Raw genomic sequence first — 144,179 nt, 5'->3', positions numbered from 1 at the left:
AAGTTTGTCGCTCCCCTGTCGCGATTGTTGGTTTTGATTTTATTGTACTAGAAGCGATTACGGTGGCATTATTTTCTTTTTTTTTTTTGCAATTTAATATACTCTTGGGACGAATGAAAAGGCCGAAATTTTCATCGTCATCTTCACTAACGTATAACCAATACCACCCTTCATTTAGACTTACACATTTTGCTTTTGATAAATATATAATAAAAATAGCTAAAACCAAGCTCAAAAAATTAGAGTGAGGAAATCTCAAAATATAGGTATTACTTCTTTATTGTGAACATTTTTGTATTAACTGATATGCTTGCGTAATACTAGATTTATATGGATATGATTACTCGCACCGGAAATGTATTGTTATAATTTTAATTTATTTAAAATTGTTTGTATTGGTTGCAATTTAAAAATATAGCTGTGGAATTAGAAATCCTAAATTTCTTTCCGATGTTAATATAACTGCGCCAATGAGATTTAAATTTCGTTCTGTTAAAAAATGCCCGAAAGTGATTATTTACAACATTCCCTTAATTATTTATTTATTAAAAGTAGAATTTCTTATAAGTGGATTGAGCAGACAAGTGGATACTCCTTACATTATATATATGTACATACACTACCGGTCAAAAGTTTGGGTTCACTTGAAAAATTGTAAAAAATTTTCAAATAATCATGATTTTCTTCGTCAAATATTTTTTAATATTGTTATTTTACAGAAAGTAATTGTGTTTAATACAAAAAATGTTAACTTTTAAAGAAACCCGCAGGTATTTGTTCATATTTTCGATTCCTCGAAATATCCGCCTTTTGCTCGTATTACAGCACCGCATATTCTGGGCATCCTATCAATTAATTTACGCAAACATTCTGCTGTTATTTGATATCAGCAATTTTGCAGAAATGTCCAAAGTTGTTTTGTATTAGTAGGTTGCAATTTTCTTACTTCTCTGTCCAACTAGTCCCACAGCAACTCGATCGGGTTACAATCCGGCGACTGAGGAGACCATTCCATATATTTGAGTTGTTTTTGATTTTCTTTGGCTGCAATGTAATCCTGGCAACATTTTGAAGTGTGCTTAGGATCGTTATCCTGATGGAAAACGAATCCGCTGCCCACAAGTCTTTTCCCACACGGAAAAGCGTGCCGTTGAAGTATGTTGTGGTAGACTTTTTTGTCCATGATGCCCTCAATTTGCACAATGTCTTCAACTTTGTCTCCAACAAAGCATCACCAGACTAACACTGACCCTCCACCATGCTTAACTGTGGGAACAACACATTGGTTCATCATGCGTTCACCGACAAAAGACGAACATATTGGCGGCGTCGTTTGTTGAAAATTTCAAATTTGGACTCTTCCGTGAACAAGACTTTAGACCATTGTTCAGTTGTCCACTCTTTATGTTTTTTAGTCCAATTAAGTCTCTTTACTTTATTTTGCTTTCGAAGTAAAGGTTTTTTGGCGGCGACGCACCCTTTTAGGCCGTAGTTTCTTAGTCGTCGCTGTACCGTCGAAACAGATACTGGAGCCTCGCGCGAGGAATTGAGGTGTGCGCGAATTTCAGGGGCTGTTAGAAAACGATTTTTTTTGCTTACAACACATATGAACTTATCCTCTCCTTTTGCGCCCAGCATCGCTCTTTCTTTGTAACGTTCTCATGACAGCATTTTGAGAGACATTACATTTCGAAGCAATTTTTCGCGTTGAATAGCCTTCTCCATGTAGTACTAAAATGACTGCTCATGTTTCTACACTAAGCTCTACTTTCCGACCCATTTTTCTACAAATAAAACAAGAAATATGTAGTTTTATTTAAATTTTAATAATATAATTAGAAGATAATTTTTGTATAACGTCGACTTGTATCTTACATAAACAAACAGTTATTTTTTTGAATACAAAATATATATATATACGTCTGATAACTCGCTACAGTCGATATTACCATCGCCGACGTTTTATACAACAAATGTTGAGGAATAAGTTCTCCTACCGCACAGGGATTGCAGCCCAAGTAATTTGCGCCAGTAAACGTAAGTAATAAGAGCTTTGACCACCTTATCTTACAAAAAACAAAGACATTTTCGTAAAAACTTGTTGGACTTTTCCAATTTTCTTTGAGTAAGCATCATAGTAAGAATTTCATACTAGTGAGTAGTATGAGGCGGTGGGATGTTATAAAGCCATAGGATATTAAGCCATAATGGCTTTCAGTCTCAATTCAAACGGACATAAAGCCATAATTTCAAAATGGCCTTCAGTCTCATATCAATTTTAGTCGAATGGGTTTTGCTGATGATATTTTGCGTTACAAATGCTTTATTTAACTTAATATGCCTTGTTATCTATGTTAGGCTCCAGGAATGAAAGCTGCGAACATTTTGTGAAAGGAAAAATTAATGGTTTTTCACTATAATTTTCCCTTTTACAGAATGTGTATTTCTGTAAAATAAAATATGCATAAGCTTTAAGATTATATAATTTTTTTCATTATTGTTTTTGGAACTTAAGCATAAATCTTATAAATGAAACAACAAAAAATAAAATAAAATTGTTCCTTTAACAGATTGTTAACTAGTAATGTATTTAATTAAATGTATGAATAAATATATAATTTTTAAGAAAAAATTAACAGAACATCCTTTATTATTGTCCAACAAAGTGGGCATAACGTTTTATTTCCTTTTGATTTACTTGCTGATAGTAAGGCTGGCAAACCTTAAAATGCTTACAGGGATTAAACACTAATTACCTTTCCTTATCGCAACAAAATACGCATAATAGAGTTTCTTTATGGTTATTTTAGTTTTTCGTACAATTTTCTTCTAGATTTTCTTCATTTTCATTTTCAAACTCATCATCGGATGTATGGATGCCATTAATGTTGTTCTCTGCAATCATGCAGTTTTCAATTTGTGTGTGAGAGTTTCCATCAAAGACAATTTATTTTGCTTTAGTAAGCGAATACGTTAGTGAATAAAATTGTCGCGTTGTTCATAACTACATTTTCTCGGTTTACATAACACAGCATTACCAGACATTGCTTTTAAATAATCCATAGATTTATTTGAATCGATATCTAGTAAAACGTCCAAAACCTTAAAAAAATGTCCACGCTTAGGAAGCTGCATACAAAATTTACTGTGAAAGCCTTCAGCAGAATTACTTGGACGTACGGGTTGTTTATAACCTGTAAAGTTGACAGGTTGCTCCTAGAATAGTTAAATGGTAAAATATACAAGTTTATTTTATGAGTTTCAATAAAAATATATAAACATGCACTTACTTTTTTCATCCACTCATGGTCAAAATACTTTACAAAGGGTTTAAAGGGTTTCTAGCGATTGTCCACTAATAAATTTTCCATTGATGGCTTCTTTTCTTAAAAGATCGGATTCATATCTATCATTTCATGCTCGTGAGTAGTATAGAGTATCTCAAATTTTCTAATAAAAAATAAAATAAATCACGCACCAACCCATTAGGCTACGGCGGCCGCGTTAAAATGAGTGTAACTTGTTATGAAACTGGTCAATCTTTAAGAACAACATATCGCAAAAATCGAATTTTTTTTTTGTGGAAGCAATCATCAGAATAAGTCGACATATCAAAGGTTGGTGAAAATATTTCAAGAAATTGGTTCTGTCAAGGGTAGAAAAAGGACTAGCAGACCAAAAACTGAACCTTCCGTTGAGAATATTGCTGCTGTACGGCAAAACGATGCTAACCAACAACCTTCAACGTCGACGTTCTAAACAACTAGTCATTCATAAATTGACTTGTTGGCGAATTTTGCCAGTACACATGCTCCTGATGGAGATTGAAATAATGTAGTTGTTCACATAAAACTATTAAGAGCCGCATTTCGAATAAAAATAATGAAACCTGCAAGAATCAATTTTTTACAAGATTCATTTGAAAAAATATCTAAGCGCGCCTTTTGGAGGACCCTTTATAATACGCGCGTGCATTTTTAGCCCGTTCATTCAACTGTCAAAAGGGATTGAGTTCGGTGAGGGGCTAGTGGTGAGATTGTGACTACATGATATTGCTCAATGCTTCAACTTAGAGATAAGATTAAATTACACCGAGTAAAAGAGCAAAATTTGCAGCAAAAAGTGATATGTGATTGCTAAATATCTATATTATTATGTATTATGTAAAGTTTACGTTTCATATTATTGATAAATGTTGATAAAACAAAAGCTCATTGAGAATAGTTTTGAAAATCAGGTGTCAAATAACCAAGTTATAATAGAAAAACAATGTTGGTGGTTTTAGAAGGATAAACAAATTGTTTTGCTCTAACGGAATCCTCTGAACATAAACTTGAAACACAGCGTTAAATTTATGCAACTTTTTTGCAACCCAGTCTACTGTGCAGTGTGTTGTCTGCAAATATCAGATAATTAGCAAACTTAGAATTAGTCGGTAAATCAGTAATAAAAAGATTGAATAACAATGGATCTCAGTGAGTTTCATGAGGTAGGCCAGACCAGGCCTTAATTAGTGCGCTTATTTTCATAAAAAATGTTCAGCCTTCCAGGAAACAAGCAACAAGAGTTTTCTACTTATTCCTTAATAATTCCACTTATGCAAAGCTATGGAATAATATTTACCAAAACCAAAAGTGGTCAGGCGGTGTATAATGAACATTATTAGGCCATTTAAAAAAGTAAATTCATAGCTTTTTGAAAGACGAACTCAGGGATTTTGCACTGTAGGGAACACAGGCCGACAGCATCTCAGACCCAAAAACCGGACTATATATTTTCGAAGGATTTTGATGCGATGAATCGAAATCTGGCCTCAAAATTGCTTTATCAGCTCTGGTTTTCGAGATATCCTAACCTAAAAGTGCAAAAAACACCGTTTTTGCCCATATTTGAGGTTATGTAGCCTTGCAGATGTTTTCTTTGACCAAAAAAATAGGCTGGCATCTTTAAGTACAAGTCTTCTTCTTTCAAATGGCGTTGAGTTTCCTTAAATATCATTTTTTTTTTCGCAGATATATCGCATTTTGAAATTTTCATATTTCTAAATTTTCCTACACCTGAAAATCGATTGAGATAACATAGACATGATATAGTCGATTACTAATTTTCTTGAATTGAGTCTTATTTTCTTAAAATTTAGAGCAATTCTGAGGCCAGATTTGGATTCAGCGCATCATAAGCCTTCGGAAATATACAGTCTGGTTTCTGGGTCTGAATGTTGGTTAAATTTTGTCGGCCTGTGTAATCGACCCTAGCACGAGATTATCATTGTAAACGAATTACTGGCCAAGAACTTATAATATATTATCGAACAACTCACGTACTAATCTGGTATGGCTCCGGCTGACTTTTTTCCCATTTCCAAAGAACAAATTACCACTTTGAAGCACCCATTTTCATCACATAAGTAGTGGACAAAAAGAGAATTCACGGCAAGAGTTTCTATCGATTCCTGAAAATGTGTTTGAAAAATATTTTGATGACGTGTATTATTTTCGCAAAGAACCTCTTTGGAAGCCAATGCAATGCATTTGAATGAATAATAAATATTTTATATTATCAAAACAATGCTGGTCACTTTTTTTACAGCAGTTAAATGTCATACAAATGTTTGCGTACACAAATTTTAAATGCCAGAAATATGTAATGCACGTACATATGAAAACGCAGATAATATCCATATAAGAGTATTGCACATACAGTAAAATAGTGAAGAGCTAGGCCAGCAATGACATAAACTGATTTCATGAAATATCATTGGCAGTGGAGCCAGTGGAGACATATACATTAGGTGCAGAACATTTAGAAACCTCAATTTCGGTGCACCACTGCGTATACGTAATAACAACAACAGGTACAAAAGCAAAAGTAGTAGCAGTAACCACAGCAGTGCAAAAACATGTTACCAAAGAAAAAACCGTTACCTTTTACGTACTGAAACACATGATGCAGCAATTTGGGAAATGTTCTCTCTATTTGCTTGTATGCTTTTATGTACATTTTAGCATATAATACTCGTACTCTTAGAGCTTGGCAGTGCGGGCTACGTAATGGTCGGCCGCGTTGGACGATTTCGAATGCTCAAGAGCCAATGCAGTATTGCGTTAGTATTGTGTGTGTAAATTGAATATTTCTCAGACATTACTGAATAGTAGTTCACCATATGTACGATTCCCTTCCTGTACGGCTACCCAACTTCATTCTGCACTCTTGCATAACTGTCAAAAATCAAAAGATACATACCATACAAAGATAGAATATAAAAAGGAAAACGTACAAAAGTCATGTGAAAAACTTGTTTGCTATATAAGTTTGCTTATGTATGCTTATATGTGTGTGCGTGCGAAAAAATGTTGAAAGTACGAAAATGTGACGTCATTGAAGGAGATGAGATGCGCCAACGAAAGAGGTAATTTAATTTATGTTGCAGTAAAATTGAAAAGCCTCTTGGGAATGTATCCTGCCACTAGCACATGAACACGCACTCGTGAAGACTTACGTACTTACACGCATACATTCATTCCGAGATACACGAGGCGGAAAGTGCAACAATGCAGTGACAGTGCAGACGTAACGTCAACGAAAGAGCCCTAAAAGGCACAAACACAAATACAAATGTGGTAAGCAAAAAAAAAACTATTGGCAAGCCAAAAACCGAAAAAGAAAGACTCGAAGGTTGGGAGTTGGGTGGAATGCGTCGTGGTCGGAGTTTTTGTGGTATTGGGTTTGGCCTGGGGCTATTGTGACATCGGGCCATGTTTGGTTCATGTAATAGTATCAATGGCTAGCAACAACAGCTCTCTTATGGGGTTTGTAGAATATTAAATTTCAACCTTTCACCTGCTATGCGGCACCTAAGAAACGAATACCCAGAAGGTGCGTCGTAAAATGATCCTACTTATGTGTGTGGAGTGCGAAGTGCAGGGCAATTGGCAACCATTATTGGGCGTATTTTCAATCATTGAAAAACAAATAAAACAATGCAATGAAGCTCACATCACTGTTGATAGCAGTGCAACACGTCTGGAGATCACCGACCCAAGTTGTTGGATCATAGTACCGCACAACAACATTACTGCAGCGGCACATTGAATGACTTTTGGCAAATGGCGATGGCTCTTGAATATTTGTATCGGTGTCGATAGAGCCCAGCTGCGTGTTGGCTTATCTTTGCCAAACAAATCATAGATATTAAGAGATACAACTGCGTACAATATGTGTCACGGCCGCCCAAAGCATGCTGCACCATTCAGATTAGGAAGAAGCGCAAGTTAACGTGTTGCATGCTTCCCACTAACGGTATAATGCAGACATACGTGCATATACATCGCTTTGAGAGCAATAGTTACACTGATTTAGACGCATTTTACTGTAGTTATCAAAATGTACAATCTTTTCGAAGTGATCAGCAAAAACACAGATTCAAGTAATCATTCAAACTCAATAGGAATTTTTCCACTCTCTTTCCATCTATGGAGGAATGCAATAAGGGATACTCACTAAACAACTTCGACACTATCTATACAGATGGTAGTAAAATGGGTTGTGGTGTTGGAGCTGGTATATATTCTCATAGACTTAAAATTGAAAAATCTGTGCATCTCCCTAATGCCTGCAGCGTTTCAGGCGGAAGTACTGGCAATTGGGAAAGCTTATTGGTCACTATTCGAATATTTCTCTTTAAAGGCAACATCGCTATTCTTTCGAATAACCAAGCTGCAATCCAGACACTGGAGTCGGCGACAACAACTTCTAAACTGGTGGAACAAAGCAGGAATAGTCTCACCCCCTTCAGTGAAAACCATAAAATAACCTTAATCTGGGTCCCGGGACATCGGAGCAGTGCAGGTAATGGAAAAGCAAATGATCTGGCAAAAGGCCATGAATAACGATCTGGCAAAATCGGTATTCACACCATTAGGTGTAGTCAGGAATACAATTTCCCTAAAATACCTCCGAATCGCGATTGTAGATGGAGAGACCAGACTACATGCAAAATTAGCAGAATGTTATAGCCCACTTACAACCTTGAGCAATCGTCAACATTGTTAAACGTGAAACGACGGGACGCCTTGAGACTAACCGCAGTCATAATTGGCTTGTGGTCTGCGGGGAACAAGCAGCCAAAATTTTCATCCCTCACAACACACTTTACAGTTGTAAACAACCGGAGAAAAAGGAAACAATCTTCATTTCCTCTGTGAATGCCCTGCCCTATGTGGAAGAACAGAATGTTAACCCTGGGCAAACCGCTGTTTGAGAATCTCGAACAACTTTCTGGCTTAGATGTCAACAAGCTAATAAAGTTCTTGAACCACACAAACTGGATATAGTCATGCTGTAAATACCCTTAAATAAGTTAGTAACGAGGATGTGGCAACAAAATGGTGCAGAAGCGCTAGTTAGATTCTGGATGGATCACCACTTGAACCAACCAACCAAGCCGTCGTTCAAACTAAGCAAATGTTTTGAATCTAAATTCATTATCTGTACACCGACTTGTATAATACGAGTAGGTAGTTCGCAATTTAAGGGGTTAGGGGTAGTCAGAATTTTCAAAAAATCGATTTTGTTTTTTTTGCATTTTCTTATAGTATAATGTTTTAAAAATATTGTGTAAAAATTTGAAGTGAATCCGACAAATACTTTTCAAGTTATTCAACAATTAACAAAGGGCGCTCGGCCGCTCCGGAGCCGATAGCAAAACTTTAAATGCGTTTTTCTCAAAACTATGTTTTTCAAACTGGTGAACACTGTAACTTAAAAACCGCTACGTAGATTTCAATAAAATTTATACAGCTTTTGAAAAACATAAAAAACTTGTGCCTGATCGAAGGATTTTTTTTTTTTCAAAAATTTCGATTTTTTTTTAACAATTAACTGTTGGTTTTTTCCCGAAAATCTGAAAAATATTTCCTGAGGCCGCCATTTTGTTCATTTTGAAAAAAAAAAAAAGCTTCGATCCGGCTCGAGATTATCTATCAATAAAAATAATTTTTCTCATCCGATTGGTTTTAGATGAATCTGCAAGGACTTGTGATGTTCACCGCAAGGGACTTCTGGAGAAACGGGCTTCACACAAACAGCGATAACTTTTGCAATTATTAATTTTTTTTTTTGAAATTTTGGTGAAGTCAAGTTAAAACATGATGTTTTTATGTTATGTTTTTATTTTTGTTAAATAAATTAATTAAGTAGCAAAAAAAAATTCGTGAAAATCATCATTTTTTCGGGCCTCTGACTACCCCTAACCCCTTAAGACTGAGACGGTCACACACAAAATAGCACAAAGACGTTAAATCGTAACCTTGTTTTTCCTTCGTTTGCAATAAACTGTTTGTTTCGTTTGCTTTATGGCACATCGCACGCTCTTGTTGAAATCACGGATCGTAATATCCATACCATCAAAAATAAGCCAGTAAGCCCTTGTTAAATTTCTTGAAATCGTCGCATTTCCAGCGTTTCCTTCCCTTTACCCAGCTATTTGTTTAATTAAAGGACCGGAACGAAAGTGTCCTGTTGTTATTATGTCTTGTACCGACAAGCTGATTTAACTAATTTCTTAAATCAAGTCTCTTTTCATGTCATATCCATTTGAAATTGTGTTGGAATATGTGACACACATTTAAGCTTCAAAATAAAATATGTACAATAGGTCGGTTCGATTTGTGGGGAGGCAAAAAAATCGCCCATTGCTCTGTGAAAATCATATTCTAGGGATCAAAATAAGAAACTTTGCCGAAGGAACCATACCTCTAAAACGAATTCTGATGTCCCCCAATTTGGGTCGAACTTTTAGTGTCTTTTGTGGGGAGGCAAAAAAATTGCCCACTTCTCTATGAAAATCATATTCTAGGGATCAAAATAAGAAACTTTGCCGAAGGAACCACACCTCTAAAACGAATTCTGATGTCCCCCAATTTGGGTCGAACTTTTTAGTTTCTTTTCTCATGTAAAGGCCAAAAATGGTGATATTTTGAAATGATTGTATGGGGAACCCCCCAGGGGAGTTCCAGGGGGTGTGCCACTGGCATGGGTGGATCGGCCGTCCAAAGTTAGTGGGGATCGGTCATACATTTGGACTCGATTGAAGCACTCTAAATGGGTCAAAGTGGGATTTTTCGTTCGACCCAAATTGGGGGACATCAGAATTCGTTTTAGAGGTACGGTTTCTTCGGCAAAGTTTCTTATTTTGATCCCTAGAATACGATTTTCACAGGGCAATGAGCGATTTTTAAATCGATTCTCTTCCTCCTCTACCTTTGTCAGTAGCTTCACAATATATTTTTAATTATGGCTTAATTTAATTATTTTTCTTTATTTTCTCGAAACGGTAATTTTTAACTGTGGCTTGTGAATCAAGAGTAAGCTCACTGCTTGATTTATTCTAATTCACTACAAAACACATCCAATCTTTGTCTACAAAAGTTTAGGTGCATACGCGGTTATAACATCGCATAGTATAACATGGTCATTGGGTTGAGGAATAAGTTCATAGCGTTTTTATATTTTCTTTTATTTTACAACGTCATAAGCGAGTCTACAGCACGGAAATGGTTTGCAAAGTTCAAAAACGGCGATTTTGACGTCGATTACACGTCCCGCAGTAAAAGGCCTTTAGAATTCGTCTCAACTTTTGAAGCAGAACGGTCGCCAAACCAGTTAGTGAATTGGCGGAGAAAGTGAACTGCGATCATGAATCGATTCTCAATTATCTTTATTCAATGGGACTTACTACAAAATTGAGAACCTGGGTGTCTCACGAGCTCAACGAAAAAAACTAGGAAAGTCGCCTTCAAATTGCTTCTTAGCATCTCTCCCGCCATCATCACGCGGTCATAAACAGCGTGAGGGAGGGCATGGTGCACTGGAAATGCTCAAAAAAAATGCCACGGTCAACAAGGACGACTGAAAAGACCTCATCGACATTTTCAAACCATACTCCTCCACGTCAACACGACAACGGACCCCAGACCCCATGTTGTACAAGTCGTCAAAGCCGCACTCCAAGAGCTCCAAGGGCACCCGTCCTTCAGCATCCGCCGTATTCTCCGGACCTTGCACCAACAAATTGGTCGAAAGGTGGAAGGAGGTTGTAAACAGAACGGCGAAGATATAATTGATTAACTTATTGATATAATTATTGTTTTCTGTTTGAATAAATGTTTTCGGTAGAAACGCTACGAACTTATTCTCCAACCTAATAGTTAACGAGCGCCGATTTCGTTTAAGGGGTTATACGCAGTTATGAAGCAAATAAAAGACGGGTTGTCAAGGATTTATCCTGAAGAAACTTCAGAATATTTTAATTTGAAAATTTTTGGCGGTTATAAAAGCCTCCTTCAAGAACGTAACAAAATTTTTTATTTATGAAAATGTTAATTATAGAGCGCGCTGCAGGCGATTTCTGGAACCTCCTTTAAAAAAAGACGATTTACGGTGTACATCGTAACTCAGGATTGGATTATCTGAAATCAAAAAACCAAACAAATTTTGTTAATATATTAGATTATCTAGTAACTAATCGTTCGGCTAATCAAAATAGTGAATTTTCACAAAATGGCAGCTTTTAAAAGAAATGATTTCGATTTTTACGTTAAAATTTGGCTGTAAATTGATTATAAAACGGAAAATAAGTATCAGATTTACAAAAGGAACGATTAATTTCTAGAAAATGTATCTTTAAAGATTGAGTTAAAACGGTTGACCGATCAAACAAGCCGTTTTCGAGATATCGTGTACACCGACTTGAAAAATGCCGTTTTGAAAAAAACACGTTTAAAGTTTCAATACCTACCTTAAAACGTGCCGAGGCATCTCTACATATTTAGGTATAACTCCGAAAGTATTGCTTAGATCTACTTCAAATTTCGTGCGTATACTTTTGAATATATGTACTACATTACAAAAATGCAATAAAAAAAATCGATTTTTTTCAAAGTCATAACTGCGTATAACCCCTTAAAAGAGATAAAACACATTCTTCTTATGGGTGGGAATATTAATGTTATCCGATTCTAATGAAATCCCAAAAGGCGTATTTGGGTTGTTCTAGGTAAATATAATTCTGAAAGATGGAATAGATTGACCCACTCTCACGCCAGCCGACACTTCGTACTGATGGTGCCACTACAAAAATTAAAAACATCGGTATCAAGAGGAAGGGGGCAAGTTGACGCAAAAAACCATTTTGGTTTGCACTGTCCAACATAGAAGAAGACGGATAATGCACCCTTTAGGAAACGCTTCAAAGCTTTCCGAAAACTTACAAACTATCGTTTGCCTTGATAAAACATAGAAATCCAACTGCTTGTGATCAATTAAAAATATTGACTTTTTTTCAGAAGATATCATTCATTGTAAATCAGTCAATTTTTCAAATCTTTTTCTATTAAATTCAAGCATCTCTTTTAACTGCCTCGCAACACTGTGCGACATTTTCCTGCATTTGCCTTATATATTTATATAGAATCATTATTTACTTGAGCTCACTAATTTCCAACAACTTTTTCAGCAGCGGGGAGAGTAAGATATGTTGCCACATTGCTGATCTAGATTAAGAATTGCTCGCGGGGAGAAGCAACTGCAAGATATTTTACTACATATAAACTCTGAAGTCTGCTTTAATTCAGGCAGAGCGTGATTTGATTTCTCGTTTTCAGCCAAATTGCAAATGCTTCAGACTGATCTGTTGTGTTAGCCGGCGGAGTTAGTCAGCGAAATATAATTATATTCAGAAGGTAAGCCACTCCGAAGCACTGAACCCGTTAAAAACAATTATTTTTGTGTTTTTCAAATCTTCAATTCTTTTAAATGTTCTTTTTGTCCTTTACCTTATATTCTTTAGAATTCTCAATAAATTTATAAGACAAAGAATTTAAACTCATATTTTGGTTTGGAAATACTCTATTTGGCACAAAAAATTGTGGCTCTGAGTGAAACTAATAATAATAAAATACGAGGGGGGTTCAATAAGTACCATTGTTAGAAAGGAAGACACCATTTTTTCACACATTTTTTTTTTTATTCTTCAACATAGTCGATCAGGGAGCCAGATCGGGTGAATACGGGGTTGCGGCAGCAATTCAAGCAGTTTGGCGGCGACAACTCCAGATGAATGTGCTGGTGCGTTATCGTTGTGAAACAGCACCTCCTTTCTCGCCAAATGCGGCCGTGTCTCCTTCAATATTTTGTGAAAGCGGTCCAATAGCTCACTGTAGTATTGTCCAGTGAACGTTCTTCCTTTTTCTACAGCATTTATGAGGATGGCCCCGTTCGCAACCCAAAAAATGATCGCCATGAGTGAAATCTATTGTTTTGGTTGTAATTAAAAGTCCAGGTTTTATGAACGGTAACAGGTTAGGTTAGGGTAGCCTGGTTGGCATTAAGCCACGCATAGACCTTTTGGTCCCTAGCGATACCAGATACAGATCGACCTCTATGAATACTGAAAGTAGTCATCATGTATCATAGGCGAATCTAAGCAGAGCTGGGAGATCCGCTTTTGTGACGTCCTCCAGACCCTCAAACAGTGGGGCTCCCAGGCATTTTCAACGCATTTTTAAGGTAGTAGTCTAGCCAAAGAGTAATTTTTTAGAGATAATTTTTAGGAATTATTTTTCTAATATAAGAAAATAAAATGCGGTCGTTTTGATTTTATAGTATGTTATTATTGACATCAAATAGTATACAAACACATTTTCTTTTTTTGACATATTTTTTTGTGTGTGGCACCAAAGTAAGCGTCTTAAAAAAATATAGGTGGCTTGTCAACAGGATTTTGGCTCTTAAGGTGATTATTTTTCTGTAGGCTTGTCATTCTGGCAGCTGCTACAATGGGAATATTTTTTTGAAAAATAACAAAATGGTGGACTTTTGAAAAAAAGGTATGTTTTTCGGGTGGAAATGAGACTGTAGTATGTAAAGTTAGGGCTAAAGAGAAACGGAAATAGCACCTGCCAGAATGACAAGCCTACAGAATAATAATCAGTTTAACATTTTCGTTTCAGATGTCCTGAAGAGCCACTTCGGTCACTTACTTTGTTGCCAGTAGACTTTGTTTGTAGTAGACAAATATGTCAAAAAAAGTCGTTTTTGTATACTATTTGATGTCAATAATAACATACTATAAAATCAAAACGATATCATTTTATTTTCTTAAAAGACCAAAATCCTAAAAATATCTATAAAAAATGAGTATTTGACCAGACTACCGTAATAATGTCAGACAAAAGCACAGCAGGTGTTCTAAACTTTCCTCAACATCCTCTCCGCATTTCCTGCATTTTTCCGTGTTAGTTTTTCGTGTAGTCGTCCATTTCGTTGTATACTGTATTTAGCGGTTTCAATATGTCGTTCTCTTATTCAAATGGTAGTCTAACATTACTGTTTGCTATCTCATCTACTATTTCGTTTCCCATAATGCCTTTGTGTCCAGATATGTCCAGAATTGCAGTTTCAGTAGATCTGCCTTTAGTGATTTAGATTCCATCCAGTCCTGGCGATTTAAATGGGTCGAAACTTTGTACTCGTATATCCCATTCTATCTTGTTAGTCGTAATTATATTCGCTGTGATGTCGTGCACAATATCTCTTCTAGGTTCGAGATCTGTAGTGACCGCACACCCTGGAAAATGTGTGCTGACTAGGATAATCCTCACAATTGTTGGCCCGCTTCCCGTTAATTTTTCGTATGGTTCTTGGCATAGACGGATTCTTGGATAGTAGTTTCCTAAGCCTAGCTACTTTATTAGTATCCTCCATATTACTACAGATCCCCATACTCCTTCGAACAGAACTCATTGTCAGCAACTTTGGCTAACTTATTGAATTCATGTACACTACGCCTTTGTGCTCCTAATTCCTTGTTCCACCAAGGAGGCGTCACCTTGTATCTATTACGTCTTGGGGGCAGGGCCTTTTATAGACTTTAATTTTAACCCTTTCTCAAGAGCAACTAGTGACTTGTATTTCCGGGGTATCATTGGGTTTTTTGATGGTATATCCCTATATAGGTCCGAGTTCATATTCTTTGGATTTCTAAAGGATATATTTTAATTTTTTGAGCGGAATATAACCTGTGATCAGAGAATGAAGGTATACCCAACACTTCCATTTCCTTCACTATAACATGCTTGCTTGTGTAGAGTGTTAAATCAAGTACATTCTTCAAGGATGGTCCAACATATGTTGGTTCCTCGCCTCTATTAGCTATTTCTAGGCTGCCCTGAAGAATATAGTTAAATAGTGACTCACCTCGGTCGTTTATGTCCGCACCACTCCAGACCGTGTGATCTGCGTTTACGTTAGTTTCTACCATCAGAGCGTGCTTCTTTCTGGCAGCTGTTTCTACCAGCTTCCGAAGCTCTATCTGGGGTGCTTCTTCACCGTGTGGCATATAGCAAGGTCCAAAGAGTAAAGTCTCATCTTAGCAGACCTCCAGCGCCACCACTGTCAGATCATCGGATGAGAGATTATGATCAATATAAGAATATATACTTTTTTTAACCAGTATCGCTGTTCTTACCTTATTCTTTGAAATCGGGATGTAGGTGTTGTACTTATGTGACCTTAGACCGGAGACTATGTTGCCCAATGCTGTGCATGGTTCCTGGACTAGAGCCACATCGTAGCCGACTCCCTCTATGTTGAACAGGAGCTCGGCTGAGGCGTTCTTACTCTTGTAGGTTTATCTGAAGGATCTTCAGTTGCACTTTTTGTGTGCACGCTACCAACTCCCCACACATCCTCCCGAATCGTGCGTAAAGCAAGTACTCTGCCGGCTTGTTGATCTGGAGAATGCAGACCTGGCCTCCATCAGCAGTTGCTGGTTTTGCTAGGCTCAACACATTCCAGTCATCTGTCGGAGTGTGTGTGTTTTGTCTTTGTAATAGTCGCAGTGCATTTTCCGGTTTTACCACTCGCGAAATGAAAACCGTTGCCTTCGGTATTGAGGGAGCTGCGGTCAACGATTTCAAGTCATGCCCACTCCCACAGACCTTGCAGTGTTTTTACTGCTGCCTTTAACCATGTGAGCGTAGGGTCATCCTTGCATCTTATAATTTTGACGCCGCTGAACTATCCTGCTTCGTCAAATGATGGCATGGGTGCGTTCGACTCTGCGTTCATTTTCGTAAATAGTAGTTTAATTTTCACTGTTCTTGCGACACTCGCCTCAGCTTGTCATTACAGTCAGTGAGTGGTTTTATGAGATGTTTCTTAGCAACTTCACTTACCGCTGCCGCTGCTTTCGATGTCGTAGGTCTTACCTCGTCTCTGTTTTTCGGTTTAGCAATCTCATGTTTGTGCTCCTGCTTTTTCGATGGCACTGAAGCCTCGCTATCCGCAGAAGCTGTCTCTTGATGGCTAGTTCTTCTTCAATTTTGTTCGCATACTTCGAATTGCAGGTTACGAACTGTGGTTTTGCTGTGTAGAAGGACCCGCCGTTTTTTATTTCCTCTCTGGTCCAAGCCAATCTTTCCTCCTCTTGCTTCGTCAGGTTGGACTTGCTGCCAAATCGGTCACAAACTTTGACCACGGTCTTGTACTGAGCTTTGGCCTTCAGCTTCTCCTTATCGGGCTTGATCCTTGGCCTGTTCTTGCTATCCGAATCAGCACCATTGGACTCAGCCGGAGAACGCAGAAGAGCCTCTTCCTCGGCTGTATTTGTGCTCCCGACGCCTTCATGGTCGGAGTCTTCGCGGACAACAGCACCTCCGCGATGAAAAGCGTTATGTGTATGTTTGGCAGCAGCATTGCGACCACTGTAACCTGCTCCTGTTACAGTGGAAGTTTTGTTGCTTATGTGATTATTGTGAGTATTCATATTTTCCTTACGCACACCTGCTCGTCGAGGCGAGCACAGTGGTCTATGGATATAGGTCCACCACGGCAGCGCCCCATGCCGTGGCAAGGCCACAGTTATTCCCTAAGTCGGCCCGGTGTTAGGAAGGCGCCGCTGAAATACAGCCGGTTTGGTAAACCCCCTGGCTGCAAACCATCCAATGGGCACGGTGTCGTATAACACCCTGTACTTGGAGTTGGGCAAGGAGAGGAAATAATGGGTTAAAAGGGGTTAGGAGTAACAGGTGATCTTCGTCGTTGCGGTGATATTCGCATGGTGATTGGATGGCCACCAATTTCGCCATAAAGCAGATGGTTGGCTAGCAAATTCCCATGTGGAGCTTCCCTCTTAGTACGTGTTGAGTTGGTCCCCATGATATGGGGGTCAACCCACCACTTAAACTTCGGCCCCGGGGCAAGGAGACCAACATGATAAGAACGGTGACAACTCGACACAAAATTTAATTCGGATCTCTCTTAAATTGCTCCAAACGCTGCTTCGAAGTTAACAACCGCATCCGCTTGTTGTTGCTTGTGAGCAATCGCGACACCCATCGGGCCGACAATTTCTTCATCGCCAATTTATGATGTAAAATATTAAGAGCCGTTCCCGTCGCACCTAGACATAGTCTCTGTTGCTTCGCGCAATTTCGTTCGTTGACCGGCGAGAATCATGTCGTGAACTTTTTGAATGATGTCCTCGGTAACCGCGTCTGCCAGATGTCCTGGTCACTCATCATCAAAAGGGGAAGTTCGCCCACGTTTAAATTCGTTGAAACACGTCAAATCCGAACTAACCTGTCAATCAGTCTGAAATTTATTTTACCGACAATGATGATACCAACTTCTCTTAGGAACGCCCTTTGTCATCGAGCACAGGTACTTATTGAGCCACGCCCTCTCTTCCTTTTCGTGAAACAACAAATAAACTATGCCAGCGGCATGGAAATTTATTGAGACTAATAGAATATATACCGAATACCATTAAAAATGAGTGATCATATTCATTAATTTCTCTAAGAAAAAAGCCAAAAATTCAAAACGAACAATGTGTAATAATTCCAAAATCTATTATCAATCGAATAATTGTATTAGCGACCATTGTGGCCGACTTGACTTCAAATTTCTTATAATTTGGTGCTATTCAGCTTGGTTAACGGAACTTCAAATTCAACTTTGCATTATGAGCGAGCATTTAGAAGGAATATTTGAGCAGAATTTATATTGTCTCAAAGGTACTTCAATTGAAATCAGTGGTTTTCGGATCAGTGCATTTTCATAAACTGCTGCAATATTTTCAAGTAGTCCGTTTTAATCAACATACGAAAGAAAAGCTAAAATGTTCACGATCTGCATATGTCTGCTTCCAAAGCCAGCCACAAAATAAAAAATATAGTATATATGGTATATATGTATAATATTTTTTTATTATCAGCACCGCATTAAATTCCATTGATAGACACTTTCAAAAAAATGTTTTTGTTTTTTTCAGTAAAAGAAAGAAGATTGTCAGCAGCCGTGAACATTTGATGAGCAAAATACTTTTCCAGTTTTCAATCAAGTGTTTGCTATCAATGAAATCAGCCCACTATAAATTTCGGATTATTTAGCATTACATTCTGTACTTCTTCCTTCTGTCCAATTTTAGTAACGGCATTGAAGATCATTTTAACTCTGTCCGTAAGAGTCGCTTCGGGCGAAGGCAGTAATTTCTTCTTTAGATCAAATGGATCATAAAGTCGTGGGCTGAAATGCATCATATATTATCAGTTTCTCAAATTGTACCCAAAAAATAAGCTAATAACCATACACAAAATTATCCGATTTGCACAGGGTTTTTTGTATTATAATCGCTCTTGGAAGGTTTAATAAAACAAAAGTTGTTAAAAAAGCATAAAAATAAATTTTCAACTTGCAATATCTCGAAAATGCCCCAACCGATTGTAGCACAGTTTTTCCCTACAAGACTTTGAAGTCTTTACTATCACTCTGCATTAATAAAATTTATCAATTATTTCCTATTACTATTAAATTTTTTAAAATAATTGTATTTAAAAACATTGTTGTTTGTGTATGTTCGCTGAGTGCCAAACTCTACTAAGTGGAAAAAAGCAGGGAAATCAATGAGGAATTGCTAATTTGTCTTAAAGCTAGAGCAGCGCATGCCAGGTGTTTTTAGTGTATACCAATATACACTTCGAGTGCCGGACCCTATATATATATAGGTACATATTCGATATATATTATACATAAGAAGATATAGGAAACTTTGATCATTTTCTTTTTTTCTTACTGTCCCTGTATGTGAAACCCATGAGGAATTGTAAAATAGTCGAAATCCCAATCGTTTCTTGGAACTTTTAGAGGCTTGGTGACAATCCCGGAGAATATCACCTTGAGAAAAAGAAGGTTCATAGCTTCGTTATATACAAACAGTTCACTATATATATGAAGCCTGAATTCCCATACTTCCTGCATGGGTCCATTTTAGTCATACTCGTATGAGGCAGTACCAATACAACTGGGCATCTATTCGTTTAAGCAACGAAATGAAATAGTTTTATTCAGATTTTAATTAAAACCAAGTCTCGATCATTTAGACAAATACTGTAAAGCACGCCTACTATTCGTCGGACCTTGCAAATGAAAGGTTATAGTGAAGAAGTATATGGTTTGACACGTCTGTTATCCCAAAGTGTATTTTTGTGGAAAGTAGCAGGATAGAGTACTCATGAGCATATGTGGTATCTTTGCCATTTAACATGATCCGAGGCACGTCAATCTAAGGATGCGTTAAATATCTAAGTTCTGTTGCCTTGTCTGTACTCTTATGGTTGTTTTTGTTGTTTGTCACAGGTGCGCAGCAGTGCGAATTGTCATGCAAAGTGGACGATAAGTACCTTGGACCGCTTGACCTTATTGTTCGTAATACATTTTTTAAACACTTGCCACAAGCGACGTGACATACGTTACATGGTGCATGCATCAGCGCGTCTCTTCAACAGCTCGTTTGGAATTTTTACGTAACAATAACTCAACGCGTTGTAACGCCAAACTCGCTGATGCGTTCTATACTACGCGGCTTGTGAGCCTTTGTGGCCACAAAATTCAAAAGGACACTGGCTTGGGGCAAAGTGGTGCCATACGTATTGCTCAGTCATAAGGCCGTTCCTATACACAAGCGAAACCGCAAAGGAAAATGGAAAATCGCTCCACGCATTGTGGTAGGCCACATCGACAACGATGACACGTTACCTCGGTGCATCGTTGGAAGCCATTGCTGCAGATAAATCTCATAAAATAATCACACGTATAACTATAAGCGCTGTAAAATTACACTGAATACCGTATGCCACACGCTACACATAATGCTTTATGCCATACACCACCTGCAGAGTTGAGCGTTCAGTCTGAGCTGCTGGTGTTGGTGCTAAAAGGCCAGTGGGAATTTTACTTAAGGCGGCCACAAATTCCATCGAGCGCTGCAGCAGCTTGCAACGTTATCGTTATTGTTTTTTGCTGTTTTTTTTATTTCAACTTCAGAGACTTTTATCCAAATCGTAAGCCGCAATCGAGTGAATGAGCCGAGTTACCTTCGTTGCCTTTAGCTTTAGTGGTCCACCACACGCGCCTTGTTTACCTTCCTCCTCTTGTTGTTGTCTTCAGTGTCCGGCGTTGCATGCCGCCACTGTAAATGAAAGCAATGCGGCAGTGCCTCTGTTACCACTTCGGTTGCGGCTGTTCTGTTTCAATCTTTCGCCACTGGGGAATCAGAATTTGTTTTACACTGCAGTGTTTGGGTTGGGCACCACAATAGAAGCCTATAAAGCAAAAAAGAAGTGCAACACTGTTATATGTGTGTATACCTGAAAATTCCAAGCATGTACCATAAATATGTCCAAATGTTGGATATACTATACCTAAAGAGAAGGACTATTGTGTAAGATTTATACTCTCTGATCACTTGCATAAAATAAATGTTGTTTAATTTTAAACAATTATCCTTTAGTCATGGAGATTGGGAGCATTAGAGTCGAGAAAAACTCTTCAAATGTCCACTAATGGTGTGAAATGAGAAGTGAGAACTCCTAAGAGACTTAGCAACAGAGCGGTATAAATGGCAAATCGTCCAATGACTACAAAGCCATTTTGAAGAAGCAAGCCACCTAAGAGGATGTTGAAAATGGGATCCTTTCCTCTTTTATGAGAAATGAAGTCAGAACTAGTAGAATTGTGTTTCGTTATAAGCTTTTTCGACGAACTTTAAATGCGAATTAAAAGGAATATATTTGCACACCAGGCTTCAAAACGAATCATATTTAAATTTTTTTGTTTGTTTTTGATGTTCGTGCACAAAAGCATAGTTCATTGTCTATGAATCGCAGTTTCAAAGATTTTGATATGCAGTTTTATAGCTTATTTTAATATACGTCTAAATGTCTTCGGCAATTTCAAAATTTCGCTATATCTTAAAATGCTCTTTTAACTGAACTCACCCTGAACTGGTCCTTTCCAGATACCCCTAGCTCAATTTTTTCTTAAGAGACCTGGCCTCGCGCGTGGTCAAAATTTTGATATCTTCTATCACGAGCCGAAGATCACTAGATCGAATAACGATCTTCATGTAACCACACAACAACTCGGTAAAACGATAAGGTACCTAATACAACACAAATGACAAGTCAAATGTGTTCATAATTGACTTAAAGGTTTGACATTTACGAAATGGGACGCTATACGCTTGAACAAAATTGGGAAATATTGAAAACTTATTTCCAAAGTGGTGAGTCTTCTTCTTCTTTTCTGATTTTCTCATCGGTGACTACGTCAATAAGCAAAATTGTCGGATTTGAGGCTCAGAAAATCCACACGTTACTGTAGCGAAGCAAATGCATCCACAACGAGTCACTGTTTGGTGCGGGCGAGGAGCCGCGGTTACAGTAAATGGCGAGCGTTACCGTGACATGCTCAACGAGTTGTTTCCAAAAATTGAAGAGGATGACATGGACGACATTTGGTTTCAACAGGACGGTGTAACTTGTCACACTGCCAAAGTTACACTCGAACTTTTGGCTACCGTTTTTGAATTCCGATATCAATTGGCCGCCTCGGAGCTGTGATTTAAGCCCGTTGGACTATTTTTTGTGGGGAGCCGTTAGGGACAAATGCTATGCGAACCATCCAGAGACGAGTGATGCTTTAAAACACGGAATCGAAGTTGCCATTCATGAAATTGGAGCCCAAACAATCGAAAATGTGCTTAAAAATTGGGTTGATCGAATGGCCTACTGTAAAGCCAGTCGTGGCAGTCATTTGAACGATATTATTTTCCATTCATAAATGGCAATGTTCAATCTTCAAAATAAAGAAAAAAGTTTGAAAAAATATTGATTAGTTTTTTTTTATAGTCGATTCAAAAAGCAAATTTTACATGGCCCACCCTATACTTTACGAAGAAAAATAAAAATTCTTTACACTGTACGCACTTCGAGAAAATATTTAGGAAATTTCACATTAACTATTTACAGAGTCCGGCACTCGAAGTTAAACCAATTACGAAGAATATAGATTTAGTTTGGAAAATTACTTTTATTCAATTCAAAGTAAAAAATATGCGAAAATAATACAAAAATAAGAATCAATTAACTTTTGATCGATATGACCACCTTTTGCCTTGACAATGGCCTTGAGACGGTCCAGAAACGAATCACAACCTGCCCGAATGTGACTTACAGGTATTTTGGCCCACTCGCGGACAATGGCTTTTTCAGCGCCTCGAGACTCGTAAATCTTTTAATTCGGGCCTTACTCGCTCTCCAAAATATCTCAAAATAGAATAATCCATCGGATTCGCTTCTGGTGAATTTGAGAGCCATTGTGTGGACGTTATGAAGTCGGGAACGTTGTTTTTTAGCCGTTCTTGGTTGACACGATCTTTGTGAGACGGTGCCGAGTCCTGTTGCAATGTCCATGGTCTACAACCGAAATGTTTGTCTGCCCACGAATTCAAAGCAACCTTCAGAATACTTCTCTGATTATATTTCGCATTTACGTTGACGTCAGGCACTTCGTCGGGGATTTCTCTCAAGTTGCTTCTTCACTTTTTGAACCATTTCACGTGACGTTTCACCTCCATGACGTTTCACGACGCTACCAGTATCTTTGTAACGAGTAATGGTGCGATAAAGAAAAACTTTATTTACTTTAAGGTGCTCGAGCTCACGACCAATCGCTGGTTGTAATTTTGCAGTCAAATATAAGGCAATCACACTATTACGTTTGAAATCCATTACTGATTTTCTTTTTTCGCGTTTACTCTCGGCAAAATGCATCCGCGCGCTTGTAATCAATAGTCTGGACTGTCAACTAAGAGACAGCTGATGCCCGTGCATCAGCTGCGCGAGCGGTCTGAAGTTGATTACACTTCGAGTGCCGGACTATGTATTTTATATTCTTAAATAGCTAAATAGATTCATCAAATATCCCCCAAAATTACTTATTCTGTTTTACTTTTTTGGTAAGTATAACCAATAAACTCATATAAATTGTACCAAAGATGGTATCAGGACCTTTTTTGGAACTAAAATGAAATTTTAATCGTTTTCCACACTTCTTCTGTCACTTGGTACAAACAATAGGTGAATTAAAAATAAAACCGTGGAAACGCACGTATTTATTTATGTAGAGTAGAATGGGGTAAGATAGGTATGGGGGCACAATAGGTAGGTGGGGTTTTCGTCGCACTGTTTTTGCAGAGGTCACTCGTCTTATGTGAATTGAATACGTGGTGGGGAACAACGTTTGCGACTGTCATTTCGGCCGTCACCATTCATTAGTTATCCTAGTTCTGGCGTCGTTTAGTTTTTTGTGAGCTTTTCTCCGACATAGCATTTTTTTTATTCTACGGTGCAGTGCATTTAATGTATGTAAATATTTGTCAGGTGAGTTTTATTTTACGTAGAAAATAATGCTGAACACGAATAATGTGTTAGTTTTTTGATATTATTGTTTTAAAAAAAAATATCGGCACTAACATAAAACATGTGCTTGGGGGCACTATAGGTCAGCCGTCTGGGGGCATTATAGGTCACTACTTTTAATTGAATAAAATAAATTTTAATTGTTTTTGCAGCAAAATGGTGCGTAATTATGTGCGAAAAACGCCGAAACGAAATGAAGAGGATGTAAAAAACGCAATCGCGGCAGTCCGAGATGGCGCTAGTGTTCGATCAGCCTCTAAACAATTTAAAATTCCGTTCGAAACATTACGTGCTCGCGTGATGAATTAAAGAAAAATTCCTAACTTTTATAACATGTGCAGTGTTCATACTCTATAAATAAAAGTTAAAACGTTAATTTCCAAGCCATGTACATTGTTCTTTTCCTCTCACACATAGGGACCTATCGTGCCCCCCGATTTTGAAAATATCGAAAAAAAGTACCTTTGTCTTATTGAATGCAGCTTCCAAAAAATATTTAGCCAAACATAAGTCAGTATAACCAAAATGTTAGCAGATAAATAACCTTTCAAAATCTTGCTTATTTTTCAAAATCAATACAAAAACACCGTAGCAAGAGCTCTCCAAAAAAAAATGACCTATCTTACCCCATTCTACTCTACCAGTATTTATAATTATTAGATAAAAATAATTAGTGCTTCTTCTGCTGCACATAATTACGGATTTAAATGTCTGCAGCTGTATAATGGTATTACTTTTTCCATATATTTGGGTGAATAAAACAACTTATTCAAGACCATAGTACGTAAAAGAATTGCATATGAACCATATGTCACTGTTTTCTACTACAAGGCACACACATCCATACCTATTTATGAGCAGTGAAGAGTTGCCTCGTTGGCGTGACACCTTATGTTGTATATGTTTATGTGTGGTATATTCAGCATACACAACAATGGAGCCAAAAATATGAATATTAGCTAGCTAATAGTTTGGAAAAGATATACTACCCAATATCAATGGGGAGTTGTCGCAGTACTTAAAACTTCTTTGTGCCTCTATGTGTATGTATAAAAAACCAATAAATTAATTTCATCTTCTCAAAGGAAGGCACTCGAACGCTTAATGTATAATATAAGCATACATATTTATAGAGGTCCCAGCAAGCTGATTTGAATGCGTCCTTCTTTTTACAGCCGGAAAGTCAATGAATGAGCTGTCATTTTGCTGCGTTTGCCCATTCATTCTTGATCGCGCTTTCCAAGAGCTAAGGTGAACGACCGTTCAAAGCGTTCAAACCAGCAATTATGTGACACAAATTAAAATGTTGTTGACCTTCAAGACTGCTGCGTCCCCGAACAATGTGCCATCTCTACAAAATAATTTATTGACGTCCCAGGATGTCAAACACTGTTTGCTCGAACTACGAATTCTACAAGAGGTAAAAATTAATTCTTGAATTTATTTAATACGAAATTTATTATTATTACTAGATCAATAACATATAGTGAACATAAGTTTTAAAATCTTTTTTTTTTTTTTAATTGAACCCTTTGGAACTATAAAGTCCTTTAAAAATTTAATTGATAAGAAAATTAAAACTGAGAATGCAGCATTACTATATTTACCTCACGGCCATATAACAATTTTCCCCAATAACTTTTGCTGGCGTACAGTATAATTTTCACAAAATTTTTATACTGGCTGGGATATTAGCAACTTTCCTCCCTTTATTGTCAGAAGTTGTAGTAGGAGGCCGCCGTGGCCGAATGGGTTGGTGTGTGATTACCATTCGCAATTCACAGAGAGAACGTCGGTTCGAATCTTTGTGAAACACCAAAATTAAGAAAAACATTTTTCTAATAGCGGTCGCTCCTCGGCAGGCAATGGCAAACCTCCGAGTGTATGGGTATATTCAGAAACGCATTATAAATGCGCAGTAATTGCAGCGCTGGCAACACTGCCAATGTGACAAGTGATGCAATTGATAGATTTGTTGACGATTTGCAAAAAGATTTGTTGCATTTATGAACGCGTTTTACACTAAAATGGAAGTATTATTGAGTTTAGTTGTTGACGATATATTTGAAGTAAAAAGTGATAGTTTTTTGCTAAATTTAAGAAAAAAAGACGTGTAAAGCTAAAAAGAAAATCACATATAGCAAGATGTTCATTAAAACGAAAAATTCCCAAAAATAAATCTTTTTTTCCTAGTCGCTAATGCTTTTTAATTTATTGTGATTGTAATTCATTACTTTTCCACTTTTCAAAAAAAAAAAAAAAAAAAACATCTTTTTTTGAAACAATTAGAAAATTTTCGCTGCGCGATTTGCCCGTCTATTTTCAAATCTTTATTCACTTTTTTTATTTCTTCCGCCACCTTATTCCACAAAACACTCTTTTTCCTCCTCCCTGAAGCAAATTCACTTTCCATGCTCAGTCGGACTCTGAGAAGCAACTTTACTACCGATGTACTTAGATAATCGCTAAAATCAAGAAAAATGTAATAAAATATTGTTTTAATAACGTATATTTAATATATCTTTGCATTAAAAGCTAAAAAAATTAGTTTATTACTCACTTTTCATCAGACATCATATTAGCGTAATCAGCGGCAGTATTAAAATTTTTCCTGCAAATAATGCGTGACGTTTGATACAAAAATGGCGTTTTGGATCGCGATGCATTTGCAGTACTGCCATATTTGCATTTCTGAACGCATTGCCAACACTGCAAAAGTACGTTGCGCATTATAATGCGTTTCTGAATATACCCTATTTCTGCCATGAAAAAGCTCCTCATAAAAATTTCTGCCGTTCGAAGTCGGCTTAAAACTGTAGGTCCCTCCATTAGTGGAACAACATCAAGGCGCATACCACAAATAGGAGGAGGAGCTCGGCCAAACACCCAAAACGGATGTACGCGCCAATTATATATACAGTGAGCCAAAAAAGTTTAAGTACACCTGAAGTTTTAGAGAATTATCAATAAAAACTCCATCATACAATCTAAAAATAAAATGTATTCTTCGAAATAGATATATTTAAAGGTTAAAGAACACAAAATAAGCCTTTTCATGGGTTACGAACTTAAAACATAGAAATAGCTATGCAAAAATGAAAAAAAGTCCTGAGCGCACGTCAAATAAGTTTTCGTACACTTAACCGAAAATATTAAAAATGTTTGAAAATTCTTATTGGTTAAGTGTTATTAGTATTTCGTTGGCCCTCCCCCGGCATCGATAACTGCTTGTAAGCGCCTCCGCATGCTCTTCACTAAGTTTCCGGTATCATTTTGGGTTATTTTCATCCACTCAGCCGATAAAGCCTTCTTTAGGGATTCCTTCGAAGTAATTGTGTGTTTACGTATTCGTTTTTCGAGCAGATCCCAGATGTGGTCGATAGGATTTAGATCCGGGGACTGCGGTGGTGTATGTAGTTGCTTGCAGTTATATAGAAGCCACTCTCTGACCAAATATGACGTGTGTTTCGGGTCATTGTCTTGTTGAAACAAGAACCCATTTTTTTCAAACCCCAATTGTGTCGCACTCGTCTCAAGATTTTCTCTCAGGATTTTTAGGGAGAGGTGATTATCCCTTACATTGTCAACAAACACAAGCTTTCCAACACCAACTTCTGCCATACAGCCCCAAACCATAATGTTACCACCACCGTGTTTCACTGTGGGTACCAAATTTTTCACTTTCATCTGTTTATTTGGTTTTCTCCAAACTTTTACGGCTCCATCTGGACCAAACAAATTATATTTAGACTCATCACTAAAAATTACGTTGCTCCAAAATGATTCGGGCTTGTTTAAATAGTCTTTAGCGAAGGTAATCCTATTTTTTTTTATTTACTTTAGATATAAAAGGCTTTTTACGCGGTGTTCGACCATTGTACCCAGCCTTATGGAGTACATTTCGAACAGTTTGTGGGTGGACGCTTATTCCAACGCTTTGCTGCACCTCTTCCTGTATTTCCACATCAGATTTTCTGGGATTAGACCTTATTGAATCTAATATTCGGCGCTCGTCTCTCTGTGAGAGTTTTTTTGGCCGGCCGGATCGCGGCTTTGGCCGAATATTTCCAGAGTTTATATAAGAATTAATTACTCCTTGCACGCTGGAATGTGATTTACCGATAATTTTGCCAATTTCACGCAAAGATTTTTTTTCTAAATATAATTTTATAGTCACTTTACGCAAATCGACTGATATTTCACACCCGCGACCCATCATATACGTTAACTGTCACCATAAACACAAAACCATTAATAGTTATACATACCATTTGCATCAAAATACTATCAACTATGATCATTTGAGCGATAATAAGAAATAACGGAGAAAAACCGTAAGTTTTGGAAAAAGAAACAACGAAAAAATAACAACGTACGTAAACTTTTTTGGCTGTTTTAGCTCTCTCTCTCTCTCTTTAACGACAATTATTTTCAACTCACAACAGTGAGAGAGGTGAAAGGAGTGAAACTAAGTTAACAATTTTCTCTTTTTACACTACATGCCAAAAGTTTATGTTTATATTTAAAAATAAAAATTATTTTAGTAAATTTTTGAACAAAACTTAAGTGTACTTAAACTTTTTTGACTCACTCTATATATTGTCAGAAGTAAAACAAAATCTTTTATGCTAAATAAAATTGTAATTTGTAACAATGATAATATTTACTTCTTTTATCAAAGTGAAACTATATAAATTGTATAGTTCAGTGATTTCACCATTTACGAAAATATTACTTGGTTTACAAAACCATAGCTTGGTTAAAAGGAGAGGCAGCAAAAATAAAAAATGTGGTATTGTTATTTCTTTAATATAATACCACTCAACTTCAATACTCTTATATCAATGATCCGCCGATAATCTCTGTAATCAAACTCCGTAAGATCTGCAAAATATTGCTGCACAACTTTTCGCTGAATGCAGGGCTCACTTTTCCAACAGCGTTTCCATACGAATTTCTTCATATAAATTACTAAATACTTGTTCATCTGAAATGCCTATAGTATCAGCAATTTCATATTTAGTCAAACTTAGATTTTCACTTGATGCTGCACTTTTTGAGCGTTTCCTACCTGGTTCATCTTCAACGATCGTACGACAGCCCTAAACACTTACCCTAGCTTTACAAAAAAGGTGTCTTATTTACGATATACTATAAAGCAACGAAAACATAGATTTACAAAAAAAAGTGTCTTATTTACGATATAAAGCCCTCCGCGAGGGTAGGCACCTTGCCGTGGTGCGGGGGCTTAGTCGAATTATTAATCAGGCCTTATCATTGGATGGCATTGGGTTCGTTTACGTACATTCCAGTAATAAACGAGTTCACTCCATTCCTATGGTTCGGACTGTTTTTGAACGATGACCAAGTTCTGCCAACCGGAGGAGCAAACCTCTTGAAAAAAAATCTGGGTTGGAACAAGGTGTAATACGACCCGTGCCGAGGTTCAGCCTGGCTGAGGACCCAGATCAAAAATAGCCCAGTAGTGAACGGAGTGCTCCGGATACCTGGAGACCTCCGATTCTATCCAGCCTTACCTGTGCACAGGGACCTCTGTGCAGGCGGACCTCCCTTATCCGACACTTGTGGGACCAAAAATGGAGAAGAATTTAAATAAACATATTTCTAAAAAGGAGGACGGTCCTCCCAAAAAACCGACGAAGGTGGACCCGACTGCTGCCACAGCTGCGAGCAAGGTAGTGGTCAGACCGCCGTTAATAGGAGGCAGAGGGGGCGAGCGATAGGGCTGGTCCTAGCACGAGTACTGCAGGAGGCAGCGGGGGACGAGGAGACTTGGGAAACCCGGTCTCCAAGCGACCAACACCAGGAGTTACGGGATCAACTCCGCTTAGGGCGAGCAATCCCCATTTCACCTCAACCTCCTTCAGGGGACGAGGGTCGGCACCTGCTTCCAGGTTTAACCGGCTGGTTGCCATAGAAGGGCCTAGTATCTCTGGCGAAGTTCTATGGTAGGGCAGGGGGGACAGGCTAAACATGTCCGCCCCTTTAAGCAAAGCTACTACGGGAAAAAGGCGGCCAGTAGGGTCTTATTTAAACTAGGAGAAGTAGCAACAGAACAGCTAACAGAATAACAGGCTAAATCGCTGGAATGGGCAAAGGGAGTAATATCCGACTAGGGAAAACCGGCGGGTGCTACTCCTAAAAGGCAACGTTCTGCAGAGAAAGCGGAAGAAAAGGTCGCCAAAAAGCTAAAAATAGGTGGCCATAAATACCCAACGTTCAGTGAGGGCGTAAAAGGCGACGGTGAGATACTGGCCGTCATTGACAAGGGAGAGGAGGAAGGAAACATTCGTAAGGAAAAATGGAGGTGGATTGAGGAGGCTATCGCCGAAGTTTATCTCCAGATCCTAGAGGAACACCCCGGGCCCCCTCCTCTTTGCCATGACGCAGGCTGGTATCAAGGTAGAGCAAAGCTCATCGCCTGCGAAGACGTTAGGTCAGCCACGCTCTACAGGTTTCCCCGTAGCCAGGATAGGAGAGGTTTGGCCGGAAGCCAAACTCGAAGCAGTCAGTAAGGAAGAAACCCCAAGCAGACTTCGAGCTCGGGTTTGGATTCCGGCCAAGCCGGTAAAGCCGAACAAAATCGAGCAAATGTTAAAACATGTAACAGTGACCTGCTAACTCACAACTGGAAGGTAGGGAAAGTAGAAGAGCCAATAGAGGGAAGAAGACAGGTGATGCTCATCCTCAATGAAGAATCGCTTGCCCCACTGGCGCAAAAAAATTATGTTGGAAGTTTCGGGTTTGTTGACGCAACTATTCGGATCTATCGCAGCGTCGAACCGGTTTTGAACTCAGATGAGGAGGGTGACAAAGCCGGCTTGCGTAGAGATACGGAAGAAGGGTTGGTCTGCAGTCAGAGCTCAACGAAAAAGATCTCCTCGCTGACACTGAGGGTGGGGAGGTGTCGGAGGAGGACGTTGATGTCACGATAGTAGAGACGAAACGGAGAGATTCACATGAAGCTGATCCAAATAAATCTCCACTAAACTTGCGTCCGCGCACCTTTCCGTCCGCTTGGCTGCCGGTGGACTTGATATAGTCCTCATTCAAGAGCCATGGATATGCGGCAACAAAATCTGTGGACTCGGAGTGAAGGGCTTCAAGCTAATTGTCGTACAAAACACAGGTAAGATCCGCAGCTATATATATAAATATATATTTCTTGCTTCCACAGCTTAGTAGCGGCGACTTGGTGGCGGGTAGGATCGAGCTTGGGAAAACCGGCTTTTGGCTAGCCTCCGCCTATATGGTCCAGGAAAAATACGCCCCACCGAAAGAGGCTCGGGTGCTCGTGAAAGAGGCAGCTCTGAAGAAGAAACAGCTGGTTGTCTCCTGCGACGCAAATGCACATAACACCCTGTGGGGAAGTAGCGACACTAAAGCTAGAGGTGAGTCTTTACTTGACTTTATTTTAGAAAGCAAAATTAGTGTGTTGAATTTAGGCTCAGAGCCGACCTTTGCCACAATAGAGAGGAAGTTCTGTATATCACCCTGGCTTCCGACATGTTTTCCAACTACGTTAAGAGATGGCGCGTTTCAAACGAAAATTCGTTCTCAGACCATCGATACATCGAATTTGAAATCGACATTAGATCCCCTCAAGTCGGTAAGTTTAGAAATATACGAAAAACCGACTGGGGAGTTTACAATAATAAATTAAAAACTGAACTGCCAAAGATAGCCTCCAAAGACCCCACTACATGTGGGGAGCTGGATAAATTGGTTAATCAGGTAACTAAAGCAATGAATATCTCTTAGCAGCTAGCTGCCCGGCTGTCAGGCCCAGAGGAAAGTCTAAACTACCATGGTGGACCAAGCAACTAACCTCGCTAGAAAAATACCATAGAACGTTATTCAATCTCGCCAAGGCGACGAGAAGGTCAGATGACTGACAAGCCTATAAGGCCGAACTGAAAAAGTACAAGAAAGCAGTCAGAACTGCGCAACGTGAAACCTGGCAAAATTATTGCAAAGGAATTGAAGAAACTTCAGAAGCGGCCAGATTAAGAAAAATTCTTTCAAAGACGCCTTGTAACCTAGGCTATCTACAAGGTCAAGGTAACGAAAAGTTTGGTAGTCTCCAGAAATCCAATTAGATGTAAACTTGAAATAGAGAGGGCCATAATAGAGCAAGTTATGAAATTTAAATAACTGGAAGTAGAGATATCGAGCAACCGCGATATTATTAAAGAGGTTCGAGAAAAATTTTTGTGGGATGCTTCAGATATGTGATATGGAAGATTAAATATATAAGAACTTAAAGCAAATCGCGTATATATAAGACTACAATCAGGCTTATAATGATTTATGGAGCTGAGGCATGACTGATGAGTACAACTGAAATGCAAGTACTCCGATCAATAGTTGGAAAAGCACGATTAGATTGCATTAGAAACGATGCAATCCGAACCGAAACGGGAATAAACGACATCACTAAGTTTACCAGAACACGACGTAGAGCTTGGAACGAGCATGTGACGAGGACTGGAAGCGACAGAATTATTAGAGTAGCGAGTGATTTAATACCAACTAGCAGGCGCAGCCCGGGCCGTCCACCAAAGCGATGGCGCGAAAACTTTTAATGTTCACAATGTTATATGCACACATGTATTTACGTAGATTGTTAACTTATATTTGTCGCTCATTTTTATCTGTAAATTGTGTGAAGAAAAGCTGGTGCAAACCTATAATAAAAAACTAAGAAGAGGAAGAAGAAGAAACAATTCTGCATAAAAAACTTAGATACATTTTGGGCAGCAGCGAGCGACTGTACATAGGAATAGGATGTGACATTCGGTTTTGTAAACTAGTGTAATCTTTCGACTAAATTAGTGAGTCTGGCTTGTTGTTGTTGTTGTTGTTGTTGTTGTTGTTGTAGCAGCATAAACATTCCCCATGCATATACGGGGAATGCTACTGAAATGACAGATTTGTCCGGAATCGACAATATACGTTGAACCGACTGTCATGGAAACGAGCTATTCTTCTTCTTTTGTTTCTCTTCTTCTTCTTTTTGATTGGCGCAATAACCGCTTAAGCGATTTTGGCCGAGTTTAATAAAGCGCGCCTGTTTCTTTCCCGTGCAAACAGGCGCTAGTTGGAAACACTTCCCAAGCCAAGTCCCTCTCCAACGCAGAGGAGGCCATCATCTTCTTCTGCTAGCATCAGAATGTTCCGCATCGAAGAAGAAATAGTGAGCGCATACGTTATTTATGAAAAGTAAACTTGAACTTGGCGCCCGCCGTAGCCGAAAGGGTTGGTGCGTGATTACCATTCGGAATTCACAGAGAGTAGGTTGGTTCGAATCTCGGTGAAACACCAAAATTAAGAAAAACATTTTTTTAATAGCGGTCGACCCGCGGCAGGCAAGGACAAACCTCCGAATGTATTTCTGCCATGAAAAAGCTCCTCATGTTCGGAGTCGGCTTGAAACTGTAGGTCCCTCCATTTGTGGAACAACATCAAGACGCACACCACAAATAGGAGGAGGAGCTCGCCCAAACACCCAAAAAGGGTGTACGCGCCAATTATATATATAAACTTGAACTTCTAACTACTAAATTTGAAGCCACTGGTCCAAGAAGTGAATGTTATGCACCAATAATTTTTTGACACTTCTATCACCCAAATTTTATCCGGAAGCCAAGAAACTATTGAAATTTACCAATATGTGTATTTAAAATATGGTATTTGGTGGACTGAAATTGCCAAACAAATTTAGGATAGGTTCAACGAACTAAGAAAACCATTGTCGTATCGTAAAGATCTAAAAAAGTCCACTTCTTTGTTAGTCATTAATTAAAATATTCTAAGTTACCGCAGTATTATCAATTATTTAAACTTTATCAATATGTTTGCTATTTTTTGGCGGCCGTAAACAATGTTTATTCTCATTCGCAGAGTTTCCAACATTTTTATCATTGACGCACTTCATCTTCTCCCAACAAAGAACTAAATATTACATTCCATTCTCTTATGCCTTGGCTTATGTGAAGGTTGTGGCCAATTTACCCGGCAATGCGTCAGCAATGCCATTTGATTTATGTGATGACTTCATTGCGGCGATTTTTGCCAAATAATCGTTGAGAAGGACAATAACAAAAAAGAACAACAATTAAAAAAAAATGTCTGCAACGATTGCCAGCTACATTTAATAAAATATAAGTACTCTTACCACAAAATAATTAATATTCAACCATATATTCTACATACTAAATATTATGACGAGCAGGTGGTGCAATGCACAAGTTTAAACTTTTGTACAATATATACCAACTGGTGTCGATATGCTTACACTCGATACTAATGGTTGCTCTGAAAATGAGGTTTGCCAAATTCTTATTGTACATTACTTTCTATAATATATATTTGGTAATCTCTCTAGAAAATTATATTTTTGATATAACACTTAATGACATCATGGGCCTGTATTAACTATATCCTTCACTCGAGGTGACTGTGTCATTGCTGAAGTCAAATAGTCGGGACAATTATCTCCATTAAGGCCCCATATTAATCTTGTTTCAGTCCTCGGAAAATTATTAGTATGCAACATTTATTTTATTGCGACTGAACGTTCACATGTAATAATACTCGCAAATGTCACATTTCGCCTCAACCCTGACAACTCTCTCACACTGAAAATCTTGGCACAAAGTCAATATCACATCAGCATTTTTCTTTGAACGCAATTTCAATCAATGGAGAACTCTAAAGAGACATGATAAACGATTTCTGTGGCCACAATCGGTCTTTTGCGCGCAAAGTTTAGTAATCTCCGTCTCGGTGATGTCAATTGGTCACCTCGGAGCTGCCATTTGACGCCATTATACCCATTTTTGAGGGCTGCCATGAAGGGCCGATGTTATACGAACAATCCATTGGCGATCCAGGGCCTTAAGGCGAATATCGAACACACGCCATTCATGAAATAGAGACAGAAACCTTCACCAAAATCTTGGAAAACTGGCCTAGCAGGATGCGTTACTGCAAAGTCAGCCGAGATACCCACATTAATGAAATCGTCTTCCATAAATATGGGAAGATTTGCTCTTTCAAATGTACCAAAAATAATCGCAAAAAAATGATGTTTGTTAATTTTTTTTTTTTTCAATTTTAAAAATGATTCACTACTACTTATGCCTATATAAAAGTTTATGCCGCGCGTATTTGTGGCCGATAAACCGAAAAAGCAGCCAGTGAGTTCAAATTCACAAGATAAGTTTATCTCCAAGCTAGTTTCAATCGAAGAGTTTTCCGAGATATTTTTAAAAATCGAATTTGTCGTCCGATTAGACTCATATTTGAAACATACATATATATACGAGTATTAGCTACACAAAGAGACTAGGCAGGCACTGGAGGCGCTGGAATTGACATAATTCAAAAAATCGTACTTACGCCCTATAGTGCAATTCACAAACTTTAAACGATTCGACAATTGTTATTTCTGTCTACAATATTTGCCGTTTGCACTAACGATTAGGTAATCACAATCTGCTTCTATTTATTCAAATTGGTAGAGAGTGGCATCTCTGTCGAATTAAATATCAAAATGAGCGAATAATGCAAAGAAGAATAACAAAAAACGATACTACCCAAGCAGTTAAACTTCAATTTTGAATGTTTTTTTTTAATATATAATGTGTCCACAAAGTAAGTAACATAAAATAACTATTTATTTAAAATTAATGTTTACTTAATACTTTTAGCATATTGTTTTAAAAGAAGCCACACCACAGATAAGCAGCTCGACTTAGGTCGTAGAAAAACTCACCTTAGCGCAAAAGTTGGAATGGTTGATTGCATCTGTTACACTATGTACCCCTCGGCTAACGGATGACTGGCTCATGGACAATCCTTTTTGCTCACCTACGGGTGGTTGAAATCATCCAGTTAGGAAAAAAGCAATGCAGCTAGACCTAGTGATATAAAATCATAAGAATACCTACAAGATTTACCTGTTTTTCAACTTAATTCGCTGCTCTAAGTTGACTGCCAAGCTGAGAAATTAGGCCCTTAGCTAAGTTTTGGAATTCCCCTGTAGCGAAATTGAGAGGATTGTCTACATCCCGGAGCAAACATCAATCCACAGTTTGAAAACTCATAACCTCTTCCCCACGCGATAAATCATAGCTTCATAACTTTTTGATAATATAATTTATAGTTTAATTAAAGTTTTAATTAAACGGACTAATTCTTATTTTCTCATTTGAGCTAACAGCACCAAAATTGTTGTCGGCTAGTTTGCGTTAATCGACTTGTTTACCAAAACAGCTGATGTGCTCTTATCGACTTTCGTTATGAAATGGGTTACCGAATAGCTGAATCGTTAAAATTGTAGTTAAGGAAAGATAACAGTGCGACTATCGTTAAAATATGTTAGTAAATTCCGCAACTGATTTGGTTTACATCATCAATGTACTTGCACATTGTTGAAGTGAAAATAAATACTTTGGTTTAACTTTTATTTGTTAAAAATACGAATTAATTGCCAGCATCATGGCTAAGAAAAGCATTTAAACTAGGTTGCTCTTAGGTATATCCATTGCAATCTTTAGGTATAAACATATCTTCTGCAAGTATATCAAGTTTCTGGAGCAACCACAATACCCAAATGCTGTTCTATTCACAATTCTCCATCTGCTTGCAAATCGAAGACAAAAGATCCATTAATTACGCATCAGATTAAGCCGCAACGAACCGTGTCCGGGTTTATGGGGCATGTGAGTATATGTAACCACTCCTCTAAATCTTTTTATATTGATGTCTATAGTGTTTTTGAATACGCATTGTCTCCAAATTCATGCGTTTAAATAAATTACGGAATAGAGAGAGAGAGTAGATAATTTTAAAATTAGCAAAAGAACCTTTAATTCAGCATCAATATAAAATTGTTAAGCGTTTTATTTAAAAAACGACATTTATTTCCTTATGTTTGTTTGGTACACGTAACCGTAAAGAATAATATATGGCACGGCAAGGTGCGATGAAAAAACTGGATGAGATGGCGTGTCTGCAAATTACAAACACATCCTACTCGGAAATGGGCACAACAAAAAGAGCGCATGTTGCACTATTTAGCGTCCATTGAAATAAAAACTCGGCTGAAAATAACTGCCTGTCTGGCAGCCTGACTGACGGAATGACGGACTACCTGTCATACTGCCTAACTGAGTGGGGTACAAAAACGAATAGGATAAGCGGAACCATTTCCCAAAACCATAAAAAGTACAAAAACAAAAGTGCAAAATGGGCTCAAAACGGGCGTAAAAATCACATTCCAAGCGCAAACCTTAAAACAACAAATTAAACAATAAATACATATATGTTTGTATGCACGTATTTACATACGAGGGTGGATTGATAAGTCTTTAGAATTGCGACATCTATCGGTCATTAATTTACTTGATTATTGTGATCGTTAAAAGCGAACTGTCAAAAGCGAGCTGTCAAAATTTCATAACATATGGTCAAACGGCACGTTTTTGAGAATTATTTTTGCAAAACACTATTGTACCTATTTTTATTAAAAATGGAAAAAAGTGAACTTCGTGCTGTTATAAAGTACTTTCATTTGAAAGGTTTAAACCAGAAACAAAATTATTGAGGAGTTGCAGACAGTATTAGGGGAACATGCACCCTCAAATGCAACAGTTCACAATTGGGTAAACGAGTTTAAACGTGGTCGGATAAGCACCAAAGATGAGCCACGCTCTGGGAGGCCAAAAGAGGTAACGACTCCAGAAACGGTGGAAAAAGTGTACAAAATTGTCACACAAGATCGAAGAATTAAATTGAGAGAGATTGCTGACATTGTGAACATTAGTTATGAACGTGTGCATAACATAATACATGATGGATTGGGTATGAAAAAGCTTTCAGCAAGATGGGTGCCGCGCTAACTAACTAAAAATGAACCGAATGTCAACTTCAAAAGTTGGTTTAGACATGTTTAACAGAAATCCATCGGAATTTTTGCGTAGTTTCATAACGATGGATGAACGTGGATCCACCACTATACACCAGAGTCTAAAGAACAGTCCAAACAATGGGTAGAACGTGGCTCAAGTGCTCCAAAGAAGGCAAAGGTCGTTGCATCAGCTGGTAAGGTTATGGCATCTATTTTTTGGGATGCACAAGGTATAATCTTCATAGATTATCTTGAAAAGGGTAAAACCATCACAGCTGAATATTATTCATCTTTGTTGGATACATTGGACCAAAATATTAAGCAAAAACGGCCACATTTGAAGAAGAAGAAAATCCTCTTTCATCATGATAACGCTCCTTCGCATTCATCTTGGAAAACGCAAGAAAAAATAAATGAGTTAGGCTATGAATTGCTCCCTCATCCACCATATTCGCCAGATTTAGCTCCCAGTGACTTTTTCCTTTTTCCAAATATGAAAAAATGGCTCGGCGGAAAAAGATTTGTGTCAAATAGTGAAGTTATAGCTGAAACAAATGCTTTTTTGAAGGTTTTGAGAAAACTTATTTTAGAGAAGGAATAAATATGTTAGAAAACGTTGGAAAAAATGTATTGACTTAAAAGGAGATTATGTTGAAAAATAAATCAATTTTTTGTTAAAAAACCAATGTCTAGTTTTTCATTCTAAAGACTTATCAATCCACCCTCGTATATAGTCACACTGTGACTGTCGACCCATTTCTAAGCCAATTTCTAATGCAGCCACATAAATAGCAGCTTTGTTCATTCGCAACGTAAATAAAATAAATAAAAAGTGTTCCGTATGTGAAAGATGGGGAACTCTTTGCTATTTCAGTGCTTATGTTCTTTTTAGACAGAGAATACTGCCAGGGAAAATTTCCGAAACTCTATTTTCTGAAACATTTTAAACCTCTAACGAACTTAATAATACATTTTTCAAACTTCTCCACAATGGGGCAAAATAACCCTTCGAATATTTTGAGAGTCAAAACATTCTACACAACTATACCTCGGGAAATCCTACCCCACCATAGCATATCCAAACTAGATACCTCGCTGAGATAAGTATTTTAACAGTATGGTTAACAGCTTTTACGAAAAGCGCTAAATTAAATATTTATTTATATTAAATTATAAAAAAATGACCTGGAAATGCAAAAAACTGGTTCTGTTCCTAGTACTCCCATCCTAAATTGGTTTCATTCCGCCCTTTAAACTATGACAGTAAAATTTGTATACAGTGGTATTTGCGTAAGCTAAGGTGCTCATTTCTTGTATTCCCATCTTAATTATTTGATTCGAATCTTGGCGATGTCAGCAACGAATACACGAATGGTTTTATCAACAAATGAAATTCATGGAGCACCGCAACCAAAACGTTTGTAATGAAAATACGCTATGAGATGGCGTGTGTATATGTATAGTATTTATAAATGCTGGATTTAATTAAAGTAAAGGCAAAAACGCGCTCGCGTCCGCCGGGTTGGTGCGAAAAAAACTGAATCAGGTACGATTTGACATCATCATTATTGAAATTTTTACCTTTCAAGGAGTTTTGTAAAGATCGAAACAAAAAGGAATCAGATGGTGCAAGGTCAGGACTATATGGCGGATGTGGCAAAACATCCCAATCAAGCTCCAATAACTTTTGCCAACTGGCAAGACAATGATGGAAGACAATACTTTTTCGATTAGTCAATTCCGACCGCTTTTTTCAACTGCATTATTTAATTGCTTTAGTTGTTCAATGTAGACATCAGAATTGATCGCTCGGTTGGGTGGTAAGAGTTCAAAGTAGACAATTTCTAATCCCACCAAACTGATAACAAAATCTTCTTTTGATGAATATCAGCTTTTGATGTGGTTTGAGTTGGTTCAGCTGGCCTGCTCCATGATCTTTTCCGCTTGATATTGTTGTAAACAACCCATTTTCATCGACAGTTATCAGTCGTCTTTAAAAATGGACCATTTTCATTACGTTTCTTTAGCAAGTCGCAGCTGTTGATGCGTTGTGTTAAATGCGTTTCTTTCAGTTCGTGAGGAGCCCATGTATCGAGTTTTTGAACATAATCCCACGTGTTGTATTGTGGCGATCCGAATCGATTATTGCTTTGATTAGGGCATCATCAACTTCAACTGGACAATCAGAGCGTTTTTCATCTTTGAGTGAAACATCACCAGAGCGAAATTCGGTAAACCAATTTTGGCACTGCCGTTCTTTTAAGGCTTCGTCACCATAAACAGCACATAACTTTTTACGAGCTTGCGATGCGCTTTCGCTTTGCGGAAATAAAAAAGCAAAATATGACGAAAATGTTCCTTTTGATTTTCCATTTTTCAACGAACGCCAAACGAAAACTACGCAACCGATCAAAAAACTTTTTTTACTGATTGACAGCTGAATTGCCGACTATCAAATAACAAAATGTGTTTTACATTTGTACTACGTCTGCAAACCTAAAAATTCCACTGAAAGCATCTATGCCAGCCCAATAAAATAATGAAAGCTTTGGGCATAAACAAATATGATGTCAAATGTATACAAAACTTATAATGGAATCAGACTGCAGAAATTAGATTCGGAGACCGTACCACAAAAGAGACAAAAATCTACAGAGGAGTGAGATAAGGTTGCGTATTATTGCCACTATTATTTAACGTGTCCGCAGAAAAAATATTTGAAGAGGCAATAAATGACGCAGAAATAGGTATTAAGGGGGAAGTCTACTGTGAATTTTTCAAAAAATCGATTTTTTTTTTTATTAGCTTAAAGAATACTTTGAACCCTCTTAAATAAGGTACAATATGTGTTACAGCTGGCTAAATTTTTCTTCGTTGAAATTTCGACCTTTTCTCTACACTCTACAAGGGAAAATTGAAGGACAAAGAGGAATTGGTGGGAAGAAAATGACGTGGTTCGAAACACCAAGGAGTGGACAGGTCTCAAAACAATCACTGAACTAACAGTAGCAGCGAAAAACAGACACAAATTTAATGAAATCGTTAATAATATGATCTGACAACCATACGGCTAAGATCAAAATAACGCTTGTCCGCGAACATCCAGCATGGATACGCCTATTAAGAAGAAGTATAAAAATGTGAAACAAAGTATAAATGTTTTATAAGTAATTAAATTGAATACCCTATAATAAATGAATGACATGATATTTCCAAATAAAATTGATTTATTATTTCCAAAAACTGTTTTAAAGTTGAACGCAAAGTATAATATATACATTTGATTAAGTGCTTGAGCCTCTGCACATACATATGAGTTTATGTATACGTACCTTTTTTAACGACGCAAAATGATCAAGAAAAATATTTTTAGCAGCTTTTAAAAAAATCTCATAAAACAAAACTAGACAGACATGCTAGGAACGTTTACCCCAAATGGGACTCGAACCCACAATCTTCGGCTTAGGAGGCCGACGCCTTATCCATTAGGCCACTGGGGCGACCAATTTTAATGTGCAACAAGCCATATTTCAAGTAAATCAGTTCTTCTAGTTCGTCTTCCAACACCAGTATTTATACCAGTTACTGCCTTTCTTAAATTACCTGACAGATGTCACCCTACAAAGTGTTGTAAATGGAGTATGCCTGCACTAAAAAATTAATATCAGAAAGAACGTAAATACTACTTGGAGCAGAGAGCGTAAAAATATTCTGCAGGAACGAATGTGAATTGCTGAAAGCCATCCCAACCACCTCAACTTATTTCACCACTTCAATTGTAAGACAAAAACACAATATAATTTTTTTAATGTTCGTTGCGCCTTTTGCTACGCATATGTACGTATGTATATATGTACACAAGCGAATGCGTATATGCAAAAGGCAAGCGGAGTGACTATATCCGACTCGAAGGACCAAAAATGTTGCGTGGAGAATCCTTAATATGTTGCAATAGGACCAAGTTGAAAGAAGTAATGAAATATCCGGCTCGAAGGGCCAAAAATGATGAACACAAAACGATAATGTTGCGGCAAAATTCCAAAATTTAAAAACTCGTTGTTTTACATTGAAAATTACAATTTTTTCTAACACAATTTATTACAAACTATTCCCTATATATGTAGGTATACACATTTATTTCAAACAAAACCTACTTATTTTCACAGAAAATTATAACGAATAACAAGAGTTGAAAAACATTAAAGTATTTTAAACTAATACTAAATTGGACTCAACAATACCTATTATGTATATATATATGATTATATGTAAATATAAAATAGAAATAAACTATAAAATTTTGTATTTTAATTCTTTTTTTATTACAAAGCCAATTCAATTTGTACAATAGTAATTCTTAAGATTAACAAAAGTTCTACCATAGGGTCTTACAAACTAAATAAACAAGCAACTAGATAACTGTTTAATTAGCTATTGTGAAAAAAAAAATAAAGAATAATTTTTAATTCCAAATTTTCACTATATTATACATATATATATTTAAAAAAAAAAGGAAAAAAAAGCGCCGCAGGCGAAAATTTGGAATAAAAAATCGAGCGATTTTTAATTCCAAATTTTCACTATATTATACATATATATATTAAAAAAAAAAAGAAAAAAAAAAGCGCCGCAGGCGAAAATTTGGAATAAAAAATCGTCTATGCTGTCCACAGTATTTTTGCGTAAAACTTTCTTCTGCGTAGGCGGCCTTCGGCCACACTTCAAAAAAATAACCCTCATCAGTCCAACTCCGGCTACGCAATCCACAGTATTTTTGCGTAGAACTCTTTTTCGCGTGGGCGGCCTTCGGCTGCGCTTCAAAAAAATAACCCTCATCAGTCCAACTCCGGCTAGGCAATCCACAGTATTTTTGCGTAGTACTCCATTTCGCTTGGGCGGCCTTCGGCCGCGCTTCAAAAAGATAACCCTCATCAGTCCAACTCCGGCTACGCAATCCACAGTATTTTTGCGTAGTACTCCTTTTCGCGTAGGAGTTTTACGTGAAGCTGAACTGTATTTCGAAAATCATATCGATATTGTATTTATATATATTTATGAACTCAATATATACACCTTAGAGGTTGTAAACCCCCATTCCCTCATTATTCTAACAAAAACGAGTGTGTGGAAATTATGTTCCTATGTTGCTTCGTTTTCAATCGCATTCTATTTTTTTATTATTTTTTGCTTCTGGCAGCACTCCATTCAGCCATGCTTTTCAGTTATTGTAAATTTAGCTGGCGCGTCAAGTGTTTGCAAGTTATAAATGCAATTTAAATTGTTAATTTATGGTATATATCAATAAAAAGAGTTAAAAACGTGTGTGTATGTTAATGTAGTTTGAATATTTATTAAAATAAATGTGATAAGTGCACTTATTGTATCAAAATTTGGTGAAGGTAAAAGACAAGTTTTATCAACAAATAACTTAAAAACTATTATTAACTGAATAGTGTTGGTGCTAGTTTTAGCAAAATAAGCTCGAAATCAACATCTCCTGTGAATTTCATTGGAAAATTCGTAATATTTCTCTCAAAACAAGTGAGGGGATACTGCATGGAGTCGGAGCCTTAAATGCAAATGCATTTGTCCATACAATCACTTTCCAATTTTAAACGCGAATAGGTGCCCATTTACACGATGTCTCCTCTGGAAGGGAAACATTTTGTTCGGTGGTGAAGGACGGCCGCGGAAGAGAGAAGGGAATTTGTCTCCTGTACTGGCGACACGCTTTGTGCTTCTTATTCGTATTTCCAATCTTAAAACAATTTTTGACAGTTGCTTCATTCGTTTTCTTCTTTCGTGGAAGAAAGTTCTAAGTTATGTGTTGGTTTTCAAGCAAACGGAAGATAACAACGATGACAAACATACGAACGCTGCTTGGGAAATGCACAATTATTTTTGCTAGTAAAGTAGTATAATTTAAAATAGTTATGGGACATGTTTATGTTGATTTCTAATTTTTCCCTGCATTTCTAGATACTCAGTTTAATTTTAAGTTAATTATTTACATATGAAGTATTTTTAATTTAATTTTTTTTATTCAAGTATAAGAATTTATAAATATATTTCAATAAAAAAAACAACGAATTATTTATTATTTAACCAGTTTGCATTTTTAATTCATATATTTAAGAAAATGTTGTCGAACGCTCTCTGCTTTACATGTAAGCGCGTGCTAGAATACATCCGAACCAGACGATGCTAAAGTATTAAATGTCAAAATGTCGCCGAAAACAATTTTGCCCGTGTGTCCGCGAATGAGACATGAAAAGAGAATTTCCAGTGTCTCCAGAGAACGTTAAATATAGAGAATTCTCACGAGCTACGAATAGTGTGAATTGTCAAAAATGAAGTGAAACCGCGAACACTATTTCACCTCGCTTAACTCGACAGCGGGGAAGTTCTTAACAGGGCTGCTTACAGTGAATTATGTACAAGTACATTGGCTCTGCTCAGTTTTTGGTTTCTGTATGAAATCAAATTGACGAATGCCGACGGCATTTTGCAAGGCATTTGCTTGTGCATTTTTATGTTCCCTTGGTAAACGGAAATTTATTCAATTTGTATTTTCAAACAAAGGTGATTATTATATGCGCCAAATCAAATCAAAGTAACTTTAATATTTTGATTTAATTTAAAAAAATACATTATAAAACGACCTCTCACATTTTGGTATGTGCGTTTTAGTAAATTTAAAACTAAACAAATTTGATGAACATTTTTACTAATTTTTTGAGTCGAAATTAATTCATAGCATACAAGTGTTTTGGTATATCGACATACATATGTATTTACATTTGAACATGCATTTATTTGTTCCTTTGGCAAACCAAATCTTTTTCAATTTACATTTTATTACAGGGAATAATAATATACATACATTTGTATGTATGCATTTTCTAGATAGTATAAAAGTTTAAAATAAATAAAGGAAAACTTCAAAGAAAGGTATTTGCATATATGGGACAACTAAATTCAATTGCATCTTTATTAAATATGTACATATATGTTGCACGCATATGTGTGCACTGAAGCAACATGACCTACCTCACGAGCATCGCCTTATATTTCATGTAAATAACCTAATGATCAAATTCCTGCCTCACAAATGCTAAAACAAATTTCTTTTGAATACTCATGTACATATTTGTATGTGCGTATGTACACTTGGTGCCCATATCCCTTCAAACAAATCAAAAAATTCTGTATACAAAACGCTTCATTACCAGGCACACAGGAAGATGGCATATGCAAATATAAATATTGAATTCAAGCAAAACAATGCTTATTAATATACACATATGCATGTACATACAACCGCACACACAGGGCATTCGCTTTATTCCTCAAAATGCGTATGTCGTTCAAAGCTAAAATTCTATGCCTAGCGACTACAAGAACAAAATGCAGTCATAGACGCAGGCGTAGCGGCCATCATTCTAGTTGCCATAGCGCTGAACAGTCGCGGCGGCGCCGAACAGTTTCAACTATTGTACTGTGCAACAAAAACTCATCATCAAAAAATTCATTGATAAATTCGAGCTCATAGTTCTAAGAGCAAGAACTTTCATTCATAAAACGAGCCGCCCATATGCCAATTTTCCCGACAATTCGAAAATAGTCAATATTTGAATATTTCGCGTAGAATTATTTGCCAATATTTGATAAATCTTCAATTTTTGTCAAGTCGAGTGCCCGCGGCATCGTACATATGTATGCAAAAATATATGTATGTAAATATGTCTTTCTAAATGCTCGACAGCCGCAGCTGCTGTGCGTCAAGTGCGCGCATGAGCATACAGTAAGTTGCAGAAAAAACAAGTAGCTTAAAAAAAAGGTCTGATTCGGACATTTTAATACTAAGATAAAATTTGGAAACAATTATTTTATGTTAACTGATAGTAGGCAAATAGTTAATTAGTAGATTACTTTACGTATGTAGTTTTTCAATTGATAAAAAGTGCACAAAACATATGCATATATCTGCAGTTAGAAACTTACTCTGAAATCAGAGCATTTGTAGGTGCCTGTAAACATGTCAAGGTTACTGTACATACAATGCTGTGCCTATGAATGTGCGCTGCGCCTTTGAATGCGCGCTGGATTTCTTGCGAAGTTTTACCGTTTTATCTTGAGCTGTGGCTGGTGAGCACACATACACACAGCATATACATATGCGCAAATGTATATAAATTCACAAATGTATATAAATTCACAAATTTACATTTGCATATGCCATCTTCCTGTGCGCCTGGTAATGAAGCGTTTGCTATAGAGGATTTTGATTCAGTTGAAGGGAATTCAACAAAGTTTTACAGACACCAGACAGACAGACATAACATATGTACATAATTTGGATGATTTGGAGAAATTCAAATATATAGGTCATATTAAAAAGCTACCTAGCATTCTTTGCTTCTAATCACCAACAAATCCTTATCGACTGCTGCTAAATTTACATAATTCAGCCCCTTACTGTTAATTTTTGTTGAAAAATGTGTCTGTGGTGAAATTGTCTTCGCGAGACGAGTACCCCTCGAAAATGAACACTTTCCAGTCATTAAGACTTCTCTATTCATTAACGTTCTCTGGTGTCTCCGTGTGTAAATGGCAGAGAACGTTAAATATAGAGAAGTCTCACGAGCTACGAATAGTGTGAATTGTCAAAAATGAAGTGAAACCGCGAACACTATTTCACCTCGCTTAACTCGACAGCGGGGAAGTTCTTAACAGGGCTGATTACAGTGAATTATGTACAAGTACATTGGCTCTGCTCAGTTTTTGGTTTCTGTATGAAATCAAATTGACGAATGCCGACGGCATTTTGCAAGGCATTTGCTTGTGCATTTTTATGTTCCCTTGGTAAACGAAAATTTATTCAATTTGTATTTTCAAACAAAGGTGATGAAGAAAAAATGATTGAATTTATTATATGCGCCAAATCAAATCAAAGTAACTTTAATATTTTGATTTAATTTAAAAAAATACATTATAAAACGACCTCTCACATTTTGGTATGTGCGTTTTAGTAAATTTAAAACTAAACAAATTTGATGAAAATTTTTACTAATTTTTTGAGTCGAAATTAATTCATAGCATACAAGTGTTTTGGTATATCGACATATGTATTTACATTTGAACATGCATTTATTTGTTCCTTTGGCAAACCAAATCTTTTTCAATTTACATTTTATTACAGGGAATAATAATATACATACATTTGTATGTATGCATTTTCTAGATAGTATAAAACTTTAAAATAAATAAAGGAAAACTTCAAAGAAACGTATTTGCATATATGGGACAACTAAATTCAATTGCATCTTTATTAAATATGTATATGTTGCACGCATATGTGTGCACTGAAGCAACATGACCTACCTCACGAGCATCGCCTTATATTTCATGTAAATAACCTAATGATCAAATTCCTGCCTCACAAATGCTAAAACAAATTTCTTTTGAATACTCATGTACATATTTGTATGTGCGTATGTACACTTGGTGCCCATATCCCTTCAAACAAATCAAAAAATTCTGTATACAAAACGCTTCATTACCAGGCACACAGGAAGATGGCATATGCAAATATAAATATTGAATTCAAGCAAAACAATGCTTATTAATATACACATATGCATGTACATACAATCGCACACACAGGGCATTCGCTTTATTCCTCAAAATGCGTATGTCGTTCAAAGCTAAAATTCCATGCCTAGCGACTACAAGAACAAAATGCAGTCATAGACGCAGGCGTAGCGGCCATCATTCTAGTTGCCATAGCGCTGAACAGTCGCGGCGGCGCCGAACAGTTTCAACTATTGTACTGTGCAACAAAAACTCATCTTCAAAAAATTCATTGATAAATTCGAGCTCATAGTTCTAAGAGCAAGAACTTTCATTCATAAAACGAGCCGCCCATATGCCAATTTTCTCGACAATTCGAAAATAGTCAATATTTGAATATTTCGCGTAGAATTATTTGCCAATATTTGATAAATCTTCAATTTTTGTCAAGTCGAGTGCCCGCGGCATCGTACATATGTATGCAAAAATATATGTATGTAAATATGTCTTTCTAAATGCTCGACAGCCGCAGCTGCTGTGCGTCAAGTGCGCGCATGAGCATACAGTAAGTTGCAGAAGAAAACAAGTAGCTTAAAAAAAAGGTCTGATTCGGACATTTTAATACTAAGATAAAATTTGGAAACAATTATTTTATGTTAATTGATAGTAGGCAAATAGTTAATTAGTAGATTACTTTACATATGTAGTTTTTCAATTGATAAAAAGTGCACAAAACATATGCATATATCTGCAGTTAGAAACTACTCTGAAATCAGAGCATTTGTAGGTGCCTGTAAACATGTCAAGGTTACTGTACATACAATGCTGTGCCTATGAATGTGCGCTGCGCCTTTGAATGCGCGCTGGATTTCTTGCGAAGTTTTACCGTTTTATCTTGAGCTGTGGCTGGTGAGCACACATACACACAGCATATACATATGCGCAAATGTATATAAATTCACAAATTTACATTTGCATATGCCATCTTCCTGTGCGCCTGGTAATGAAGCGTTTGCTATAGAGGATTTTGATTCAGTTGAAGGGAATTCAACAAAGTTTTACAGACACCAGACAAACAGACATAACATATGTACATAATTTGGATGATTTGGAGAAATTCAAATATATAGGTCATATTAAAAAGCTACCTAGCATTCTTTGCTTCTAATCACCAACAAATCCTTATCGACTGCTGCTAAATTTACATAATTCAGCCCCTTACTGTTAATTTTTGTTGAAAAATGTGTCTGTGGTGAAATTGTCTTCGCGAGACGAGAACCCCTCGAAAATGAACACTTTCCAGTCATTAAGACTTCTCTATTCATTAACGTTCTCTGTAAATGGGGTGTAGGAAGAAGATTGGAATGACAACAGTATGGTGTTGCCGGATGCCTGCAAATGAAAACAAAAATTAAGTATTTGAGTTTAGTGTTAATGATGGGGATGGGCGTTTTTGTGTCCCCTTACTACATACACGCATATGACGTCTGAACTTTGGGTTCAATGGTTTTAACACGGAAAGGAGTTCTACGCAAAAATACCGTGGATTGCGTAGCCGGAGTTGGACTGGTGAGGGTTATTTTTTTGAAGCACGGCCGAAGGCCGCCCACGCGAAAAGGAGTTCTACGCAAAAATACTGTTGTTGTTGTTATTGTAGCAGCATAAACATTCCCCATACTTATATACGGGGAATGCTGCTGGAGTGACAGTCCTTGGCCGGATATAAATCCGAGTCGTTTCGGTACCGTAGAACCGACTGTCGTGGAAACGCAAAAATACTGTGAACTGCGTTGCCGGAGCTGGACTGATGAGGGTTATTTTTTTTTTAAGCGCGGCCGAAGGCCGTCCACGCCAAAAGGAGTTCCACGCAATAATACTGTGGAGCCGGAGTTGGATTGACCCATGCGAAAAAAAGTTCTATGCATGAGGACCTGTTTGTAAAACTGCTCGAAGCAATACAAAACACTTATAAACCGTAATTTTTGGCTTTTAATTGCTTTATTATTTTTTTGATACGCTTAATATCATAGTTTCTAAATTTAAATGAGTTGTAAGTTTTTATTTTCAAAAATATTTCTCAATTTTAATTTAAAGAAAAAAATACTGTAGTTTTACAATGAACCTTCCCCGGAACATCTCTGCATACGCACTTCGTTTATATTTCAGGTATATGTCAACACCCACTTTTCGTTAAATTACAAAACTTTAACATTAAATCACTTAAGAACTATAAGCCTCCGGCAGGTGCGGTTTTCAGTTTTGAGATTGGGATACACCCCTTTAACCTTTTTTTCAAAGCGATAGACACTATACTAAATATTTCCCACTATAACCCCCCGCCCGGAGAGGTTTTCACTTTTAGAGTGTAGAATACCCCCTCTACACAGCATCAGTATTCTTTACATCGAGACGGTATAATACTAAATTTATCAATCTGGCAGCTTTCAGTTTACTTTGGAGTCATATGGTTTTTGTGCCAGTAGATTTATGTGATTTTGTTTATTTAATTAAAGATTTTTGGGCAAACTGCTATAAAAATGTTTTGTGTAACATGTCAAGTGCCTACGAACAAATACAAGTGTCCAACATGCTTAGAATCATAGTGAGTCAATATGAAAAAATTGAGAACGTATTGTACCAATTGCATTCGTTACATTTTCTTTAATACTAGTTGCTCGCTTAACTGCTACAAAAAACACAAAGAGGCTGACTGTGAATCAAAGCAGTCCTTAAATACTCCAACATCAGAAGTCAGCCATATTGAGGAGCCTACTCTACACGAGCCTTTTAGTACTAAAGATACAGTTCCACGAAAAAAATTGGAGATGCTAAGTAAAAGATTTAAGCTGCGGATTTTTACGTATTTTTATTCTATTAACATAATTACATTCCCATATTAGAAGACTGCGCAGCCCTTCACCGTTTGCTATGCAATCCCCATTTACGCAATTTACTAAAAGAAATAGATGTAACTCCTGATGCGTGGAAAGCTATGAAAGCTGCTATGCAGGAACCACTCTTTTTAGAATTTGCCGATGAATGTCTGAAAGTTGTTGAACCACAGGTTGCAGATGATTGTAATTGAAATGTAAATTCCAAAATATTTATTATTATTTATAATTGATATATAATAATTATTATTTATAGTTGATATATACAATATAACTCTAACTTAATCAGCACAAAAAATGATTATATTAATAAGTACTTTCAGTGTTTTACTATAGGTTTCATATCATACATATGTACATAATTGATTAAATTTTTACAGACTGCAGAATTATTATAAATCTTCATAATCTCTTATGAAAGGTGGCTTCTCTTGCCAGTTTATAATGTAATCAAAAACGTCCTGAGGTGTCTCGCATTGATCTAATTCAACGGCTAAACTGTAGTAACGTTGACGAAGTAGATACGCTGCAGATTTAGGTTGTCGATTACGAGTGAAAACACCCTTTTTATTGCCTCCAACACGTGTAAAAGCTGAAAGCAACCAAACAAATAATGTATTACAATTGAACACTATTTTTTAAAACTCACATTGAGCCGTTTTGAAGTCAGCGAAATTCCACAAAAATTCTCCAATAAACCACTTTTGAGATCTTAGGTTATCGAAGGCTTTAAAGTGTTTGCTAAGCAGTGATCGCTGGTAATCTTCAGACCAAATATATGATGGCAACTTTACTCCAAATTATAAGTTAGGTTTAGTAGGATATTTAATGAAAGGTATGTGTGTTAAATTGTACTTACGGAGTGCAATCCTTCATAAGTGTCCGCCCCGTATTCTGTCATTATGACGGGCTTATTATGCATTTCACGCCATAGATTTGCCTCCTCTTCAACACGTTTTGTAATCATATCTAAGTGGCCGGCGTTTTGGTACCACGCATTATATCTATTAAAACTTATAATATCCAGATATTTTGCCTGTTTTCAGATCGTGTATTATTTTAAATGTGCTTGAAATGCCAATTAGTATCTAACTAAGTTTTCCTTACCAGTTTATCCGCTTTGGCATCAACGTTTAAAGCGGCAGTGATAGGTCGCGATGGATCCATTGTTTTCGTATAATTCGACAGAATTCTGTAAATTACATTCCTCTTTAATATCAACAGTTTGAATATTAATATTTGTGATCTATACGAATTACTTGAAATATTTATCAGCTTGAGCATGAGCAGAGCGCGGTTCATTTGCTATGGACCACATAACTACACTTGCGTGGTTGCGATCTCGATGTATTAGTTGTTCCAGTGAGGATTTATGATTCCGTAACAACAAAGGTTCGTAAATGCTAAAACAATGATATTGTTGTCAAATCTATAGTAGGCATATCTGTACTTGGAGCAAAGTTTATATAGTATATTTACTCTGCATTAACGCCCGGACACTCATCTATGATCATGAAACCAAATTCATCTGCGAATTGCATAGATTCTTCGGAATAGGGATAATGTGAAGTACGATATGCGTTCGCTCCAATCCATTTTAATAAATTAAAGTCACGTGTCATCAATGCAAAGTCAAATCCCTTCCCTCGGATCTAAAATAACAAAATTCATACAAATATATTACGGAAATCTAATTCTCACATCAGAATCCTCATGACGTCCAAACCCTCGCAAATAAATATTGGCATCATTTAGAAGCAGACTAGAATTATTCCATTTTAGTGTGCGAATGCCGATTTTCATACGATATACATCTAGTAGAGATTCATCCACAGCGTGCAAATATATTTCCAAGGTGTATAAATAACCAGGCTCTGGATGCATTAAGTACGGCCACCATGGCATGACATCTTTTACCATCATCGTACCATTGAACGAAGTTTTGGCTACGCTGTGGGCTACAATTTCTCCTTCTTTGTTGCGTAATTGCGCATGAATATAAAGTGGCTCAATAGGTGGGTCATAAATTACGGATTTTTTCGCAACACCATTCACGATTACTTCATAGTGTACAACTCCTAACCGGTATAAATATATTTCATATCATCATATTTTGAATAATAGCTATGAAAAATATGCTTACCAACGTGGCTTTTAACCAAATCGGTTGATACTTTAATATCTTCAATAAAAACAGTCGGTGTGGTATACAGATGAACTGTGCGGTGTATGCCAGCATAATTGAAAAAGTCGAAGGTATATTGTTGGACCACTACCTTGCCGTTATCACTAAAAATAAGCATTAATGTAATCTATAGAATACGAGGTGTGTTCAAAAAATAAGGTGAATTTTTAAATTTCGCGGGTACGTACATTCGATATGCCGACATCCTCAGCACTTATCTTATTTATGCCTCTCACAAACAAAACAATCGAGACGAGTGTACCAACAGAAAAAATAATAATAATCAAAAGTCGAATGTACGTAGCCTGTGAAATATGAAAATTCACCTTGTTTTCGAATACACCTCGTGTATAATATTTAATTTACAAAGTGTTTCATTAAGTCATCATTAAATACCTTTCCTCCTCAAGAATTTTCCCTTGTGGAATCGTTGTGTTCAAAAGTGTGTTGTCGCAAAGAAGCGTTAATCTGTTTTCAGCACCAAACTTTACCTCACGTGTTATTTCCGCTTCGAATGGTAAGTGGCCAATGGCATGAGACATTACCTGTTGCCCGTTCACCCACTAGAGTAATGAAGGTTTGTTTGAAAGCTGTGCAATATAAATACCATACAGTAATGATAACATACGACAATGGCAGCATAGTGGACACTACCAAAACGTAACCAAATACGTTGATCGATGTTCCATGAATGTGGGACAAAAATTTTTTTTTCGTACCATACTGTTCCGACGTGGTCACGCAATTCATTTTCTGCACTCACATCATTGTAACTGGAGGGTACTGGCATTGGCCGTGTTGGTTTCACCTTGCCGCATAAATTTTAAGTGCAAAATCGATTAAGGAAAATACACAAATTACCTTATCTAAATCATCTTGGTACCAACTATTGCGTACTCCCTCCATAGGATCATTAATGTCTGACCTTAAAAAACGCCAAATCCCATCAAGCGTTAGTACTTCCCGGGTCTCCGATGCCCGTGGATAAAGTAAGCCACGAGTCACTGGTTCGTCCTCCAACCGCATATAATCGAATTGTTTACCCTGAGACTCTGTTTTGGTTATTTTGCTTTCTGAAACATTCTGTTGTTCTACTAAACCAAAAGTAAGGCCGATGTTCCCACATATTCCAAGTATAAAGCTGCTAAGCAGAAATGATTTTGATTTAATCATCATTATGTTTATTTTCATAGTCTGCAAACTTCTATCATAATTAATGGCATATGGAAATTGCTTTCGACTTACTAAAAAAATATTTGCAACGCAAGCAAAACTCAGATGACCTAAACAAAATTCAATTACAGCATTGCCAAATGTCGACCAAAATGTTTTCGCGCTCAGTTTTATGGTGCTCATAGTCACTAACGTAAACGTACATTCCGTGGCAGCTAAGACGATTAAACTAATGAGAGCCCCAGTAAATGAAAAATCCCCAGCGTTCCGTTCGTGTACTTGAGTAAATGAAAAAATTTGGATTGTTCCGTAGAAACGTATTAGCTGATTGCTTTCTCATCACACAGTGTTAACAAACAGTATATTTCGAAATCTTTGACATAATAAGCTTAGAAAATTTATAATTTTTATTAAAATAACTTAAAAACTATGTTGAATAATGTTAATTATAGATATGATAGCTTAATTATAATTAAAGATAGCATTTGTTGGTTTTTGACTTTGGTTTATTAAACAATGAAAAATTGAAACTGAGAAGGTGGATGCAGAGAACGTTAAAGGATGATCTAATTCGGTGGAGTATCGGGCATGTCGGGCATTCATGTTTGACCGTGAGGTGTGTGTTGCTTAGCAGGGGGAATGTGTTACGTTTGTGTGGCCAAGGCGAAGACGCGAGAAAACAAAATTTTTTATTTTCCGATTGTAGTTGGGTATATGGCAGACGTTTTCTGTGTTTATGATTGAGTAGTGGTGATTTTAAATGGTGCTCTTCTGAAGCATTGTTGTGTCTGGTACTGTAGTAGACTAGCTCGTAAGAGATCAATTTTCTCCATGATAGGGCTTTTAAAAATTGGCGCATTACAAGCAGACATTGCTGTAGTATCTGTTATCTCATTGCCAGTAATTTCTACGTGTCCGGGAATTCAAACAAGTTTGGTGTGTTTGGCTTTAGCGGTAACTATAGACGGCACAGTGTAGTTTAATAGCATCTGGTCTTTTGAGTCTACTACTGCGTATGCGGTGTTGTATTCAACTTTTGAGGTATCTATGTAAAGAATTTCGTAATTTTGTGTACGAAATTGGGAGAGTTGTTGACGAAATACTTGTAAATGTAATGTGTTGGGAGTTTTGTCTTTTATATATTTTGCAAGCTCTGTGTTGCCTGACTTAGGTTAAAGGAGCGAATTTTTTAATGTGATGTTTGCGAATATGGTATGCTTCACTTTTTCACAATTTTTGGATATTTCTACTAAGGAAAGCTTTTCCGGTGCCACTATCGAGTGTCTCTGGTGTCACTTAACCAGTTTCTCTGTGACAGGATTTTTGGGATTAGTCTGAGTCTGCTTTCGTGGACTCTTTCTTCCAGTGCTGGAAGGCCTCTTGTTTATTGGAGTGGTGACGAACGCATATGTACTGGTCTTTATGGCTCGGTGGTATGAAGGCTTGATGATGTTTAAAGTAATTTTTAGAATATTTCCATATAGAAATAGACCATAGTCTATTTTGCTTAGCACAGGTGTCTTTATCAGATACGTAATTGTGTGAGTCTTTGCAAACCTCTTTTGGTTGTAGTCTTTTAGCAATTATCTTCTCTGAAGTTTTGGAGTGACATGGTAATAAGGAAATTAGTCGTTAGCTGGAAGTTTTTGTTGGATCTTTAGACTGTTTGAGTACGGGGGCGATCATCTCCGGTGTTGAGTATATTATTGTAAAGGTCAAGTATTTTAAGTTGGGTTCGGTCTAATGTGAAATTTATTATTTTGGAAGATATCCGTTCTGCTCCAGGAGTGTTTCCTTTTGCAGTATTTATTGCTTGTTTCAATTGGGATATGATTACGATTGTCTATAGGACTTTGCTTGCATGTTGGAGGGGTTGAGATTGTATGGGATTTCTGCCCGGCGTTTTGCTGCGTCAAAGGCGACAGAGAAATTTACATCTGATGAGAATCGTGTCCAGTGTATAGCGAAGTGATTTGCAATGTTGGATGGATCAGTAAGGACTTGATTATTGTTTTTCATTGCTATTGAGTCGGCGTGTCACGGTTGACAGAGCTAGAGAATTGTTGGAAGCATTGGGCTTTGGCTGATTTTGCTTCCTTTCGGAATCTGGCGTTGGATAGCTTGTAACGAATGGGATAATATTTTATAGAATGCCGTTCTAGTCTTTAAACTTTATCAATCGAATTGTGGAGAATTCGTTACTTCATCAATATACCGATCTTTCCTAGCAGGGATGGATTTGACGAATGCGCTTATAACGACTCGAATGGATTTGGTAATCAAAGCGGCATCTCTGTTAGTTTGAGTGGTGAGTGTTTTTTCACAAGTTCTTGGTCGGTCGTTTTTAAGAGTTCTACCCAGTTCGCTTCGTGTAATTTAAATTTGACGAGAAATACATTTTGTAGTGATGATTGGAGAGTGTTATTGTGGTTTTAATTGGAAAATGGTGTCATCGTACAGCGTGTGACACGACGTTATTGGAAGGATTGCGGGAGAGCAGCCAGCGATGACGGAATGCGTAAGGGAATCATGGGTGGAGAAGTGGACTGGGCGAAGGTCGTTTAGTATACGTAGGTTGTGCCATATGATTGCGGCTTCGAAGTCCCCTGGCGTTGGTTGCACGTGAGCCCCATATGGCGCTCCAACTGTTGATATCACCAGTCATTGTGATCGGCTTTTGCGTGTTGTACGAAATACGATTTTTGGTGATAATGGAAACAGGCGTTGACAGTGATGCGGATAATACTTTTTTAGAAAAAAAAAGAAAATGACTCGATGTTTATTAAATTTAATTTTAAAAAAATGTATACGACTTGTTATGAGATATGTATGTACTGTTTACCACCTCAGAAAGAACAATATTAAAAACAAAGCTTGCTGAAAAAATAGAGAAACAATTAATTTCCTCATCTAAATATGCTCACAGCATAAATGATGCAATGTATTTTATATTTTCTCTGAGAATGCATTAACGGTGAACTGTATATTTTTCTGTTTAGCTTTAGCTTAGATTGTCATTCTCAAAAAAAAAAATTTTAAAGAAAAGTTGAAAAAATAAAAAAATTTTTTAAATGGGAAAACGGACCTCACTTGAAAAAAGGGAAGAAGTTATTCGTCATTATAAAAAGGGCAAAAGCCAACGAAAAATTGCAGAAATTGTTGCTATTATATTTAATGATGGAGATAAGAGGTGGATTGTTCCGAAAGTTAAAGAAAAACCCGATTTAAAAAAATATTCATGGAAGGACTGCCCGAAATAAACCGTTGATTAATGCTCGTAATAGAAAACAAACAATAGAGTTTTGCAAACAACATTTAAATTAAGACATTTCGTTCTGGAAGTCCATTGTTTTTGCGAATGAAAGCAAATTTTTCAAGTCTGATGGGAAGACCTGCGTTTGGAGAAAACTAAACCCCGCGCTTCAACCATGTAATTTGCGCTCTACAGTTAAACACGGCAGGGACAGTGTGATGGTATGGGGTTGCATGTCCTATTCAGACGTCGGAAATTTAACATTTATCGAAGGAAACATGAACAGATATATCTGGATCTGCTAAAACATAATTTAGCACAAAGCGCGGATAAAATGGGTCTTAGGGATTCGTTTAATTTCGACCAGGACAACGGTTCCAGGCATACGTCATACGTCTGGCATTGTCAAATCTTGGCTTATCTGGAACTGCCCACATGTAGTACAGACTCTTGCACTTGAAATATTAATGTGTTTACGTTTTTTAAATACTTTTAATTTTAAGCATCATTTAAGTTGTGCCTCAAAACTGTAACTGAATTGTTTTAATTTGCCATATCTTTCTTATGAAGAAATATTTTTTGTTATTAAATAAAACATGTTATTTAACAATAAAAAAATATAAAAATGTTTTCTGTAATGGAAATACCATAAAATATATTTGATATTTTAATAATTTCTTTTGGCTGCATCAAATAAGCTGTGAGCTACTGTAGGTGTTATTTTTCCATATTGAGTATTGGTGAATTTGTATACTGTAACCATAAGCATACATCCATAGTGATTGATATGTGTAATTAGCCCCTAAGCAATAGTTCTTAGTTGACTTAAAAATATTTTCACGCCTTAAGGGGACAGATACCTGTAAACGGCCATATTTTCCCTGATTTTTATTAAAATTATTTAAAATGAAGAAGTCAATATGGCCCCTATTATGAGTTAGATTCGATCTTCGATATTCGTTGGTTGTCGAAGATCGAAAATCGAATGTCAATTTGGTATTATGAGCCGTGCAATGCTGTCGAAATTTTCGTTGTATATCGAATTTAGAGTCGAATGCAATTTTGCTTTCGATTGTGCAGCGTATTGTGGGAAAACTTGTTAAAATGTAAGTTGTTTGCGATTATTTATGGTTTTAGAGTAACCAAATAATAAATATATACTAATTTTGTTAATTTTATGCAGGTCGAAAATCGTGAGTACCAAACTGCAATTATAAAGGCTAGTTGCATTAATGGAAGAGAATCCACAATTCGCAAAAGGGATGTGCACCAAAGTTCAAGCAGCAAAAAAATGGAAGGAATTTACAACGGAGCTGAATTGCTTGGGACCACCAGTAGAACGGCAGCAAAATGGATTAAGGTTAATAATGTTTTTTTTTTTGTGATGTTTATAGAAATACATTTTTATTTTCCCTTGGCAGGCATGGGCTGATATACGTAGAGGAACTGAAATACATATTTTTTTCGAATGACGAATAATTGAATAAAGAAAATTTATAACAAAAATAAAACAGAAACTTTGGCGTAAAGGTTTCTATTTAATACTTTTTAGATTTTTCTATAATATTCTAAGAATTTCATGTCTTATGTTTTCTGCTTCTTCGTTATTTGACTCCACTTCAATATCTTCAGCATCATCGTACACAGTGGGTTGAGCAAGTCCTAGCATACCTTCATTACCAATACTCAATTGGTACGATCCCTGAGCAGAACTGTGGCTAGCTTTAACATATTTGGAATGGATTTGTATCGGGTGCACTGCTGCAACTGGTTTTCTTTACTGGACAGTAGGTTCATAAACGCCTCTTTAGATAATCTAAAGTTCTATAAAAATCTGTAAGGAAATTTCTGTAATATTAAGTACGTCAACACATTTTGAAAATTCTAAACTTACTCAGTGGAAGCCATTTCTAGGGGGTTGGATGCGCCCCTCAACTGTTTTCTACTTCTAGCTAGTTCCACTAATCTTTCATAGTCCGATGAATCGTCGAACCACAACTCCGTTGTACTCATTTTCACAAAAAATACTTTTTTTAACTTTTAAAAATGTTGTTAACAAAGAATTTCAGCACAATCGGTTGTTCTTTTATTTTGATTTGCTGATCAGCTGAGAAAAAATGATCTATTGTAAATGCGTCGAGCGATCGAAATTCACAATAGTCCCATTCTTCAACGAATGAGCACCATAATACCAAATGAAAGTTCGTTCGATCAGCACTTTCGACTACAGTCGAAGATCGAATGTTGCTCATAATAAGGGCCTATATATTTTTTAAATTGGCATACAGTTTATTTGTACATTAAAATAATATGTATACATTTTTTTTTTTATTTAATCATTTAAAATGGCGGATGTACACTCAATTCCTCCAGGAAGGTCGCATCGGCGTCAGTAGCCTGAAAAAATGAATGAATTAAAAAAAATGGGGGAAAAAATTCGCGGAATAAAATGCTTAAAAAAAAGTGAATTTTGAGGCGAATTTTCCTACTATTTTTGCTTCGACAAAATTTTCAAAAACTTGTAAATTCACATAGAAAGTAATATCATAAAAAAGATGTGCGCAAAATTTTAGGGAGATCGGTCAATAACTTTTCGAGTTATCGTGTACGCCAATTCGAAAAATATAGTTTTGAGAAAAACGCGTCTAAAGTTTGAATACAGCGTAACTATACCTCTCCCAGCGCTCGAACGCAAAGAATACAGTCGTCACGGTTGATAATGAGCGTTTAGACCTTAAGTATTGTTTCTTTTCTTTAAGAGCGTGGCTAACAACCATTTTTAAAAACGAATAAAAGCACAGATTGGATTTGACTACGAACCAGGTTGGGTGTGCATTTTTGTAAATATCTATACTATAAAGGTGAATATCTGTACGTTGTCCGCGCATCACTACGAAACTACAACACCAAATGACGTAAAAATTTTTATACATTCATATTTTCACCCAATGAAGGTTATAGGCATGTTTTTATGATGGAACTCCCTTCCCACAGCCCCCAGACCGCGCCACCACTCTCATTCGTCTCTGATAATCGAATATTTGCTTAAATTTAATCTAAAAAATCTTAGTTTATCCTATTTCCCACTATTTATAGACTTCATAATCCGCATAAGCTGTTCAACTATGAACCAAATGCAAAGTTCAAAAACGGTTTGGGATAGAAAATTAATAAAGATAATTTTGCTTGATATTTTTCTGAATGGTTGTTTTGATTTTATACAACGAGGCATAGCAACGGATTTTCTATTAAATTATTTTTTGTAATTCTTTTATATACATATCCTAAATCCCTCAAAACTACTTCTACGCAAGCGAGGCCGTGGGTTAAAGCTAGTATTGAATATTTGATACTCTTTGGCTTTTCAGTTTTTTTACAATATCTTTTTCCCTTTACGCTGATTAGGCAAGGAGCGTATACCGTGCCCTCTACGGCGTTGAGATTGTTATGCAGTTCGGCAGAAACAAATATTAGCTAGCGATTTAGTTTTCAATAACTTTTCAGCGACTTTTCCATTCCGAGCTAAGATGAGAATGTATCCCTTTTTTAAGTTGCTTGATGTTATCCACTTGGTTGAAATGGTGTTAGTGCTTTTTTTATTACGCATGAACTCAGTTCTGCATTTTTTTTTTTGGGTTAGATTGGGAAAGGAATTGGAATACTCTTGGGAACTTTTGTGTTCACTTAGAAGCGAAAATCTATTAGCACTCCTATCCGGAGGTCCCGATGGCATTTTGTTGTTTATTTAACGGCGCCTGTGATTGGTTGAAATAATCGAATGGTGTTACGGAAAATGAAAATCAAAGCGTAAAGCGCGACAGAACAACTATTTAGTAAGTAAGTAGCAGAGAACATTTTAATGCACGTCTATACACGCGGGCAGTTAGTCGATGACTGTGTCTATGATTTTTCGAAGATAGCAAACTTGACAAATGATTTGTGATTTTTGAATAGGTGAATTCGGCGACGTTTTGTTGTAAGCGCGGAAGAATCGAAGTCAGTGCAAGTAAGTTGTACGAAACGAGGCCTAGACTACACCAACAAAATTTCTCCTTTGTGGCAGGTTGTAGGTATTTTCAATTGCCTGCGGAGCATTGTCTATTTTGTTTTTCGGTTTACCTGAAAGTGCATATTCAAGTGCAAATTAATCTTTGGGTGCAATAAATAAATATTTATTCGTTACTTTATAACATATCTTGAAATTAAAGCACTTGTACATCATTTTACAGTAACGCATAAACAAAATCATACAGAATTTAAGGCATTTGTGAATTACTCGTACAATTATTATTATTTTTTACTTATTTGTGTATAAACTCTGTACAAATGTCTTTTAAGTCTTAAAGTGCTGTAATATTGTACCAAATGTATAAAATTTAGACCTTAGGTCCAATGGAAATATTTCAATTGCTCATGTTTATATGCATGTATGTATGTATGTATGTAGCTACAATATACTCAATAAGTAATATACACATTTAACACTTTATTATCATTAACACTAACATTAAGTTTATTAAAGCTTAATACATGTGTATAAAAATATGTTTTTTTAATACAAAATAATTTGTTTATGTATTACGATATACGAAAATTCAGCCAGTCAAAAGACAAAAAGTAAAATGCTTAATTGAACTTGAAATTGGAGCTGCTATTACTTATTTAGTTAGGATCTACATACACTCAGTGGTTTTAAACACGTTCTATAAATCAGCTCCCTCTCGTTTACTACGCGACATAGTTGAAGATGCATCGGTGATATAAAGGAAAATATCCTCTGGAACATTACAATGATCTATTTCACTACCAAGGGCAAAATAGCGTTTTCGCAGTAGATGAGCCGTGGCCTTTGGCTGACGATTACGTGTGAAAACCCCTTTTTTATTACCGCCCACGCGTGTTATCGCTGAAACAAAAGAAAGCGATTTAATTACATCGGAGCAAATAAATAATTCTTCAACAGCGTACATTGTGCTGTCTTGAAATCCGCGAAGTTCCAAACGAATTCGCCAATAAACCACTGCTTTTTTCGAAGTATGTCAAATGCCTTGAAGTGCTTCGAGAATAATTCATTTTGGTATTCTTCAGACCAAATATAAGCTGGAAGCAAATGTAATCCTTCGATGGTGTCAGCACCATATTCCCCAATCATCACCGGTTTGTTGTGTTTTTTGTTCCAAGTAATCGCTTCCTCGACGACGTTTGTAGTGATCATATCCAATTTTCCGGGATTACTATACCATCCATTATAACGATTAAAGCATATTATATCCAAATGTTTAGCCTGTATGAAAGCACATTAAAGTGGAATCTTTCAGTGTGTATTATTAAAGCCTTACAGCTCGATCACTGCCCGAGGGCACGGCAATGGCTGCAGTTACGGGCCTTGTGCTATCAAGTGCACGTGTGAAGTTGGCTACAAATCTTTAGAATGATGTTAGTAGTTATTTACATTTACTATTAAATGAGAGCTATTGAAGTCTTACTGAAAGTGAGAATCGGCTTGAAATGGACTAGTGCGGGGCTCGTTCGCAATAGACCACATAATCACACTTGGATGATTCCGATCCCTATGTATCAGCTGCTCCATGGCGGATTTATGTTTGTCCAATAATGCCTGGTTGTAATTGCTATAGTAAAATATAGAATATCAGATCTGTATAAAAAGAAACAAAATGTTATGCATTACATACTCCGTATCAACACTTGGACATTCATCGATTATCATAATGCCATTTTCATCGGCAAACTGCATGGACTCTTCGGAGTAGGGATAATGTGAAGTGCGATATGCATTTGCACCGATCCATTTCAACAAATTCATGTCACGAGTTAGTAACGCGAAGTCTAATCCCTTTCCACGTATCTGACGAGTATAGAAATAATTTATATTAGGTGTAACTAGTAAATAAATCGAAGTGTATTGTATTGTATTGTACGCAATTAAAAATAATATTAACATAACATTATAGCACGTAATAAATATATTGCTGGATTTTTAGGTTGGGTTGCTCTAATGTTATCCTACGAATGAAGTCCCTCGTAGGTGTATGCCCCTTCCGAGCGGCAAGTGGTTTTTCAGAGAATCTTCTTCATAGCAAAAATGTGGAGGTTCGCTCTTACCGGCCCATACATGACCGCTATTTGAAAAAAAAAAAAATGTATCCCAATTTGGTTGAACCCATTACATCGCACCGGAGTCGAGAAATTTACTGAAACTGTATTAATAGTAGGATTTATCAAAGTTCAGGATTTCTATTTGAATGTTCCCAATAGACTTTCAAGAAACTGGTATGTGACATAAGGGCGTAATAAGAGGACGCAACAAGTTCATATACAGGGTGGGCCATATAGCGTTTGCTTTTTGAACCACTTATTTATTTTGAGAAGGGTAACACAAATGACATGTCAAATGTGTTCATAATTTACTTAAAGGTTTGACATTTACGAGATGGGACGCTATACGCTTGAACATAATTGGGAAATATTGAAAACCTATTTCCAAAGTGGTGAGTCTTCTTCTTCTTTTCTGATTTTCACATCGGTGGCTACGTCAATAAGCAAAATTGTCGGAAATTGGGGCTCAGAAAATCCACATGTTACTGTAGAGAAGCAAATGCATCCAAATTGAGTCACTGTTTGGTGCGGTTTTTGGTCTGGGGCATCATCGGGCCATTTTTTTCTCGAAAATGAGCGAGGAGCCGCGGTTACAGTAAATGGCGAGCGTTATTTTTTGTGGGGAGCCGTTAAGAACAAATGCTATGCGAACCATCCAGAGACGATTGATGCTTTAAAACACGAAATCGAAGTTGCCATTCATGAAATTGGAGCCCAAACAATCGAAAATGTGCTTAAAAATTGCGTTGATCGAATGGCCTACTGTAAAGCCAGTCGTGGCAGGCCATTTGAACGATATTGTTTTTCATTCATAAATGACAATGTTCAATCTTCAACATAAAAGAAAAATTTTGAAAAAATATTGATTAGTTTTTTTTTTATAGCCGATTTAAAAAGCAAAATTTTACATGGCCCACCCTATATAACATTGTTTTTGGCACAGCCTGACGTAACGTGTAAAACGTGTAAATAATTTTCTTATTCTGGTTCATTCTTAATTTGTGTTTATATGAAATATAGTTCAGTTTTTGTTGGTGTTGGATAAAGAAATTCCATAAATTTTCCTAACTGAATTCAACAGAAATGTTTAAAACTTGTGTTTACTTGAACAGTTAGTTTGACAAATAATCACAAAATCCTATTAATTGTAGGAACAATCACTTATACAATCTATGTAAATTACAATATATCAGGTCAGTTCATAAGTTCGTGCGTATTTTACCCATAATTTCACTTTTGTACGATTTTTGCATACAAAAAGTTATTCGCGGAATATAACGGAACTATTTATATTTTCTTTGATATATTGTGGATTCGACAAGTGATTTTAATCGAGGATAGAAGCACGTGTTGTTAAAAAATAAAATGGAATCTTCGAACGCGTTTAAGAGGCATATTTTGTATTTTTTTATAAAAGTGGTAAAAATGTAACAACTGCTGCTGCAGAAATAAACACTGTTCGCGGAGAGGATTCCGTGAGTGTAAGGATTGCGCAAAAGTGGTTTTCAAAATTCCGAAGTGGTAACTGCGACGTGGAGGATGTCCCGCGCGCTGGTCGTCCTGAAGTCTTTAACTCCGACGCCTTGCTCGAACTCGTGGAAACTGAGCCAAATTGACAGTCGATATGATAGCTCAGAGGCTAAATTCATCGCATAGAACAGTTCACAGGCACCTGGTTCAGTTGGGAAAGGTTTCAAAGCTGGGAAAATGGGTTCTCGATAGACTCTCCGTCGCCAACCTTCAGCACAGAGTGAATGTGTGTTCTCAGCTGCTGCAACGGCTTGAAAATGAAAGTTTTTTGAACCGTATCGTTACTGCTGATGGAAAATGGGTCCTTTACAATAATCCTGCTCGCGAACGCCAATGGTTAGATAAAGATGAAACACCAGAACCGACCCCCAAGAAGATTCTCCTGTCTATTTGGTGGGATATGGCTGGTATTGTTTATTATGAACTTCTGGAACCAAAGCAGACGATAACTACTGATTATTATTCCCATCAGCTATCAAACCTTAATGAGGCACTTAACAAAAATCGACCGTCTTTAGTGAATAGACGCAAAGTTTTGTTTCACCACGACAACGCAAGACCTCATACCGCAAGGCAAACATTAGGCAAGCTGAACGAGCTCGGATGGGAGCTGGTGCCGCATCCACCATACTCTCTGGATATTGCACCTTGTGATTATCACCTTTTCCGTGGACTTCAATCCCATATGAGTAACAAGAACTACTCCTCAAAAGAAGCTATAAAAAGGGATATCGAAGCGTTGTTTGGCTCCAAGGATAAACAATTTTTTGAGCAAAGAATTAAAAACTTGCCTAAACGTTGGGAAGGCATTGTAAATAATGAAGGAAAATATATTATTGATTAATAAATACTTTAAACATCTTTTTTATTAATTTTAAAACCACCTTTAAAAAACGCACGAACTTATGGACTGACCTGATATTATAAGCTGCTAAAAAACAATCCACCTTTCGGAGGTGGTATACAATTGTAGGCCCCTCCAATTGAGGACCAACATCAAGCCACAAATCAAAAATTGGAGGAGGAGCTCTGCCAGTGTCAAAATAATACCTATAACCGGTATTTTGACTACTTTTCTTTTGTTTTTTGTTTTAATTAATTTTAATGAAAATAAACATTTAATATAAATTAAGCTTTTAAATAAATATTTTTAAACATAATTTAGGAATGCAGATTAAATCCCATTAAATTTTAGTGCACAATAATAAATTGCAAGTTTGAAGTGGCTGAAAATTCTCGGTGATTTTTGATAATTCTTTCCCTAACCGTGTTGCACTTTTTCTCCGTATAACGAAAGCATGAAAATTTTTTTGGGTTACTTACATCTGAATCTTCATGCTTGCCGAAACCTCTGAAGTACACTGGCCGTCCATTGATAAGGAATGAGGTATTATTCCAGGTAAGTGTGCGTATTCCAACCTTCAGTCGATAAATGTCTATTAAAGTATTATCAGCAGCGTGTAAAAATAATTCCATTTGATAAAGGTAACCAGGTTTAGGATGCATTAAATATGGCCACCAGGGATTTGCTTTATTTACTTCCAGTACACCAGTCAAATCGCCATTGGATGTACTATTGGAAACAATGGCACCTTCTTTGTTTCGCAGTTGCACTCGAATTTGTAGAGAACTGTCGGCTTCGTTCGAGGCAGTTCCGCTCACTTTTACTTTATAATATACATGCCCCACTGCAGAACGATTGAGGATATGTGTAACAATAATAAAAATACATAATAGGGTCTTCACACCGAACTCGTTGCTTCGTTACTTGATAGTTTCAGGTATATTTTGTTTTTGTAAATCCAACCAAAGTGCCTAATAATACGTTCACATATGCATTAATCACCTATAAATCCACCAAATTAATCTATCCGTTCACATATGGCAGATTACCTGCAAAATTGACAATCAGCTGTCAATACTGTTGTGAAGGGCTTTTCTTCATAGAAATTAATTTAATATAATATTTCGATGGTTGTGGTTTGTTTAATTATTATTAACGATATGAAGAAAATGCAAGGAGAAGGAAAAGCTAATTTAATTGCGCAATTAGCTGCTAATAATAAACAGTTGGAGGAAATCCGTATGCGACGTTTACTGAGGTTGCAAAAAATTATGGCAGCAATGCGCATGGGAAATTCTACAAAACGTTTGTGGGCACACGCTTTTTTCTGTAAAATGAATCCCTAATTAATAATATTTAACAAACATTTTATTAGAATTATGTTTAAAGACCTGAATTCTTTTCCGGCATCCGGCATTTTGATGTTTCTCCTTACATTCGTAATAATAATTATCGATAACACAGAAAACACAGGGTTGTATGTGAATAAGTATCGTTATTATCTAGGATTATTTTATAATCTCAGATATTGGGAGAGAAATTTTGTATGGGAAATCACGGATTTTGAGTAAACCGCGAAAAAGTAGATCATCTACTTATATGTGCACGTATTATAAGCTCTAAATAACGAGCTTAGCAATTTGATCGGTAATTGGCAAAATAACAATCAGCTGTTTGACGATTGGCATTTGATGGTGGGGCGGGAAGTTCAAGTTAAAAATATCAAAAAGGTAAAGGAACAATCATAAGAAAGTTATTCTTGCAATCAAAAATTTGGTATTTCAAGGATATTTTCTTTCAGTGGATGAAGCTCAAAAATGGACGGATTGAGGGGACCAGAGACTTATTTTAGATTTTTGGCCAAGAATTGACTAATAGTTTTTGCTTTTTTGCTATGGTCTCCCATACATGTAAGTACGTATAAGTCAATAAGTCTCTTCGCAGCAAATACAATACATATTTGCTGAACAGCCAACTAACAAACCGTCAAAGTAACGAAATTGGGTTGAATACCCCTAATATACACTTACACATATGTATGTATGTACTACAAGTATATGTACAGGGTGGTCCATTCTACGTAAGAAATTTGAACTATCGCTAAAATCGTTATTTTGTGTGATGTGTCAAAAATTTACTTTATGGTTAGACATTTTAACAGCTTTACGCATAAACAAAGGTGAATGAAGGAATTTTGAATTTTCGCAGGTTACGAATATTCGAATTTAGATTTTTTAGTTGCGATATGTTGGTACTGTTGTTGTTGATGTAGCAGTACCTTTGTAGTGTAATCACCGGTCGTCTTCATCTAGCTCATCTAACGGTAGGCCAAGGAAACTGGCTGTTTCGACGGGTTGGGTCCAGAGGGAGAGAGGTGTTAGATGAGTGGGTTTGATGGGGCATGTGAAAAGGTGGTTAGTGTCATGCGGGGTGCCTTCACATGCCGGACATATGTTAAGTATGTCGGGGTCGATTCTGGATAAGTAGGAGTTTAACCTGCTACAATATCCAGAACGTAATTGTGCCAAGGTTACGCGGGACTTTCGGGGAAGTTGGAGCTCTTCGTCTGCAATTGGTGATGGTTGGACTCCGATAACGGCATTCGGAGGTCGGGAGCTTAAGAAGGTGGTAAGCGTCTCCCGATGAATGTCGTTTATGGCCTGTCTGTACACTGTCCGATCCTGGAGTGGTCTGTCTGTTTTTTCTAGGATTTCGTCCACGTAATTTAGGAAGTGCCTCCTGATGTGCCATTCTTTGTTATGCTCATTCACAGGTAGGATATGAGCCTCGTCATGCAGGTGTTGTATGGGGGACATTAGAAGACATCCTGTCGCGGTCCTTATTGCAGTATTTTGGCAGGTCTGGGGCTTCGTCCACTGCGTATCACTGGTTCCAGGCGACCAGAAAGGCGCAGCATAGTTAAGAACCGGTCGGCCTATTGCCTTGTCTTTGCCCCCAGTGCTGCCGGCAAGCGACTTGAGGACCTTGTTGCGATTCTGTACTTTCGTTGCAATAGCGGTTGTATGCGCTGAGAAGGAGAGCAAGCTGTCAAAGGTGACTCCCAATATAAATTGGGGGTGGGATAAGGTACACTAGACAGGGCTAGGGCGGCAGCCCTTGGTCGGGAAAAACCAGAGTCATTCCGGTAACGTAGAACCGGCTGCCATGGGAATGGTAATGTTGGTACTCATGTCTATCACTCATGCCGACGAGTTCTGCCATTTTGAATGTTCAGTTAATTGTTGACAGCTGTTTTGCTTGCACGTGCTTCGGCTCGTCTTCAATTCTTACCTATTCAAAAAGATGGATCAAAGACCTGTATCAAATTTTGTATGAAAAACGAAGTGAAGTGCGCGGATGCATTCCGAATGTTGACTGTGTCATACGGAGAAGCTACTTTGGACCAAAGCAACGTTTATCGGTGGTACAAAATGTTCTCAGAAGGCCGAAAATATGTGAACGACGCAAAGCGTGAGGCTCGAGCACTTCAACAACAGACGAAAAACTTGATGAAGTGAAGAAAATGGTATTGCCCAATCGCCGAATCACCGTTAGAGAAGTTTCTGAGAACCTAGACATGTCGATTGGCTCATGCCATTCGATTTTTTTCAATGATTTGGGCATGAGACGGGTCGCCGCAAAATTCGTACCAAAACTGCTCAATTTCGACCAAAAGCAGCATCGCATGAACATTGCTAATAAGGTGTTGGACTCTGTTCGCGATGACCCAAATTTTCTCCAAAGGGTCATAACTGGTGACGAATCGTGGGTTTAAGCTGAATTACTTCAATAGAAGCTGCCACACGAACCAAGACCGAAAAAGCGCGCCAAGTTCGGTCGAATGTAAAAGTTTTGCTTACCGTTTTCTTCGATTGCAGGTGAGGTGTGCATCATAAGTTCTTGCCACAGGGTAAAACGGTCAATACGGAATATTACCTGCAAGTTATGCGCAATTTGCGCGAAGCAATCCACCAGAAACGCCCGGATTTGTGAAAGAACAAAAATTGGCTCTAGCATCACGATAACGCCCCTGCTCACACATCGTTGCTTGTGCGCAACTTTTTGGCCAAAAACAACACACTAACGATGCCACAGCCACCGTATTCCCCAGATCTGGCCCCCTATGACTTTTTCTTGCTCCCGAAACTGAAGAGGCCCATGAAAGGTAAGACAGCATCGAAGGAGGAAAAATGGTTTTTTGAAGTGCTTCGAAGATTGAAAAAAAAAACGTTGGCACAAGTGTATAATATCTCATGGGGATTACTTTGAAGGGGACAAAATAGATATTAATGAATAAATAAATAATTTTTGAAAAAAACACAAAATTCGCGATACTTTTTGAACACACCTCATAGTTGAAAAGTGAAAAATGAATTTTTTACTAGAAAATCATATTTCAACGTCGATGGCTAGTTAACGAAGACATAGCTATATTACTTTCAAGAATAAAATTAATTGAAAACTATTCATGCATCTTTTACGCTAGATTGGCCACCCTGTATATAAAGCAACCTGAATTTTCTGCCAAATCGGAAGTGACTTCAACCTCTTCGATGAAAGTTTTTGGTGTGGTATACAAATGGACGGAGCGATGTATTCCTGCGTAGTTGAAGAAGTCAAATGTATAAGTTTGAACTATTGCAACTCCTCCATCCCTTAAAGTATGAAGATAATATAAAATATGATAAATTTATTAGAAATACTTTGTAAATCTTTATTATCTATTCTACTCACTTCTTAACTTCGCTAATTTTTCCCTGAGGCACTGTGGTTTGTATAAGCGCATTGTCGCACATAACGGTAATACGATTTTCCTCGCCGTATTTTACAAAATTTGTAACTTCCGCTTCGAAAGGCAAATGACCCATTTCATGTTTTACGACCATTTCTCCATTAATCCACTATTAAAATTATTTCTATTACTTTTCTATTACAATTTGTGATATTATTAAGTAGCCAATTACTCACCACAAAGGCCTCGTAGTGCACACTGCCAAATCGAAGCCATACTCGTTGATCTTTCGCCCAGGACCGTGGAACGAAAAATTTGCGATCGTACCATACAGTACCAACATGATCGCGGATTGTATTGTCTGTTGTTATATCGTTATAACTAGCAGGCACTGGCATGGGGATCACATTTTTTACCTTACTCAAATCGTCTCCAAACCATTTATCTCGTACTCCCTGTGTTGGATTTGCTTCGTCCGATGTGACAAAGTTCCATAATCCATCCAATGAACGCATCTCCCGCGTTTCGGACTCCCGTGGGTAAAGCATTCCGCGTGTAGGCGTCACTTCTTTATTCACAATAACTAACGCTATTGCGAAGTGAATAAGATACCCAACGACAGCCATGGCAAGTAAAGAAAATGCTGAAAATTTACGAAAAGATACATTGTAAAATGTTGGTGGCCATTTCAAATATGATAATAATTTGAATAGGTCGAGCCTTGCTCTAGCGAGGGCAGGATACTCACTATTCATGCGAAGCATATTTCAATAATTATAGTACCTACATGCTTACTTATTATCTTGTATTATTATTATTTTTCTTGTTAAACATATTCAACATACTTCAATTTATATAATTTAATTTTTGTAACTCAGCATACTGTAATTGCGACTCTTTTGTAAGAATGAGGACTAAGCAATCGAAGTAAGTACTGGAAAAGTACCGTATTTGAGTGCTCTTGCCCTTTTCAAATTGTTGCCTTGCAGTATGCGAGCTTAGAATTTAGCTTTCCTTTTTCATTTGGACATCAGTCCGTGTGTGTATATTTCAAGAATATCCAAATATTCAATAAAACATTTATTGGCGCCCGAGCAGGGACAGTCGGTCCAGTATTTTTTACCGTTTATAAGTAGAACGCAAGCATCTACCGTAAGATTATTTAAATTTTTTAATAAATTTGACTCATTTGTGTAATATGGATCAGGTAAAGGTACTTGCAGAGATTCGAACGCATTTGCTGTGCGAGCTGACGAAGCTTAAGGAAAAGGCACATGGGCTGCGTCCGGAAACGCTGTCTCAGGGGTATATAAGAGTTATTAGTGATAAAATTCCATACATGACAAGTGCAACTTTTGACAGCTTCGAAGATTTATATTTCACCTTTAAAGGTTTTTTGCGTGATTCTATGCCAGCCTGTTCTACAACTTCACCGGTGGCATTAAACAGTATATTAGTGGCGCCTTCCCATCGAAATGACACGTTTTACAGTGACGCTAAATTACCTAAAATCTCCGTACCAAATTTCTCGGGCGAGCCTTATTAGATCAAGTATCTCAAGGCACATTCGTTACAGAGCAATTTATACAATTATATAAAATACCATGCCGTTCCACTTCTTTAAAAGTGAGTGGGGTAAACACGCCGCAAAAAAATTGTGTAAAGAAATTAGCGTATCTTGAACTGTATTCCTGCGCAGAATACGATTGTAAACTACATGTAAAGACCCAAGTTTCGTTCATATCTGCCACAACAGAGCTTTATTAGATTACAACTTAGTTCAGATATTTCAAATATTCCTCTAGCGGATCCTGAATATTTCAAATCACGTTTCATAGATCTTATCTTGGGCGCTGATGTATATGGTTTTCTAATAAAAGACGCTCAAATAAGAACTGATAGTGGGTTTATTTACCAAAACACTCATTTTGGATGGGTTATCTCCGGACCAATGTCAACATCGGTTAATATTAAAACAATAAATACAAATCTTTGTCATATATGGAGATGATCAGCTTAAGCGTTTGTGGGAGCAAGAAGAATTGCCAAACATAAGACCGCATTCTGCTGAAGATATAGCCACTGAACAACACTTCATTTCTTCACACTTAAGGGATATATTATATATATCCTTTCCGAGCCGAGCTTAATGGGAAACCAGTACCAGAGTTTCATAATTCTCACTTAGGTGCTCTAATTAGACTAAAGAATATGGAGCAGGTGTTTGCCAGAAACCCAAACTTCCAAATTGTTTACCTAAAGTTTATGAGAGAATATCAAGATTTAGGGCATATTAAGTTGGTTGGAGAATACCCCAAAAATTTCACTCCGCTGTCATATTATTTGCCACACCATGGCGTGGAAAAGTTTAATAGCTTTGGTGCGAGTATCACAAAGCGCTTCCTTGTTTAAAAAATATTAAAATTGACAGGTTTATAGGCACTTCAAAATCAAGGCGATGCTGTTTACATGTTTTTTGGAATGCTTCGCAAGTTTCTTATGCAGCCGTGGTTACCCCAGAACAATTATGGAAAATGGAGAAGTATGTACCATAGTTGCGCAACTGCTTCAGAGTAAGAGAAGGATGGCTCCCGTAAAATTGCTCACAATACCTAAGCTGGAGCTCTGCGCATCTCATTTACTTGCCCAACTGGTAGATAAGGCAGTGAAATCTTTGCAAGGGTGTGTTGAAAATATTATTTTATGGAGCGATAGTACGACAGTTTTAGCGTGGATTAGAGCCGAGCCGATTCGTTGGACAGTGTTTGTAGCAAACCGCGTAGCAGAGATTCAGCGTCTTACAAACGTCAGCCAGTGGTGATATATGCCTATATTAGGCAACCCAACAGATTGTGCAACGAAAGGCATTTTACCAGACAATTTATCAATTCATCCTCTCTGGTGGCATGGCCCTGCGTGGCTACTTCAAAACGAGAGTACATGGCCAAGTGATATTGACTATAGGAAGGAGACCTCCCTTGAAAAACGAAATGTGGTCAACATCTTGCATATCAATTCAACAAGCTATCCGCAAATTTTATACAAATTTTCTATTTTAGGTAAAACAATTTCTGTTATAGCCTATATTTTTCGTTTTTGTTATACTGCAACTTCTCAACCTCGGCGCTTTGGAAACCTAACAGCCGCAGAGTTGAAATCAGCATTCAGTCGTCTGCTATATTTGTCCCAACGCTACGAATATCATAATTAAATAGAGCAATTGTTACAAACAGGTGAGCTACAGAAGAGCAATCCGATCAAGAAACTGAACCCTTTCATTTGTGGAGAAGGATTTCTATGCATAGGAGGAAGGCTGCAACTCGCTAATATATATTACCTGAGAATATGAAATATCCCTTTTTGTTATCTAAGAAAAACCCTCTACATCTATTTTTATTTACAGACGCACATATAAGAACATGGGGGCATACAACTAATGATAACTTTCATTAGGCGAAATTATTGGATACCAAATGCGCGTAGAACTGCGGAAACTGTATTAAAGCGTTATTTGGTATGCTTTAGATATACAGCGAAAGTAGCTGAGCAACTTATGGGACAAATTCCAGCTGTTCGATTGACTCCGGCGCGACCATTCTTGGAAAGCGGCGTTGATTTTGCTGGTCCAATTGACGTACGCCAATCGGCTCTTCGGAATGCTAAAACATCAAAATTGTATATTTGTATATTCCTGTGTATGTATCAAAGCAGTCCACTTGGAATGTGTATCCAATTTATCTACCGAGGCCTTCACCGCAGCTTTTCGGCGCTTCGTTTCACGTAGAGGAAAATTTACGCAACTATACTCAGATTGTGGGACAAACTTCCTTGGTGCCAGCTGTCTACTGCACACCATGCATCAGCGCAACACAGCATCAATACCAGAAGACCTCAGAGCATGTCTTTCTATAGCGAAGGCACAACTTGGAATTTTATTCCGTTAGCCTTTCCACATTTCGGGGGTTTATGGGAAGCTGGGGTAAAATCCACAAAATTTCACCTTAAGCATGTTGTGCAAGACCGCGCTTTGAATTTCGAAGAGTTGACTACACTTTTATATCAAATAGAAGCCTGCCTCAATTCGCGTCCTCTTTGTCCGCTCAATGAAGATGAGGAAAACTGCGACGCACTTACACCAGGACATTTTTTAATTGAAGAACCAACTCTTAATATTCCTGATGAAAACTTACTTGATTTCGCTACTTCTGGATTAAGTCGGTGGCGTATGGTTGAACGCTTAAAACCACACCTGGTATTCGGAGTATCTCAGTCGACTACAAAGTCGTCCGAAATGGACCACTACTTGTATCAATGCTAACATTGGCGACCTAGTTCTGATGTATGAAGAGATATCCACCTGGCAAGTGGGCTTTAGCGCGCATAGTTGAAATACATCCAGGACCTGATGGACTAACCCGCGTAGTCACTTTGAAATGTAAAGGAAAATTTTTCATGAGACCTATTCGTAAAATTTGTTTTCTACCTCACGTGAACCCTTCCAAATTAACGGAAGTCGGGTCACAACCATTCAACCGGGCGATAAACCAATCACCTTCAACGGCTCTGCTGGAAACAATTCTAATTTTTCCGTTTAGTGAAGTACTGTCGTCCTAGGGCCCGGGAATGTTCATGCGAAGTATATTTAAATAATTATAGTATATGCTTACTTCTTGACACGACTCCCTGGAGGGTATACTCGTGCACCAGGCAGAAATCTGCTACCACTTCGGAGGCGGATTCCCACCTGGTACTAGGTATCAATCTCGGGTCCCTCAAGGTGCTTAAGTCGAGGTACGGGAGCCGTCCTCACCTACATCGGGGGCGAATCCATTTCCGACTCTAGGATAAGGTGGAGGACAAAGCGTAAATATACTCAGTCTCATGACTGAAGTAATACAGGGTGTTTGATGAAAGCCGCTACTAAAAAAAAAATTGAATAACTTTTTTTCTTTTTAAGTTATCTGTTCCATTTTTGTTTTAATTTGCAGATTGATCTTTAAAATTTATTAAAATGGATAACTGGGACACGCAAACAAGAATTTGGATAGTCCGCCGCTATCACCCACTGGAGTTCGTAGTTTTGGTACAGAGAGAGTACAGGCGGATGTTTGGCGGCGATCCCCCGAGCAGATGGACCATAATGAGACTGGTGAATAATTTTGCTGAGCAAGGAACAGTCGCAAGAAGGCCTTATCATCGAAACCCACCAGTTCGGACGGAGGAAACGATCGTTGCTGTAGCTGCAGCTATACAAAGCAATCCAAGGGTTTCAACAAGAAGCTTATCTGCTCAACTTGGTGTCAGCCGACAGTCTTTGCAAACAATAATGCACAAAGATTTAGACTTATTTCCCTACAAAATTCAAATGGTTAACAAACTGAATGTAGCAGACTTGCCGATTCGCTTGGAATTTTGCCAGAAGATCCTGCAAATGGTGGAAGAAGACCAAAACATGTTAAACTGCCTGTTCATGTCTGATGAGGCCCATTTCGATTTAAACGGCAATGTGAACAAACAAAATTGTCGAATATGGAGTACTTCTAACCCACAGATACTCCACGAGACGGAATTGCATCCTCTTCGCGTGACAGTGTGGTGTGCGGTTTCTTCACGCTGTATTGTCGGGCCTTATTTTTTTGAAGAAAATGGTCACACCGTTACGGTTACTGGAGACCGTTATTTGAAAATGCTGAAAGAATTTTTCTATCCAGAACTACGCCGAAAGAGAATTCCTTTCAACTCTGTGTGGTTTCAACAAGATGGGGCCACGTCTCACATAGCCCAGACTGTTATGACAGAGTTGCGACGAAAATTTCCCAATAAACTGATTTCAAGAAACTCCGAATTTCGTTGGCCCCCCAGGTCGCCTGACCTTACTGCACCTGACTTTTTCTTGTGGGGTTTATGTAAACAAGAAGTTTATAAAACAAAGCCAACAAATTTGGATGAACTAAAACAATCCATTCGGGCAACAATTGCGGCTATTCCTGTCGCAACTCTCAAAGCAGCAATGAACAACTTTTTACTAAGATGCCGCACTTGTGTCAACGAGCATGGGGGGCATTTAAATTCAATTATTTTTAAAACTAGTTAAGCTACATTTAATAAAATTTAATGACCTTCAACTTGAAAAAAAAATAAATGAATTCCATACACTAAAAAAAAAGTTATTTGAGTTTCTTAATGTAGCAAAATTCATCAGCCACCCTGTATTTACACAGATAAATCTGCATAGCAAAGCGTCTACGGCTCTCCTGTGCCGTAGGCATGCAAAACTGTAAACAAACACACACATAATACATACTAATACAAGAACCATGGGTATGTCACAAGCGTATCTGTGGTCTAGGTGCTATGTCGTGGGGACAAATACATACTTCATTGTGAAGGGAATGTGAGACCGCGAGCATGTATTATCATACCGAGGTTGATCGAACACACTATGTTAAAAGAGCTATGCTCCGGAGATATCGTTGTTGCAAAAATAAGGTACTGGAAGAGTGGGAACAGTGTCGAAGTTTCAGCCTACCTACCCAACGACTCTTTACTTTACACATTCGCTAGCTCAATACTGGGGTAGAGGACTTGAAGACCTGCGACTTCACTTCTGGTGTGAGTAAGCTCTGGTACACCGTAAAGTCCCTGCGAAGCTTAACGAGAGTGTGGTTATCACAAAAATCTGACCTTAATTAAACATCAAGATGGCTTCCACAAAGTGCACAGTACCGCCGCAGCACTTAACGCCATAACGTCCATGCTACTGTCCCAGCAGCGCTGGACTGACGAAGGCTTTCGATACTGCTAGCTATTCCACGCTACTGGATGACATTTAACAATCTACTCTCCTCCGGGACTGAAGAGATGGTCCGTAAATTTTCGAGATCAAAGCATATAGCAGAGTAGGATAAAGCAAAAGGGGTACGACAGGGTGAAATTACTGTTGTGCACACATTGCTAGAATACAATCAATCGTTATCAATGATGCAATCAGGTTGCTTTTATCTTATCAATTCCCTTTATTATTTTGGCTTGATATTTTTTTTGCTCCTTCGTCCCACATCAGGGATTAAAACACAATATTTTATACGAAATATTATATGTTGACATGAGTATTTGAAATATGTAAGAAATCATAAATCGCTCTATAAAATCTATCATTTGCAGTTAATTTTTTATATACCGAGACGAGGCAGGGCAGGTGTACATAACATGAAAATAGTACAATCTATGTATGTATATTAGGCCGGGTCGATTTAAAAATCGCTCATTGCTCTGTGAAAATCGTATTCTAGGGATCAAAATAAGAAACTTTGCCGAAGGAACCATACCTCTAAAACGAATTCCGATGTCCCCCAGTTTGGGTCGAACTTTTTAGTTTCTTTTCTCATGTAAATACCAAAAATGGTGATATTTTGAAATGATTGTATGGGGAACCCCCCAGTGGAGTTCCAGGGGGTGTGCCACTGGAATGGGTGGATCGGCCGTCCAAAGTTAGTGGGGGTCGGTCATACATTTGGACTCGATTGGAGCACTCTAAATGGGTCAAAGTGGGATTTTTCGTTCGACCCAAACTGGGGGACATCAGAATTCGTTTTAGAGGTATGGTTCCTTCGGGAAAGTTTCTTATTTTGATCCCTAGAATACGATTTTCACAGAGCAATGAGCGATTTTTAAATCGACCAGGCTTAATATATATGTATATACATCTGATTGTAAATAGGGTATTTATTAAAAGGAAAGTAATCAACGAAAATTGTCATAATTGCTGGAATAGCTCACAAAAATAATACATTACACACAGAATTACATAAATACTTACTCAATTATTAGTTACGTTTTTGTATCCATTTGTAATCATAGTAACGGTAGCACAGTAGATAAGGAAGTCGAAAGCGAACATGGAAAACGGCGATATATAAACACACACGTATATCATAGTCGAAAATCACAAACAAGAATAACAACAAGTTGAACGGATAAAATGATTAAAAATGTTATATTTCAGAAAACACTCGATAATTAACTCAAACGACATTTTAATACTAAAATTTTACTTTTGCAATCATATCACTTTCTCATATCAGCTGTTTGTACAACAAATGCAGAGAGCGAATAATGACGACACTGAACGTGTGCCACCCATAAATATTATAAAAACAAATTAAGAGAATAACGTGTTTGCGATGATGAAGACTGCGAATGTGACTTTCTACGTACATATGTATATATGCACATATCAATACATGTATACATATGACTTAGAGCAGGCACAACTATTTTTCCAATATACAAGTTTAATAATACAAAATACTTGAATATGTTGACCGAATGAAATCACACATTTTATTGAAAAATTTGCACGTCATCCATTCTAAGCTAAGTATTAAAAAACTACTTCAATGTATATATATTTGTAAGCAAGTCTGCTATCGACATGTTGTTATTGTTGTTTAATAGAAAATCAAGGTATTTTAGAACAAACATGTTATTAGGCGACGCACTCCCCAGCCCATATTACATCGATGTGAAGCGGTTGAAACAGATCAACTACCGCTACCGTGGCCAAAAGTTGGTTTAGATAAATTCACGATATAATATTTAGATGGTGACAATCCACTAATACGATAGAGAATGCCAAAAAAAAACACTTTAATTACCAACTATACGGTTTCACAACAAAATATGAACTAATCACATGCGAAATGGTTTCCTATGGCAAAAGCACACGCCTGCACTGGGTTTTGACTCATGCGGACTGGTGAGGTCGAGGGTTAGCAAAACCGAGTGTTGAAAAGCTCATGAAAAAAAGCTTAGCAGCCATACTCACCTCCAGATAATTTACCACAACTCTAATTTGATTAAAAACCAACCAACCTTAATAACTTTGGTTTGAAAATAAACTGGCTTCATTTTATAGTCACAGTGATGGAATAGTTTAAATTGATAAAGTTATGTTGGCGTTGTTCGTGTAAAAATTCACCCATGTAGAAAAATACGCTGATGCATTATCCAGCTGAATACTTACCCGAAATAGTTTCAAATACATATTTTTTGCTTTTTGTTATATTATGCGTACAAATAACATTTGAAAACAAGCTTCTAAACTGAGTAGTCGTAAGCCGCGTAGCTGTTTGTTAATTTTCAAATTCAATTTATGGAAGCACAAAGTTTTATGCTTTCTATTGGAGTAGTTGTGTGCCAACAGGTACAAAGTGTATTGTCATTTACAGTGTTTTGAGCGAAATTCGTTATGAGTACAGGGTTTGATTGAAAAGTAATGAGCCTTCCCGCGCGGAGCGTCTGCTAAGCGATCAACCGAATCGGCTGGTGGGGGAAAATGATCGTTGAACCTTCCCCTTCCACTAGAAACCGGTCCCAGTTCCGTGGCAACAGCGGTGCAGTCAACATCGCTTCGCGCGTGAAAGCTGTTTTAAAAGTGTGATAGGATTTGCAGTGGCGAAAATGCAGCGATCGTTGAAGCAACGTTATTCGATCAAATTTTGCGTAAAGCTAAACAAAACGATAACCGAAACCATTGGGCTACTCGAGGAGGCTTACGGGAACCAATCTCTGTCCAGTGCCCAGGTAAAACGGTCATTTATACTGCATCCTCCCGGCGATAGATCCAAACGTCGTGCCACCAGACGACTGCATGAACTAACGAACAACAGTGCGCCACTTACATTCCCCAGCGATGAGGTTCAGGGGACCATCAACAAAATGAGATCGTCAAAAGTCATTGGCTCTGACGGACTAAACATGCTGATGTGGAAAAACCTAGGTCCATTGGGAGTAGAGTACCTCAGAAGGGGTTTCAAAATCTCGATGGCCACTCTCGTAAGGACATCAGGGGGAGTGGTCCCACTGCTGGGAAGCCCACCAGCCAAGGGGATTCTTATCGACCGATAATTCTCCTTTTCACTGTAGTGAAAATAATTGAAGCCCCCCCCTACTCCCACTCCACACAGAACACCTGACCCCAGCCCCGTATCAGCATGGCTTCCGACGAGTGCACAGTACCACCACAGCACTCTCCGTCACAAACACTCAGATCAACCGCGGGCTCAACCAAAATCGCCTCTGCGAAAGGACTGTCCTAATAGCGTTGGACCTAAAGAAGGCTTTCGACACTGTCAGCCGCGCCACGCTACTAGACGACTTTTCCCGTCGGCACTCGCGCCAGGGCTGAAGAGGTGGTCCGAGAACATTCCTCGGTGATATTTCGAGACCAAACTTTTAAACAGAGAAAGATAATACAAGGAGTTCAGCAGGGTGCTCTCCTTTCACCTTGCTTTTTCAACTTCTAGATTTCGAAACTGCCCCAGCCACCAGAGGGAGTCTCCCTGGTCTTCTACGCCAAAGACTGCACGATAATGGTGTCGGGCAATGGCATTGATGGCCTGTGCGTCAAAGTAACCGACTACCTCGCCTGGCTTTCACACTTCTCGACTGTGAGAAACCTATAACTTTCCCCCATAAAGTTCATGGCGACCCTTTTCACCACCTGGACAAAGAAGTTCAAACTGTAACTTAAGGTTAAAGTCAACGACACACCAATTCCGACTGTGAACAATCCTAAAATTTTGGATGTAACCTCTGACAGTTTGCTCCCTTTCTCTGTGCACACAACGACAATTGCTACTAAAGTCCAAAACCGCAAAAAGGTCCTCAAATCGCTTGCCGGCAGTACTTGCGGCAAATACAAAGAAATTTTCTAAACTATGTCGCGCCTGTCTGGTCGCCTGGAACGAATGATTCGCTGTGGACGAATCTTCAGACTTGTCAAGACACTGCCATTCGGACTGCGACGGGATGTTTACTGATGCCCCCACTTCAACATCTACACGACGAGACTCAGATGCTCCCTGAGAGGGAGCACAACAAACTGCTTAGCAAACAGTTTCTTTTAGGGTGCTACCGTAGGTCTCACCCATGCAGACACCTGCTTGAGCTTAAGGGGTTAGGTGGGTTTCAGAGGTTGCAAAAAAGGAGATTTTGACTATTTTTTTTTAGTATATAAAATCATATATTTTATTTAAGCCATTCACTATATCTAAGATACATATATAAACAGTATTTTGTGAAATTTTTATTTAAAAATTTCGAAAACTCAGCCGTTGGTACCTCATCTTCCTTAACGTCTCAAAAAAAAAAATCTCTTGCTGTGGACAGCATAACTCAGTATTGGTTCATCTAAAATCAGAAAACCGAACGGATTTCGTTAGTACATGGATAAATCTCGTTGTTGTACGAAGGAAAAAAAAAAGTAATCAAAATTTGAATTTTAGACAGGCTTTGAACCAAAAAACACATTTTTTAGTGAAATTTGCGACATACATTGGCTCAAAAAAAATAGTTGTAATTAAAAAAAAAAAAATCCTTCGTTCAATAACTAGATAATGTTATTTCAAAGATTTGTACAAAATTTGAATTAAATCGCTTCATAACTTTTCGAGATATCGTGCCCACCGACTTAAAAAATGGAGTTTTGAGATAAACACGTATACCTGCGAAGCGTTCAACTGACGTGGCCTAATGGGCGGAACTTCTGAAGCGTCTATCTCTTAGAATTTTACTCGGATTGACTTAAAATTTTAGGAGAGTATTTTAAGTGTACTGTACTATTTAATGAGATAAAAAAAAATTCGATTTTCAATTCGATTTCAAACCCACCTAACCCCTTAAGCCGCCTCCCGGGCACGTCAGCAGACACTTCCCCAATTACGCGGACGAGATCCATGACAAAACAGACCGAAGATCACTGGACCAGATAGTGTACAGACAGATAATAAAGGACATTCATCGGGAGACACCACCTTCTTAAGCTCCCGACCTCCGAATGCCGTTGTCAGAGTCCAACCACCACCCATTCCAAATGTAGGTGACGCTATGTTGTGTTAACGCTAACGTTAATGTACACTGACAGGACAAAGTTTACTGCTGCAACAACAACAACAATAAAACTTTATTAAGAGTGATTTGAAGAAAATGTAATCTGTCGCCGAGGTGACATGAATTATTATATGATCGTGCTTTGATCCAGCTAACCTTTTTCGTATTTTGTTTTAAATCCATTTAATGCGGATTTTCCTATTTCCAGCCTTTATGCAGCGGCCGAGATAAAAATTTGCCTCCACTAAAACTTCGTTTCAATATACGATGTGTGTTCAAAAAGTAATGTGACTTTTCAAATTTCGTACACTCGATTTATTTCTTTTCTATGTATGTATGTATGTGTTCTTTATTTTTAAAATTTCTCTATACTTGAATGTGTTTCTTTTGTCGTATTGGCTCATTGTCCGAATTTGATTTGTTTTTGATATTTTAGGTACAAGTACTAGACGTGGTTTAGTGTACTCGGCGATTTTCTGTTATGGAAAAAAATTGATAAATATGATTTTTCTTGACCAAAAATTAAACCGTAATTTTGCCTATCACCGTACTCACCGGTCTAGGCCCAATCCGACTTTTTCTTGCTCTCAACTTAAAAAATATCTATCAACAGACGGAGATTTGCCACAAATGTGAAAACAAAGTCCGCATCGATGGAAGAACTCGAGCCATATTAAAGAGCATTTGGTCAGAGGTGGCTCGACGATTGGAAAAGTAAAGCTTTGGCACAAGTGTGTAATATCTGAGAAGACTTACTTTAATATTGACGAATAGATAAATATTTTGCGAGAAAAATAGTTACCTTACTTTTTGAACAAATTAATTTAGCTTCTCTATACACTCTTGCAAGTAATAGCGCGTAACTCCAATGACTATTCATTAAAATTACTCCAAATGCGCCATTAGATTGATTGATGACATTTTCCTATTAAAGAAATTATACATGAACATAACATATATATGTACGTTCTACGTGTATTGAAAGCGTCAATAATTTCTGAATGATAAATAACTTTTCAAGATGAAAATCTTGTGGTAATTTTCTAATATTCCGGTGACATAAGTGAAAACAGAGTATTACGTTATAGTAGGTGAAGTAAAAATTTCAAAATACTTTATTTAGCGCCAGATGTCTGAGCCATTTCTCAAGATGCGTACATTGCATCTGGCCATACAAGGTGAAGTCAAAAATAAACATATAAAAATAAACAACAAAAAAACAAGACTGAGCTAGAATAGAAACTACAGAAGCTTTGTGCTGATAACTTCGAGGCCCTCTGGCCTCAATACACTTTTTTGAGCGATCTAAAAACTTTTCGAAAGAGTGTTTCAGGTCATTGATCGGAATGTCCTTCGGGATGTCGGTACAAACCTTTTGGATGGCCTCTACCGACGCAAAACGTTTTCTTTTCATGACCAAATGCAATTTCCCGAATAGGTAGAGGTCGCAGTGAGCCATATCAGGCGAATACGGTAAGTGATTGATGGTGAAAATCCTATTTATAGCCAAAAAATCACTCACGAGAGTGGACCGATGAGATGATATATATATATAATTGGCGCGTACAGGGTGTTTGGCCGACAGCTTCAAGCCGACTCCGAACGGCAGATATTTTTATGAGGAGCTTTTTCATGGCAGAAATACACTTGGAGGTTTGCCATTGCCTGCCGAGTCGACCGCTATTAGAAAAATATTTTTATTAATTTCGGTTTCACCGAAATTCGAACCAACGTTCTCTCGGTAAACTCCGAATGTTAATCACGCACCAACCCATTCGGCTACGGCCGATGAGATGATGCATTATCATAAAATAAGCGCCAGCTTGCTTCTTCGCGGTATTAAGGGTGAATTCGAGGACGGCAATACAACAAACGTTTCAAAACGCCACTTTGACGTTTTGTTTCAGGTTCATGCTGGAAACAGCTCGGTTCATCACCAGCTACAATGTTGTAAAGGAAGTTGTCGTCTTTTTTCGCCTCTTTAATGAGGTTTTTCGAATGTTGAATTCTGAGCAATTTTTCGATCTCAGTTAACTTGTCCGGAATGAAACGTAAGCCCAAATGATCAGTTAAAATGCGATAAATCGATGTTTTGGAGTATTCAACTCCGATTCAATGAATGTCAATGATGATTTCGGTTTATTTTTGTCAAATATACGAACATTTTCGATGGATTTTTCGGTGATTACTGATTTTGGGCGGCTCCTATGCTCATTGTCATTTATGTCCTCACAACCATCTCTGAAACGTGTAAGCCACTCACGAACTCTGGAAAGAGATATACAATCATCGCCATACAATTTTCTATCAATTCAAATGTTTCGGTAAACGTTTTACCGATTTAACAACAGAATTTGATATTGGCTCTTTGTTCGAAACTCATTTTTGTATCGATGACTCAAATATACTGACACTTTAGACGCAATAACTTCGCTGTAACGGAATGGGTGTTGCGTGACTACCATTCGGAATCCAGAGAGAACGTAGGCTCGAATCTCGGTGAAACACCAAAATTAAGAAAAACATTTTTCTAAAGCGGCAGGCAATGGCAAACCTCCGAGTGTATTTCTGCCATGAAAAAGCTTCTCATCAAAATATCTGCCATTCGGAGTCGGCTTGAAACTGTAGGTCCCTCCATTAGTGGAACAACATCAACACGCACACCACAAATAGGCGGAGGAGCTCGGCCAAACACTCAAAAAGGGTGTATGTGCCAATTATATATATATATAATAGAAAAAAAGGCGAGAGAAACGGGCTGTCGTTGTGTTGCGTTGTGCGTGTCCCGAAGGCGCCTGTAGGAGATTGCGGTTTCTCAGTAATTTGCCGATACCTATACTACTCGATACTCTCTTCCCGTAAGTCCCGATGTACACAGGGAAACGTTTTGTTCTTGTGAAAAGGACGAACAAAAAGAGATAGGTGTTTTTTGTGTGCCTTACTGGCTACATGCTTTGTGCTTCTTATTCGTGTTGTCAAACTTAAAGAAGTAAACGTCAAAAACAACGAATGTTGCCGGAAACAATATTGTCTGTGTGACCGCGAAAGAAACATCAAAAGGGAATTTCTAGTTTCTCCCTTCCAGATGTCTCTGTGTGTAAATCGGGACCAGTTAATGTCAGTTAATTTGTTTTTTTTTTTATAATGTAAAAATTATAATTTTTGTGAATTTCACTTTCTAAAATTCAAACTAAACATTGCAAAATTATTATCTGTCGGTAAGTGGTAAATACTTTTAATTTTAATTAAATTTATTTTATTTCAAGCTTGTTATTTAAATAAAAAATATAACAATTAGTTCGAAATTAGTCAAATTAAGAGAAAAAGTGATAACTGCGGAAGAGTAAATAGCGCAGTTTTGTTCAGTTACGTTTTTTTGTTGTCAGAAACAAGTAAAATTATCAATACTAAGGTGGTATAGCAAGGATGTCCCCAAGGGGGTGTTCTTTCTCCGCTGCTGTGGTGCTTCGTCGTAGACTCCCTATTAGTGGAGATGCAGGAACTCGGCTTTCACGTCCAAGCATATGCGGACGACGTCTGTGCGCTAACATCGGATAAATCCTTAAGGAGGCTTTGCACGAAAGTGCAGAGGATTCTTGACAAAATCGATGATTCGTGCATGAGACAAGGTCTTTCCGTTAATCCGAACAAAACAACTATAGTCTTGTTTACGAGAAAACGGAAATTGGATGGACTCAGTCTTCCAACACTGAAAGGTGTGACACTTGGTCTTTCCAACGAAGTTAAATATCTAGGGGTAATCTTGGATAAGAAGCTGACTTGGGAGACACACGTTTCACTGAAGGTGAATCGTGCATTGAAGATTTTTCAGCAATGCCGTAGAGCCTTTGGCAAAACTTGGGGTCTGAAACCTGCTGTGGTCCTATGGATATACACGGCACTTATCAGACCAATCATCACTTACGCTTCTGTGGTCTGGTGGCGACGGAGCATGGTTAAGTCCACAATCCGGGAACTATACACGCTGCAAAGAAGTGTATGTTTGTGCATCACGGGTGCCATGAGTACAACCTCTGGAGATGCCCTAAATGCTATCCTTGATTTGCTCCCCCTGGATCTTAAGATACAACAGGAAGCAATAAAAGCTATGTGTAGACTCCATAAATATGGTTTCTGGCACGAAGATGGAGCTTCGGGACACAGAGAAATCTTTAAGTTGCTGTCGGAGCAGTATCCACTGTTTTTGGCACCTAAAGATGACCTGATACCCACAGTTTCATTCGGAAGGAAATTTGATGTCAGATTTCCATTGCGTGAGCAATGGAGCAATCCAGGAGGCATGCAGGGAGGTTTGACGGATATTTTCTTTACCGATGGGTCCAAGACTGAAATAGGGTCTGGAGCCGGATGGTACTTAAACGATAGTAATAAGTATCACTACGCTATGGGGGGAATGGCAACTGTCTTCCAAACAGAAGTTTTTGCCATCCTAAAAGTAGCCGAATGGATAATCGAGAGGAGATGGAGCGGGAAACAGATTGGAGTCTTCAGTGACAGTCAGGCTGCATTGAAGGCCCTGGAGAACGCGAAGCAAACCTCAAAGATTGTTCAAGAATGTAAGAAGAAGCTTAATTCTGTCGCAAGACAGAACAGGCTTGTACTTATATGGGTTCCAGGACACTCCGGTGTTCAAGGAAACGAAATTGCCGACGAATTGGCCAACCGTGGATCAGCGGTGCCTCCACAGGGGCCAGAGCCAATAATCGGAATCAGTCCCGCAGGAATCAAGAACTGGATCAACGATTATGTAGGCAATCTACATAAAGAGCGATGGTCCGGTCTAGAACGCTGCAGAACTGCAAAGTGTTTTGTGACGAGTCCGAACAGAAAACTGTCAAACTTTCTACTAAAACTTAGAAGGAAAGACATTCGGTTGATGGTCGGCATCATTACAGGACACAACCCATGGGGTCAGCATATGACCACCATTGGAATCATCGAGGACCCGGTATGCCTGTCGTGCTTGGAGGAGGCGGATAGCACTGAGCACTTTCTCTGTGAGTGTCCTGCCTTTGCTAGAGCGCGACTACGAGTATTGGGTTCCGATGTCATGAGAATGAGTATTATTCGTTCTCTAAAACTGGAGGATATTTACAAATTTGTCAAAGAATCTGGAAAATTCTCACAGGACTAACTATCTCTATCTCTGTCTCTATTCTTTCCTATCTCTTTCTATGATACTTTTCTCCCTCCCTCCTTGACTATCTACCCCCTTTCCAGAGCTTTAAATACAATGGGCTTTTTTAGCCTGAGTGTTTTAGGAGCCACCAAATCTCCTGGTGCTCCTTGGCTCGACCTTTTCAAATTCAATTCAAGGTGGTATCGAATGATCACTACCCATACCTGGGACCTAGTGATTACTTTTTGTTTCCAGATTTAAAAAGAGGACTTTGTCGAAAAAAAATTTCTGACGATGAAGAGGCGGCAATAAACGCTCATTTTTCATGCAAGGAGGAAAGATATTTTTTATAAGGCGTTGAAAAACTATGTTAACTATGGGTGATTATATTGAAAAATAAACCACCACTCATATATTAATTACATCGCCGAAATAAAGCGAAAATTTGATTACAAAAGTTGTAAGGAATAAATTAGATTTTAGAGTAAAGTTTTCCCAAGAAGGACACTCAAAGTTGGCTTTTCAAGTTTTTATTTGCCATTAGCCGAATTTCAATGTTAACTTGGTGTGCAATATTGTCACGAGTTATTTGTAAACAAGTTTTGATGCAGGCTCTCATAATTACCTTTTTACATTTCAGCACTCGTTTCATCTTTCGATTCATTCGAATCTTATGACTTTTTTATAGCAATTAGAAACTTTATTTATATAATAAAAATATTTAGAAAACAATTGAATTTTTTATTAACTTCCCATGAAAACTCAAAAAGCGTTATATGCATTATTTTCTTAAAAAAAAAAATTACTGTACTTTTGAATCGCAAGATAGTTATGTCGTTTATAGTGAAGGCATGAGAGTGCGCGCGCCCACACTGGCAGGTGATGCGTTCTGGCTAGAGCGCACTTGAAATGTGCTTAAGAGAGCTGCCATTTTCATTAATTATTAAAAACACGTAATTGAAATCCTTTATCCCTAGACAATAATGAATAGTTATACTCGTAAAAACAAGTTTGAAGCATACTTAACTTACTACTTACTTATATACAGTTTTTTGATTTACTCGAGAAATTAATTTTTTGAATTTTTGATTATACGCATGTAAAGATGGATTAGTGTTAGTGCCCGCAGGCTATTGAAACACTATTGGGACGTAAACAATTGATTTGCAGATGAGATTTCGCTATTGTAATGTACAAGCAATAAATTATAAATGATGCTTTCCATTTCAATTCAACCGGGCTATTCGGGTCATGTTCTTCGATTTCGATGTAACTATAATATGTTTGTCTCTGGTCAAAATAATGAGACACGTATTTTTTTGTTCGCCCGAAAAAAATTTTTTTCAAGAGTTATCGGCAATTTTGTTTTTCGGCTCAAACTCGATTTTTTTTAATTGTCTTGTATAAGAAACATTTTTTTTAAATGCCCATAACTTAGTCAAAAATCAACCGATTTTAATAATTCTGGGTTCAAAATGATCGTAATTACTTACACGAGCGACTTCATGTAGAAACAATTGCAAAAACGTAGTTGAAAATTTTTTATTTAGCAAAAAAGAAAAAAAATTGAAATTTTTTCGAAATTCAATATTTCAAAAAGTGTATTTTTTTTTTTTATAACTTTTTCCAAATCAAGACGACACCTCAAACTTCAATTAAGCTGAATGCCCAGTAGCTAAAATGAGTTGTTTTTGAGTAATGCATTTTTGAGTAAAAAACCTGTTTCGCACTTTTTGTTTTTTGCAAAATAAAAAATTTTCAACTACTTTTTTGCAACTGTTTCTACATGAAATCGCTCGTGTAAGTAATGACGATCATTTTAAACCCAAAATTATTAAAATCGGTTCATTTTTGACTAAGTTATGAGCATTTAAAAAAAATATTTTTTTATAAAATAAAAAAAAAATCGATTTTGAGCCGAAAAACAAAATTGCCGATAAAGCTTGAAAAAAATTTTTTTCGGGCGAACAAAAAAATACGTGTCTCATTATTTTGACCAGAGAGCAACATATTTCAGTTACATCGAAATCGAAGAGCATGACCCGAATAGCCCGGTTGAATTGAAATGGAAAGCATCAAATATATAAAAACAATAATTTTAATACATTTTATTACCCATTTCCTCACCACTTCGGAGGTATGACATTTTCGGTGCACTTTAGTTTTTGACGTATTTTTTTACGTTCAAAAATACAAAATCATTTTATCGAAAACTTTTACAAAGTCTGAAAAAAGAAGGTGGATAAGCTATAGCCAAAAGTGGAAACGTTTTTACATTTATGTAACTTCATTATTTTCGTAAGGAATGCAAGAATGAAACCTTTGTGCATCGGCTATTGTTTTACACGTTTTTCTTAAGTTGCTTTTATTTTACTATGTTCTTCTCTATGACAGGTTGACTTTTGTCAACCATTATGGTATTAAATTTGGTCCTCTAAATCGAAAAATTCCTGAAAAAAGTAACTCACAAGTTTTATCAGCAATAACTTCCAAAAAAAAAAAAAAAATTAAAACCGTTTGGCACTTTTCCAATATACCACAAATACAATAAAGCCACCAGCAGCTACAATTAAAAAGACAATTTAAATACAGAAGTACCCACAAAATCATTTTAATTTGAATTAAAATGTATATAAAACATTCTGTTTCAGTTTTTTTTTTTAATTTATTGGTAAACTTTCCTTTTTACGGTTAGTGGAGTAGCAAATTATGCAGCTAAGTAGCAGAAAGGGTTCTTGACTCTGTAAAAGTTACATTGAGTTTTTGCATTACTCGTATTATGTCAGGAGATTTAGCAGCGTGACCTGAATGATCTATTGAGCGCACTTCATGGATTTTGAGTATTTCTCCGAGCCGTGGTGATCCTCAAGGTGGAAACTCATTTATGTATACGAAATTTTCGAATCTCAAGGACTACTCTATTGAATTCAACCAAACTTCGTGTACGGAGTGCATTTGACAGTACTCCACTCGCGTCCATACGCGATCATCGTCATATTTCAAGCAATGTTAAAGCTATAAATATGATCCTTATATGCCTATAAGCATAACATTCTATTGAGAACATGCGCTCGATATAGACAGCCTGTTTCAGAAAACGGAACCGCGATTATTCATAAAGTATAAAAGATATATATTTAATTTTTTTTACATGAAAGTATGTACAAAACTACGAGTCTTCATCGTTGTCGAGTATAGCCTGGCATCTTCTTCATGCTTTGAACCAACTTTTCTGCGTAGCTTGTTGACAAGTAGGACTAGCGTTTTCATAGTTCCCCACATATTTTCAATGAGGTTGGCGTCAGGGTACTGGGACGCCATTTTCTTGATTTGTTGTATCTTAATGTGTTTTTCTGAGAATAGTGGTTTTGATGATGTGGGACGGTAGGATATCGCACCCTAAATACAAAAGGGGCACAACTCAAAATTTTCCACACTCGAGCTTGACTTGTTTACAGTAGCACAGAAAACAAACTATGTGACATATCACGCTGAAATTTGCCATGTAAGCTTATAACAGTCCTACCAAAAAACAAAAAATTTATTTTTGCCATATGTCATCCGCGGACCGTTTTATTGATAACGTCTCGCTCATATTTGAGCACAAGGTACATTTTGAGTCGTGACGCTTTTGTATTTAGGGTGCGATATGTTCACCTCCTTCAGTCGTCGTTCGATGGTGCTGATACTCATATCTAATCTCTTTTTAGCAAGAATTGTGCGTCCTTGGCGTAATCACAAAGAAGGGTCCCGCTTAAAAAGTTGGACGACTACTATATCCTGCTTTTCTGTCGTCACTCGTTTCAGGCAGCGACACATCACAACATACTTTTTTGATTTTTTTATTACTTTTGCAGCAGCGCACAGTGGTTCCGCCACAGGACATTGGATGGAAATAGTCATGTTAAAATTATGCAACAATATTTAGCTAAATGTTAGTTCATTAGTCATAGTAACTTAGAGTACAAAAAAAATTTCAACTGCACAAACAATTCACTTATAATTGTGCCTCCAAAGTAAGAGAATTTGAAAAGTGATAGTTAGCGTGGTCTCCGCTCCGTACTTACGCAGTTCCGGGAAGTGTTATTTTCCTAAGCACTACTGTCTTTATGCCCTGTTGTACAATGGAAATTCAAGTTGAAGGTATGTACGACATGTTAAACGTTTTGTTATCTTTTTTAATTATTATTTAATAGGTTTTCAGACCGCACGAAATACGTACTTTAAAATTTGCGGTTAATTTTTTTTTTTAAGAAGTTTGTAAAGTTTTAACTAAGTTCGCACGAATCTGCACAAATGAAACATATATTAAAATTTTCTTACGTATGTCCTCTTTAAGGAAAAATAATTTCCAGCTGCGATGACCTGCGATTGCGCTTTATATAGGGTCTAATCTGTACCTATGTGACTCATCTCCGAGTAAATGTTATATTTGTGGTGCGACACCTAAAGAAATGAATGACTTAGAAAAGTGTAGAAACAAACAAGTAAACTCCAGTAGATTTGAATTTGGTTTATTCCCCTGCATTCTTGTATTAGATTTTTTGAATACTTTATTCATGTTTCTTATAGAATCGAATTTAAAAGGTGGCAAGCACGTTCATCTGAGGAAAGAGCACTTTTAGCTAAGAGAAAGGAATTTGTTCAGAGGGAGTTTAGAGAACAATTCGGCTTGATAGCTGACAAACCGCGAAGTGGAGGAAGTGGCACCTCTAATGATGGAAATACAGCATGAAAATGTTTCCTTCATTCAACCATATCATCCGAAATCATAGGAATAGACAAACACGTTATAGACAGATGTAGTTATCTCCTACAATGTCTTTCATCTGGTTTTAAAATTAATTCGAATAAATTCAAAATATACGCACTAGACACTGCTAAAATTCTAGTTAGTAAATATTCATGGTATAATTTACCTGCATCAGTTCACAAAGTGCTCATTCATGGGTCGGAGGTGATCGATCATTCTTTATTATCAATTGGAGAATTATCAGAGGAGGCAGCTGAATCATGTAATAAATTAGTGAAACAATTCAGACGTGACAATACCAGATAGTAGAGCTGTGCGAAACATCGATGTAGTATCGATACATCGATGTTTCTCCTTTCGTAAAAAACATCGATGTTTTTTCTCCGATGTTCGATGTTTTTGCCAGTTTTTCCATCACTGAGAAAAAAACGCAGTAAAAGCTAGAGCGTTATTTTTGGAGTTATTGGTGTTGGCAGGCAGTGGTTATAATGCATAAATATCTTAGAGCTTCAAATGGGCAAGGTATGTACATATATATATTAACTGATGCCTTCTTTACAAGTTAACCTCTGTGTTTTGTCTCATTTGTATGTAGGTTGTAGTGCGGCAACCATTGAAGAAAAAGAGCAAGAGGAAGAGCCGCAAGCCAAAAAGGCGCGATATGGTCAGTCCAATGTGTGGAATTTTTTTAATAAGTCCTCGGATGGCAAGACTGCCAAATGTTTAAAATGTGGTAAAATTTATCAAACCAGCGGAAACACCACCAACATGGCGGGACATTTAAAGCGGGTACACCCAACGTTAACGGTGAGTGAGTTGCCAAAGGCTTCAGGACATATGGCGGCTTATTTGGATAAAAAATATGAAGCCTCATCGAAACGGAAGAGAGATTTGGACAGCGCATTGTTAAATTTCATTTGCTCCGATTTACGTCCATTTTACATTGTAGAAAACGAGGGATTTAAGCAATTTGTAAATGCTTTGGATCCCCGATACGAATTGCCTTTACGATCAACATTGCTTTCAACATGTTATAATAATTTATTCATGAACATGAGAATGAAACTGAAAAGCATTTTGCAAGAAGTGGAATATTGCGCTGTGACAACCGACTGTTGGACATCTCGAGCCAACGAGGCTTATTTGACCGTAACTTGCCATTTTATAGATCCAGAATTTAAACTTCGCACAGCAGTACTTTCGACTAGTAAGTTACAGAATGAGAAAAATCATTCTGCAGAAAACATTGCGAACTCTCTATGTGCAGTGCTAATTGAATGGGAAGTTATGGACAAAGTTGCAGCCATTGTTACCGATAGCGCAAGAACAATGATAAAAGCATGTGAGATATTGCAAAAAATACATGTGCCATGCTTTGCGCATGTTATTAATTTAATAGTTCAACAATGCCTGAATCAAGAGAAAATAAAAGTTATTATGGGGAAATGCAAAAGTATTGTGGGATTTTTTAAGAAAAGCACAGTAGCTTACGTCAAGTTTAAAGAAGCTCAAAATACAGAGAAGCCATACAGTTTAAAGCAAGAATGTCCTACAAGATGGAATAGCGCATTTCATATGATTGAAAGAATTCTTAAAACAAATGATGCTATAAGCAGTGTTCTTCTTTCAACCCCAAAGGGACTTGCCCCGTTTTCGGCTGACGAAATTTTAATTTTAAAAGACATACAAATTTTATTGCAACCTTTTGAATGTGCAACATTGCAAACTTCTTCGCGAACGTTGGTCACGGTATCATTAATAATTCCTATAACTTGCGGACTTCTGCATAATTTGCAATTGTTAAAAAATGACCTAAAAACAGTTGAAGGTCGCGAAAGCTGCAATTGCTTATTGGAGGGCATATCGTCCAGACTACTGCAATATGAAATTCGCAATGTTCCTCGAGTGGCAACTTTGCTAGATCAGCGGTTTAAAAAAGAAGCGTTTCACTCACCATTTAACATCACTGAGGCTCAAAAACTCTTGGAAAACGAGCTTTCTTTTTTCAACGCACAGAAGTCTCGCCCTTGCGACGAACCACGCCTGCCAACATCAACCTCCACATCGCAGACATCCCTTTTTCAATTTTTGGAAAAAAACAAAAGTTTGAAACATAAAACTAATACAGTGGATTCCATATTGTCAATTCGTCAATATTTTAATCTAGACAATTTGGAATCAAACTCCAACCCTTTAGATTATTGGAAGGTTGTATTTTACTTGTCAATTCCAGCGTTTAAATATGTGTATTAATTAAATTTTATTATTACAGATCTCATCAGATAAATCATTTCAGCATTGCTGCAAAAAATATTTCTGCGTTCCAGCAACTTCGACAGAAAGCGAACGTATGTTCAGTAAGGCTGGAATCGTTGTAAGCGAAAAAAGAAGTTCGCTTCAGTTTAAACATGTTGACATGCTACTTTTTATCAATCGGAACAAGTGGATCTCTGAACAGCAATGATTGTTTTATAGTTTTAAGTTTGAAAAAGATTGAATTATGCTTTATAGTATTAAGTATGAAAGATTTAATTTCTGTTTTATAGTATTAAGTTTAAAAGATTGAATTTCTGTTTTATAGTATTAAGTTGAATGATTGAACTTCTGTTTTATAGTTTTAAGTTTGGAAAAAGGATGTTATCCTTAATAAAGATATATATATTATATAGAGAATCAAAAAATGTACTATATTACTTCGATGTAGTATCGATACATCGATGTTTTTTTCTGAAAAACATCGAAACATCGATGTGGTCAAACATCGATGTTTCAACAGCTCTACCAGATAGCACTCAAGAACTGTAACTAACACGGATCTTTTGCACAGGCTTCTTCTTAATTCCGATCCATTTATATCTAGTCTACGAAAATGTAGAAAGAAATCAATGATGTCAAGAGAGGTGTTAGATTTATTGAGTTAAAAGTTTGGTATTTCTAAGTACATTAACTTTTTTGGAAGTGAATATTTTATTGTTTTCATAAATAAGTTAAAAGGCATCAAAGTCCTTTCGGAATTTAATGTTTTTTTTCTATTATTGTTTATAATTTAAGATTTATGCAAAACTTTAAACGAAACAAAAAAATTTTAATAAAAAATGTGTGTACCTAATTTTCCTTTGACTTTTTATATTAATTATATATTACTTTATTATATATTCTTATTATATATATATTACTTTTTATATGTCTTTATGTTTTTTTAACAAATAAAAACATTTCTCAACTTAAAAACGTACTAAAAAGTCATTTATCACGCCAAAAGTTCTTATGACCGCTCTTCCTACGCGGCGGGACCACTGTGCAGCGGTATAAATATCGCCTCAAAACGCTTCGCGTAGTTCTCACTCATTTTTGTTTGTTTGCGTTTACGGGAAAGTTTCGAACGACACTAACCTGAGTTAGCACTGGCGTCGTAGCCCTTAAGTAGCAGAACGTAATATATATCTTGAAGTTACAAGAAAAAAACCGGTTCTTTTCTTCTAACACAGACTGTAAAATCCTATTTGATTCCTATATATTTCTCGGTATGTATATAAAATCAATGTTGTTAGCATAAGCACTCCCCATACATATATGGAGATTGCTGCTGAAGTGACAGTTCTTAGCCGGATATAAATCTGGGTCGTCCCGGTTACGTAGAACCGACTGCCGTGAGAACGTATATAAAATCCTATTCCATTCTTATTGCTCGGTATATAAGATAAATTCGATCCTAGATAGTTCATTACTTGTGCTTTTTTCTGATTTTCTAAACATGTATGCCACTTTCATTAATTGTTATTCTACATCGCACAACTTCAGGACCACCTCACCTCAAATTTTTTGTTTTTGTTTTTCTTTTTTTTATTCTGCCACTTAGAACTTCGCGTTAAGTCTTTGCACAAATTTGAAAACTGCAATTCTACTCTGCCGCTGTAAGCCGACTGATGGTCTTGTAAAGTTTTGCATCGAATTTTATTATGGGAATCGCACCAACCACATACTTCAAATTAAATACATAGCTATGCGAATTTATACATGTGCATATATGTAGGCTAGGTACATAGTACGTACGTTAGTAATCAGCATAATGCACTAAGAAAACAACAAATTGAGCGTCAAAAACATGTTTGGATCACATTTGAATTTTATCAGGGCTATGGCGCAACGGTTAAGTTTACTCGTTTTCATTCTTCATGAAATGTATTGCCCAAGAAATAATTGTTCAGTTCAATTAAAATGCTAACTGTGTCTGCTGCTGGGTTAACAGGGAGAAAGCCTGTGGGTGCGCCTGACCTAATTAATAATATTACCATTCGAATGCGGATTTCACTTGACTCCAACAGGCTCACTATTCTATTAATTGGACACTGCGGCTTTATTTCCTTCTTACGAGCGTAATTGTGTATGTGTAAGTAGATATGCACATAGGTATATACATACATACATACTAGTTGTATGCCTCTGCATTTTTTCATTTCCACCCACTTTTTAAGGTTTCACGCGTCGCTTACCGTAAATTTCAAAACGGTGACACTCAAGCCCAACTTTCAAACGCATTTTGATTGAAATTTGTGAATTAATTACAAATGTTTGATTAACTAAATTTTCACATTTTTATTGCAAATTTTTCACTACGATTATCGGGTCCGACCCATACGCGTGTCCCGCACTCAAACGCAGACTAATCATTCAGTTCAGTTGCGGCTTAAGTGCACTATTCTAACTTTGCATTTTATGTGTTTGTAGTACAGAGCCGCAAATTCTAGTATGAACTCAATCGCCACTGACATTTTCATGCTGGCCGTAAGTCGAAGTACATACGCAACTGCCCTCAAAACTCCCCCTTCATAGACTAACGCCGTTTGGAATGGATGATCACTGTGACCACATTGTACACAGAATAAACGATAAGCGATACAAAAATTACCTACGCTTTGTGCAGCCACATTTTTAAATTGAATTAAATAAATTAATGACATTGCTGGTACAGCATCTACTTACGAGCGTGATGCACCGCACATTTCTCACAGTGTATCCATTATGAGATAATGCACATAAATATGTATACATACATATGTCACCATTGAACTCTTCATTTGCACCCAGGTGGTTGCTCCTTGAATATGTTATCGTATCCAAATGGGCATTGCTGTTCCGGTTCATTTTATGTGCTCAATTTAAGTTCAGTAGGCTTAAGTCCATCCTCCTCTTACTAGTTTACGCATTCGGAACTCAATCTATTAACAATTTTCTACTAAAATTTATGTATATTTAAATAGTTCAAGACCAAAAGCGCAATTTTTATACAAAACAACCGAGCATTTAATACCTCAGCACTTTGTATGCTATACTCAATACAATATTCTGTGTTAAAAATTCTGGTTGTTAAAATTTTGTATTGTAAACATCGACAAAAAAAAAATTCTTGTTGCAAATGATGTAAGTATTTCAAAATTCTGTTTTAAAAATTATGGAACCCTTACGGATAATGAGAAGAAGCGCGCACGGCTGTCAGACTTTTTAATCCAAAAGGCAATATTAATAAATTAAATATGGTCAATTCCAGAATCATTTCAAATTGAAATTTGCAGAAGAGCTGTACAGTATATAATTCAGCACATACTAAAAACGAACTTCTTCTTCTTAATTGGTGCGATATAACCGCTTACGCAATTTTGGCCGAGTTTAACAAAGCGCACCAGTCGTTTCTTTCTCGTGCTAACCGGCGCCAGTTGGACACACCAAGAGACGTCAAGTCCTTCTCCACCTGATCTTTCGAACGCAGAGGAGGCCTTCCTCTTCCTCTGCTACCACCAGCTGGTACCGCATCGAATATTTTCAGCGTTTGTATCCATTCGGACGACATGACCCAGCCAACGTATCCGCTGGATCTTTATTCACTTCGCTATGTCTATGTCGTCGTAGAGCTCATCGTTCCATCGCCTGCGATATTCGCCGTTTCCAACGTGCAAAGCTCCAAAAATCTTACGGCATACGCCAACAATTAAGTTCTGCCGTTTGTACGATTCTCTCCAACATCATGTTAAAGAAGTCACACGACAGCTAGTCACCGTGTCTGGTATCAAACGGTTGGGAGAGGTCCTTCCCAATTCTGACGGCGCTGCTCCTATTGAGCAACGTCATCTTCCATAGCCGTATTAGTTTTGTGGGGATACCAAATTCAGACATCGCGGCATGCAAGTAACTCCTTTTCGTACTGTCGAATGCAGTTTTGAAATCGACGAAAAGATGGTGTGTGTCGATTCTACTTTCGTGGGTCTTTTCCAAGATTTGGCGTATTGTAAATATTTGGTCGATGGTAGACTTTCCAGGTCTAAAGCCACACTGATAAGGTCCAATCAGTTGGTTGACAGTGGGCTTCAGTCTTTCACACAATACGCTCGCTTGAACCTTATAGGCGATATTTAGAAGACTAATCCGCCGGTAATTAGCACACATTGCAGGGTCACCCTTCTTATGGATTAAGTAGAGCACACTTAAGTTCAAATCGGCAGGCATGCTTTCATCCGACTATTACCACTGTTCAACAGGTTCGCGAAATGTTCCCTCCTTAATTTAAGTATGCTCTGGAAGTCAGTCACCAGATCGCCGTCTTTGTTCTTACAGGAAAACTCCCCGGTCTTAAAACCTTCTGTAAGCCGCCGAACTTTCTGGTCGAATTTTCGGGCGTTGTTCCTAATATATTTACCAGCATCTTAAGCTCCTCGCACTAACGTATTTCGGCCTCTCGTTTCTTCTATCGGATAATACGTCTCTTCCTTTTTTTAGCTCTCTGTAGCGATCCCGCATGGCTCGCGTTGCCCCCGATCGCAGCGTGGATCTATAGGCAGCATCTTTTCTTTCGGCAGCAGCATTACATTCCTCGTCGTACCAATTGTTTTTTCGGGCTCGCCGGAATCCGATTTCTTCTTCGGCGACGGTACGTAGAGAAAGAGAAATGTTATTCCATTGCTCGTGCATGCTGGTTTGTTGGGAAGTACCCTCTGAGAGCAGGAGTGAGAGTCGAGTGGCGAATATTCTGGCAGTCTGTTGTGATTGCAGCTTTTCGATGACGTTGTCACGTTAAACTATCGTCAGTAAACCGACTTTACAGACAACCTCTTTTTTTTATTACTGAGTTGAGGTGGGCCTCCCTGGAAAGGTATGGGATAGAATAGAGACGAAACGAGAGATGTGTAGCTAGTTTTGGGAGAATTTTCCAGATTCTTCGTCAAATCTGAAAATATCCTTGCGTTTGGGAGAACGAATTTTAATCATTCACATACACATCAGAACCCAAAATTCGTCGACTTACTCTATCAAAGGCAGCCGCCGTTGCCGAGTGGGTTGGTACGTGACTACCATTCGGAGTTCAGAGGGAGCGTAAGTTCGAATCTCGGTGAAAGACCAAAATAAAGAAAAAGTTTTTTCTAATGGCGGTCGCACCTCGGCAGACAATCGCAAACCTCCGAGTGTATTTCTGCCATTTACCTTATCACAAGACCAATTTTAGTCGAAATGAACCGCTTGCACGTTGTATAAGACAGTCTAACCAATTATGCAAACATTTGGATATATTCTCTAACTCACGAGAGACTTTCAAATCAAGACTTAATCTGGAAATACACTTTTTGAATTGTGACTAATGTATCTCACAGTATTGTTATTATATATTATATTTAAGCTTTAATATTAGTAATCTATTTAAGTTATACTTTAATTGATGAATAAATAAATAAATAAAAAGCTCCTCATAAAAAATATCTGCCGTTCGGAGTCGGTTTGAAACTGTAGGTCCTCCATTTGTGGAGCAACATCAAGACGCACATCACCTACAAAAGGGTGTAGGCGCCAATTATATTGTTGTACTCATGTCACCAGTAATGCATAAACATAGACTTCTTTGCCGTCTGTATAGTTCCTGATGTGTGGACTTAACCGCGGTCCGTCGCCCCAAGCCACCGGGGCAAACGAGGATTAGTATGATAAGTGTTGTGTATGTTATATCCCCAAGACCACAGCAGGTTTCAGACTCTAGGTTTTACCAAAGGCTTTACGGCATTGTTGAAAAATCTTTAATGCGCGATTCACCTTCATCGAAACATGTGTCTTCCTAGTCAGTTTCTTATCCTCTACCTTCTTACTCCCAGATATTTAACTCTCTCAGAAATACTGAGTTTTACACCTTACAATAGTGGAAGACTAAGTTCATCCAATTTCTGTTTTTTCGTGAACACGCCTAAGATAGTTTTGTTCGGATTGACGGAAATACCTTGTCTCGTGAACCAGTTATCGACCTAAATGCAACCTTTTTGCCATGTCCATCATGAATGTTGTGCCAAAATTTCATGATATTTGGTTTAATAGAAGCTGAGTTATAGTGACTAAAGTGACAGTACTTCCGAATAAAAATTCTTTATTAAATTTTGCTTCCCATTTAGCTTTAAAAATTTGAAGTTGTCTCTGAATTCATAAAAAGAGCCTAATCTTCATTGCGTTGGGCTCGTCCAGTGGGCCAAAAGGGTACTACTGTGTTGTATTTCTCTGTTATGAAGCGTGCAAATGTAAATTGCGCGTGTTGGGCGATAATGTGCCGGCTCATTGTTCAACTTTAATAACAAGATTTTTGACCAAAAACGGCCCAAAAGCGTCATTCTGTGTATCAAATGAAATATGGTTCACATAAAACCTGCATACACAAATATATATTATTATATTATTGCGAATGAATGCGCGATGACGAAATTTATTATCTCAAATAAAAAGGTATTTAAAGTATCGGATGTACTTTAAGAACTTCGTCTTATCGAATTCCGACTGGGAATTGATACAATATCAATACCTTCCGGTAGGAACCCTCGAAATGTGGACTGGGACAGGTATGGTGAGCATGTAACAGAGCGATTACTAAACCTGAAAAAACTCAAATCCGTAGAAATGATTGAAGATGCTACTAAAAGAAAAAATCTTAAAACCCACACAACTCTACTAATTTTAATTCAATTACAGTCAAATATAGCTCATTTGACGCAAAATTAAATTTACTATTGTATAACAATAGGGTACTGAAAAAAATCCTCAATATCGGATAATATCGTAAAAATTATGTCAAAGTTGAAAAAATAGAGAAAAAATATAAAAATTCCAAATACTTCCGTCTGCAGTCTCGTCAGTTGTCATTTCAGAAAAAATGTCAACACACTGTCAAAAAGGCTTGTTTTTGTTCTTTCGAACTAAAAAAGCAAATTCGAAATCGGATGGAAATTGGCGAAGTTAGGAGTTATTCTTCACATCAACCTACTGAAAAACGGTTTTATGGCCATAAAATGAGATTTTGGGGGTGTATTGGAAATTTCTCCTATACCATTTTTTTTAGTTTTACTATACCTACAAGTTGAACTAGGTCTCCATAAAAGTATAATTTCACTGTCGCACAGTGTTAACATTTGCAATTTGCTTCAACAACTGATCGAATGTATCGCAAAACAAATGATGAAAAAAACTTACCGAGAAATTCCAAAACACAGTAACTGGAGAGACGCGTCGAATGCGTGTAAATATGACCAATGCTAGCTGAAAAGTGAGATCGCATCGAGAACACTTGTTGACACATAAAATCGAATGTAAACAAATGAATATTGCCGAAAGGTAACAATGTCTCACAACTCCCTGTGTCTCACAACTCCCCATTTTCCCCTAATAATTTTTTTTTTTTTCCCCTAGAATGTGCACAGACTTTGGGTGAACCATGCTTTACTTTCCATTTTTATCTGATTTATCTTCGTATGACTTATTTTTGCTTGAAAAATTACATTTGGACATGAAAGGAAAGCGTCATGCAGACGATGAAGACATCTAAAGGTCAACGACCTGACCATGTTTTCGTAAAATTTTAGATATGCTTCTTTGTTTGAGGTGCTTTTTGACTGAGTACAAAGGGAATTATTTTTAATAAAATAAATCAACTGCCAGAATCCTTTACCGTTCTCCTATTGCACCAGTCCGGTAACTTTTTCGACAGACCTCGTATAAAGTATAATTTTCGCGTTGATGCCGAAAGCCGATTCCTTTTTTTTGAGCTTATTGACTCTGAAATTGATGAATTAAAATATAATTTATATCTGATTATGATATATACCATAAGTATAAGTAATAAATGGGCTTCACAAAATTCGCAATTTGTTCTTCTGCAGCTCTGAGGTACATACGAAAAATCTATTAGGATCAGTTGACCATCTTTGCATAAGGAGGCAACACTTCCATACGGGTATATAAAGTATGGTGCTAAAAGCTGTTAATTGAAAGTCTATCCCGTATACATATATAACCGCCACAAATATGTATGTATGTAGGTATGTATATATTGTACCAACAATCGGTGTCAACGAGGGGTACAAGAACTGTGTTAATAAGGCAGAGCATAGTCATTCATCCAGTTTATCTTCGTTCGTTGCGTTAATGCAGCTTTGTAGCTTAACTTTATTTGTAACGAACAGAGGGAATAAGTGTAGCTACGAGCCTTTCACTAATTAATTACAGAGAATGCGGAAATGAAGTTGACACTTAATTCTATTGTCATTGTGTCCAATCTATGCAGTTGCAATACAAGAATGATAGCGAAAGAAATTGCGCCTTCCGAATTCGCCGTGTCGTAAAAGTCCATTAATAAACAAAGAAAAGGAAGGGGAATTTTTACATGTTTGTCAAGAAAAAGAGAAGAAAAACTAGGGTCTGTCAGACTCACGCACGGTAGAAGTGAAACTTCTAAGTTGGTTGTTCCATGCATGGGAGCCCCGGTTTAGATCTCTCCCCCCTCTCTCGTGTTAAATTCAGGTTTTCATTTTTTTTTTTCTATATCACTCCACATAAATTTGTACTATTTATTTTTGTCCTTATTAGCTTCAAATTTGACACTTGGGTGCAGTGTTGCACTTGACGCTGACTTCCAATGGTATTTTTTGCCTACTTTTGGCGCGTTAATCAATTTGCTTTGATCACCGAAACGGTTGAAATGTCATTTTACAACCTTCTACTTCAACTATCGTCACTCGTTTGGTAAACGCACTCATTGTATCGCTTCGTCTCCTCCATACCTACCATCTATTTACTTCACAGCAGTTTCTTATTGCTTTCCCGCTTACACACATTCAATCGGCGCTTTATCTGATACTCACACACAGCACTCATTTGCACGGGCTATGGCTATCTATAATACCCGTTGTCGGTTGTCGATTGTCGGTTGCCTGCATGTCGCCAGTCTACTTCAATGCTTGCGATGCGAGAGAGCGACAGAGAGAGCGAATAGGCGAGAGTGGGAAGGAGCAGCTGCTCCTTGGCCCCGCCCATTTGACGGATTTCGGTAACGCTCCGAACTTACCGTTTCACTCGCCTATTTTCAATCTGCCTTGGGGCCCCCGACGCGCCTAAAGAAGTTTCACTTCAAAAAGGAAAGCAATGGAGACAATCAAACACAAGAAAATATACGCATACACACAACACTTTCTTGTCACGACGTCTTCTGCACAAAAACGCAAAAAACAGCATTTGTAGGCTTTATATTAATTTGTGCTTTCACAATTGAACACACGGCACCTTGTTTTCATAATTTGTGTATTTTGAATCTTAAGAATCACAATTCTACCAAGCCATTCACTGAATTTTTACAAACATGTAATTTCCCCTACTTTTGTTTGTTTCGTTCGTTTGTTTTATACTGTGAAGGGAGCTGATGTCAAAGTAAAGTAACTGTTTTTTAATGACGCCACAATTAACAGATTGAGTACACGGCCTTCGCTCATGTTCTTAGAGAGCATTAGTAATCCAACTGGCACGTCAAGTGAAGGACATATTAAGGTCATCACCACCAACAAGGGAGTATAATCGTTCCCACGACAGTCGGTTCTACGTTATCGGAGCGTCCCGGATTTATATCCGGCCAAGGATTGCCACTCCAGCAGCAGAGAATAATAGGTTGGCGCCGATCGTGCTACCGCTTTTTGCTCTCAGCGAATTTGATAGAATAGCTGCGTGTCTTACGTCACATTTGTGCAATTTACGCGTGTGTTGCTTGTGTAATTTCTTTTTGCATTTTTTTTCGCATTTTCACATCTCTCGTGCGACTGCACAAATGTAACGTCATGCACTCTCTGATGGGCGCAATTTTGTTTCTATCATTCTTGATCACCAAAAAAAAAAACAAAAATTGGAATGTTAATTGAATTCTGGAATATTAATGACAGTAGCTGAAAGTAAAATAATATCGATTCATCCGATAAATTTGATGTTTTTCGATATAACACTTATTTACATTTGTCGAGTATGTCTTTGGCCATAGGCAGGTCTTTTTTAAAATCGTCTATAAAGGAATGAATATTTGAAAACATAAGTCTATATATTGATATTAAAAATTAGATAAATTGTCCTAATTAACGATGAAAATATAATTGAAAAAAATATATATATTTTCTAACAAATAATTCTTTTTTTTTTTTACAATGACGCTCCTGGAAACTTTTTTAGTAATTCCATATGTATGTACATATGTATATGATAAGTAAAATAGAGTCGAGAACATTTGTTGACTATCCATGATTGGACGTTTGTAAAAACACATTTTTTTATTTTATTCATATTTCAATACGAATATTTTATTCAATATATTATTCTGATTATTTCAAGCAGTTTCACAAACTCTATACCAATCAAAGTAGTTGAAAAGCAAATTATTCATGAAAATAAATCAGTAAGATCTGAATCAGTAAGGGTTATCAGCATACAGACTTGCATGAGCGCAACGGGCAAGCTGTTTTTGGATGTTCTCAAAAAAGCTCATTCTTAGAAATACTCGTTAATAAGCGCAACATCATTTCTTAGAAATGGCAAATAGACGAACGCATAAGCAAGACATTATTTCAGCCATTGATAATGGAACAAAAAAAATTGACGTGGCAAAACAATTTAATATCGCTCCATCAACAATTACGACAATTTTACATAAAATAGAGTTTATTCTGCAAACATCATCTCATAGTAAACTGAAGCATCAGAAACATGCTGAACATCCATCTTGTGGTTTACGCAATGCCGTGAGAGTAATGTTCCCATTGGCGGAGAGCTTTGTTTTTTGCCAGAGCTATGAACATAAGAGATTTTAAGGCAAACAGTAGTTGGCTAGATCGTTTTAAACAACGAAACAATAGCTCCTTTAAAAAAATGTGCGGCGAAAGTGCATTTGTTAATGAAGGCATTTGTTCTGACTGAAAGGAAAAGTTGAGTGACCTGATTAAAAACTACGAAGCTAACGATTTAATGCAGATGAAACTTGGTTGTTTTATAGGTGTTTACCAGATCGAACCACAGTAAGGAAAGAGTGACTTTGTTATTTTGCGTAAACATGGTTGGCACGTAAAAACTTAAGCCCTTGCTTATTGGGAAGTCAGCAAAACCAAGGTGCTTTAAAAACATTTCTTACTTTCCAGTGCATTATCGGAACAACAAGAAGGCCTGGATGACATCAATAGTTTTTAACGAATGGCTTCAAATATTAAATGACCCCATGGCAGCTAAGATTCGAATGGTATTGTTATTTATAGACAACTGTCAGGCGGATAGCGTAAATTCTCATCTGAGCCACGTAAAGATTGAGTTTTTGCCACCTAACACCATATCCAAGCTGCAGCCCTTTGACATGGGCAATATAAAAGATTTTAAATCCTTATACCGCAAGGAAATGGTTATTAATCTAGTTAAGAGCATTGAGCAAAAGAAAAAGTTTAGTTGCACAATGTTAACAGCTACACAAATTGCTTACAAAGCTTGGAAAAATGTAAGCATTTCGTGCATTCAAAACTGTTTCTGTGCTTGTGGTTTCAATAAAACATTAAACGATGATTATTTAGAAGATAGTCCATTAAACATAGATTATCTGTGGGAAGCTATATTTGAATACTCTGAAAATGCCGGATCTTTCGAGGAATATGTTAACGTTGACAATGACATTGGTGTAACTGGTATGGTAACAGATAACGACATTGTGGAAGAAGTTTTGCATGTCAGTAATGCAAGTGACGAAGATGATGATGACGCCGAAGGGGATGAAACTTTAACAATCACACAAACCATAGCGTTAGTTCATCGATTCTAACATTTTCTTTCAACAAGTGGTATTCAAGACAACCTTATTAGTTTGGAAAGTGAAATAAAAAAACTTAAAGAATAAAATGTCAAACAATCGAAAATAACAGACTTTTTTAAAAACTAATATACAATAATTTTATGTTATAAAACTATTATGAATCTTGTTATTATAATTTTATTTACTGTTCAATTATGATTTAATATAATATGAAAAACGTACAATTGAATGTACTTAAATATTTTTTTAAATTAAATTTATTAAGTATACATGATGAAATATTAAAGCCTCGTTTATTTGAATTTTTCTTTTTTGAGTCTCGTTTAAGGGAAATCGCGATAATTTGAATTTCTGTGTAAATCGAAAATAAACTGATCCCCTTGCCATTTCGAATTATCGGGATTCGACTGTAGGTATATACATTTTTTCATTTAACTAGTAGTTTATTCGAATGGGTTGAAAATTAGAACTTAGATTACCATAACCGCAATCATCACCGATTAGTGATTCAAAAATCGCGTTGATTTTTAATACTTTTCTCTGTTGACGGTGTTGGAGCTACATATAAAGTTGCATGCTTGGAACTTTTTCAGATATTATCATTAAAAAGTTTGAAGTTTTGATGAAAATTCGCCGAATTTTATGCCAAGTTCGAAAACTTTAATTATGAATATGGGTGTTGTAGTAGGTAGTAGCAGGAATTATATTTTTGTATAAAATTAAAAAATAAATAAATGCAATAAAAATAGTAAATAGTGTAAACTTGTCAATCTATGGTGTACACTTTCCTTTCATGTATGTATTTAGGTTGATAATTTGAAATAAAAAACATGGTGTTAAGAAAATTAGAATTTTTAAAACGATAGATAGTTTCATAATATTTTTATTGGAATCGGAGGTATTTATAGTAGGTATATCATTCGAGACCCACTTTTTCGGACATTTGAGACGGTTCATGACCAATGACCTGTAGAAGTGACAATGCCAGTCTACACAGAGAACAAAACAACCTCAAAAGTAGTGAAATATCTGGGCATCAAACTCGACAACAAACTGACATACTGGGCACAAATCCAGTACGCTGCTGAAAAATCCACCAAAACAATATCAAGGCTATCAAGACTAATGGCAAACATCGGAGGACCCATCGCAAGCAGGCGGAAGCTGCTCATGGACACGACGGTATCCATTCCACTATACGGATGTGAAGTATGGGCGGACACACTTAAAACTGAGTGTCGCCGCAAGATCCTGGCCAAGGCCCAAAGAACCGCTGCCCTCCGCGTTGCTTCAGCTTATCGCACGGTATCAGAAGCAGCAGTACTCACTATTAGCGGCACGATACCTATAGATCTGCTAGCGAGAGAGCGAAAAGAACTATGGAACTTCAAAAAGAGCGAGACAAACGCCATAGGAGACCACACACGCGCCCGCACCAAAACGAGCGCAAAGCAGCAAATTAGAGCACATACACTGCAAATATGGCAAGAGCGATGGGAGTCAGAGACGAAAGGCCGATGGACGAAGAGACTTATACCAAACCTAGACAAATGGTATAACAGACAGTTCGGCGAGGTAAACTATTATACCACACAGATGCTATCTGGACATGGATACTTTTACAAATACCTTAACAACATAGGCAAGCCAGAAACCACTAAATGCATCTACGGAGATGCACTTATTGACAACGCAAATCACACTTTCTTCAAATGTGAGAGATGGAAACCAGATCGCACAGCTGTCGAAGGCAGACTAGGCCCCTTAAGAGCTGACAACATCACTGATAAAATGATAGAAAGCGCAGAAAATTGGCAAATTATTCGCACGTATATAGAGCGAGTTCTACGTGCCAAAAAACTTGACATGGACAGAGATCCTAATATACTTGACTAGAAGATAAACCGGCAACATGAAGCCCCGCAGATAGAGACAAAAGAAGACGAGCCTATAGCATGAATGCTGGCTACAAATATGGTGGACCCAGACGTGGGTGAATTAGAATTTGGTCCTTTTCATGGACGCCGTTCTGGGCCCTCCCGAAGTAATGTACAAATCAGTTCCGGGAGGGGAGTCTCCCCAGGAGAGGCCACACCACACGACGCAGTAGACGACGGTCGCTGTAAGTGCGAAGGCATTTTGAACCCTACCTCACCCACCAAAAAAAAAACAAAAAAAAAAAAAAAAATGACCAATGACTCCACATATGTAGGTTCACAAATAATAGTTCGAAGGGCTTTCCCTTGCTACCGCGATATACAAAAAATTTCGGCCATTCCTCTGGCTGATTTGCGTTTGTATTGATTGAAATACACTAATTGAATAATATTTTTTGAAACTCGTTTTCCTGGCATTTTTTTATTCAAATCTGAGATCACTTGTAGCACTGAAGACAACTAAACTTATCACTAAATAATTTCTTACCCGTTTCACATTCCATACCATTTGCAAAGAAACCCAAATGAATGCAATTCGCGGAAAATAACTGCGTTTTTTATTTGTTTTCATGAGTTATGCAAAGATTTTTTTGACACTTTTTAAATAGAGTAAACATCCTTTTTTGTTGTTGTTTTTGTAATGTGTGTGTGTATACATTTTTTGTTTGTTTTTTTATTTGTTGTTGGAATTCTCGATCAAAGCTAAAATTTAAAATTTTTTTCACTACGCAAACATATTCTTGACAAACTGTATTTGCTTATAATGTCTAAGTGCGTGGACCGAATTTAAAAAATATAACACGCAAATGTCCGCGGGCGCCGTAGCCGAATGGGTTGGTGCGTGATTACCATTCGGAATTCACCTCCTCCTATTTGTGGTGTGCGCCTTGATGTTGTTCCACAAATGGAGGGACCTACAGTTTCAAGCCGACTCCGAACGGCAGATATTTTTGTGAGGAGCTTTTTCATGGCAGAAATACACTCGGAGATTTGCCATTGCCTACCAAGGGGCGACCGCTATTAGAAAAATGTTTTTCTTAATTTTGGTGTTTTCACCGAGATTCGAACCGACGTTCTCTCTGTGAATTCCGAATGGTAATCATGCACCAACCCATTCGGCTACGGCGTTTGTAATACCGTGCAGAATAAATGTGAGGAGCGAACTGTCAAACGAACGATGAGAGAGAGAAGAACAAAGCGAAATAAGAAAAATCCAGTCAACCAAAAGCGAACAATTCTTTTATTATTATTTTTATTATTTATAGGGACGCTTTTTTGCTTTAAAATATACATACATATGTGTTACAAAAACAAATATTTTTACCAATACTAAAAATTTGGAATAAAAATCGCGCGATTTTTAGTCCAAATTTTCCCTTGCTTTAAAATATACATACAGTTAGTAACAGAAGTATACACCGGACACGTTTTCAATTTCCCCCCAATCGATTCCTTCAAACAACCTAAGTTATAACAAAATTGTGTTTTATTTATTGTACATGGATGAAATACAAAAATCATATTTAATCCAAATAATGACAAAATTTTAAAAAGCAACAAAATTATACCTTTTTATATGAAACTTTATAAAAATTCATGTCTCAAAAGTAAGTATACAGTTCTTCATATTTTTAATTTGTGAAATCAAAAACATAATTAAAATCAAATCCTAGTATTTGGTAGGATAACCATTAGACTTTACATTCGCTTTAAGTCGTTATGGCATTGATTTCACCAAGTTTTCAGTTACAGCTGGTGGTATTTTATTCCATTCTTTTTGAAGGACGTTTTTCAGTTGTTCCTTATTTCTAATCGGATGTTTACGTATTTGCCGCTTTAAATGTTCCCATAAATGTTCGATTAGTTTGGTATCCGGGGACTGTGGCGGTGTTTTCAGCTGTTTTCGCACATTGTATAACAGCCACTCTCGTACAATGTTGGATGTGTGCTTGGGGTCATTATCCTGCTGGAAGATAAACGTTGCTCCAAGGCCCAATTTCGTAGCGCTTTCTTCAAAATATTTATTTTTCAAAATATTTAAGTAACCATATCGGTCCATAATATTTTCGATAAATACCAAGTTTCCAACCCCGTTTGCAGCCATACATCCCCAAACTATCACAGAGCCCCCTACATGCTTCTCAGTGCCGGTCATATTGTTTGGATCCAATTCCACGTTAACTTTTCTCCAAACTCTTTCACGGCCATCAGATCCACAGATACTGAACTTACACTCATCAGAAAATATGACTTGGTTCCAAAACGTTTGGTCCTATTTTTCATGATCTTTTGCGAATGAAATCCGTGACACTACTCACGAAGGGCTTTTTCCTAACATTGCGCCCATGATAACCAGCACTATGCAAAACCCGGCGAATAGTTTGGGTGCTAAATTGTTTTCCATTGTTGTCGCAATGTCGCAAATTAATACCAAACGTACTTCCATAAATTTTTATACTCACTTTAATTATTTCATTTTAATAGTTTAAACTTTTTTAATCGATGCGTAAAATTAAATGTTATGCTAACTGAACAATCGTTTGCTGTATACTAACTTTTGTGACATAAATTTCGCTGGCATCAAAGACAAAGCAAAGCGTGGATAACGGTATTTCAGTATAAACTGCAAATGCGGTCGGAAAAAACCTAATTTGTAAACTTCTCTTGGGGGTTCTATAGAGACCCTAGGAGGTTGGGACTTTCACGGTTATAACGGTGTGACCTTGCTCTTTCTAATGGGCGGGGTGGGTGGTGATGTATGTACGGAGTTTTTTCAGCTTTTTGGGTCATACACAGGTACTGAAAATACTGTAAAGTGCGTGCAGTTTTGTATATCTTAAAACTACACTTTGAAGATAGTTACGAAGCGGTTAGAAAAGAAACACTTTTGTAGATATGTACATATATGTGTATATAGATAGTATACTCGCATACGTAGCCTATAAGTTATTAATGAAGAAATTTAACGTGCTGCATTGTAATTTTATACTACACACCACCCTCTGAGCAAATAAACAATTGTCGCCTCTTTATTTACACTTTCGCTTTCGTTGACTTTCTAGCACGAGACTTTCAATCTGAGCCTTACAAATAGAGGTGGAAATAGGCGGCAATTGATTAATGAAAAAATAGAAAATGTTCGCTAAACGTGAAACCATGAGAAATTTACAACATACAATGTAAAGGTAGCGGAGCAGAGTCGTTGCAAAATTTTCACTCGTTTGTGTTTGATGACATAATTGCTTGTAGATTGCATTTGCTGTACAGTTCATTACTCTTTAGTTTTCATTTTTGAATTGAAAATAATATTATTTTTAATCTGCTACGATTGTATACACTTGAGCAATTCTGGATTTTTACTAACCTTTCGCACAAATTCAGACGAAGTCATCAATAAGCAAAAAAGCGTGAATTAGTGTAAACTGTTTCATACACCAAGATGCTCCCAGTTGAGTTGTTTCCAAATTGCATGCGAAAGATCAGTCGTAGTAAAATATATTTTAGGTATTTTTGTACTTTATTTCACATATAAATGCTAATTATTGAGTCGTTGCGATGCGTCAAATTTCAATGTTGTTGCCCTGCGGCAGTAGTAAAATGAACAAGCCTCAAACACCAGCCAATTAACCGTGGCCAAACCAACTACTCGCGCTCACAAGCCCGAACCAACTGACCACAAGAAGGCATGCAATCCAGTGATGAAGTCTCCATCGTCGCTTTGTCGATGCGCTGCACAATGGGTGGAAAATGGAAAAAACTCTCAAATATGTTATTATACACACTGATATGCTGCTCTTAGTGCATTTGGTGTCGAGAGGTATTGAACTGATGATTTTCTACCACAGTTTTTCCACAGAATCCTTTTATTTCTTTTAAATACTTTAGAAGATGGTATACGCAACCAACGGAAACGTCTTGAATTATTTGAGTCTAACGTCAGTCAATTCTGCAAAATTTTTGAATACTTTTTGGGAATGTGTTTTGCTGTTACGACAACAATAATAATTTGCTCTTAACTAATGTTATAGTGAAGTCGAGAGAGAATTTCTTTAAAAATAAAAATATGTGGCATATGAATTATGACATTAAGTTAAGGGGGGAGCCTGTTTTATGAGGTCTAAAAATTGCATCTCTTTGCGATTTTTTTTTTAAGGAAAAAATTTATTTAGCACTGCAAAGTTTTTTCTATCTTTTAATGAGCATTTAAAAAGTATAAAAAATTTTTGTACTGGTTAAAATAAGTTGAGGTAGAGCGCTGCAACGCTGGAGTTTCCAACTGGCGTACAAGATACAGCTCGTAATTATTATCTAAAGCAAAAAATTCAAATGGATTTCTAATTATCATGATTTTTTATTCTAGATGAACTAAGAAAACTGAGAGAAATTCCAAAATTTCAACTTTTTGGAGGTTTTAAAGAAAAAAATGCCTTTCTATAAAAAAAAAATTCTCTTCAACTTGGTATAAAAAACTTGAAAAAATTTTTTTTTATATATTTTGTTAGTTCAAATAGAAGAGAATTTAATACTGAAGGGAACAAGCTATGATTCATTTCAAAAGGTTCATTAGTTTTTTTCATTCATGTACGCCAATTCAAAGAAATCATAAAAATGAAAAGTCGAGAAAAGAAGATAAAGTTTGTACTATAGCTGCCCGGTCACAACGTAACTACCTAACGCTCGCCTACCTTTGGCTTTGTATCTACGGAAATATTGAGAATTAGGCTCTGTAACTTTGTGTGAATATTCTGAAATATATTAGGAATCGCTTAAAACGAAAAAAAAAATTGATTTTTTTGACCTTATGAACCAGGATCCCCCCTGAAATATTTTAAATTTTTTTTCCAATAATAAATCCCACTGGCATGCCTGAAGCTACTCTTTCTACAACACGGTTGACATGTAAGCTCAAGTGGCGACTGTCTGAAACAAAAAAAAAGTATTGTAGTTGTTCGAAAAAGAAATTCGAAATGGCGGGCTTCAAAGTTTTGAAACTTGTAATGTAACCGTAAATTGTTTAAAAACGGTTTAAATATTGACTAATAATTATAGCTGCAGTTAATGTTATTATGACATATTTGCAAAATAAGCTGTAAAAATTTAGCCCGATCGACCGATAGCTTTTTCTGAGTCATACCAACGAGGTCGTAAAGCGAAAACAAGAGAAACAAATCTATTCTAACAAAACACGCTACATTTACGTTGTGAGTGTATGAGACGCTTAAGTTGTTTCGCGTTTTCCAACCTGTACTCGAGTCTTCATATCTTAAGAGCTTTGTGTTGAATGCTTACAAGAGACCAGTGTTAAGTCAAATACAACAGAAATTTATAAGTTTTAGTCTTAAAAAATTATATTTTTAAGTTGTAGTTTTAGTAGTCTTATATTTTTGCTTTATAAAACATAAAGTTCCTGTCACAAAAAAATATGAGTACAAAATTTTTTCAACAAAGTGAAGTAAAAATACCAGAAAAGTGCATGTGACAAATTAAAATGCTGGAGTGACAGTGGTTGGATGGATACAAATCGGGGTCGTTTCGATAGCGTAGAACCGACTGCCTTGGGAACCAAATAATTTTTGTCGATCAGTGTTACTACAACAATGTCAATATACATATCTCTCGTTATAGAGACTGCCACCAGAAAGTTGCTGATGTGTGTATATAAAGGACCAATAAAATAAACACTTAATATTTATATGAATGTAGAAATTTATATTTTATCAGAGCTTCAAAACGCTTTCATTAAATATGAATAATGCAACAAATACAGATAGTGTTCGAGACTTTTAGAATAACTTAAGGGGTTACATGGGTTTCGTTGGTTCAAAAAATTGATTTTTTTTTTTTTTTTTGCTTATTAATTTCTACAACTTCTCAGGAATATTATCCTAAATGTCGATCCGAATAATAAATTCGGAGCTACAGCCTTTGGAATGTGTGCGCTTCAAGCCACTTTTATTGTTACTCAAAACTTTAAACGCGTTTTTCTCAGAACCGTGTTTTCAAAGTCGGTGGTCAAATGTTCTCGAAAACTACTCAACTGATCTTGATGAAATTTTACACTGGTGTTCGAAAAACAATTTACTCGTGCTTGGATGAAGGATTTTGTTTCTTTTTTTTTTCAATTACAATTATTTAAAAACGACAAAATGTCAAGCAAATTTGAGCGAAATTTTCATTTTTTTGGAAAAATGTCTGCCAAAATTCCAATTTTTACTTTTTTTTCTTTCCTTCGTTCAAGCATGAGTTTATGGTCTTAACTAAAACACTTATTTTTGTTTTTTCAATTTTGATAAGCCTGTCAGGAGTTATGCTGACAACGCGGACGCACCTTTTTTTCGAGGGGTCACCGGAAATGACGTCACAATGGAGGAGTTTTAATTTTTTTTTTTTGAAAATTTCAAAAATTATTTTTTAAATATGTATCTATAAGACAGAAAAAAGTTTGAATTAAATAAATAATTTTTTAAATAGAAAAAAAATATTGAAAATAGGCCGTTTTTTACCCGACGAAACCCATGTAACCCCTTAAAAGATTGAATACCCAAGTACACTCAATTAATAATATAGGTACATATAAACATACACATGTGCATGAAGGAAGCTCACCTTTCAGGCATAAAATTTGAAACATGTACTTTAAAGCTTCACAGTTTCTTTATTTTCGCCATGTTTTCCCCATTGTGCGGCGTCAGTTGCAGCTACAGTTGAGAGAAGGTCGCGCATGCCGCGATAACGCTTCTCAATTCTATGAATTCTACAATTACGTAGAAATTTGCTAACAATTTTTTTGTTTTTAACCCTTTTTCCACCTATTATCATTCCTATTGCCTTTCTTGTTTATATTAACGTAGTCTAACTTTGCATTTTTGTTTAAAAAAGTTGACTATTTTGGCACTCTTCTCGTATATTACATCTGTATACATCTATATCTACGTCATGGTAAAATCACGTTTCTTTTGCACTTGACTTCTGCGTTATTGCTTTATAAAATTGTCGCTTTTTATTGTTTTTTGGCATGACTTTTAGTACTGAGGAGAACAAAATAGCGCAGCAAGTTCAGTCAGCAAAGACGAAAGGGGTAGATTGCTTGAGGGGCCCTACTGCTACAGATCAAGGTGACTAGAATACAGAAGGTGGCGTCTTCCGCAAACCGTTACCTTATTTTTTGGGATTTTGACAAGCGTTGACGTCATACTCCATAATAATAAAAAACAAAGCAAACAAAAGAAGAATTAATTACTTTACTGCATTCTATCATTCTTGACTACAGATCAATATTTAATTAATAAACAAGAATGTGAATAAGTAAAACAAAGTAGAGAATAATAATAATTTGATTACATATATTTCGGGTACTCCCATTCACAAGTTGTCATATGTTGCATTTAATGTATGTATGTACGTATGTACATTAGGGCGGGTCGATTTAAAAATCGCTCATTACTCTATGAAAATCGTATTCTAGGGATCAAAATAAGAAACTTTGCCGAAGGAACCATACCTCTAAAACAAATTCTGATGTTCCCCAATTTGGGTCTAATGAAAAATCCCACTTTGACCCATTTAGAGTGCTCTAATCGAGTCCAAATGTATGACCGACCCCCACTAACTTTGGACGGCCGATCCACCCATGCTAGTGGCACACCCCCTGGAACTCCCGTGGGGGGTTCCCCATACAATCATTTCAAAATATCACCATTTTTGGCCTTTACATGAGAAAAGAAACTAAAAAGTTCGACCCAAATTGGGGGGCATCAGAATTCGTTTTAAAGGTATGGTCCCTCGACAAAGTTTCTTATTTTGATCCCTAGAATATGATTTTCACAGAACAATGGGCGATTGTTTTGCCTCCCCACAAATCGACCCGGCCTAATGTACATACACAAGTCATAAAATCATAAAGGGCACACTTGATAATATTAGGAACACAGCATTGCATCAAATAAATACATACCAATGTATGCGTACGTAAATATACACATACATATGTACGTATATAATTTTTATTTTTATATATAATTTTGTCAATTAAAATTTCTTTTATGTACTTTTATATTGGTTGAACAGATTTTCAAACATCTTTATCTCGCATCTGCATGGTATTAAATATTTGTTTATCGAAAATATTGTAAGTGTATACGCCTGTGTGCGTTGATTCCGGCGACTATGCAAAGTATTACGCAACACATTTATACTATGTATGTATGTACATACAAACATCATGCATTTGTTAGCAGACTCTTAATATGCTTTAAAATCGTCTGTTGCTTAATAAGAAGTCGTGGCACAGTGTCTGCTTTTCGAAAACAGTTCTCTAAAAAGGGATGTACTATTTGTAAGGTTCGGTATCGGTAGGTGTAGGTGCACAAAAAGGGTTTTGAATTGTTTCTAACTCCTCCTGATTCCTACAGCTACGACAGAACTGATGCACGTAAACGCCTTATCTCCTTGCGTGATTTCCTATGATACAATGCCCTACTAAGGCCCTAATTTGAAGTCTACTCAATTTTATAATATTCTTGGAAATACTTAAATTTAGCAATTTCACAGGAATTGGCACTAATCCATTTTTTTTTACAGAATTCATTAGTGCATCCATAACAAGAAGCTTACAAGTTGCTAGAGGTTCCTCCATAAAATTATTATTTATGTTTATGTTTGGCATACAGGTACCTTCTATTGCAAGTTGGTTAGACCTACAGTTCGCTGGTATATCTCGGTGGCCTGGAGTTACTTCTTATAAAATGTAAATACGGATTTCACGTGCGTATTGCTGCCATAATTTTTTGAAGCCTCAGTAAACGTCGGCTACGGATTTCCTCCAACTGTTATTTACTAGCAGCCAATTGCGCAATTAAATTAACTATTACTTCTCCTTGTCTTTCCTTCATATCGATAATAATAATTAAACAAACCAAAAACTCCAAAATATTCCACCAAAGTAATTTCTATGAAGAAAAACCTTTCAAAACAGTATTGACAGCTGATTGTCAATTTTGGAGCTAATCTGCCATATGTGAACGGGTAGATTAATTTCGTGGATTTACTGCAAATTACTGCATATGTGAACGTACTTTTAGTAGCTAAATGGAAACGATGCGTCGTTTTTAATGTTCATTTGTTTGGAAATAGGTGACATTCTTTTAGTTGAAGTCAGTAGCCCGTTTGACTGAGCGGAAATCGGTCAACGAGGATTTTTATCCAGCATTCAGAGCGATGGTAGAGATTGGATGAGTCGAGTAGTCACTGCAGATGGCATCTGGATATTTGAGTACGACAGCAAGACTCATAAACAAAGTTAGTAGAGAATGTAAAAGAGTTGGGACTGACCAATGAAAGGTCGTTCCCATGACAGTCGGTTCTACGTTACCGGAACGACCCAAATTTATATCCGGCCAAGGATTGTCACTCCAGCAGTATTCCCTGTGCATGTATGGGGAATGTTTATGCTGCTACAACAACAACAACAACCAGTGAAAGGTGGGGGCAACACTGGAGTCATGGTGAAGAATTAAAAACCAAATGGGTTGGTGCGTGGCTACCATTCGGAATTCACAGAGAGAACGTACGTTCGAATCTCGGTGAAACACCAAAATTAAGAAAAACATTTTTCTAATAGCGGTCGCCCCGCGGCAGGCAATGGCAAACCTCCGAGTGTATTTCTGCCATGAAAAAAAGCTCCTCATAAAAAATATCTGCCGTTCGGAATCGGTTTAAAACTGTAGGCCCCTCCATTTGTGGAACAACATCAAGACGCACACCACAAATAGGAGGAGAAGCTCGGCCAAACACCCAAATAGGGTGTACGCGCCAATTATATATTGTATATATATATATTTTGTGAATTTCGAAACTAATGTGTCTCGTATGCGCGCATTACAACAACTTTAAATGCAGAAATGTCGGAAAGTATTCCCACCAGTGCTGGCGTACGGCAAAGCTGCCTTTTATATCTGTACACTAGTTTGTTTGTCCGGCGGCAATGCTGACAAAAACGCTATAATTCGTTAAACTCCAAAAATATACGGTAAATATATTGAACTTATATTTGTATGGTTAAATGATTGCTGGAACTGCAATTCAGGGGCGGATCAAATGGCCCCTTCAAAGGGCGCATATAATATGATCATTTCAAGCAGGTAGTATAGCTATTTTATGAACTGGTGGGCGTAAGATTCCTCTTGAAGTTTTAACATCGACAACTCTGATGCGATTATCATTGCCATCAATGCACTTAATGATACGTCCCATAGTCCATCGCTGCGGAGGTGCGTTCTCGTCTTGGATAATCACTAGTTAGGATTACCACTCGTGGAGGTGTATACTTCGAGCATCTGGGAATCTCCTTCAGTTTTCGGCTCCCCGACTACTGTAGTATCTTTCAGGCCGAACTGATGGCAATAACGAAAACCAAGTCGCGTGTAGCTCCAATTAAGAAGCCAACCTCATTCAACCTCATTGAATGCGGTCCTAAAAATAAATCACGAGAATACGAAAGTCATGAAAATTCGGTTCACGAGCAGCCATCCGTTCCTCTTACTTACTTGGGTAGTATATTCGCTGCTGAAGATAGTGCGAAACTAGACGTTATCGACATAAAGCAAACGGTGAGTACGCACAGTTCCGTTCATTTCGGTCGTCGAGCATCCTCAGCGGATTGAAGTCAAAATTACGGATTTTTACTATACTACTATCATAGTACTCTTGTGTGGATCACAAACCTGACTCACAAACAATTGGGTTGAAAACAAAATTCACAGCTGTGTGAACAAATGTTTACGCAGGATGTTGAAGATCTGGTGGCCGAAAATCATAAGTAACGACGGTGCAAAATTCAGCCGGTAGCTAACATGGTAAAACTGAGAAAGTGGTGGTGTATCGGCCATACGCTCTGCAAGGACGCAGATGAAATCTGTCGTCAGCACTGGATTGGAATCCACAGGGTGTTCGCAAGGTTGACCGCCCAAAAATATCTTGGAGGAGAACGGTCCAGAGGAAGTTGAAACGTCAGGTAAAACGTGGCACGAATTCAAGCTTCTTACAAAAAACAGATCCAGATGGAGGTGTTTTACTGAGCGCCTATGCTCCAGGAGGAGAAACAGGAACCGATGATGATGATTGGGAATTTCGTGAATTCCACTTATTTGTACATATGTATGTACTTACATAGTATTTAATTATTATAACACATGAATCAGCATACATAAGTATGTGTGTCAGAATATGTAGGCCAAAGTTTGAAACACGGTGAAGTTACTTACACGAATTTTAAGGTATACAAAAAAATCTTTAAATTGCCGATTTCACATCACATAATCATTCCACAAATGATGAAAGTATAGAGGTTTGAAGATTTTAATTTACCGAGGATAATAGAAATTAAATAAATAGTACGACATGTAAGTAAAGGGCCGTGGAGAGAGTATTCGGGCCCCGGGGGAAACTTGAGATGCGAGCCCCTTCAAATTTTTTTTATTTATCAAAATGCGTATTATGTTATAGTGAGCCTCGAGTCCGGGCCCCTCTGAAAACTCCGGGCCAGGGGGAAAAAGTACCCGATCACCCCCGCCCCCCCTACCCCTCTCGTCGGGCCTGTGTAAGTATGTAGATAGCTGCGTAGGTCCGAGTAAGTTGTGCGCGACCGCCATTCTATTGGCCTCGCGATGGTTGGCCACTGTGAAAGAGGGTTTCCTAATAGCGACCGCCATGAAAACACTTCTCAGAAAGTAACTTCGCTGTTTAAAAGCACACCACCACGAATTGTTGGGAAGCTCTGCCAAACATCAAACAATAAATAGGAATTGACATAGACACATATATGTATGTATGGAGTTTTAACTCATTTTATTACAATTGTAAGTGAAGTAATTTTTCCACTGTAACCTATGCACTCATTCATTCTATCATTCTGGAGAGTTAGTCTTTTTTATAGAGCATTTACAGTTCCATCCATTTTATTTATTGTGGGAAATTTTAAACCAATTTTTAGTGAACTGATAAATCTTTCAAAAACCTGATATTTACTCTACGAAAAATCTTCAAAAATACTTTGGACCACATTGTGAGAGCAGAGTGCGTTCCCACGACAGGCACGTTACCGTAGCGACCCGGATACGACCAAGGACTGTCACTCCAGCAGCATTCCCGTACATGTATAGGGAATTTTTTGGTGCAACAGTAGAGTACGTTCAGTCGTGAAAAATATTTCAGACCGACAGCAGGATTCCCCAAGAGACCTGCCCGTATACATGATTATAACAATATATGGGTAATCGTCCGAACCATTAGAGTACCACTCTGCTCGGCGAAAGTACATATGTATATCGTTTGCTTAAGTAAGCCTCATGTGGTATGTATGTATGTTGCTGTCTATGGCTAAATTATTACAAAAATAAGAAGCAGATGGTGGTAACGACCAATTCAGCACTTGTGGGTATTCGAGTATTTTCTCACATTTTATTTTCGACAACAATCCAGGAAATCATGCCCTATAGTATTCCTTCCGTTGTTTAGTACAATGAAACTCAAGCATATAGCTTGATAAAAAAGTTCCCGGAATATATTCAGAAAATTCAAAATACAAGTTTATTTCTCAAAAGTGATATTATCGCTTTCTAAGTACTCCCTCTCAACTGCAAGGCACTTGTGTCAGCATTTGATCCAGAAACATTTATGAGACTCTATTTTTGTTATAGCTATCAGAGCCGTTTGCGTTTTCCATTACTTCCTTTAGACTGTTAAAACGCCGAAGTGATTCCCCGTTGTAGTTTTTTCACTTCATCAAACAGGAAAAAATCGCAGGGAGCCATATCAGGTGAATTTGTTGGCTGTTGGATTGTATTTGATCAAAAATTAATGGATAAAGAAGGCACTGTGCGACGGTGCGTTATCATGGCGCAAAATCCATTAGTTGTTTTTCCAGAAGTCTTTTATTTTTTGGCTAATTTCTTTTTTCCTGTAATAATCCTTTTGGACTGAAAACAACGTGTTTTTTTCTGGTTACGATTGCTTGTCGTACCCACTTCTCGTATCGTGTAATGATATGTTTCATGAATGTTGCTTGGAAAGGACGATTTAACCTTCGAAATCATGTCTTCGGCGATATCAAAGAAGCACCTTTTTTGCACGAAATTCAGGTCTTTTGGGGCCAGCAAGGCGCAAATCCAAAGCATTAACTAAAATTTCCTGCCGGATCCATAAGCAATGTTCAAGCTTTCTGTCAGCTCTCTCACGGTTAATTTGCGGCTATTGAACTATTCTTTCACTTTACTGATGTTTTCATCAGTTTTGTTGTTGTAGCAGCAATACTAAGCCCTGTCAGTGTAGAGTAAATCGCCGTATAGCTCATCTAACGGGAGGCCCAGAAAGCTTGCTGTTTCGACAAGTTGGGTCCAGAGGGAGACGGGTGTTAGATAAGTAGGTTTGATGGGGAATGTGAAAAGATGGTTAATTTCTTGCGGCGTGCCTTCACTTGCTGGATATGCGTTTGGTATGTCGGGGTCAATTCCGGATAAGTACGAGTTTAATTTGCTACAATATCCAGAACGTAATTGTGCCAATGACGTGCCTGGTAGGCAGCTCAGGCTCTACATGGGTGAAACCTACTGTTTCGTCATCCGCAATGGACTCACGATCTCTTCTGAAGCGTTCATGCCACTCGTACGAGGGGTGCCTTTATATGTCGGGATTAGAGAACAAAAACATATTTTAATCATCGAAAATCACTTTATTGTTTTTCAAAATATTCTCCATGAAGATCTATACACTTTTGCATGCGTTTGAACCAATTGTCGAAGCACTTTTGCCACTCTGAATGAGGTACCTCCAAAACATGCATTCTGAATGCCGCCACCGCTTCTTCAGGTGTCGAAAAACGTTGACCTCTCAGTTTGTTTTTTACGTACGGGAATAAAAAGAAGTCATTCGGTGCCAAGCCAGGACTATACGGCGGATGACCCATTAATTCGATGTTTTGGGTGCTCAAAAATGCAGTTGTTTGAGCCGATGTGTGAGAGCTCGCATTGTCCTGGTGAAGAGTGATCCGTCTTTGGCGATTGGTTTTCCTAATTTCTTGGAAGACAACTGGCAAACAAATGGTTGTGTACCACTCAGAATTTACTGTCCTGCGTTGTTCTAGTGGTACGGTTGCGACATGTCCAGTTTTTCCGAAAAAACAGGCATTCATTTGCTTGGAAGTGCTTCGTGCACCAACAACTTTTGTTGGATTTGGCTCGACTTGAAACACCCATTTCCTTCGACCAATCGACACGAGCCTTTTTTTGAGCGATTGACAAATTGAGGGAACAAATTTTTTTGACAGTGAAATATTTATGCAATATTGAACGTATGCTGGTCCCACTAATGCCTAAGATTGTCTCAATCTCACGATAGGTCACATGACGATCTTGCAATATCAGCTCGCGCACAGCATCAATGGTTTTCGGAACAACAACTGATTTTGGACGGCCTTCACGAAATTCGTCTTGGAGTGAACTACGACCACGATTGAATTCACCATACCATCGATAAACACTGGCCCTTGATGGAGCTTCATCGCCAAAAAATGAATTAAGTTCATCCATGCAATGTTGCTGAGTTAATCCACGTCGAAAGTTGTAAAAAATAATCTGAGTACGTAAAAGCCAAAAAATGTCAAACTTTGCGATACAGCTGTAAGTTGCCAGATTGCAACACCAGGGTTGCCAAATCCCGACATATACAAAGCACCCCTCGTACACGGCTGATTTTTTAGCGTATTCATTTTGAATATCAGTTTCGACGTAACTTTTACAAATGTCATACAACGGCGAAAAAAATCTGGTAGGAATGTTAATCAGAGATGTGACCACAAAAAAGTTCTCAAATCAGTTGATTTAGAGCGTCACATGGTGGTTATTTCAGGTATTTTTGATTAAGGCGGTTTAATTCTCTACTTTGTTCTTCCGCTTAAATTTTGAAGTAGATCCCTCAGCCTCTATTTAAAATTAAATTAATTTAAGTTCTGTTTCTCTTTTCGGAAATATTATTAATGTTAATGGTAACACTTTCAATTTTTTCATTGCGACCCTATTTTTTATGATTTTTGTTAATGACATTTCAAGTTGTTCTAAGCAAATTTTCTTTTTGTATGCTGAGGATGCTCGGTATTGCACTAACAGGAGAGTTAGTGTTTGGTGGGAAATAAATAAGTTAAATTTAAATATAAGCAAGTCTCTTATTCTAAATCTGGTTCTCTTACAACCACGTCCTACCATATTGATGATTCTAGATTATCCAATCCATGCCAAATGATTGATCTTGGAGTGGTATTAGACTTTAGAGATTAAATTACCCCATTACAGAGTCGTATTCCGTACTTTCTTTTATTCGACGTTTTAGTGTATACTTTTTAATGCGTATACTTTAAAGCTACCGTTGCTAGCTGGTATGCTAGAGTACGCTGCCTTTATTTGGAGACAATATTATGTACATATGTCATATAAGCAGGCTTCAACGTGGCCAGAAAGTCACTGTCCATAATGGTTTGTGTTTTTTGCATTTCACTTATACAATTTCATCCTATGTAACAGGTGGCGCTAAAGTAATCCTCCTATCAGAAAATGCTATACATTTTGCTATTGGCCCCTAATGTCAGTTCTGTTTTGACATTTGTGTAGTAAACACATGTGAAATACACGTTAATAAACAATGTTACGCTACACTGCTCCAGAACGCGGAATATTGCTGACTATTTATTTGACCAATAATCGGTCGGTGACTTTGGCACAACGTGAATTTCGTCGCGGATTTCCTCACCGTCCAACGCCTACTGGTGAAACACTGCGACGTTTAGCCACTCGCCTCGAAGAGACTGGCACAACACGAGATGCTGCCAGGCGTGGCAGACTCCGGAGTAGCCGTTCTGCAGAGAATATTGCTGCTGTAGCCGAGGATGTCATGGAAGCGCCGCCGACATCGACCAGACGACGTGCCACGCAAATGGGTATCAGTCGACGGTCTTTACAGCGAATTTTGGTACAAGATTTAAAGATGTTTCCGTACAAAGTCCAGACGGTGCATCAGCTGTTAGCTGCTGACCGCCAATCGCGTCTAACAAACGCTCAAGCCATCCTTAATCACCACCAAGAGGAAGATGATTTTTCATCAAAAATAATCATGAATGGTGAGGCACATTTCCATATTAGCGGGTACGTAAATAAGCAAAATTTACGCTTCTGGGGCACTGAAAATCCGCGTGTAACCCACGAAGAGCCATTACACTCGCTCAAAGTCACTGTATGGTGTGCTGTTTTCGCTGGAGGAGTGATCGGACCTTTTTTCTTCGAAGACGTCGCGGGCCAAACGGTTACTGTGAATGGTGAGCGCTACAGAGCAATGATCAACGAGTTCTTTTTGTCGCAAGTTGATGAATTGGAATTGGAAAACATGTGGTTCTAACAGGACGGTGCAACGGCACACACTGCACGTGCCACAACCGATATGCTGAAGGATGCATTTCCCGGGCGCCTAATCTCCCGTTTTGGCGATTTGCACTGGCCAGCAAGATCGCCTGATTTGACCGCTCCAGACTTCTTTTGTGGGGCTTTTTGAAGTCGCGGGTTTATGTCAACAAGTCTCAGACTCTTGCAGCTTTTAACCACAATATCCGTCAAGAATGTGAGGACCTATCGCCGGAAGTTTTGGCCAAAGTGATGGAAAATGCCATAAAAAGGGCTCAAATGGCAATCAACTGTGGCGGTGGCCATTTACATGACATCATATTTTCGATTTGATGTAAAAAAAATTAAAAGACCAAATAAAAATAATCCACAAGAAGAATCAAAGTTTTTAAATTATTACAGCCAAAAAACATCGCAAGGTTACTTTTGCGCCACCTTGTATAAAGGACAGTGTTTGCTCATGAACCGAAAATCAGTAGATAGTGGAAGGACTATTCTCGCCGTCACTTCCCTTTTCGACTTGTGGACGATTGACTACCCATCGTTGCTTGAGAAGATAAACTTGAATATTCCCTTTCCTATTTCTATTTTCTGGTTGGGGAAAATAACAATTTAGAATTCGCTCTAAAATTCTATTGGCTTTTGATTTTTCTTCCAGAAAATACTATTTCAAAATGTTCAAGTAGCTTCTAATTATTATTTAATATTCTTTCTTTGTAATCTGTAAGCAACGTTACAATTTCTACATTAAAACGAAATAAGTAAAGTTTAAGTTTCAATTATTTTTAAGTGAATGAAAGTGAAAATTTGTTTTTTTTCGAGAACCTTAAAACATTATAAATTCCAGTGGGAATAGTACAACTTTTTTTAGTGAGGCAACCGAATATACATATATTCAAACATACAATACTCCATTGTTGCTTGACGGTTGGTCTTAATCTAGCGAAAAATACGATTTTAAGGGATTTCTTATACTCACATATATACATATGCACATATACATCCTTATGCACTTACATATATAGCAAACCACTTAAGTAAACTTACATGTCAATAGAAGGATAACTTTCCATCGAAATTTTAAATACATTTATACGCCTGTTACTTTCACTTTGATATTGTTTTTATTTAATTCTTATCCACTGCATGTTTCCAAAATGCTGTTATTAACTCATGTTGAAGAAATATTTAATGAGTTGCAAATTATGCCTTTTATATACAATATTATTTGGAAATCAAATAACAAAAATACGTTGCTCCTTTTACTCGAAATTCCAATGTTCATAGCACTTTAATTTTCCAAAAAAGCCGTGACTAACTAAGGCTAGCAACAGTACGTGCATATAATATTAATAAAAATATATCAAGTGTAATTGAAGGAAATATGTGTAAATGAATTTAGCCTATATTTAGGCGCCAACGGGTGTGGCAACACCAGACACTACAATTTACAACAACCGCTTTGTTCTTTTTTTTTATTCCCTACTTACTAATTTCGGTTGTCAGTAATGTAATGAGGTCAGGACAACCGAAAAGAGAGCACAAACTATATACGAGCATATGTATGATAGCAGCAACACCACTGAATGCCCTAAATTTAATGACGATGAGCGAGCAAGGACTGGCAAAAATGTAACTAACCACTCCGATACCGTGTCTAAACCCGTACAGAGCCTGGCCGCAACTGAGCACAGTCGGTCTCAATGCAGTTGACAAAGGTGGCTAGCAAAACGTCATCCTTCCCAATGTCCTCTTGTCGACCCCTAGATTGCGACACTGAGTGGCGCGTCATTGTATGAAATACTCGCATTTTGTACTTTTATGTTTACTCGTACTCGTGAACATATGTATGTACAGGGTGGCCCATATAGCGTTTGCTTTTTGAACCACTTATTTTTTTGAGAATGGTAACACAACTGACATGTCAAATGTGTTCATAATTTACTTAAAGGGTTGACATTTGCGAAATGGGACGCTATACGCTTGAACAAAATTGGGAAATATTGAAAACCTATTTCCAAAGTGGCGAGTCTTCTTCTTCTTTTCTGATTTTCACATCGGTGGCTACGTCAATAAGCAAACTTGTCGGATTTGGGGCTCAGAAAATCCACACGTTACTGTAGAGAAGCTAATGCATCCACAAGGAATCACTGTTTGGTGCGGTTTTTGGTCTGGCGGCATCATCGGTCCATTTTTTTTCGAAAATGAGCGAGGAGCCGCGGTTACAGTAAATGGCGAGCGTTACCGTGACATGCTCAACGAGTTTTTGTTTCCAAAAATCGAAGAGGATGACATGGACGACATTTGGTTTCAACAGGACCGTGCAACTTGTCACACTGTCAAAGTTACACTCGAACTTTTGGCTACCGCTTTTTAAAAACCGAATAATCAGCCGAAATTCCGATATCAATTGGCCGCCTCGGAGCTGTGATTTAAGCCCGTTGGCCTATTTTTTGTGGAGAGCCGTTAAGGACAAATGCTATGAGAACCATCCAGAGACGATTGATGCTTTAAAACACGAAATCGAAGTTGCCATTCGTGAAATTAGAGCCCAAACAATCGAAAATGTGCTTAAAAATTGTGTTGATCGAATGGCCTACTGTAAAGCCAGTCGTGGCAGTCATTTGAACGAATTATTTTCCATTCATAAATGACAATGTTCAATCTTCAAAATAAAAATAAAAGTTTGAAAAAATATTGATTAGTTTTTTTATAGCCGATTCAAGGACCAAATTTTACATGGCCCCCCCTGTATTTATATAGACAGTCAAAATGCGCAATATCCACTACGCTGCCTTTGCGAAGGACGATTTTTGTATGTTTTCACTCGAAAATATATGTTTACGTTTTGCATGCCAGTCGCTTCCTCTCATGCCACCTCATCATATTCCTTGGTGCACGGAGTCGCCTTCATTAGTTGAGTTTTGCTTTCTTTCCTTATACTTTTCACTCCCATCTCACGATCTGTTATTACCATATATTTGCTTTTCTTGAGTTGTTGAGCTTTCAGTCGCTATTTTTATACCCAATGTAGAAATACAAGGAGGAAGTTACAACTTTTTGTAATTTAATGGTTGTATCCTTGTACCTATTTCCGAGATTGTAATATCAGAAGAGAGGCGCAAAACCCAACTCCAGGTCATGATCAATTGCTTTACAGGCATGAGAGACACATAGTTGTATATTACGTAGTCCTGCCAAGTTCTGTTGCAAGATAAGTCCGTTATAGATATGAAATCATAAAAATTTTTTTAATGAAGTAAGTTTTATTTAATGATAATATAAAAAAAATCTAAATATTCATTCGAAATGATCACCATTCGCTTTTACACAAGCCTTCAAACGATTAGGCCATTCAGCTAATACAGCACGCGCGGTTTCCATGTTTGATTGTTTGAGACCCTCCAAATTTTCTGTCAGGTCTTCGACAAGCCATGTCTTTCAATTCTGATCACAAACTGTAGTCCAATGGATTCCGATCTGGGCTTCCAGACGTCCAATCTTCTGCGTCTATTAACTAAGGAATATTGTTTTTTAGCCGGTACTGGGTGATTTTTGCCTATGGGCTGGAGCGAAATCTTGCTGAAAGATCCAACGCTCTCCATTGAAGAGAGTACTGCTCAACTACTTCAGAACGCCTTCTAATATATCCTCCTGGTGCACTTTTGCCTCGATCTTAACCCCTTTATCACAGAAATGAAGAGATGTAAGGCCTTTGCCAGACACTCCCCACCAAACCATTACGTAGGCTGAATGGTGACCATGCTGAACCCTTGGAACAACATTTTTTGTATCTTTAGATATTTTAGCATAGTTTTTGTCGTTTCGCTTATTAAAAACTTCTTCAACAGTGAAAATTTTCTCATCCGTGAAAATAATATTTTCATGGCCGAGTGGCACCGAAGAAGCTGCTTACGTCTATCGAGTCTAATTTTCTTCAAGCGCATCGTCAAAACATGACCAGTTGAGCGACGGAAGGCTTTCATATGGAGATCATCTTGGTCTTGACATGGATCTGGTCGTTACATTCATTTCCCTGAGGATGATTTTCTGTTTTCTAAGTGGATTTCTACGAACTCTTTCTCGAACGTATTTTATGGTTGCACTGGTTCGAACCTCGCGAGGACGATCACTTCTTTTGCCGTCGGTCACTTCAGACGTTTGGGAAAAACGACTGGTCGAGCGGTAAACAAACAATCTTGAAATATTATTATACGATTTTTCAGCAATTCATAAATCTCACTTGCACTTTTACAACACTTAAGTAATGCAATCACTGCAGTGCGGATTTCCTTAGCTCCCCACTCTAAACGAAAATTGCCACGAAACTGAGTATAATTCATGAGTAGACAATGAATACGAACAAAAGCAAAAATAACAGAACTTCAAAATTTTGATCTTTTTTCTGCTTAGTTATGTAGATTAAATATTCAAAAATATCGTCCCCAAACGATTTTTCGAAATTCCGAATAGTTACGGAGATATAGCCGTTTTAGTGAAGCAACCTCTACAGCAAAACTTCAAAATTACTTTTCAGGCAAAACAAAGCATGAATAACACGCATTTTATTTTGTTAGTGATAGTTATACGGTACATATGTATGAAACCTCGTTTTTTTAGCTGGTGAGACAGATATTGATGAAATAAAATTTAAATGACGTAGAATTGAAGTCGTTATCGTGTGAACTACGATCATTCGAAAAAAAATTTATTTAATTTTTTTTTTAAGATCGTCATTCGGAATTTTTTTTTTTTATTTTGTTTAAAGATTGTAGTTCGCACGATAATGCCATTCATACTGAACAAGAACCGTTTTGCCTTTTTGATTTCAGACCCCTCTGAGTCTCGGAATCCTTGTCGCCAGCGGCATATGTTTTTGGGAGACCATTTTTTTAAGACTTACAACTTTTTGAACGAATCTCGTAAGGCCAAAAAAAAACTTTTAATTTTTTAACAATGGATCAAAAAAGCAAACACCCAAAAACACCATATCAAATTGGGCGAGGGCCTTAAATGAAACTGGTGCAAGTACTGCCAAAGATTCGCCAATCGATTCTTATTTCTGCTCTCAGAGAGTGCTGCCCAACAATCCGCCATGGAGGAGCAATAGAGCAGCGTCTCTCGTTCTTTACGTGCCGCCGCCGAAGAAGAAATCGGATTTCGGTGACCCCGAAAAAAGGATTGGTACGACGAGAAATGTCGTGCTGCCGCGCAAAGAAAGGATGCTGGCTATAGAACCACGCTGCGGTTGGGCACAACGTGAGTAATGTGAGATCGCTACCGGGAGCTCGAAAGGAAAAGAGGCATATAGGAATAAAGAAACGTGAGTGCGAGGAGCTTGAGATGCTGGCCAACAGGAAAAACGCTCGAAAAGTTTAAGAGAAAGTTCGGCGGCTTACAGAAGGTTTCAAGACCGGGGCGATTTCCTGTAAGAACAACGACTGAGAACTGGATACTGTTCCCGTTAAAAGTGGCAACTGCGTATGTCACAGAGAATGTGAAGATCCCGATATCCCAATCGCTGGCGACGGAATTGTGGTTCCGCTCGGCTAAAGAACAACAAAATGACAAAATATTATGAAATAAGGGTAGGAAATAAGCTATATCGCAAATAAAGAGAAAACACGCACAACCGACTTAATAGGCTCACACTTTCTGACGTTACAAACGAACTTTTGAATCATCAGGGTCTGAAACGGACTGAAGCCTCAAAAATTTTAGTGCAATCAAGCAGACTGAAGGAGTCAGTCTAATAAGAAGGAACGGAGCAAGAGCAAAAATCGACTTCGATCTGTTGAAAAAAAGCATATTTTCTTTGGAGATTTAGACGCATTTAGATTTCGGCATATGAAGAAGATTCCATCAAACTTTCATCGAACGTATACGCACATGCTTAGCATTTGCTGAAAAACTTTAGTTTTGGGTTGAGGTTATGTTTTGAAGAAAATAATTGTATTTAGCAGTCCTGCTGGTTGTCATAAGTACTGGCGCGATATCGGCAACACCGACAAAATCGAAACAAAGGAAATCAAGATAGCGGTGTTTTGTTCAGCATTTGGATATGCTGAAAAGTCTCCAATTTCCTTCATAACAACCAAGACAATGTACGTGAATCTGCTGGATGATGTACTACTTCGAATTTGCCACGAGCCCATACTAAGATTCCTGGATCATTCAACAGGGCAGGGCAGCACACCAATTCAATTTCCGTGCACTACTAAGAAGTTTCTTTCATCCAGAAAGATACCGGATTATGAGTGGCAAGAGATAAGCCCAGACCTAAACGGATCTCTGGCTATTGTTCTCACCCTATTAAACCAAGTTTTATTTAAAATTATGTTCATGCATTTATGCATATACGAATGTACATATGTATGTATATTACTTATTTCCCTTAGGTAATAATTACTATTAATTCCATTTTCTCTAGTAACCAATCGATGCATGCATTGGGTGGAACCAAGCCCTCAGCCTTAGATTTCTTCATTTATAAGTAGCAAAAATGAAATGCAAATACCGACTGTGATGAGAAGGCGACGCCATCAACGTCTTTGTTTGTTTAGAATGGGTAATCAGGCAATAAGAACAAAAAGAAATAAACAAGTACATGACATGGACACACACATATGTATATAGAGATATAAACATAAAACTTGTACGCGTTCCGAAATTATGCACATAGGAATATTTAGTATAAGGGCTACTCAGTCAAGGTTTAGTTACATATTTCCTTTATTTTGGTTTTCTCAATTCAGATTAAGAAAATATTCAGCGGTGCTCACAAAAGTTTAGAAATGTTTTCTCTCTTACGATAATTTATAACGCATTATTATATGCACAGTGAGGCATAAAGGTTTCCCATTATCACTAAAGTTTGATGATGTCCAACATGTATATTCATCTATAGTATTATTTTAAAACATGGCGCTTATTCTGACTAAACTATTAAAACAACAGTAACAGTGCAAATTAGAAAGAGTTTTGGACAGACGCAAAATAGAATTTATTTTAAGAAAAAAGTGAATCCACATTTAATTTTAAAATATGCCTAGAGGATGACCAAGAAGAGTTCGTAGAAGAGTTCCTACTTTAAGTGGAGGAATAGAGCAGGTAAGTAAGTGATAAATGTTTGAAACGTCACGTATTGGATATGATTGGTAGAAGCATCCACTTTTGTTTTCGTTCATATATGGTTCATACATGAACTACAATACATATATAAACGTATGCATGCATTTACAAATTTTGTGTGCGTTTGATCCTTTTTGCAAAACTCAAAACTTTAAATAGTTTTAAAAAATGAGGAGAGAGAGAACAAATTAGTTATTTATTTGATACTATTTTAAAGGTAAACTGTATTTGGGCTATTCTCAGACAAATTTTATAGTAATAGACGATGCCCAACACCATTTAAAAGAACACTATTACCCATCAAATCAACGAACTTTTTGACACAGATATACATTTTTAAGTGTTATTTTTTTCTTTGTATTGTATTCTATGTGTGTACATGTATATTTTTGTGTATGCAGCCATTATCAAATCATACATATATGAAACTGAACTCTGAACATTTTTTTTACCATTCTTCTTAAAATTTTTTAAAAGTAAAGATCTGGGAAAAAAAAAAATTTTTTACTTTTGCAAATCCAAGAAATTTTACGAATGGCAAAAAAAAAATTGTATACACCCTTTTGACATGGATCCCTATCTACTTGCTGTAAACGCCCTTTTGGCATTTGGCACGCAATGTGTCGTACTAGAAAAGAGTACATGTCTATCCTTCAAATAAGATAGTGTTTTAACAAAGTGGTTGTGCGCTTAAATCGGTTTTTGTTGAAAACTTACATCTCTTTGCTTCCGCTTCATATATGTTTTAAACGATTTCATGTTTTTTAGATCCGTATTCATGCAAGCACAAGTACATACAAAAAAGCTCTAGATCCAGCATTTAATGCAGAATATAGCACGCTTGGTGGTTTAACCAGTATATGTTTGCATTGCAATGCTAAACATTTTAAATGTGAAAAGGCAACTTCCCATTATTGAAAAACTTTGGTAAACTTGACAAAGATACATTTTTTATAGGGAAGAAATCAATTCCTTACATGCTGTCATGGTGGGAAAGTGCATATACCGATACCTCGCGTACCTGATTTTTTGGAAAGGGTTTTTGAACTCTTTCCGGTCCCATTACTTAGAGAATGTAAGACAAATAAATAGCTCATTTGCTTTTGCATCTTTTGAAGCTAAAATTGTATAAAAATATACACTTTTCTAATCATCATAACTTTTAATATATAAAAGTGTCACATATGCTGTTTACTTTCCGTGGGAAAAAAGCCCACCCGATTTTCGGGGGTTACATACTAGTATGTAACTAATTTTCAGTATGAAATCAATGGTAGAGTAGTAAAATGTAAAATATAATGTAAAAATTAATCGCAAAATGTGTTGGTAAGCGCATAACTCAACAGCGCATGGACCAATCTTAACAATTATTTTTTTAAAATGTTCCTGGAAGTCCAAGGATGGTTTGTACGGCGAGGAAATTTCTAATAATTTCCGGGAAAACCCTAAAGCAGCCATTTTCTTTTTCCCATACAAATACTGCGCGTTCGGGTGTGTGTGTGTTCGCGTTGGAGGATCTAATGCGTTTACACAAAAGTGATAATATCGTGAACCTGACCAAATTGAAAAGTCAGAAAATGTAAGAGCTATTGATTTGATTGGCCTCGCAATATTCTTTCTTCTTTTTTTGTTTCAGAACGAATTAAGGCATATTTCATTCACAAATAATAAATAAAAATAGTTAAGTAAATTCTATGAATAATCATGCAGGGCTGAACAAATCCAAACATATTTTGAGAATACCAAATACAAAAGATAAACATATGTTAAGGGGTTACATGGGTTTCGACGGGTAAAAAAATGCCTATTTTCAATATTTTTTTTCCATGTAAAAAATTATTTATTGTATTTAATTGAAACTTTTTTCTGTCTTATAGATACATATTTAAGGAATAATTTCTGAAATTTTCAAAAAAAAAAAAAAAACATTAAAACTCCTCCATTGTGACGTCATTTCCGGTGACCCCTCGAAAAAAAGATGCGTCCGCGTTGTCAGCATAACTCCTGACAGGCTCATCAAAAATGAAAAAACAAAAATAAGTGTTTTAATTAAGACCACAAACTCGTGCTTGAACGAAGGAAAGAAAAAAAAGTAAAAATTGGAATTTTGGCAGACATTTCTGCAAAAAAATGAAAATTTCGGTCAAATTTGCTTGACATTTTTTTTTTAATAGTTGTAATTGAAAAAAAAAAAACAAAATCCTTCGTTCAAGCACGAGTCAATTGTATTTCGAACACCTGTGCAAAATTTCGTCAAGATCGGTTGAGTAGTTTTCGAGAGCATTTGACAACCGATTTTGAAAACACAGTTCCGAGAAAGAAGTTTAAAGTTTTGAATAACAATAGAAGTGGCTTCAAATAAAAGAGAGTGGAATAGAAATATAATTTCAATAATAGAAAATCTTCATGATTCGAATATTCGAACTTTATGGGAAAGGGCACACCAAAGCACCCGATTATATAAGGAATTAGACCATAACAACGCCAGAAGCTATTTAAACGATAATACTGGAATCTATAAAATTATGTGGATTATGAAAGCCAGATGGGATTTAATATACTTGGGAAGCCAAAGGGATTTAAATTGCACTTTATGTAACTTAAATGAATTAGAAGACATCACACATTTCTTAAAAAAATGCCCGATGCTTAAAAGAATTCGTCAAAGATTTTTTGGAAAATATAGTTTAAACCGAGATGAAATCATAGACATTTTAAATGGTGTTGGCCCTTCTGGATATAATAACTTATTTAAGTTCATCACTGGTGCTATAGAATATAGAAAATTAATTTTAAGCGAATTCAATACATACTACCATAGTAACATATGTAAAATGTAAGATCTTGTTTTTTTTTCTTTTTTCTTCCGACAAACGACCTAGTGTCACTGTCGTATGTTCTAATGTTAATGATTAAAAATGAAATGTAATGTTTATTTTAAGAAAGTCGAACAATAAATAATAATAATAATAATAATAAAATAATAGAAGTGGCTTGGAGCGTACACATTCCAAAGGCTGTATCTCCGAATTTATTATACGGATCGACTTGAAAATTTAGAATAATATTCCTGAGATGTTGTAGAAATTAATAAACTAAAAAAAATAAATCGATTTTTTAAACCAACGAAACCCATGTAACCCCTTAAGAATCACAAAAGACAAACATTATTAATTAATCTAGAAAACTCACGTTTCTCACAAGGCCAATTGTATGTTGCCTGTTCCAGTGTTGGAAAACCATCAGATTTGTTTGTATATTCACCAGGTAATTAAACACAAAACATTGTAGGTATATCATAAAGCACTACAATAAAAATAAAACAGATTTTGGTTAATAATTATGATTCAATTGATTTACAATAGCGTTTACTGAAAATACTTATATATGTATGTTTTATTTCATTATTCTTTATTATATCGGCTATTAACACCATGCTAATAATAATAATAAATAAATAATTAATTATCTCTATGTTTTGTCATTGAAGCACCCACTTTATAAATATTTGTCACCTTTAGGTTCCCACTATCCCTTCAGATTATTTTTCAATCAGGTTTGAATCTTAAGTTCCCCTCTTAGTTTGAAGCTCTCTGGCAGACATCCCAGTCGGGGTTTTTAGTGGGCTCCAAAATGGTGGCCAAATTTCGAGGAAGCGAAGATACTTAGGTCACCCGAGCTGACCCTTTTCTTTAATTCTCCTGAACAGAACCGTCACCACGATGATAGGGCGGTGTTTGAGAGTCAGCAGAGTAAAAACGTTTTAAGGTCGACTTATAAACTCAAAAGTATGTATATAAAATTAGTACTTAATACTTTTTAAAATAAATACACAAGAATTAAATAAAAATAATATTGAAAATTGGTGGACATGTGAGGCTAGTGAACCGGGTGAAAATTGGACATAGCAGGAGAAGTGGGTGCATGTGTATAATTCCGGACATGTGAAGGTAGTGAACGTGGTGAAAAGCGGAAATAGCAGCAGGAGGAGTGGGCATATGTGGAAAATGGTGGACATGTGAAGGTGGTGAGCCGGGTGAAACATAACATAAACATGAACATAACAACAGTAGGAGTGCGTGGATGTGGATAATTTTGGTTATGTGAAGCTGGTGAACCTGTCGAAAAGTGGTCATAGCAGCAGTATAAGTGGTTGTGTGTGGATGCATGTGGAAAATGGTGGATGCGTGAAGCTGGTGAGCCTGGTGAAATGTAGACAGAACAGCAGCAGAAGTGGGTTCATGTGGATAATTTTGGGCATGTCAAGCTGAACCGGGTGAAAAGTGGACATAGCAGCAGCAGGAGTGGGCGGATCTGGATAACGGTGGACATGTGAATCTGGTGAAAAATGGACATAGCAGCAGCAGAAGTGGGTGCATGTGGGCGCATTTTTTTATTATTTCCCTTTTTAAATTGCAATCTGTTAAATTTAAACAATAAGTAATTTTTTTTAAGTAGTATTGGAATTCTTTGTTCTCTGACCAATGCTAGATAAACATTCAATGTTGCTTCAGATTATGCTACATAATATAATATTATTGTCTAAGTGTTGTAATAATATTTTTTTTCTTTTCATGTTTTGTTATATAGTGAGTCCTGTTGGAGTTAATCGTTTTAATCTTCGTTTTCCCAGTTTCTCCGATTGTGGTTGTTTGCGCATTTGTTCATTCTGATGATTTGTTGGTCGTTGTATATGTTTGATGCTGTATTTTCTAATTGTGTGGATCACGTCGTTTGGTATATACCAGCCTGCGTTTGTTATTGTTGGAAGTATTTTAGATTGGGTCCTATGAATTATTTTGATATTGGTTTTTGTTTTGCTGTGCCCCAGATTTCTATGCCATATTTCCAAATGTGTGAGATTGTAGATTTATATATCACTACTTTGTTGTTAAGGCTTAGTTTTGAATTTTTAGACTACAGCTAGTATAGTTGTGTGAACTGGTTTTTGATTTCATTTCGTTTGTTTTCAATATGTCGTTTCCAATTTAGTTTTTCATATTTAGTTATGCCAGGTAGTTTGCACTAAGGATTTTTATTTCGTTGTTTTTCATTGTTAGTTTGTGCTTCTTAGGCTTTCTATTTGTATATATTACTTGTACCGTTTATCTTTGTTGACTTCTATTCCCCAATTATCGAGCCATGATACAATGTCATTTATTGTTTGTTGAAGAATGTCAGTAGCTTTTTTAGCATGGGTGGGTGCATGGGGATATTTGTGGTAAACCGGGTGAAAAGTGTACATAGCAGCAGCAAGAATAGGTGGAAGTGAGTGAATGTGGAGGGGTGTAAGGCAGATCGCCTCCGCGTGGTGCACCCTGGGTAGCGCTAAATGATCTGCGGATTTGCACAAACTCTCCTCCAGTTCATTTTTGACTTTTGACGCCTGTACTATTAGTCGCGGCATTCTGCCACCTGAGTATGCTGAGATGAAACTCCGCAAAAATGGCTGGTGGGCTAATGAAGTGATTGCCCCCGCCCCGCTAAGCCCCTGGCAGGCCTCGAAGTACGCTCCAAACCCTTAGTCATTGCGTTGGCATTGTAGGTGCGGTTGACACGACTCCCGTCTTTGTGTCTGGTCTGGCTCTGAACGCATGCCACATAAGGGCATGACTCAACCCTCGCATGGCCTCCCTGCTACAGCACAGACAACCATGGACCCTTTAAGGACGACTACACCCTACGGGTTTGGATAGCGGTTTCGAGTGGGGACTCACTCAATAAAACAATGAATAACAAAAACACAACAATAGCACTTCGCGATTCACCCTTTATTACTGATTCACCCACACTGTTGTACCCTAGCAAGCCTAAGAAGCTACAACAGCCCCTACAACCTACGAACGATGCAATTGCATCGAAATTCTCAACATTTTTTAAATTTATATTATTCTTTGTAGGAATATTAACAACGTTTTGGAATCACTGCTTTGATTTCCCATTATTTTAGTAATTCCCTACCTGAAGTTTGTTGTAGAAAATTAAAGTTGCTATGAAATGGACAAAAAATAGGTTTTCTTAGTTTCATTTACAGTTCTGTTATTCTCAAATAAGATATTTATTTATAAATTTTACATTTCCGCTACGCATCCACACCGCTATACATGAAATAATTTATAACATAATAATTTCATTAACCAACAAAATAGTGGAAATACTTGTCACTTTATATCTACAAAAACTAAAAACTTTAGTTTAAACTTAGCAATAAATAAAATCTGCCTTAATATGATTTTGTTTCATACAAGTCCAACAAATCTTCAATATACAGGGTCGTCGAGGTAAATCCGGAATGTTGAACTTAAAAACAAAACTATTGGATATTTACTCACAAATAATTTTAATTGCACTTAACTTTGTATAATGTGAGTACACATATCATAGTTTAAAGTTAATTAATGTAACCTCCATCTCGTGCAATTACCTGCTCCAGCCGGGACTTGAAGCGCCCAAATGCGCGAGCTACCTCCTCTTTGTCCATTGTGATCATCACTTCCTCGATGGTTGTCTTCAGAGCGTCCTTAGTGTTATGAGGCTTCGCGTTAACTTTTGCTTCAACTGTGCCCCACACGTAATAATCAAGAGGATTGCAGTCTGGGCTTGAAAGTGGCCAAAAATCTGGTGACCAGTGGTAGGATAGGTTGTTCTGGAGCCAAGCCTGAGTTGCCTTGTGAGCAGGTGCGGAGTCCTGCTGAAACACATATTCTCTTCCAGCAGCCACGCGGTCTATCCAGGGTTCCGTTTTTTTGTAGCCAAACCACTCAAATATCTCTTTGGGGCTTTTTCCGGCGCGAAGTGACTCTAGTATGGCAGCTCTTCTGTCCTGCTCTCGACTCATCGTGTCACTAGCACTTACTCCGGCACTCCAATGTCAATCAGGAAACAATACACTAAAAATATGTCCCTTTATCAGCGGTTTTAGACCTAACGGTACTGCTCCAGAGATTTCGAAATGTTTTCCAGATTTACCTCGACGCCCCTGTAACTGTTTCAGTTTTTCGGAGCTTCAAGTACAAACAAGTCTCATTTGCTGTATTATAAAACTGAAATATAAAATAAGCCTTGATAACGAATTTATATTACATTTATTCCACCACATTTCAGATATGTCATGATTTTCGTTATAAATTCCAATTTGAAGGAGTGTGATTCAGGCGCGAGTAGTATTCCAGGAGTTTACTGTCATAATTTGTAACTAATTGGGTTTGTATCTATGTATATACATACATATGTTATTATGTTATTATTATTCATACATCCTTGCTTAAATGGCGTGACAAATGTACAAGGATATATAACCGAAATAAAAGCACTTGACAGTATATACGTTTGTAATCTAATCTTAGCGCCAGTTGTCTGCACATATTTTATAGGTAGGCTTCTCTAGGTCACTTAGAGCTTAGATGACACAAACAACGAAAAGGCACATTTTCACTTCTACACATTAACATATTTACCTCTTAGCAGCGGCAGCGAGGCGATTAGCGATATCCTTCCAGTTGGGGATATCCCAGATAGCTTCAACATGGGATGGTCGTAGTCACATCACAGTTTTTCTGTGCTTCAGTTTGGCAGCATTCAAATTATGCACATATGTTGTTGATGCTTCTGATGGTGCAATTCCATGATTCCACGGCAGATGATTGGTTCCAAAACGGCATAATCGCTTCGGCAAATCCTGCTTACAACGCACGGCCGCTTAGGGGCGTTTGAGGCAGTACGTGCCAATGCGAACATGTTGAACTATTAGCTGGTGTTGATTGCGCAAGAACGCAACCTATAATACACAGAATTAATTATGAAATTCATTAATCGCAAAATTGTACTAATTATATATTTTATAATTTTACCTTTTTATTTCCGCGTACAATTTGCCCACATGCTGCTGGTAGAATATATCCCATAGATACGGCTTCAATGCAGTCGTATATAAACCGCAACCAGACAAAATTATTGTCAATTCTTGTAGACCTTTGTACGTCTTTTCGATAAGCAGCGAGTCGAACCAGTGCTTTGTAAGATTCACCACGGCCTAGCAATGATACAGCTACAATAAATTGTCCTAAAATTTTAAATTAATTAAATTAAAGGACAACCGCGAGTCAATAAATTGGCAAACATGTATAATTGTTCCAATTGCATCAATACCTCAGTAAACACAAATGTAAACATATGTATGAATGTATATACCAATCCAAACAAAGCATATCATTTTGACGTAAACCATATCTACGGCGAAAAAATCAGCTGGGTGAATGCGATAGATAACAAGATGGGAAACTCTTTCATTTTGAGAGAGAGCGCGCCCATGAGGACGTTTCAAAACTTGGCAGCACTCACACATTATGGGATTTTGAACAGCTGATAGGCGAAATGGCAGGATGCCAGAAGAAACGCGCCTAAAATAACTGACGAAAACAGTTCGTTTTTGCTTAATGCAGAAATGAAGTGTTGAGATGTTTATAATTATTTGTCTTAAAATTAATTCAATTGAAATGTAATAATTCGAATTGAAAAGAGTTTGTAGAATCCAAAGCTCGTTAGATCCTTTTCGACTTTTACTTTTAATTAGTCTTATGCACATAATGTAATTTTATTGAAAACTGTGTGTTGGTTTATGTAAATTTGTATATACGTAAATATTCTATGGTTGAAAAGCGTCGGTAAGGATTTGGATATGAGTTTGAGATATTTTACAAAAATTAAAGGTAATCTGCTTTAACTTATTCTGTTCGTTGCTTGAGATTTTTTTTTTTTTTGTTACCCACTTTCTGTGTTATATTAAAAAATCGCAATATGTCACGTTTTTAATTATAACTTATCTTTTTCGTATTCATTACTTTATTATTATTAAATTGCTTTTGTATTTCAGTTTTAAATAATTTCATTTGCATATAAATTTTAAAATTGTTTGCTTATTTATGTACATATTTCATACGGATTGTGCTTATTTTTAGTATATGTAGGTGTTTACGAGGCAATTGGGCAACCGCACACTAAATACTAACCTCAATGGTTTCCCATCTAATCAGGGTGGATTTATTATAGGCAAGGCGAATTTATTTTAGGTGACAGCAACCACATATAAGTAAAACCCTACATGTATTTGTTGTTGCGTTTGGTCCAAGCATCACGTCAAAATCAGTAATCAAATGTAAACATACGAATGTAAACATACCAATACATACAAACAGAGCATATCATTTTGACGTAAGCCATATCCACCTTGGATTTATTATAGGTGATAGCATTCCCCAGCTGAATTTTTCGCCGTAGATATGGCTTACGCCAAAATGATATGCTTTGTTTGTATGTATTGGTATGTTTACATTCGTATGTTCAAAAGGAAATAGGCCGAAGTCAGCCATTAAGGAAATAGGGGTTTTAAAAACAAAAACCAAAATACCCTACAGGAATGTTATAAACGGATTCCACATTCCAGGAATAGTTTGCGTAAAGTAGCACAATCTGTTAGTTTCTCTAACATCATGCACTTATGTATGCAAATGCTACACAAAATTATATTTATATATACATATAATTTTATTTGCTTATGATTTTGTTCTTATTATAGACAAAATATAATAAGAACAAAAGAAAAAATATATATATCACGTACTCCACGGCAGGACACCTTGTACTTGGTTACGTTCCACATATAGCCAAGACACGAACCTTCTATGCGGCGAATATTACAAAAAACATTAGTATGTACCCACCCTTCGCACTGAACATATTAAAAAACATTAAGATGCGATTGTATCTAATTAGACATGTATGGTACATTTTTTTTTGAGTGGCAGGTCACACCACGGGTATCTCATAGGGCTATGAAAGTTACTCATAGCCAAATAATAAAAAAAACTAAAATGCCTATTGCATGTTTAGTTAACAAAAAAAAAATATTATTTTCTTTTTGTCTTCTCCTTCGCTGTGATCAGCACTGCACTGACCAGCCAATGCACCACTACCAATACAATCCACAAAAGCTGATTAAGCAACTATTTATAAAGCCGTGTACACACTACACATTTTTAGTTAAAAAAAAAAACTGGCAAATTAAATTCAAATTCCTTTTTTTTTTAAAAAACAAAACAAAGGACTGAATCTAGAGCGGGAACTATGCCTTTCCGCCTAGACAAGCAGAGCGGAAACTAGGCCTTTCCGCCTAAACAAACAGAGCGGCAACAAGGTCTTTCCGCCTCAATGAAGATCGGGGATTAGAGACGAGGCCTCCCGACATCCATTAGCCCATGTGAGAGGAACCTGAGAGCATGCCGCACATACCACTGGTATCACGGCCCTGAGCCATTAGAAGACGAACCAAAGCATGAATGGTGGACTCAGACGTGGGTGAATAGCATTGGTCCATTTAATGGACACAGAACTGGGCCTTCCCGAAGTAATGCAAGGAAGTTCAGGGAAGGGAGTCTCCCCAGACGCAGTTGACGACGGTCGCTGTAAGTGCGAAGGCACTTTAAACCCTCCTCACCCACCACAAAAAAAAAAAAAAAATTAAAAAATGTGAAGCTAGTGGGCATGGCTGAACCTGCAAAATCGGGCGAAAAGTGGATATAGCAACAGCAGCAGTAGGCGAAAGAGGGTGCATGTGGAAAATGGTGGACATGTGAATGTGGTGAACCTGGTGGAAAAAAGACATAGAAACAGGAGGAGTGGGTGAATGTGGAAAATGGTGGAAATGTGAAGCTGGTGAAAGGTGGACTTAGCAGCCGCAGGCGTGGGTGGATGTGGAAATCGGTAGACAATTAAGGCTGGTAGCCATGAGCTAACATGGTGAACCAAGTGAGAAGTGCACATAGCAGCAGCAGGAGTAGGTGCATAAGGCAAATGTTGGACATGTGAAACTTATGAACTGGGTGGAAAGGGGTCATAGGAGCAGCAGAAGTGGGTGCATGGGGATATTTGTGGACATGTGAAGCCGGTAAACCGGGTGAAAAGTGGACATAGCAGCAGCAAGAGTAGGTGGAAGTGAGTGGATGTGGAGGGGTGTAAGGCAGATCGCCTCCGCGTGGTGCTCCCTGGGTAGCGCTAAATGATCTGCGGATTTGCACAAACTCTCCTCCAGTTCATTTTTGACTTTTGACCCCTGTGCTGTTAGTCGCGGCATTCAGCCTCCTGAGTATGCTGAGATGAAACTCCGCAAAAATGGCTGATGGGCTAATGAAGTGATTGCCCCCGTCCCGCTAAACCCCTGGCAGGCCTCGAAGTACGTTCCAAACCCTTAGACATTGCGTTAGCGTTGTAGGTGCGATTGCGACGACTCCCGTCTTTGTGTCTGGTCTGGCTCTGAACGCATGCCACATAAGGTCATGCCTCAACCCTCGCATGGCCTCCCTGCTACAGCACAGACAATTCTTTAGGACGACTACAGCCTACGGGTTTGAGTAGCGGCTTCGAGTGGGGACTCACTCAATAAAACAATGAATAACAAAAACACAACAACAGCAAGCAACAACATAACTAACAAAACATTAACCCTGCAGAAAGTTTCAGGGGGTAGCGGGAATTCGGAACCGAATCCCAAACCCATCCCTTTCAGGTCCAGAGGAGCGAAATCGCCTACTCGAAAATTTTTGCCCCGGGGGTAGTCTCTAGTGGGGGTAATGCGTCGGTATCGACGCGTAAGGCGTGTGTCTACCAAGAGAGACACCGACATGTAAAGGTGGTGAACCTCGCGAAAAGAGGACATAGCTGCAGCAAGAATGGGTTTATATGGATGGAAGTGGGAGCATGTGGATAATTTTGGACTTGTAATGCTGGTGAACCAGGTGAAAAAGGATCATAGCAGCAGCAGGAGTCGGTGGAAGTGGGTGCATTTGGAAATTTGTGGACATGTCAAGCTTGTGGACATGGGTGAACCTGGTGAAACGCGTGAAAAGTGGGCATGGCAGAAGCAAGAGTGGGTGAAAGTGGGTGCATATGAAAAATGGTGGACATGTAAAGCTTGTGGACATGGGTGAACCCGGTGAAACGCGTGAAAAGTGGACATAGTAGCAGCAGGAGTGGGGGTATGAGGAAAATGGTGGACATGTGAAGCTGGTGAACCTAGTCAAAATTGGACAAGCAGCCGCAGGAGTGGGTGGATGTGGGATTTGAACCTCACTTTTAAGATCTGTAACTCACAGACTTTCTTTATTTTTATTTATGTCTTCTGTAATATTCTGACAATATTATTACATATGTACATACACCGGCCATAAAAATAATATCAAAAATTTACGCAAATTTTGAGCAACTTTAAAGTGCGGCTATAAAATAGAAATATTGATGAAAATGTGTTGCATTTTTTAAATTGTTCCATACAAAGCTTGAGAGGTTGAGTTATTTAGTTTATGTTGTAACACGAACTATATTTGCATGCGAAAATGTAAGCAAAAAATAAATAATTAGTCAATAATTTGCAACAGAACTGTCAAATTGTCATCGATAGTATCGATAGCAGGTGTTATCTTATGAAATATCGATGATTTGTGACTATAGATACTATCGCGGTAAATTTGTTTAGTTCTTTAGGTTAGGTGGCATTTACGAAGAATGGAGAAAAAGGGAAAAATGTTTTCCCTTCTTGCTTAGAGGTACTAAAATAGTAGTTAACTAGTACTGTAATATAAAATAAAAGAATTTAATCTATATTAAACAACAGAAAAATTAGTGTTTCCTTTCAATGCAAATGTGATATTTATCCAGAATGTTT

At 37.3% G+C, this 144,179-nt stretch overlaps 5 protein-coding genes, 1 long non-coding RNA gene and 1 other non-coding gene across 14 annotated transcripts; 3 read left to right on the top strand and 4 right to left on the bottom strand.

Annotated features, from left to right (window-relative positions):
* Positions 1–41,185: 41,185 nt before the first annotated feature.
* Trnar-ccu (transfer RNA arginine (anticodon CCU)) lies at positions 41,186–41,258 on the bottom strand. The gene has a single exon. It is a non-coding gene; the product is annotated as a tRNA-Arg (tRNA).
* Positions 41,259–49,773: 8,515 nt separating this feature from the next.
* Positions 49,774–50,417, top strand: LOC128868313 (zinc finger HIT domain-containing protein 3). Its single transcript, XM_054110255.1, has 3 exons — positions 49,774–49,933; positions 50,003–50,163; positions 50,232–50,417. The coding sequence occupies exons 1-3, from the start codon at positions 49,869–49,871 to the stop codon at positions 50,414–50,416; spliced, it is 411 nt and encodes a 136-aa protein (XP_053966230.1). The 5' UTR covers positions 49,774–49,868; the 3' UTR covers position 50,417.
* Positions 50,418–50,512: 95 nt separating this feature from the next.
* On the bottom strand, positions 50,513–53,667 carry LOC128868311 (beta-glucuronidase-like). Its single transcript, XM_054110245.1, has 11 exons — positions 53,269–53,667; positions 53,036–53,215; positions 52,804–52,970; positions 52,366–52,511; positions 51,924–52,300; positions 51,702–51,874; positions 51,482–51,625; positions 51,330–51,414; positions 51,082–51,258; positions 50,872–51,010; positions 50,513–50,814 (listed from the first exon to the last, which is right to left on the bottom strand). The coding sequence occupies exons 1-11, from the start codon at positions 53,596–53,598 to the stop codon at positions 50,615–50,617; spliced, it is 2,118 nt and encodes a 705-aa protein (XP_053966220.1). The 5' UTR covers positions 53,599–53,667; the 3' UTR covers positions 50,513–50,614.
* A 7,314-nt stretch (positions 53,668–60,981) lies between these two features.
* Positions 60,982–111,555, bottom strand: LOC128868312 (beta-glucuronidase). 8 transcript variants are annotated; one of them, XM_054110248.1, is made up of 10 exons: positions 111,259–111,555; positions 70,293–70,699; positions 70,059–70,225; positions 69,837–69,979; positions 65,804–66,168; positions 62,527–62,699; positions 62,320–62,463; positions 62,173–62,257; positions 61,802–62,117; positions 60,982–61,739 (listed from the first exon to the last, which is right to left on the bottom strand). In XM_054110248.1, exons 2-10 carry the CDS (start codon positions 70,680–70,682, stop codon positions 61,537–61,539), a joined length of 1,986 nt encoding a protein of 661 aa, XP_053966223.1. In that variant the 5' UTR covers positions 70,683–70,699; positions 111,259–111,555; the 3' UTR covers positions 60,982–61,536. The 8 variants fall into 8 exon arrangements, with proteins under 8 accessions (XP_053966223.1, XP_053966229.1, XP_053966221.1 ...); XM_054110254.1 differs by lacking the exon at positions 111,259–111,555 and adding an exon at positions 78,714–78,799 and having other exon boundaries at positions 70,293–70,645; XM_054110246.1 differs by lacking the exon at positions 111,259–111,555 and adding an exon at positions 78,539–78,790.
* Positions 92,165–93,255, top strand: LOC128867120 (E3 SUMO-protein ligase ZBED1-like). The gene is made up of 3 exons (XM_054108219.1): positions 92,165–92,363; positions 92,437–93,179; positions 93,241–93,255. Exons 1-3 carry the CDS (start codon positions 92,330–92,332, stop codon positions 93,253–93,255), a joined length of 792 nt encoding a protein of 263 aa, XP_053964194.1. The 5' UTR covers positions 92,165–92,329.
* LOC128867119 (tigger transposable element-derived protein 6-like) lies at positions 105,379–105,966 on the top strand. The gene has a single exon (XM_054108218.1). The coding sequence runs from the start codon at positions 105,379–105,381 to the stop codon at positions 105,964–105,966; it is 588 nt and encodes a 195-aa protein (XP_053964193.1).
* A 26,000-nt stretch (positions 111,556–137,555) lies between the features above and the next one.
* LOC128868314 (uncharacterized) lies at positions 137,556–139,577 on the bottom strand. Its single transcript, XR_008455092.1, has 3 exons — positions 139,315–139,577; positions 138,922–139,241; positions 137,556–138,443 (listed from the first exon to the last, which is right to left on the bottom strand). It is a non-coding gene; the product is annotated as an uncharacterized LOC128868314 (long non-coding RNA).
* Between the last annotated feature and the right edge of the window lie 4,602 nt (positions 139,578–144,179).

The sequence above is a fragment of the Anastrepha ludens genome, chromosome 6, assembly GCF_028408465.1.
Source record: "Anastrepha ludens isolate Willacy chromosome 6, idAnaLude1.1, whole genome shotgun sequence".
Classification (NCBI taxonomy): domain Eukaryota; kingdom Metazoa; phylum Arthropoda; class Insecta; order Diptera; family Tephritidae; genus Anastrepha; species Anastrepha ludens.
This window is presented reverse-complemented; position numbering and strand designations above follow the sequence as displayed.

Bases quoted from the DNA above. Each gene is read 5' to 3' on its own strand.
- LOC128868313 (XM_054110255.1), top strand. From the start codon at position 49,869: ATGTTTTGTGTAACATGTCAAGTGCCTACGAACAAATACAAGTGTCCA. The intron at 49,934-50,002 runs GTGAGTCAATAT...CTTTAATACTAG, and splicing joins CCAACATGCTTAGAATCATA to TTGCTCGCTTAACTGCTACA. The intron at 50,164-50,231 runs GTAAAAGATTTA...TTCCCATATTAG, and splicing joins AAAAAAATTGGAGATGCTAA to AAGACTGCGCAGCCCTTCAC.
- LOC128868311 (XM_054110245.1), bottom strand. From the start codon at position 53,598: ATGAAAATAAACATAATGATGATTAAATCAAAATCATTTCTGCTTAGC. The intron at 51,415-51,481 runs GTAATTCGTATA...TGTAATTTACAG, and splicing joins CAAGCTGATAAATATTTCAA to AATTCTGTCGAATTATACGA. The intron at 50,815-50,871 runs GTGAGTTTTAAA...GGTTGCTTTCAG, and splicing joins TGACTTCAAAACGGCTCAAT to CTTTTACACGTGTTGGAGGC.
- LOC128868312 (XM_054110246.1), bottom strand. From the start codon at position 78,569: ATGGGCTGGGGAGTGCGTCGCCTAATAACAT. The intron at 70,700-78,538 runs GTTTGTTCTAAA...GTAAATTTTCAG, and splicing joins AGTGCGTCGCCTAATAACAT to CATTTTCTTTACTTGCCATG. The intron at 62,258-62,319 runs GTAAGACTTCAA...ATCATTCTAAAG, and splicing joins CAAGCCGATTCTCACTTTCA to ATTTGTAGCCAACTTCACAC.
- LOC128867120 (XM_054108219.1), top strand. From the start codon at position 92,330: ATGCATAAATATCTTAGAGCTTCAAATGGGCAAG. The intron at 92,364-92,436 runs GTATGTACATAT...ATTTGTATGTAG, and splicing joins TAGAGCTTCAAATGGGCAAG to GTTGTAGTGCGGCAACCATT.
- LOC128867119 (XM_054108218.1), top strand. From the start codon at position 105,379: ATGGCAGCTAAGATTCGAATGGTATTGTTATTTATAGACAACTGTCAG.